Source organism: Camellia sinensis, chromosome 5 (genome assembly GCF_055761805.1).
Source record: "Camellia sinensis isolate YWXY chromosome 5, ASM5576180v1, whole genome shotgun sequence".
In the NCBI taxonomy this organism is placed as follows: Eukaryota; Viridiplantae; Streptophyta; class Magnoliopsida; order Ericales; family Theaceae; genus Camellia; species Camellia sinensis.
Window position 1 is genome coordinate 214,446,939 of NC_138965.1, and position 144,179 is coordinate 214,591,117.

The window sequence follows — 144,179 nt, forward strand, 5'->3', positions numbered from 1 at the left end:
GCCTGCACAGATGGGGCTCCGAATTCGTCAACTTTTTGATCTTGGCCAATTGTAATATCCACGAAGGGGGCTCTGAAACCGAAGGCCTATTCGGGCCATGCGTGGCATACATGGATGGGGCTTCGAATTAGGAGGCGTTTTGATCTTGGCCAATCGTAAAATCCACGAAGTGCGCTCCAAATCCACAGTCTTATTCGGCCCCTACGTGACCTGCACGGTTGGTGCTCCGAATTTGGAGGCTTTTTGATCATGGCCAATCGTGATATCCGCAAAAGGCGCTCCGAATCCGGAGTCTTTATTCGGCTGAAACGTGACCTGCACAGATGGGCCTCCGAATTCGTAGGTCTTTTTATCTTAGCCAATCATGATATCCACGAAGGGCGCTCTGAATCCGTAGGCTTATTCGGCCCATGCATGACCGGCACGGATGGGGCTACGAATTCGGAGCCATTTTTATCTTGGCCAATCGTGATATCCACGAATGGCGCTTATTCGGCCCATATGTGAGCAGCACGGATGGGGCTCCGAATTCGGAGGCATTTTGATCTTGGCCAATCGTGATATCCACGAAGGGCGCTCCGAATCCGTAGGCTTATTTAGCCCATGCGTGACCGGCACGGATGGGGCTACGAATTCGGAGCCATTTTTATCTTGACCAATCGTGATATCGACGAATGGCGCTCTGAATCTGGAGCCTTGTTTGGCCCATGTGTGACCTACACAGATGGGGCTCCGAATTCGGAGGCTTTTTGATCTTGGCCAATCGTGATATCCACGAAGGGCGCTCCGAATCCAGAGGCTTATTCGGCCCATGCGTGACCTGCACGGATGGGGCTCCAAATTCGGAGGCATTTTGATCTTGGCCAATCGTGATATCCACGAAGGGAGCTCCGACTCCGCATTCTTATTCGGCACCTACGTGACCTGCACGGATGGTGCTCCGAATTTGGAGGCCTTTTTCTCAAGCCCAATCGTGATATCCACTATGGGCGCTCCGAATTCGGAGTTTTTATTTAGCTCAAACGTGACCTACATGGATGGGCCTCCGAATTCGTTAGGCTTTTTATCATGGCCAATCGCGATATCCACGAAGGGCGCTCCAAATCTGGAGGCTTATTTGGCACATGCGTGACTTGCACAAATGGGGCTACGAATTCAGTCCCTTTTTTATCTTGGCCAATCGTGATATCCACGATGGGCGCTCCAAATCCGGAGGCTTGTTCGGCCGATGCGTGACCTGCACGGATGGTGCTTCGAATTCGAAGGCGTTTTGATCTTGGCCAATCGTGATATCCGCGAAGGGCGCTCCGAATCCACAGGCTTATTCGCTTCATGCGTGACTTGCATGGATGGTGTTCCAAATTAGGGGGCTTTTTTATCTTGGCCAATCATGATATCCACGAAGGGCGCTCCGAATTCGGAGTCTTTATTCGTCCTAGACGTGACCTGTACAGATAGGGCTCCGAATTCGTAGACTCTTTGATCTTCGCCAATCGTTATATCCACGAAGGGGCTCCGAATCCGAAGGCTTATTCGGCTCATGCGTGGCCTACATGGATGCGGCTCCGAATTCGGAGGCGTTTTGATCTTAGCTAATCGTGATATCCACGAAGGGCACTCCGAATCTGCAGGCTTATTCGGCCCCTGCGTGACCTGCACGAGTGGTGCTCTGAATTCGGAGGCTTTTTGATCATGGCCAATAGTGATATCCACGAAGGGCACTCCGAATCCGGAGTCTTTATTCGGCTCAAACGTGACCTGCACGGATGGGCCTCCGAAATCGTAGGCTTTTTTATCTTGACCAATCTTGATATCCACAAACGGCGCTCCGAATCCGTAGACTTATTCGGCCCATGCGTGATCGACATGGATGGGGCTACGAATTCGGAGCCGTTTTTATCTTGGCCAATCGTGATATCCACGAAGGGCGCTCCAAATCCAGAGGCTTATTCGGCCCATGCGTGACTTGCACGGATGGGGCTACGAATTCGGAGCCTTTTTTATCTTCACCAATCGTGATATCCACGAAGGCGCTCCGAATCCGGAGGCTTATTCGGCCCATGCGTGACCTACACGAATGGTGCTTTGAATTCGAAGGCGTTTTGATCTTGGCCAATCGTGATATCCATGAAGGGCGCTCCAAATCTGCAGGCTTATTCGACCCTTACGTGTGACGTGTACAGATGGGGTTCCGAATTCAGAGGCTTTTTTATCTTGGCCAATCGTGATATCCACGAAGGGCCCTCCAAATCCGGAGTCTTTATTCGGCCCAAACGTGACCTGCATGGATAGGGCTCCGAATTCATGGGCTCTTTTGATCTTGGCCAATCGTAATATCCACGAAGGGGGCTCTGAAACCGGAGGCTTATTCGGCCCATGCGTGGCATACACGGATGGGGCTCCGAATTAGGGGGCATTTTGATCTTGGCCAATCGTAAAATCCATGAAGTGCGCTCCAAATCCACAGTCTTATTCGGCCCCTACGTGACCTGCACAGTTGGTGCTCCGAATTTGGAGTCTTTTTTATCATGGCCAGTCGTGATATCCACAAAGGGCGCTCCGAATCCGGAGTCTTTATTTGGCTAAAACGTGACCTGCACGTATGGGCCTCCGAATTCGTAGGCTTTTTTATCTTGGCCAATCATGATATCCACAAAGGGCGCTCTGAATCCGTATGCTTACTCGGCCCATGCGTGACCGACACGGATGGGGCCACGAATTCGGAGCCATTTTTATCTTGCCCAATTGTGATATCCACGAATGGCGCTCTGAATCCGGAGGCTTATTCGGCCCATGTGTGAGCAGCATGGATGGGGCTCCAAATTCGGAGGTGTTTTGATCTTTTCCAATCGTGATATCCACGAAGGGCACTTCTAATTTGAGGCTTATTCGCCCCATGCGTGACTTGCATGGATGGTTTTTCGAATTCAGAGGCTTTTGTTATCTTGGCCAATGGTGATATGCACGAAGGGCGCTCCGAATTCACAAGCTTATTCGGCCCCTGCGTGACCTACACAAATGGTGCTCCTAATTCGGAGGCTTTTTAATCATGCCCAGTCGTGATATCCACAAAGGGCGCTCCGAATCCGGAGTCTTTATCCGGCTCAAACGTGACCTGCACGGATGGGCCTCCGAATTTGTAGGCTTTTTTATCTTGGCCCATCATGACATCCACGAAGGGCGCTCCGAATCCGTAGGCATATTCGGCCCATGCGTCACCGGCACAGACGGGGCTACGAATGCGGGGCCATTTTTATCTTGGCCAATCGTGATATCTACGAATGATGTTCAGAAACCGGAGGGTTATTCGGCCAATGTGTGACCTGCACGGATGGGGCTCCAAATTCGGAGGCTTTTTGATCTTGGCCAATCGTGATATCCACGAAGGGCGCTCCGAATCCGGAGGCTTATTCGGCCCATGCGTGACCTGCACGGATGGGGCTACGAATTCGGAGGCATTTTGATCTTGGCCAATCGTGATATCCATGAAGGGAGCTCCGAATCCACAGGCTTATTCGGCCCCTAAGTGACCTGCATGGATGGTGTGCTCCGAATTCGAAGGCTTTTTTATCAAGGCCAATCGTGATATCCACTAAGGGCGCTCCAAATCCGGAGTCTTTATTCGATTCAAACGTGACCTACACGGATGGGCCTCCGAATTCGTTGGCCTTTTTATCCGGGGCAATCATGATATCCACGAAGGGCGCTTCGAATCCGGAGGCTTATTCGGCCAATGCGTGACTTGCACGGATGGGGCTACGAATTCAGAGCCTTTTTTATCTTGGCCAATCATGATATCCATGAAGGGCGCTCCGAATCCGGAGGCTTATTCGGCCCATGCATGACCTGCACGGATGGTGCTCCGAATTCAGAGGCGTTTTGATCTTGGCCAATCGTGGTATCCACGAAATGCTCTCCGAATTCACAGGCTTATTCTCCCCATGCGTGAGTTGGAAGTATGGTATTTCGAATTGGGAGGATTTTTTATCATGGCCAATCGTGAAGGGCGCTCCGAATTCGGAGTCTTTATTCGTCCCAAACATGACCTGCACGGATGGGGCTCCGACCTCATACGCTTTTTGATCTTGGCCAACCGTAATATCCACAAAGGGGGCACCGAATCCGGAGGCTTATTCGGCCCAGGCGTGGCCTACACAGATGGGGCTCCAAATTTGGAGGCATTTTGATCTTGGCAAATCGTGATAAGCACGAAGGGCGCTCCGAATTCGTAGGCTTTTTTATCTAGGCCAATCTTGATATCTACGAAGGGCGCTCCGAATCTTGAAGCTTATTCGGCCCATGTGTGACTGGCACGGATGGGGCTACGAATTCGGAGCCATTTTTATCCTGGCCAATCGTGATATCCACGGAGGGCACTCTGACTCCGGAGGCTTATTCAGCCCATGTGTGACCTGGACAGATGGGGCTCCGAATTTGGAGGCTTTTTCATCTTGGCCAATCGTGATATCCACGAAGGGCCCTCCGAATCTAGAGGCTTATTCGGCCCATGCGTGACCTGCACCGATGGTGCTCCAAATTCGGAGGCGTTTTGATCTTGGCCAATCATCATATCCACGAAGGGCACTCCCAATGCGCAAGCTTATTCGCCCCATGCGTGACTTGCACGGATGGTGTTCCGAATTCGGGGGCTTTTTTATCATGGCCAATTGTGATATCCATGAAGGGCGCTTCGAATCCGGAGACTTTATACGGCCCAAACGTGACCTGCACGGATGGGGCTCCAAATTCATACGCTCTTTTATCTTGGCCAATCATGATATTTACGAAGGGCACTCCGACTCCGGAGGCTTATTCGGCCCATGCGTGACCTGCACGGATGGGGCTACGAATTCGGAACCTTTTTTATCTTAACCAATCGTGATATCCACGAAGGGCGCTCCGAATTTGGAGGCTTATTCGGCCCATGCGTGACCTGCACGGATGGTGCTCCGAATTCGGAGGCGTTTTCATCTTGGCCAATCTTCATATCCATGAAGGACGCTCCGAATCCGCAGGCTTATTCGCCCCATGCGTGACTGCACGGATGGTGTTCTGAATTCGGAGGCTTTTTTATCTTGGCCGATCATGATATCCATGAAGGGCGCTCCGAATCCGGAGTCTTTATTCGGTCCAAACGTGACCTGCACGGATGGGGCTCCGAATTCGTAGGCTTTTTGATCTTGGCCAATCGTAAAATCCACGAAGGGGACTCTGAATCCGAAGTCTCTATTCGGCCAATGCGTGACCTGCACAGATGGTGCTTCGAATTCAGAGGCTTTTTCATCTTGTCCCGTCGTGATTTCAACGAAGGGCGCTCCGAATCCGGAGGCTTATTCGTCCCATGCGTGACCTGCACGGATGGGGCTCCGAATTCGGTGGTTTTTTATTCTTGGCCAATCATAATATTCACGAAGGGCGCTACGAATCCGCAGGCTTATTCGCCCCATGCGTGACTTGCACGGATGGTGTTCTGAATTCGGAGGCATTTTTATCTTGGCCAATCGTGATATCCACGAAGGGCGCTCCGGATTCGTAGTCTTTAGTCGTCCCGAACATGACCTGCACGGATGGGGCTCCGAATTCGTAGCCTTTTTGATCTTGGCCAATCGTAATATCCATGAAGGGTGCTCCGAATCCTGAGGCTTATTCGGCTCATGCGTGGCCTACACGGATGGGGCTCCGAATTCGGAGGCATTTTGATCTTGGCCAATCGTGATATCCACGAAAGGTGTTTTCATTTTAGGCTTCAATGCGTAAATTATCCGCAAAAAAAAAATTTAATTTGATCTGATAAGCATAATTACCTGATTTGTTATCTTAATTAACGATTTATTTTCTTTTTTTTTTTATTATGTTTGATTTGTTTTCATAAATTTGTTTTAGAAAACAAAAAAATAAAAAATAGTTTAGTGAAAAAAATAAAAAAAATAAAACTTATGATTTTTATATAGATTTATCTTTTTGAAGGTTAGAAATAATTTTTAAAATTTCAAAACTATATTTTTTATATTTATTTTTGTCAAACTAGTTTTTATTTTTTCAAAAAATAATTTCAAAAACTCAAATTAAACATGGCCTATACTTACCATCCATTTTTAAAGATAAAAATGATAAAATCATATAACTATATATTTTTCTCCTATTTGTTTTTTCCTTTTTTGGAATAATTGTTTTATACAAACATACAAATATGGCCAAAGTGAACTAACAGGCCATTAACAGGCCATTTATTTAGTGAAAAAATATACGGTGACAGAAAACCCACACGAAACTCTTTTTTGGGTAGATTACATTATTTAAACTTTCTATTTTTGGAAAATTTTGTTTCCAATTCCTTGGTCTAAACAAATCAGACTTTGACCAGTTTTTTATTTTCTTCAAAATATTTCTTTTTGTTTTTAGAAATTTAACCTTAACTCAAATCTGTCTTTTATTATTTATTATTGTTATAATTTTATGATCTCCTATATTATTAGGGTTTGATTTCTTTTTTTTTTTTTTTTTTTTTTTTTGAAACTATTAGGGTTTGATTTCATTAAGCAGTTTTTGAGTAATAGTCCAATTTTTTTTTGTAGAGATTTTCTCTACTCTTTTATTCTACTCTCACACATTCCTACTACATAAGAGTGTTTAATTAGTGTCCCCAACATTTAAATATGTGTGAAAAGATATAATAACACATATATTGATCACATAATCAAACTTAATCCTCTTAATAACCCATGTTAAAAAATAGTATGCCCCCAACATTTAAATATGTGTGAAAAAATCTGATAACACGTAAACCGAATACAAAATAAGACATAACTGTCTCACATTACATATATAAAAGAACAGTGTATTCCCAACATTTAAATATGTGTGAAAAAGTTTAATAAAATATAAACTAATCATAGAATTAAACAAATTCTCTAATATAACCCATGAAAAGTAATAACGTGTATGATAATGTGATTGTTTTATGTACAAATAAATGAACACTTGAACAAATTGTTTTTGCAAAAGAATTACCTGCAAAAGCAGCATTGATGACCAAGGGTTTCCAAATGGCATGGGCTATTGCTCTTGGCAATGAAGTTATTACCAGACTTTGCATAGACTCTTGCAACTTTGAAAAAGCTTTCTCTGCTGTTTCAAGCTCTGGAACAAGAGGAATATGGCTCAGTTCAAGCTTCTTCTCTCTCTGACCCTTCTCAAACAATGGGTTTAGCCATCTGAATGTAACGTGGCTCCAAATCCCGGCATTCGAATAACAAACAATGTCCCTTCGAACACCGGTATTTTCTCTATGCAACAATGGCTGATCCATTGAAGCTATCGAACTCAAAAAACAGAAAAAAAAAAAAAAAAAAAAAAAACTCAACAAAGCTAGAGAGAGAGGAGTTCGTATATACAGAGGAGGTGAAATAGGGTTTCACAACCCTTTATTTGTCTTGGTTCTTGCCTCTGCAATATCTAATTTTGGAAGTTTCCATTTTTCAATTATTCACATGCATTGAAAAACCATATTAGGTAACTTGGCTATATAGGCAATAGAAAAGCTTTAGTTTAATAAAGAATGGATGTTTGACGTTTCTTTTTTTTTTCTTAATTTATTTTTTCAGCTTTTTTGTTGATTTATTTCCATTTTTAGTAAATTTTTTTTATTTAAGAAGTCTTAGGTTTTTGCATTTTGCCTGACAGATGAACTGAAAATTTTTTAATTAAAAAAAAATTAAAAATATAAGCTAAAAATAGTGAATTTTTTTGTGTACTTATTTTGGCTTTTTAATTTTTTTAAGAATCTTTAAAAAAAAATTTAATTTTTAGATTTGTCTACATAAGATAGACCGAAAAAGGTAAAAAAAAAATGACATAATTTTGAAAAAAAAATCACTAAAGACAAAAAAAAATCAAAAAAAGAAAAAGAAAAGAGATATAGCTTATAAACAGTATCATGTCCATAAATGTGGACTCAACAGTTCAATTTGGCCCCATAAACTTTATTTTAATGATTTGATTAGTTCATTTTATTATATTTTGTGTAAATTGTCCATACAAATATTAGATTGATTCAATAATTGTATTGAAAAAAAAAATTAACTATAAGAATAATTTTGAATATTTTTTTTTTTATCAACAAAGAAAAATTTCATTAAAAACATGAAATTAAAGGTACAGGAAGACAAAATGCATCGAGAGAGGTTCGGAAAGTACAGAATACACTATTACAAAAATAGTTAAATATCACACTTTGACAAAAAAAAATATCTCACTTTTATTGGAAGTGTGATAAAAAAAAATTAGATTGATATTTTAATCACACTTAATTTGATTGAGTGTGATAGTATTTATTTTTTATGTCACTTTTCAATTAAGTGTGATTATATATATTTTTTTTTAATCACACTTTCTAATTAAAGTGTGATTATATATACACTATTACTTTTTAATCACACTTTTTAAACAAGTGTGATTATATATATATTTTTTAATCACACATTCTAATTAAAGTGTGATTATTTATATATTTTTTAATCACACCTTCTGATTAAAGTGTGATTATATATACACTACTACTTTTTAATCACACTTTTTAAATAAGTGTGATTATATATATATTTTTTAACCACACATTCTAATTAAAGTGCGATTATTTATATATTTTTTAATCACACCTTCTAATTAAAGTGTGATTATATATACACTACTACTTTTTAATCACACTTTTTAAATAAGTGTGATTATATATATATTTTTTAACCACACATTCCAATTGAACTGTGATTATTTATATATTTTTTAATCACACCTTTTAATTAAAGTGTGATTATATATACACTATTACTTTTTAATCACACTTTTTAAGTAAGTGTGATTATATATATATTTTTTAATCACACATTTTAATTAAAATGTGATTATATATACATTACTACTTTTTAATCACAATTTTTAAATAAGTGTAATTATATAAAATATTTCAATTTGATTTTTATATAAAATATACAATTCCTAAATCCGCGCCTCTATTTTGAGTTTTTTTTTTAACCACGCAACACTAGCAACCACCCGCCACCATTTTCCACCACCGTCTTCCGCCACCACCACCACCACGTACCATCCACCCCTCACCACCACCTGCCACCACCACTCACCACCCACCTCCCGCCACCACCCACCACCCGCCTGCCGCCACCACTACCCACCACCCACTCGCCACCACCACCGCCACCCACCACTCACCTGCCATCTACCCGCCACTACCATCCATCGCCTGTCACCACCACCCGCCACCTACTTGCCACCACCACTCACCACCCACCTGCCACCACCATCCACCACCTGCCACCACCAGCTACCCACCACCACCAGCCACTTGCCACCCACCTGTCGCCACCACCCACCACCCGCCACTACCATCCACCGCCTGCCACCACCACCCGCCACCTACTGCCACCACCACTCACCACCCACCTACCACCACCATTCACCACCTGCCACCACCAGCTACCCACCACCAGCCAGCCACTTACCACCCACCTGCCACCACCACTACCACCACCACCACCCACTCGCTACCACCTACCACCCGCTACCGTCACCCACCCATCACCACTACCACTCGCCACCTACCCGCCACCACCACCACCCACTCGCTACCACCCGCCATCGTCACCCACCCACTCGCCACCAGCGCCCATCCGCCACCCACCTACTACCACCACCACCACCACCCACCACCCGCCACCTACCCGCCACCTACTCGCCACCACCACCCGCCACCACCACCACCACCACCATCACCCATTCACTACCACTCACCACCCGCCACTATCACCCACTACCCACCGTCACTACTTTTCACCACCGTCTTCCTCCGCCACTTGCCATTTCTTACTCTTTTTTATATTTTTAAATTTTTTAAACATTTTGTTAATTACCAATCATTTTGCCACTCCGCTTCTACGGCTATCATTACTACCACCATCACCACTACTCCACTACCACCATTACTATTACCACTACCTCTCATCCACCACCGCTATTCTATCTCCTCTACCACTACCACAACTTCACCACTAATCTCATTCGCTATCACCACCACCACCACTATCACCTCTTATCCACCACCTTCACCACTACTGCTACACCCTATCCTCTACCACAAAAAATTAGTTCCTGATTTTTAGTAACAAACAAAAAAAATGGGTCGTAGAAAAATATTTTTCATTGATGACAAAAAATTAACTTTATTTTAATGGAAAACATTTTTTATTCAAAATGAAAAAATAATAATAATAATTTTTTATTCATTAAAATAAAAATGAAACAAATAAATTTTCAACCTTAATAACTAAAAATAAAAAAACAAAAATTTCATTAACTATAAAAAAAATTCTCTTCTCTTTCTCTCCCTCACTCATCACTCTTCTCTGTCTGTCTGTCTGTCTCTCTTTCTCTCTATGTCTCTCGTCCATCTCTCTTCTCTTTATCTCTCTCTGTCTTTCTCTCGTTTATATCTTTTCGCTCTTTTTCTCTATTTTTCTTTGTCTATCTCTTTTCACCCATTGTTTCATCTTCTTCTCTCTCTTCTCTTTCTCTCTATTACTCATCACTCTTCTCCCTCTATCTGTCTGTCTATCTGTCTCTCTCCCCTCTCTCTCTGTGTGTCTCTTACTCATCTATCTCTTCTCTCATACCTTTTCTCTCTCTATCTCTTTCGCTTATCTCTCTTCTCTCTATCTCTTTCGCTCATCTCTCTTCTCTCTCTTCTCTCTGTCTCTCTCGCTCATCTCTCTTCTCTCTGTCTTTTTTTTTTGTGTCCCACTCTCTATCTCTCTCTCTCTCACTCACCACTCTTATCTGTCTGTCTGTCTGTCTTTGTCTCTATCTCTGTCTCTTTCTCACAGACAGTGATGGGAAAAGTCAAAGCGTCAAACTTCAAAGCTATCCCCCTTTTTTTCATCCATTTTCTTCATCTCTCGCTTCTCTTTCTCGCTCTTACTCATCACTCTTCACTCTTTGTCTGTCTGTCTGTCTGTATATTTGTCTCTCTCTCTCTCTATGTCTCTCACTCATCTATCTCTTCTCTCATCTCTTTTCTTTCTCTGTCTTTGTCGTTCATCTCTCTTATCTTTATCTCTCTCATCCATCTCTCTTCTCTCTATCTCTCTCATCTCTCATCTTTCTCTATTTTTCTCGCTCATCTCTCTTCTTTCTATCTTTCTCACTGTCTCTCTCGTTCATCTCTTTTCTCTTTATGTCCCTCTCGTTCATCTCTCTTCTCTTTATCTCTCTCTCTCTGTCTCTCGTCCATCTCTCTTCTCTCTCTGTCTCTTTTCTGTCTCTCACTCTTTATCTCTTTCTCTTTCTCTATCTCTTTCTCACTATGTTTGCGTTACTCACTCTTTCTCTCCCGTCTTCTCTATTTATTGAGCTCCCTTTCGATTTATCGATCCACTACAAGAAAATGCACTTTTAGCGACCACTTTGTCTCTCTCTCTCGCTCATCACTCTGTCTCTCTTTCTCTCTCTCTCTCTCTCCTCTATCTGTCTCGCACTCATCTCTCTCTCTCACCACCCACCTCTTCTACCACCTTCACCACTACTGCAAACGCCATTCCACCACCACCACTACTTCCACTATTGCCACTTCACCTCTATGACTACCATGACTACTACCATCGCCACCACTCCACTACCACTACCACTACCACCACTGCTACCACCACCACCACCACCACCACTACTACTATTACCTCTCATCTACCACCGCCATTCCGTCTCCCATACCACTACCATAACTTCATCACTAATCTCCTTCACCACCACCACCACCTCTTATCCACCACCTTCACCACTACTGTCGCTCCCTCTCCTGTACTACAAAAAATTTGTTTGATTATGATTTTTTAATAGAGTGTTGAATTGAGTTTTGAATTGTATGTGGAATTGAGTTTTAAAAGTTTGATGTGACATATGAAATAAGAAATTTTGTTTGGCAATGAGTTTTCAAAACTTAATTCAACCTATAATTGATAATCAAACACACAACTCATAACTCGATATCCGTATTTTTGATCAATAGTCATAACCAAACTATTTTTAAAATACTCAAATAAAAAAAAAATTTCAATTAATTGTTTTTAAGTAATTTTTTTTGAATATTTTTTTTCAAACAACTTCTATGTCAATTATTTTCAGTCAATTAATTTTTTTGTGAATTAATTTTTTAAACCTGTATAAATATTAGAAATATTTAAAAAATTAAAATATTAAAAATATTTTAAAAATTAAATATTAAAAATATTCCAAAAATCAAAATAGTAAAAATATTCCGAAAATCTAAACCAAACAAAACCTTAAGTTCCCCCCCCCTTTTTTTCCCGTCTTTCCCCCCCTTTTTTTCATTTCCTTTCAAGTTTGTAGAGCCTAAGTTTCGAAACAACACACACACACACTCTCTCTCTCTCTCTCTCTCTCTCACTCACGGAGGCGATCGGCGATCTCACTACTTTTCTGTTCTTGGGTTTGATCTTTAATCCTTATATAAATTCCTTTTAATCCTGTTTCACTGTTCTGTAGCTGATCTCACTACTTCACTGTTCTTGAGTTTGATCTAATATCTGGTGTTCTTGGAGTGACGAAGACAAAGAGGTTGGGTACACTCAGGGCTATCTTCACAACCCTAGCTACAATGATGTCTGTTCTGGGACCACGAATCACTCGGAGGTCGTTAGGGTTCAGTATGATCCCAAGGAGTGTAGTTACGAGTCCTTGCTTGATGTTTTTTGGGCCAGCCATGACCCTACTTCGCTTAATCGTCAGGTGGGTATGTTTAATTTTGGGTTTTAATCGATGAATTTGTGATTTGGCTGTTGAATTTTGATGGGTTTTGGTTGAATTGCTATGAAATTGAGTTGAATTGGTGTTTGATTCTTGTATCTCTGCTTATATGGTGAATTGGCGATTGTTTCGTGGGTGAACACACATGCTCAAATTAATGGCTTATTGGTTTCCCAATTGTTAGGATAAGGATTATTCATTGTATTTTGTAGCTAGATGCTTGAATTTTGGGGGCTTTTGATGGACAATGACAGGGTTTGATTTTTTTATGGCTTTTTGTTGATTTCATATGGAGAAAGAGTATTTTTTTAAGGACTTGGTTGTACTCAGTGTGTGTGTTCATTATTGATTTCATATGGAGAAAAAGTGAGTTTTTAACGACTTGGTTGTCCTCGGTTCGTGAGTGTTCACTATTGGCTTCAGGCATGAATGATGACCTCCCGTTTGGCACTAATATTGCTTTATATTTAGTTATTGATTTGTCATTGAAATCTATGGGTTTCGTTTTTTTATTATATATAATTATTAGTCACAATTGGGTTTGTGTAATTGTTATTGTTAATCCTCAAGAAATGGATAAGAGAAGATTTTATTTATTTATTTTCATTTTCTTTTCCCAAGATCCAAACACTGTATGTTTGGCTAAATGGGTTTTTAAGATTTTGATTCTATTGCTGTATAGAATGCTTGAAAAGAGGAGTTTGAGCTATATAGATGGCCCAGTTCCAGTGCCTCTAGACGATTCATTCCTAGTGGAAAACGTACAAAGGATCTGCGTTTGTGACACGGGTTCGTGTTTATTTTGTACAAATTTTAGGGTATCTATTTGTTCCTATTTTTGGGATCTGATATTTCATTGTTGGTTGTCGTAGATGAATGGGTGGAGAAACATGATATTCTTCTCTTCTGGCAAGTCAAACCCAGTGTGCATGTGTTCCAGGTGATCTGTTTTTCTTATGGTGTATTGAGTGTAATTATTTTTAAAAAAAATCCATTTAGGATGTGGAAATAGCATTGATTCTTTCAACATGGTGGATCTCTCTATGAAACATAGACACAGATACATGATGGGGATAAGGGTATGACTCGATAGGAATTCGTTGATATGAAGAATTCTAAAAAAAGTCAGGAAAAATGTAGTGTACATGTTAGGTATTTGGAAATTATGAAGAAAAATGTAGTGTACATGTAGTGTACATGTTAGGTATTTGCATGGCAACTTTTTACTTTTTGTATCAAGACTTATCTTGAGGGAGGAGGAAGGGTCTTGATTGTGACAAAACTCGAAACATACCTCATATGTGAAAATTAAACAATCCCTTGGGTTATTTTTACCAAATGAGGTCAGAATATGATTAATCTAAATCTGTGATTTGCTCATCAAAAAAATTAATGGTGAAGGTAAATTTAGTATCGAATCAAAACTTTCGACTCTGTTAATTGAGAAATCGAAATAAATCATTTGCTATTGTTTAATTTTGTTGATTTGATATAGATGAGAGGTTTAAGTGATATTTTAAAAAGTTTTATAAAGACTTGTGGAATCCACTGGAGAATAAAGTGAAGAACAAAAACATAAAAAGCTAATTTGACCAAATCAGAAGTCAGTTTTGACACTATATCAATGTGTCATTTTAGCAGAATCTTTGGTGACAAATTTTGGGAAGAAGGTTACAATGATGGAATTCTAATTTGACCAAATCCCAAGGGCTTAGCGACAAGAGCATGTGTCTCCTTCTCTTTCCTTTAATGATATATGCAGATATATATATATATATATATATCTAATAAAACAGGACTGGTTTTGAAAATGTGTTAAAATGTGTAAGAGATACAATTCATTTGAGACTAGCATAATTAAGTTACATAACATGCTGTGAGACTAGCAAGGCCTGTATGAGATTAGCTTTTAAACTTAAGAATAGAATGTAATTATTTTTGAATTTGAGATACTTCTACTTATCTTAGAGTAGTGCTATTGTATATCATTTTCCTTTATCTTATTGTTGGATTCCCTCTTCTTTAAAAAATAAATAAAAAAACAAAAAAACAGAAGTCAGTTTTGACACTATATCAATGTGTACTGCAGCCATAATATGGGATCATGTACTAAGTTTCATCTTCCAATGATTAGCGTAATTGAACTAATTCATACAAAAATATGTGGCCATAGTTGTGCATTATAGTTTTAGGAAAGAGGCGCAAGCATGTTATGACAATTGAAATTGGGTTAGTTTCTCGATCTCTTTTATAGCAGTTAATATTTTAGGAGTTAAGTTACAATGTAAGTCAACGTCTCTTCATAAACTCAAACCTAATGAGTTTCTTGATCTCTTTTTTTGCCATGTAATGAGTTTCCTTCAAATATTGTTCTTTTTTTAATCAACAATGGGGAGCCCGAGAGACCATTGATAGTCCATGTTGGACGACTAGGAGTTGAGAAGAGTTTGGATTTACTCAAAAGGTAAGCACACTGTCAGTATTTTTTTCTTTTCACTCAATTCTCGTGATCTTTGTGACTTCCTGTTTTGCTCGTATCATGAATGATATTGAAGAACTGATGAAGAATTTTTCGTTTGGGTTGGCTAAGCACACTGTCAGAATTTTTTGTAATTGTATAAATTTACAGGCAATTTCCAACAACGAAAAAATAATTGAAAAATGAAATAAAAAATTGCCATTTTTAGACATGGGTATTTTGTAGTAAGTGATGCTGCTGCTTGGATTTTGTACAAGGTACCTGAAAAGGTTATGTCAAAGCCTTGCTCACATGGTGTTTGATTTTTGTTCTGTCTAAGATTTTTGACAAGCTTTATGTGATTTGAGCTGCTAGTAATTTGGAATTTATTTTCTGAATTTCATATGCTAGGCAATCAACATATTTATTTACATGGTATTTTCTTAATTATGTCTATTAGATTGAAGAAGATAGTCACTGAATTCCTTTAGCAAGTGGGTTTTCAAGGATTTTGCTTGTAGTGTTGTAAATGGGAAAACACTTGTGGACCGAAGATGCTGATGAGCAAATTGCGAATAATCAGCCGGGCTGCGTGCGGGGTGTCCTTCATGCTCTTGACTATCATCATTGGCATTACAATGTTAAGAAGTTGCTACCCCACAAGAAGCATAATGGACCAAGACATGTGAAAGGTAAGCAATATGAATTTGCACCGTGCTTTCTTCTTCTTGGTGATTATGGATGACATACAGGGTTAGAAGTCCAGACTTGGTGCTCTATTTACTATTTTGGTCTTTGTAGAACCTTTGAGTGTACACACAATGCTTGTGCAAAGATACATAGTTTATGAACGAAGATGATGAATAGAGTTTTAAATTTCTAAATCAGTTTCACATGACAATTTTTAAACTTACCAATTGTTGTAGGCATTTTTGAAAAATCAAATAGGCGTGACGGAGAAAGTGTTCACATTAACTGACTTATACACTTTATATAATAATATAGTATAGATAGTGTATATATATATACATATGCCAATCAAAAGACATAGAAGTACTTACATGAATGTATATGCGTGGAGATGTGTATATAAATCTTTTATGTTATTGTAACCATCGTGTCGTCATTTTGTTCAGGGTTAGGGGGGTACTCATATTTGTTGGAACCTTGGTGGTGGGCTGGGATGATAACTAGTAAATACCATTAATTTGTTCTGCTTGGCTTCAAAGCTCCTCGTTGTTGTTGTTTTGTAATTTTTTTTTTCCCTGTATTTTTTTGCTTTGTGCTATTTTGAATCTTTCAGTTAAAAGATTGCAGTGTTAGGACATAAATTTAATCTTTTGCTTTAAAAGATACATCAGAATGTTCTCTCTTACAGCATGAAAAATATTGTTCATGCTTTATATTTGGCTTACCTACCAACCTAAATCTTTTGAATTTGGGTGTTTATAATATGGGTGGTCCTTTATTGACAACTTGTGCATCAATATTTTTTAATCTTAGATTTTTTTGGGCAGTCCACTAAATTGTGTATTTATTTGTTGATTTGTGTTTAGAAAAAATTGATTGGTGTGGAAGTTGAAAATTTTCTCTCAATTATTGCTTTTCCACAACTGTGGTAACAAGTTTTGTTGATTAGGTGTGCTCTTATTTTCATTTTATTTTTGAACAGGGTGTTTGGAATATTAATTAGTGTCAACAACATATATATACACATAATCCTCGTTTTAATGATGCAATTGGGAGTTTCTAAACCCACCACAAACCCGCCATGTTCATCTCTACACCTATATTCACAAATTTTTCTTCATAACATACAAGATATACAATGCATATAGTGAGTGTAGAGAGAAAATAAGCGAGTGTATTTAGAAGCTCCGATGAATTCTTTTCATAAATGCAGCCTCTGCTTCTCCAAAACCTGCTGCGGCTGGTGATAGTAACTGCAATGTATGTACTCTCCCCCCTCCTCCCCCCCCCCCAAAAAAAATGGAGTAAATTCTTGAGCTTTTATTTATTTATGGGTACCTAGAATTATGGTTCAACAGTAATAATAATATACCTTCACAAAAAGATCGTACACAAGCTGTATTGAGATTTATCATTTTTAAATACTGTGCTCATTAGTGACCTCCTAATTACAATGTCATTGACACTGAGCTGCTATGGCATCTAATTGCTAACAGGGAAGTTACTTCCAAAAGGATTAAGATCAAGCAGAAATGATTAATGTTCCTATTTTGGTTTGCTGAATTAACTTTTTAGTTTATTCATATGCATCAACGGTTTCTGGATTAATTTGTGTTTTTATTTTTCAGGTCAGAATTGTTTTGGAGAGATGCAAAATATGGTTCAAGAATTAAAGAACTTAGTTTTTTTAAGTTTTTTCATTTTTAAATATATGTAAGCACAGTTAATTTTTTTTTATTTAATTCCTTTGTATATACTTTTGAATATTTAATTTTCATTTATGAAATATATGATGTTATTCTATTCAATATGTGGTTATGATTCAAAATTTAGTATATAGTGTGTATTACATTTTTCAAATGTGCATACAAAAATAATATTGATTATTTTTCAAATATGTCGAATCCTTTTTTTATTACAAATTTTATTAGTTATTAATCACACTTAAAATGTGTGATCTAAATGTTATTAATCACACTTAAAAAGTGTGATTAAAAATGATCATTTTTAATCACACTTTCAAAGATCACACTTAAAAGGTGTGATCTAAATGTTATTAATCACACTTAAAAAGTGTGATTAAAAATGACCCTTTTTAATCACACTTTCAAAGATCACACTTAAAAAGTGTGATCTAAATATTTTTAATCACACTTAAAAGGTGTGATCTAAATGTTATTAAGCACACTTAAAAAGTGTGATTAAAAATGACCATTTTTAATCACACTCCCAAAGATCACACTTTAATAAAACTTAAAAGGTGTGATTAAATAACATACATCACACCAAAAAAGTGTGATCTTTATATGTTTTTGTAGTAGTGATACCCCTACTACTGCTACTCGCAATCATACAACCAACCCCTTGACCTCACGATTTTTTTAAACAAAAAAAAAGTTAAGAAGGACTTAACTAGAAAATAAAATACAAGAATCCCCACAAAATCAACCCACACAACCCAACACCAAAAACCAAAATTAAAACACCCAAGCAGCTCCTGCAATCCTCTTTTCAACAAACTAAAATTTTCTATTTCAACACCCAAACAGCTCCACTCCTCTATTTAACAAAACACACTACTAATCAACTCAAAAATTAGTCTTTTCAACAGCCCATACCACCAATTCCAAGACCCACTCCTGACAGCTCCATAAAAGAAAGCTTTCTTTCACTTGAAAATTAGGCAGCTCCATAGACAGCTCCGTAGATAGCTCTGCCTCTGCTGCTCCATAGACAGCTCCATAGGCAGCTCCACACCTGACCTAGTCTGCTGCTGCACACCTCTGCCTTCATAGACAGCTCCATGCCCAAACCCACCTCTGCCACTTCAGCAGCGTGCTCCACCACACCCTCGTTGCAACTTCTCATACCTGCCACAACTCACTGCTACAGTCTACCTTTCTTCTCCCCCACACTCTCCATGCTCCATGGTAAGAAATCTGATCAACCTCTGTGTAGGCCGGTCCAACACCAACCTGCTGGTAGTTGTGCTTGTAAAAGCTCAGACTGGAAACAACCATGGTCGAAGCACGACCCACTGCCACAGTTAAACTAAACCAACTGCCACCTCTGCCTCTGTTGCTCTAGACTCACCGATGGAAGCACGACCCACTGCCACAGCTGAACTAAACCAACTGACACCTCCACTCCTATGGTCGAAACAACCCAAACACCGAAGAAACACACCCACCGCTGATACTACTCCACCGTCCCTACATTGACGACCCAACACCGACCTCCTCTTAATCAAAACAACCGCTAAGACACCACCACACATCTGGACAGAGTTCACCCCTCAAACTCCCATATGCATAGGAGCGCTCGAATGAAATCCTACAGAGATCTGGATCATCTTCGACACTAATGCTTCCTCCCGAACAAAACACCGAAACTCCTCCAAAGATCTGAACGGAAAAACGCCCCTCAAACTTCCACTCGCAAAGAAGCGCCCGAGTGAACATCCTAACTAGATCTGGATCGTCCTCTTTGCCGACCCAGTGCACATTCATAACATTCACCAAAACACCCCAAAGCACCAAGCAAAATCAACAGCAACTCGCCCAGCACCAGTGGGAAAATAAAGGGGGATTCAAGTTTATTAAATGTAAAACTAACAAACAGACACAGTAAAAGAACTGGGCCAGCCGACCTCCATAGCCGAAGGCGACGGCCGGCTGGCCCAAAATGAGGCCTGGGAAGGAGGTTTTTAGAGAGAGAAAAAGAGAGTTTCAAAAATATTTTTAGTGGTTGAGAGACACTGTAAATCACTACTAATATTTTTCGTGGTTGAGAGTTTCAAGAATAATTTTGAATATACATCATACATTTTTTGAAAATAAATCACTACTAAAATTTCAGCTTTTTGTGACGGTAAAATGCCGTCGCTAATACTTCTAATGCCGTCACGAAAAACTTTTTGCGAAGAGAAATGACTTTTTGCGACGGCAAGAGGGGGGGTCGCAACTGGGGGCGTTACAAAAGAGTTTTTGTGATGGCACAGTGTCGTCGCTAATGTTTTACGACGGCATTTTGCCTTTTACGATGGCACTTTGCAGTCGCTAATAATGTTTGAAATTTCTTGACTTTTTCCGACGGCACTATTTTACCGTCGCTAAAAATGTTATTTGAGATGGCAAAAAAAAGCCGTCGCTAATAGTCTTTTTTTTTTTTTTTTTTTTGCAACGGCAAGAACATTGTTTTTGTGAAGGTGTGGTGCCGTCGCAAAAAGTATTAAAAATATGAAAATTTCAATTTTTGCGACAGTGTACTGTCGTCGCAAAAAATATTAAAAAAATAATAAAATTTCTATTTTAAATAATAAAATTTCTATTTTTGGTGACAGTTTAGTGCCATTGCAAAAAGTGAAACCTGTAACAAAATCAATAAAAATATTAAAATTTTCTGTTTCTTGCGACGGTGTAGTGCCGTCACAAAAAAGAAAAAAACATCCTGCAATAAAATTAATAAAAATATTAAAATTTCTCTATAATAATTGCATAATAATATAAAAATTTCTGTATAAAAATAACAATTTCTCCATAATAAAATATTCTTCCATTCATAATTACACATCAACAAAATTATCCCACTACATAATGTTCCATAATACAGATATAATGTTTAAATACATGATTTTGTTTATAATTCAAAATAACATAAACCAAAATTAAATATTTTTCTCATCATTCTTCGTAGATAACAAAAACAAAAATTAGCCACATTCTCCACAGGCATGCATTCTGCAAGAAGCACACTCCTATATGGGAAATATCTGAAAAATAAAAATAAAAATAATTAATGACAATATAATTATGTGTTAATGTTAATTACAAAAAAACATAAAAATTTAACTACCATAGCATCAAATACAACATTTTTTTTTGTTAGTCATCAAATCCCACATGCATAATTAAACATCTCAATCAAATACAAAAATAAAAATTTAACTACTATAGCATCAAATACAAAAAAACATAAAAACTATATCTGAAATCTGGCTCTAACTCCCAACAACATCAAATACAATATTTTTTTTTATTAGTCATCAAATCCCACATGGATAATTAAACATCTCAATCAACAATGAGAACAGATGCATTTCTGAGAAAATTAAGCAATGGAAATAAGTTATGACACCAAATAAAACCCTGCTGAAAATAATAGCACCAAACCATTTATTTGAGACAAATTTGGCAAAACCATCTTTAATTTTAGGCTTTAAAAAATGCTATTCAAGCTGCAATTCCTTGTAAAATTACATAATCCAAGAAGCTAGCTACATACAGTGTCAATAACCAATTGTCCTTGCCAAATAATGAAATTTATAAAAATTTCCAACATTCACATGTTTCTTTCAGTGCATGTCACGGTGGTCAGGTGACCAACAAAAATTTCTTTAAGGCAGTTCAATTCAAATTAGCAGCAAGCACTGGAAATGTCAACTTAGGCTATTTGGAAGGACCTTAGTATATATCTAAACATAAACAAAATGAATATCAAGTAACATGTACAGAATTTTACCCTTTTATACTTCTAGAGAAAACCCAAAAACAGTCCTCACTCATTTTGCTGTTGAGAATTTTGAAAAGTAGGGAGTAGGATACATTGAGGTAATCTAGAAACAATAGCATCTGGCTTTTGTCGAACTATATTAGATATGGTCCAAACAAGAGGCCTGTAAAATGTTTCATAGTTAGTGTGAGTAGAATTTCATGATCAAGAATGTAAAAGATCTTAAATGGACCAACCAAAAAACTACAAGGGACAACCTATTTCCAGAAGTGCGAAAACAAGAATCCACATAAGGAAAGAGGTAAAAGATGTTGGAATACCTACTTTAAGAATATCAAGAATGATATCCCATGATTAGGCAATCACGGATTCTATGCCTTGTTCAATGTAATCAGATTTATTTCCTTACTCGTAATCTGTCTACATATATACATGGCTGAACCTCATTATAGGTTAAGCTAAATTATACCAATCGTCTAAAGACACAATGTGTAAGCCTCAAAGTTGTCAACAAAGTAACATGCAAAGCTCTAGGCCATGTCACTTTGTAAAAAAAACATAAATATTCCTACAAAAACAAGACAACTACATGTGGGAGATAAGCTGGTACTATGAAGAGATGCATAAGAACATAGGACCCATGCACAGTAATTGCACTAATCACAGGGAGTGCTCCATGGCCAACAAAGAGAAAAAATAATTCAATCTAATACCCAAACCTAATCACACAAAAGTTGTAACTGTCACTCAAAAACTTGAATAGCCATGGACATGTGTAACTTCAAATTTCATCACAACTTTCGGGGCTCTGGCCAACTAGAAGATGTAATTGCGTAAGAATTAGCATACATAATTCTAAAAGAAAATGGGACTAGTAACCTGCTTGGAAAGTGATACTGTATTGCATAAAATGAGAGACAGGCTTGTAATCTTTATAAAAGCGCACCAAAATACAAGTCAAAGATCAACATAACACGCAAAGAACCAACCTAAAAATGGGAAATTCAGTATTGGATGTAAGAAAGTCAAAAAAAAACCAACAAATTAGCATACAAAATGTAAAGGACAATACTCGTACATTTGAATAAGTGGATTAAGGCATCGTGTTCGACAAATGGTTTTACCATCTTTCGTCAGCAGAATATAACATTCAAAACCAGCTGCAAAATTGCCTACACATGATAAGGAAGATTCAGAATAAAATGGATATCAAACCTATGCAACTGTAGCACTCCAGTTTTACCATTTAATTTGTATCATATGCCATAGAGATCAACACTTTTCTGAAATTTCAATTTTTGGGATTTCATCAAATTAGACAACCTATAGCATGCTAGATGTCAACAACCTTATTTGTCTAACTGGTGACTATGTTCTTATAACATATATTGAAACAACACAGTTGGGTTAGTAGTCAATAGTTAAACCATTGCCCAGAAAAATGGAGTTGAAGAACCAAAAGAACAACCCACCTTCATTTGGTTGCTCATTTAAGTTATACTGAACATCTACCATTCTTAGACTTGCAAAAACGGGCCATATACCAAACATAAGAATACTGAAATAATAAAAATAAATAAATTTGATGCAAAAACAAAAACGAATGAAAGAGGTCAGCCAACTACGTTGGTAAAAACTATAAATGGAAGAACCACTGATGCAGCCATCTTAGCCAGAGGTGGCAACTAGCAAGAAGAGAAGTACCACTCTGAAGCCTAAAGTTTTAACTCAGAAGCACAGAATTTTCATTGAGGATATATCCATTTATCAAGATTTTTGTCAGGAAGTTGCATAGCCCTCTACCTTTTTTATCCTTTTCCTTATGTTTTTTCCTATACCTTCTTGTTCCTAACTTTTGGGTTTAAAACCTTGAAAGTTTTTTATTTTTTCTGTTTAAACCCAATAGTCAAAGTTCGCACAGTTCAGTTCGCATAAAAAAATGTCATTGAGGAAATAAGTTTTCTTCATGCATGCTTACAAAAGCTACATATTAAGCTACATCATCAAGTTGCTCTTTAACACTGTAGTGCATGTCTTAGATGTTGTAAAAGTGTTGTGTTGACTTTCTGCAACCAGGGTTCCCTGAAATATGACCAACTCTGCCACATGAAATGGCATTCAGTGCACCATTTACCTCACAAACATGGAGTGCAAAAAAGTAGACCCCAATAGCTTACACAAATTACTTTAACATGAAAGTAGAATTAAATGCAACAACAATTTTCTTAGCATTAATTTATTAAATATATACAAATCATCTTCCTCTTCTATTTGGTTCCAAATTTTGCACTGAAAGAAACATGTGAATGTTGTATTAATAAATTTCATTAAAAAATGCTATTTATAAATTTTGCATCTTTTGGGACTTGGGGAGGCAAAAACCTGTACTGAAACTGGGTCTAGCATAACATGTGGCCTCACTAACTTTGATTAATTGATAATGAGTTTGTGATTACTATGCTCCAAGAACGTAGAGTTTCTATCCAACATTTGTGTGTTTATTTAATTTTGAGCTCTTTTTAACATTCAAAATTTGATTGTTTAATTTGTTTTATGGAAGATAAAATGTTAGTATAATGAGCTCATAACTCGGTTGGAAGTGAATAAGCGTCATTGTGTTTTGTTATGTTGGCAAATGGACTGAATTTTGGTAATTGAAGTAGGAACTTACAAGTTGGGAAAAATGTCCAAATGTCATTAAAATCTATATACAACTTAAGAACAACAAATTTACTTTTATTCATGGACTATTACAGCTAAAACCTCATTTTTTTAAGATGAACTATGAAATTAAAGAAGGTTTTCCTAGCTTGTAAGGTTATACAGGAAACTTTGATGTGAGTTTTTTGAATTCAGCTGAGATCTGACTACTTATTTTTATGATCCCTTTTTATCTTCCTTAATTTTTTTTGTGTTGTACTGATGTATCCAAAATTGTCATATTATACAAGATTCATATGCCAAAATATATGCCAGTGCAGAAGCAAGGCAAGGTTTTTGATAATCAATCTGTTGGACTTGGCTAACATGAGTCTCATTTGATGTGTAAGCCTTCAAACATGATTATGAACATCTTCCATGACTACAATAAAGACTTGGGAAAAACAATTTTCACTTTATTGAACATCTTAGTTATGTGTAGAAATCCTATCTTAATTTTCATTCTAAGGGACTAATAATAGAGCTAAAGAATAAAACTCAATTTCTTCAATTCTAGTTTCTAACAATTTCTAAGTAGATAAACATAGGCAAATGGAGAAATATGATCAGACAAAACAAAACATGCTGAATTTTCAGCTTAGGAAGCAACAAAATAAAAATAAAAATGAAGACATAAAATTGAATTGCATTCATCAAATAACAGAAATTATCAAATTTGAATATTGCACAGGTCATCCGTCGATCCAAACCCTAGGAGCATATTCAAATCGCAAGACAAGAAGAAACGAAGGAAGATAGAAACAGAGAGTAGAACTTTCGAAAGAGAGTACCTTGAACCCGATCAAAACCCTAGATGTAGATTCAAATCCAAAAACAAGAAGAAACAGAGAAAGAAACTTGAGAGAGAGAGAGAGAGAGTGAGAGAGATGAGTAAAGAGTAAAGAAAGAAAGACATAAGAGATGTTGAGGTGGCAGAAGAGGAGGCCGACGCTACTGTTGCTCCAATGCTGCTCCGACGGCGACGACGATGACGCTGCTCCGACGCTACTCCTCCACCGCTTACCGTTGATCGAGAGAGAGAGAGAGAGGGGGGTAAGAAGAGATTAGGGATTTTTGGGTTTGAGATTGGGGATTTTTTGTTTTGGGAGGGGGAGGGGGAGGGGAAGGGAATGGAAAAAAGGGAGGGGGGAAGGGAATGGGAATGGGAATGGAAAAAGGGGGGGGGGAAGGGAGCGGGAAAGGAAAAAAATGGGAGGGAATAAAAAATTTTTGCTTGCTTGGTTGTGTTTTTTCAAAAACACTTTTCAGAAAATTTTATTTTCTTGTTTTTCGTGTTTTTTTTGTTTTTACTGAATTTTTTAAATATTTTAAGCAATTTTTTTTTTTTACTTTTTAGACATACCTAACATAAATATACCTAAAAAGTAAAAAAATTGTGAAAAGAACCTTTTAAAAATTCACTAAATACCAAAAATACAAAAAAAGAGAGGATAATTTAGTACATTTTTTGTATTTTTATGTATTTATTAAATTTTTAAAATATTTTTTTCACAAATTTTTTACTTTTTAGATACATCTAAGTAAGGTGCATCTAAAAAAGTAAAAAAAAAATGTATAAAATTTTAAAAATATTCACTAAAAATAAAAAAAAATACGAAAATAAAAAAACTGAGTTTTCAAAAAACTTAATTCAAAAAACTCAAACCAAACACACTGATAATTTTTTTTTGGCTCAGAAATGCAATTTAAATAAAAAAATAACGCCGTTTAACTCTTTTTGTTCTTTTTTTTTTTTTTTTTTTTTTTTTTTTTTTTTTTGCGACAGGGTTGCCATCGTCAAAAAATTTTATTTTTTTGTTAAAATATATATTTTTTTGTAGTTAATGAATTTTTTTAAAAAAATTTCTTTTTTTTTTAGTTACTAAGATTGAAAATTTGTTTGTTTCATTTTTATTTTAATGAAAAAAAATATTTTTATTTTTTATTTGGTAGAAGTAGGGGTAATATTTTATTGAAAAATATTTTCCACTAAAATAAAAGTTAATTTTCTATGGTCAATGAAAAATATTTTTCTGCTGCCCATTTTTTTTTTTGTTATTAAAAATCATGAACTAATTTTTTGCGGTAGAGGAGAGGGAGCGACAGTAGTAGTGAAGGTGGTGGATATGAGCTGATGGTGGTGGTGGTGGTGATGGCGAAGGAGATTAGTAGTGCAGTTGTTGTAGGAGTAGAGTAGATGGAGTGACAGGGGTGAAGGAGAGATAATGGTAGTAGTGGTGACAATAGTGGTAGTGGTGGTAGTAGAGTGGTGGCAATGGTAGTAGTAATGGTAGTCGTAGAGGTGAAGTGGCGACAGTGATAGTAATAGTGGTAGTGGAATGGCGTTTGCAGTAATGGTGAATGTGGTAAAGGAGATGGGTGGTGAGAGAGAGAGAGATGAGTAAGAGACACATAGAGGAGAGAGACAGAGACATAGACAGAGTGATGAGCGAGAGAGGGACAAAGTGGTCGCTAAAAGTGCATTTTCTTGTAGTGGATAGATAAATCGAGAGAGAGCTCAGTAAATAGAGAAGACGGAAGGGAGAAAGTGAGCAACGCGAACATAGTAGGGGAGAAAGAGAGAGAGAGAGAGAGAGAGAGAGAGAGAGAGAGAGAGAGAAAGATAAAGAGATAGAGAGTGAGAGACAGAAAAAGAGACAGAGAGAGAAGAGAGATGAACGAGAGAGACAGAGAGAGAGAGAGATAAAGAGAAGAGAGAAGAGCGAGAGAGACATAGAGAGAAGAGAGATGAACGAGAGAGACAGAGAGAGATGAGCGAAAGAGACAGGGAGAGAAAAGAGATGAAAGAAGAGATAGATGAGTGAGAGATACAGAGAGAGAGGGGGAGAGAGGGAGAGAGACAGATAGACAGAGAGAGAGGAGTGATGAGTGAGATAGAGAAAGAGAAGAGAGAAAGAAAGATGAAAAAATGGGTGAAAAGATATAGACAAAGAGAGAGAGAGAAAAAAAGAGCAAAAAGAGATAAACGAAAGAGAGACAGAGAGAGATGGGTGAGTGAGATAAAGAGAAGAGATAAAGAGAAGAGAGATGAGAGAGATAGACAGAAAAGAGATGGACGAGAGACACAGAGAGAAAAAGAGAGAGAGAGAGACAGACAGGCAGAAGGAGAAGAGTAATGAGTGAGAGAGAGAAAAAGAAGAGAGATAGAGACAGAGAGAAAGAGAGAGAGAGAGAGAGAGACAGACAGAGAAGAGTAATGAGTGAAAGAGAGAGAGATAGAGAAGAGAGACAGAGATAGAGAGATAGGAAGATGCAAAAATAGGTGAAAAGAGAAATATTCAAAAGAGTAAGATGACGTCGTTTTTTTATTTTATTTTTTATTTTTTATTTTTATGACAGAAAAATACCATTGCATTTATTTAAACCATTTTGTGACTATATATATGAAGCCGTCTCAAAGCCACAATATATATATATTTTTTTTACTTTTTTTTTTGTGTGCAACGGTACCTATTACGGTCGAAAAAAACTCTTTTTTTTTTTTTTTTTTGCGACTGCAGCTGGTATCGTCACAAAAACTCTATTTTTTTTTGCGACAACAATTTTTGCCGTCGCAAATACTCTATTTTTTGTGACGGCAAGTTGTGCCGTCTCAAAAAGTCACATTTTTTTTTGCGACGGCAAGTTGTGCTATCACAAAAGGTCACATTTTTTTACGAGGCCAAGCAGTGTCGTCTAAAAAAGTCACATTTTTTGGCGACGGCAAGCTGTGCCGTCTCAAAAGGTCACATTTTTTACGACAGCAAGCTGTGCCGTCTCAAAAAGTCGCATTTTTTGCGACGGCAAGTTCTGCCGTCTCAAAAGGTCACATTTTTTGCGACGACAAGTTGTGCCGCCGCAAAAAGTCATTTTTTGGGACGGCAAATGTGCCGTCCCAAAAGGTTCTGTCTCTTAAACCTTTTTTTCTTGTAGTGAATGTAACTAAATAATATATTTACAATTATCTTATCAATCTTTATTTTTTTTCTTCTATGAATGATCTACGTAACATTATTTACATGTATGTGGACAACAAAGTGACTTATTAGATCACTTTAACTTTATTAATAAATTTTTACAAATTTATATTTGTTGCACACATTAATATAATTTACTATTTAAGCGTTTTTTTTTATTAGTTTAACAAGTTTACTAGAACAAAAAAGCAAATTCACAGTATTCTAACTAACATCAGTTGAAATCCACATGCAAATTAAAGAACAAAACAATAAAGTGTAGCCTACAAAAGAAATGTACATTTTTTTTTTTTTTTTTGGAAACAAGGAAAGTAAAACAAGAGGCAAACAAAGCCTGAATACAGCAGGCGAAGGTTGGTGTTAGGTTTTTGTTATTGGCAATCTCGTTTGACAAAATCTCTTTTAGTTGTAATTTTATTCGATCTTTCATTTCAGTGAGGCTATAAGTTTTAGATGCAAATCCAACCTAAATTGTGCCTTGCAGAGATGTTTTAGAAGTTAATTCTTTCATGTTTTCCACTTCGCTGACTATGTCAGGGATTGATTGTAAAAATACTGAGAAGTTGCATTTCTCGCTCGAGCGAAAGATCCTTCGCTCAAGTGACCTTCGTGGCCCAATTTTTTATAAATATGTGTTTCAGTTAGATTTTAAGGTTACGGCTTCCAGATTTTCTTCTTGGGTATTAGGATTTTCATCTGGAGCTTCTTTGCTTGTTTCCTTTGATATTTGTGAGAGTTTTAATCATGAATTGAGTGGAATATATCAAAGAATTTGTTCATTTTATTTATTCAATACAAAAGAGAGAGTTATTCTTCGGTGGATTCTGTGGAATTTGGGCCTAAATCTTTGGTGGATTCTGGAGTGGTTCATCGTCGTGGATTCGACATCGGCAATGTGGATTCAACGTTGGGCAAGATAATTCTGAGGTGAAGACGGGGTTGGAAGAGACATATAGGGGTTGGTTGGATTCGGGCGTAGATTCGCTAGGTAATTGAGAGCACACTTGTGTGATTCCTTTATGTCTTCTTAGTGGATTGTTTTGTGACTTTTGCCCGTGATTTTTTTTATCACAATTGGAAGCGCTCCAATTGTGATTTTTTCACGTTAAAATCGTTGTGTTGATTTGTCTTGATTGTTTGATTGGGATTATTATTTATTGGTTAAAATTGATACATAATCACAAATCAATATCTAGGGGATTTCTAGATTTTTCAGTTGAAACCCAATCTAGTGGAAAACGACAACGCAAAAATGCTTAGGCCACCTAATGTACTACTATATTTGTTGTTCTTGGATTCCATTTGAAAGAGAAGTTCCCTTGAAGTGCCAATCTCTTGATATCATCAAAAATAGCCCCACACTCCCAAGGAGAAACCTTTTCAGAGACACACAAATGGATGACTTCTTTGTTATCTCCCTCAATTTCCATCTCTGAAAGGTTGCAAGCCTGGGCGAGTTGACAAGCGCACCTACAAGCTAAGGCTTCTCCCTGAAATGAGGATGAAATGTTCCACTATTTGACTAGTCCATCCAAGAGCCTTCCTCCGGGTCTCGTAAAATGGCAGCTTAGTAGACCACTGACTTCTCCTTGGGTCTTCCCCAACCAAGCTCTAAGTTTCCACGTTTGTAAAGGGAGCAGTAGCACCGTTCAAATTCTGCCCTTGCTACTCGAGCTTGATGCAAAGTTGAGGAGGGCTTAATCGGAAAGTGATTGAAAACAAAATTGTTTCGGTCCTTCTATATATACCAACCTATCTAGGCTACCATGCTAAAAAAAACATTCAGCTTATCAACTTTCTAAAAACATTCCAACATGTCGCAAGACCATTTCAAGAGTGAGTTGATGGACGCCCAATCCACTCTACAGCTAAGCTCACTTCCGAACCAAACCGCTCTAACCCATTCACAATGGAATAGTTGTAGCTCGACTTTTTCGTGCCCCTTGCCCTTACAGTTCGGACTCCTGTCACGGTTTTGAATCTAATCTCACAAAGTGCAATGTGAAACTGATAAACACCAAAGAGTCTAATCCGGCAAATCTTTTTGGAAAATTAATTTTAAATCAAATAATGCCAAAATTGGACTGTTTTGCCAGATTACAGAGCCACCACCTAAATATTTTGTTTTGGGGGAAATTTAGGAAACCCTGACTCATGCCAAAGGCCACGTGTCCGTCATCACCAAAGTTGCCTCGGCTCGGGAACTTGAGTACGATGGGGGAAGGTCATGAAATAAGCACCCCCGCTCGCCCGATCAAAGGATCGGCCTCTACTAACCATGATATGTCATTTTATAAACATTATGCGTTCTTATTCTGATTATTAGCTAACATTACTATGTGACGCACACACAATTAAGTATAGACTAAAATAGCGAGAATTGGAACAACTCAACTTATGTTTGTTTTCGCAAATGGTTTGAATTCACCACTCTCAAGTGGGCTTAAAAGTTTGCGGATTTGCGGATTTTCCAATTCAAACAACAAAGCCTTTATCCACAGGCATTCATGCAGTTAATCATTTAAGTAAATAGCCACATGGCAAGCATGCTATCATGGCAACATGGCAATCACACTCATGCAAGCATGCTAAAGCATAAAACTTACCGAGTACTCCAAGCCAAAACAAAAACTAGTTAGAAAGATGCATGATCCTAACTATGTTTAGTGTCTAATGCAACACATGCAATAATGCGATTAATAGGCTCGGTTACTAATATGACATATGATTTGATTCAATTTGATAACATGCTTTGGAACACGTATTCAAATAAGTATTGAAAATGTAGTTTGAATGATGCGCCGAGCCTCGGTGCATGCAAGACAAATGAATGGATGCAAACATGCAAGCATAAGGTATGCTAATCAAAACATGACCCTAAACTAACCATCGAAAGCAGTTAAATAAAAGGGAGAAAGACGCAGAGTTGGAAAACATACACACACGCACACACACTTATTACAACATTATGCCCTCTCAAAGGAGGGTCCGAATGAATAAGCTAACTAGCTACACTAATTAATGTTAACTAATTAAACTAATTAGACTAATTATTACAAACCAAAACTAATTAACTATTCTAATCTAATTATTACAACTCTTGTATGAATGAAATAGCTAATTTATTCTAAGCTAACAAAAGCGACTAAATGGCCTTGAGGGCAAAGGACGCATGCATGCTCAGTTGATCCACCCAAAAATACCATTGCCTCGCCATCGGATGCCTCTGTTTGCATTTGTTTTAATCACTGAAAATTGTACTAACTCCCAGAATGTCTCTGCTCCAACTCAGGAGCACACTTATGCAAAATTTCATTGGTGGCTAGTCGGCTACAAAAATTGGCTGTCGACTACTACAACTGGCCGGTCGGCTACTTCAAGTGGCCGTCGGCCACTAAAACCGGCCAGTTGGCCATCCCATCCCTAGACTTCTCCTTTTGCTGCAACAGAGAGAAATAAAGGCAAAGCAATGTATTTTCAAGGAATGTGTGTATTGATCACTATGCCCACCCCACTGCCACATTGGTTGGATGATCCGTCACAATACAACTGCCAAATGTCCCCAATGTAAATTCTCCAGCTCGGCTTGGGTTGACTTTGATTAGGATTAAAGTCGACGAGACACCCAGTGAATTCGGCCACAAAGTCGGTGAGCACTTGCCCCTTGATTGAGGTTCCAGGTAGAAAATGGATATCGTACTAGCCGAGTTCGAAAACCCATTTTGAAACGCGCCCTGACGCTTCCGCATTATGGAGCACTGGCCGGAGGGGGTAGTTCGTTAGTACCCCGATGGTATGCCCCCCAAAAGTAATGCATCAGTTTTCTTGCTGCCATGACGAGAGCCAGGATAAGTTTTTTCAACGGAAGGTAACGTGTTTTGGCGTTAGCCATTGCTTTGCTCACATAATAAACTGGCCGCGGCTCCCCTAGTTCTTCCTTTATCAATACGGTACTGATCGCCCGGTCGGAAACTACCAGATATAGAATGAGCGGATCACCTGCCAAAGGCATTGTCAAGAGTGGAACTGATCGGAGGTAAGTCTTCAAATCGTCCAAAGCGGCTTCGCACTCGGGGGTCCATTCAAAAGCTTTACCCTACCGAAAGATATGAAAGAATTGCTGGCAGCGATCTGTGGAACGATTGATGAACCTGTTGAGTGCGGCGACCATTCCCATCAGCTTCTGAACCTCTTTGACCGACCAAGGAGAGCCGAGTTCATGAATTGTTGTGATTTGCCTCGGGTTGGCTTTGATTCCGCGGTGGTTAACAATGAAGCCAAGGAATTTTCCGGATCTAATGCCAAATGCACATTTGGAAGCGTTCAGCTTCATTTTGTATTTGCGAAGAATGCCGAATGTCTCTTCCAGATCAGCTAGATGAGTTTGCTCTTCCTTGGACTTCACCACCATATCGTCGATGTATACTTCCATGGTACGGCCGAGTTGCTGCTTGAACATGGCAGTCACTAGTCTTTGGTAGGTTGCCCCTGCATTCTTCAGCTCGAAAGGCATAACTTTATAGCAATAGATTCCTCTAGGGGTGAGGAATGCAGTTTTTTCTTGGTCTTCTAGATGCATGGCAATTTGATGGTAGCCTCTGTAGGCATCCAAGAAGCTCATATGTTGATGATGTGTCGTTGCATCTACGAGTTAGTCTATTCAGGGGAGGGGAAAGCAATCCTTGGGACAAGCTTTGTTTAAGTTCGTGAAATCCACACAAATGCGCCAAGTTCCATTTTTCTTCTTCACAACTACAGTATTCGACAGCCATGTAGGATAGGTCACTTCACAGATTGCCCCGGCATCAAGCAACCGATTAACTTCTTCAACAACGGCAGCTGTGAATTTCGCGACTGACCGCCAGCTTTTCTAAATAATTGACTTACATTTGGGATCAACGTTTAAGCGGTGCTGGGACACAGATGGATCCACCCTCGGCATCTCATATGGTGACCACGCAAATACATCAAGGTTGCTAAGTAAGAAGGATATTAGCTCTTGCCTGTTGGCTTTATTCAGGGAAATGCCGACCATGAAAAACTTGCCAAGATTCCCATGAATTTCTACCCAATCCAGGGCTCTGGTTGCCTTTTCACTTGGGAACCGCCCAACGTCGTCAACGCTCTCCCGATCCGGCACCTCAATTGAATTCACTTTTAGCTCCCTTGGTGTCTTTGCAGCAAGAAGATAACACGTCTGTGCCAATTTTTAGGAACCTCGAATTTGCTCTATGCCGCCTTCAGTCAGAAAACGAAGTAGTTGATTATATGTGCTTGGCACGGCCTGCATGGTATGCAACCAAGTTCGTCCCATGATGAGATTATACGGTGAAGGAAGGTTGACAACCAAAAATTCTACGTCCACTGATCGGGAGCCCGCCCAAACTAGTAGTGTGATTTTGCCCAAAGGATATTCCAGATTAGCATTGAAGCCGAATAACAGATAATCAGCTAGAGATAGGTCCGACTCAGTGAAGCCGAGTGTGACAAAGGTCTTATAGTACATTACTTTCGAAGTACTTCCCTGGTCAATGAGAACATGTTCAATGGTGAATCGATTTACGCATAATTCGACGACTAAGGGATCAGTATGGGGGACCATTATGCTGACCAAATCAGAATCATCGAAAGCAATACTCGCAGCTTCATAGGACCGTTTTGCTGGTGTGATTTGTTTTTGGGGATCAAGATGCGACTGAATTGTATGTACTGCGGATGCCGTCGGCAAGCTGTATATCATATGAATTACACCGAGTGGAGGTGAATCCTGCCATATAGCTACTATTTTTGTTGAATTGTTCTTTCGGACGTGTTGCATAAGCCGAACGTCTTGTACCAACTCCTCAAGGTGGTCCTTCAACGCATAACAACTGTCGGTATCATGACCGTGGTCTTTGTGATACTCGCACCGCCTATCCAGTTTCCTCGTGTCGGGAGGTCCCACCATCTTGGGTGGTCATTTAAAGAACAGAAGGTGTTGAACTTTAGACATAATCGCATTGATCGGCTCCGATAACTCCGTATATTTCTTGTCCACGCGCCTTATGCGCCTACTGTCCACATGAATTTGTTCATTAGCTCGATGTGAACACTGGTCATTTGATCGGCGCGAATCTCGTCTTTTGTCTCGTTTAGCCCGATTCTGTGGTTCAGGGCTTCGTGATGGTACAGACTTTATCGGCTGAACGATTTCGGACGGGGCCGTCTTGTTGGCCTTGTGCCCGGCTTTGACCCGCAGGGCATCATCTTCCACGTTGCAGTATTTCTCGACTTTTTTCATTAACGACCAGACTGTTTTGAGGGGCCGTCTGGTCAAGGAGCTGCAGAGGGCACTGTCAGGATGCAATCCCATCTTAAAGGCGGTGATGGCCATGGAGTTATTGCAGGCATCATCTACTAGATTAAAGCATTCCCAATAGCGCACCGAGTATGCACAAAGGGTTTCTCCTAGTTGAATTTGTATTGCGCAAAGAGAATCGGCTTGCTTCGGCAGGACCTCATTGGTGATGAACCTTGCCCTGAAGGATTTTTACAGTTGGTGGAAGCTCTTAATTGATGCCGGTTCCAATTTATAATACCATATGACGGCCAATGGTCCCAAATTGCTCGAAAATATTTGACATATGAGGGCCTCATCGTCTGCATGAAGCATCATGGCTTGGTTATAATGACGAATGTGATCAGTGGGGTCCGACTTTCCATCGTATAGGGTGAACAATGGAGCTTTTAAATTTTTAGGTAGCACTGCCCTTGCGATCTGTCGCATAAAGGGGTCATGTTGATCCTTTTCATCTGAGTCATTTCTTCTTCGCTTATTCTGCGCACGCGGGCTTCCTCTAGAAGAACTGGAGACTTCGACTCGTCCCTTCTTTTTCGATTTTGGGGATGATGAATCAGAATCACTGTCACTATCATGTCTCCAAGTTCGAGGTCGTCGACTATCCATTCCCAAAGGTCGTCTTCAATCTTAGCAGACGGCCTGTTGGGATTTTGCCACCTCCAGGGCCAAATCCTGTCGGAGGTGCTCGTTCTCAGCCATCATGTTTTCTAACCTTTGTTCGTTTTGCTTCGCCTGATCCATAATCGCTTGCATTGTCTCATGTGCTGATGTCGAGGGTGAGGTCTGGGCAACTGAGTCGAGGTTCAAGGCCCTTTGTGCAGCAATGTTATGTGGCCGAGGCATGTTTCTTAGAGTGGTATCATCTCGTGGCGTAAGGTCATCATCGACTACTGGAGGATCTTCTGTCACGCCTGCCATGGATGTGCTTGTGTATTCCCACAGATGGCACCAATTGTGGAGATAAGTTTTGGAAATACTCTCTGGATCCTGTAGGACGCTCTTGATCCTCAGCTAGTCACCTAAAAAGAAACAAACACTCCGGTCGGGGGTGCCGGAATTAGCACTCCGACGGATAAGTCAGTGTATACTCTCTGGGTTGCTTACCCCTCAAGTTAATCGTACTTTTTCTCACATACCTTTTCTTAGCTGATGCTCTTCTTATTTATAATCGTCCTTGATGTTGATGGTTGGGCCCACTTTTTGTCCAACTAACAATCGCTATTTGGCTACCTGTTCATACTCAGCCAGATTTATAGCTGATTCTTCCACTGATTTGGTTATTCGGCCTCTGTCCCTTCGGGATAAAGCCGTATAGTACATAACTTGATTTCCTTCTTTAAATTATTCGGCTTCCCTTTGTAATAATTCCATTCGGCCCCCACAACTACCGAGTGAAGCTTATCTCAACCATCCTTTTGCCTCAAGGCAATGCACTCCGAGCTAAGAAGCACCAGAATCTGTTATAGCTACATATGACCCTCAAAAGGATGTACTAGCAAAGAGGCTCCTAGATCAAATGCCTCTCTGGACCCTCCAGTGGGAGCTACAAAGGCGGGTGAGCCCAGCTCTGGAAAGCCCTTGATTTCGTTCCTCTCCACTCGATTCAAGGCAATGGACTCTCAGTCCTTGTTTTGTTCTCTCGACCGGCTCCACTCTGAATCCACCATCGCTTGAAATCCAGTCTATATAGAAAGGAATGTTATCCAAGCTTTCTTCGGCTATCCTTGAACCCCATGCAGGAAATAACTTGCCACCCTCTAGGTATCGAATCCCAAGCTCTCTACCCTTGCCCTCGACCCAAATCCTACTCGTTTCTATATGGGCTAAATAGAAAAAGTAGACTTTTGAATGCCAGCTTAGAAGGAGAGTTGGATGGGCACACACCGTCAACTATATGGAAGTGGAGCAAATAAACCTCTTCTTCTCCGACCTTGATGGAACGGAACTATAAGAATCTCTTTCCTCTGATGCCGAGCCATCTGACCTTCCATCCTTATCTCCATGTCTTGGAAGCAAACTGACTAGGAGCCTTCAACCAAGCATTTGAATCGCCCCAGACCCATGCATGCATTCAGAAATGAAGTCTATAATATAATACAGTGAGCCCTCTCCCTCTGGGGAATAAGCTCTCTTCCACTCCACCTGCTGATAGTGACCTGAGACCTCATCTTCTGCCTACGAATAGAGGCTCATTTGCTCCATATTCAACTCCTCAAAACCAATGATCTGCCCAAGCTCCCACGAGCAGAGATAAGGCATATATTCCCACGCCCGGTACCGAAAATGAAGTCAATAAGCAAGATTCAAAATTCCTCATCCTCTTGACCTTTTAGAAGCCCTTCCCAATATTTCAGTTCTTCCCAGACCTATTGTACCATCCTTTTTTTCTATACCCACCACCCTTCTCTTTATTGGTAGTAGTTTGGCGAGGGCGACGATCGCTTAGATCTTGTGCCTAGACAAAAAGGCAAACCAGGTGGCCGTAAAGCTTCTTACATGTATTTGATATATATTTAATCGGCTTTATTTATGCAGGAAACGATTTGAAGAAAGTTCTTGTTTCAGCCGATGACGCTGTGCTTGCGGAAATCAAAACCACACTCCAGTTTTTTTTCTGTCCAAATCTCCAGAAGCATGGGAGGACGACTCATATACTTCTCAAATATGAGCTGACTTACGCAACCTTTTCAGCCGCAGACAATATTTCGATTCCGAGGGGTGAACAGTAGCTCACGGCTCCTATATTCCCCAACTTAAAAAACCTTAGGTATATTGGTTTGGAAGCTTCTGACTCGGAGCAGGCGGAAGAACCAATAACCGAGGAAGTAGCCGAACAACCTAATCAGTCCACTTTGGAAGCCGAAGTTGACGAGGCTCTGAACTTGGCTTTTGAAGAAGCCGGCCTTAATCAATCCAACCCACCATCTACTTCAGGCTGAGGGGACGCCTCATTTGAAGACATTTTTATTGACTTAGAAGACCTTCCCGGCGCGTACCGTGGCAACATGGTTGGGGAGTCGCTAACGTAGCTGGCCAGAAGGAAAAATGCTGAACGGATGGCCGCCTGGAGGAGGGCCAGGACTAACAGATTCGATCCTTCCCCTGCTGCCGTGGCTGAGTCTTCTCCGCCGAATACCGAAACGGAGCAAGTTGAAACGACTCAGGTTGAAATGGCCGAGAAAGAACAAATTATTGAACTGATGGATCAGGAGGGCGAGCAAAGGAGGGAATAATGTCCCGCCGTGCGCGAAGTCGAGCTTGAGGAAACAGTTACCGATAAATGGCCGTGCTTGGAGGAGTCAGACTCAGTTGTGCTATTCATCGTCCAACCGAGGGTAAAGAATGTGCCGATTGCATCTGATGCGTCGGCTCTGAAAGATCTGGCTGTGGCCTTGAGCGTGGCTTCCTTAATTTCCCTGCCGGTTGATAGAGCGACTTTTCAGGCGGAGCCAGATTTGCTGTCAATTGCCTTAGCCACTCAATCGGCCATATTGGTATGTGACTTAACCTTATCTGTAGTCTTCCGCCTATATGTATATTTTTTATTTTTTATTATGACTTAACTCTAATTCCTTACTTTGTAGACGGCGGGCAGGATAGCCGAGATTGGCCACTGTCAACATGATGCTATTGAGCAGATCGTCTTGTTGAAAGCTAAAATTGAAAATGAGAAGAGCAAGGCCGTAGAGGCCTCTCAAAGAGCCGAATCCAAGTCGGCGAGAGCGGTAGAGGAGAGTGAAAGAGCCAATGTCGAGGCAGAGAAGGTGAAGAGTTCTGACCAACTTAGATTGGCCGCCGAGGAGAGGGCAACCGTGAGTGAAGACGTGCTCAAGTTAGCCAAGGAGGTGATTGCCAAATTGGAAGCCAATTTAGAAGAGTCGAAGAAGGCGAAGGAAATAGCCGACTTTGAGGTTTCTAAAGCCTTCCAAGCTGGGAAGGACGCCGTCTTGGAGAACTATGTGGAGGAAGTACCCAAATTCGAGAATTGGGGCTTCAAACACGGCTGGCTCAAAGCCCTCACTGCCGCTAATGTGACATTGGCCCAGCCGATTCCATATGAGCAGGTAGACGTTGAGTCGCTAGAGTCTGACCCTAAAGATTGACTAGGGTGACATTCCAATTTTTGTTAGGCATCTTCCATGCATGGTTCTTGTAGACTATTGTTAGTAACTTTTTGTTCAGTAGATTTTTGTTTATTTAGGGTAATTTTCATGTGTAAAATGACTACTATCTATACTCAATTTATTAATGAAAATTTCCTTTGTTTTTCACTACTGTCTCTTGCGTGTGCTAGCTATCAATCTAGTAGGATGTAAGATCATGAGTAAATTAAACATGTAATTAAATATCTGTCGATTAGATAACTGCGTATTTTTTCAATTTAGCCGAATGGATTAATGAATATGCCCTTGCCCTAGCTAATGAATGAACTGGAACGCCGAATATCAGTGGTTCATGGAGTGGCTCGGGCACATGAACCTATCGGTGCAAGGCCTTAAAATTTAGCCGATTAGATTGGTGAATCATTAGCCGTTAAGATTAACTAACTGCCCTTGCCCCAATTAAGGAATGAACTGGAACGCCGAATATCGGTGGTTCATGGAGTGGCTAGGGCATATGAACCTATCGGCGCAAGGCCTTGAAATTTAGCCGATTAGATTAACGAATCTGCCCTTGCCCCAGTTAATGAATGAACTGGAACGCCGAATATCGGTGGTTCATGGATTGGCTAAGGCACATGAACCTATCAGCGCAAGGCCTTGAATGCGAGCATTGATGAGATCGCCTCGGGAGTGCTGCCCCCGTAATCAATAAATGGGGCGGGGGCTGCATGCGCGGGGGTGCCATTGTTGCGTTCAAATCCAACAAATTAGAAGAGGAAAAAAGAAGTGTTGATGACTGTGGATGGCAAGGAGACTATTCTTCAACAATAAAGGGGAAGGTAGGACACTCACGGAGCTGGACACAGAGATGAATCGAGGTGGCGAGCCTACGCGCATGGGGATTAGGACGTCAAGGGAGCACGGGAAATGCCAGTCCCCACGTCATCGAAGTAGGTCACCCAAAAAGGAAAGACAGGAATGAGGTAACTCCCCTCGTTTGAGAGGTAAAGCCAATGCGACACCGCGCCTATTGAGTTTTTCGATTTTTGTTGGGAACAAACTGATGACGGAGGCGAATTCCATCATTCGCGACCCAAATGTAGTAGTCGAGTTCGCTCGACAAATTTTTATGCCATAAGTTCAGCAGTCCATGGTCGACCGGGCATATTATGAAGTTTTTCGGGACGGTGTTTATGGGGTAGTAAAGGGTTTGTATATCTCCTATGAAATCAGCATGCATCTACGTGCCGCACGCAGAGAGATAGAGCAAAGGGATGCTCACATTCAGAGCATGCAAGCTCACGTGGAGAAGGCTGAAAATGAGCTAAAGAAAGCTAACCTCTTTGAGACTCATTCAGCGAGTAAAGTGAATCCGATTGTCACGGAGCAAGTAAATCGCCGAATTCTGGATCACGCGATTGCCGACAGAGAGACGGCCAGTATGTTCGCAATAGAATCTACCAAGGCTAGGTCCTATGAGAAAGGCTTCCATGAGGGCCAAAAAATTGGAATAGAGAAGATGAAGGAGAAACTAGCCGAGGAGATCTGTCGATGCGAAAATCGCGGATTCAAGCATGGATGGACCAAGGCTCTTCAGGCCGCGGGCGTTGATCCAGCGTCACCCTTATATCAGAGCTATACTTTTCCGTTCGAGGCTTTCGAAGCCGAGAAGACTAATGATGAGGGCGGAGCCAAATAATTTTGATGTATTTTTTTTTTTTTTTGTAAAGCATGTACTTATGATTTATTGAATAAAACATATTATTCTGAATGTCTGTAAGAGTATAATTTCTTTACTGAAAATAAATATTAGTTTATTTGATGTTTGTCGAAAGTTATTAATCTTCCTTGCAAATTAAGTTGTCTAATACTTTACGTCGATGATAATATCCCTGAAAGATGCTCTGAATTTGGAGGCTTAATCGGCCCAAACGTCATTCATAAAGGGCGCTCCGCATTCGGAGGCTTATTTGTGTTTGGCCCAAACTTGTCATTCACGAAAAGCGCTCCGAATTCAAAGGATTATTCGACCCAAATGAGTCATTCACAATGGGGGCTTCGAATTTGGATGCTTAATCGGCCCAAACATCACGAAGGGCGCTCTGAATTTGAAGGCTTATTTGTATTGGCCCAAACGTCATTCACGATGGGTGCTCCGAATTCGGAGGATTATTCGGCCCAAATGAGTCATTCACGATTGGCGCTCCAAATTCGGAGGCTTATTTGTATTGGCCCAAACGTGTCATTCACGAAGGGCGCTCCATATTTGGAGGCTTAATCGGCCCAAACGTGTCATGCATGAAGGGCGCTCCAAATTCGGATGCTTAATTGTATTGGCACAAACGTCATTCACAAAGGGCGCTCCGAATTCAGAGGATTAATCGGCCCAAACGTGTCATGCATGAAGGGTGCTCCAAATTCGAAGGCTTATTTGTATTGGCCCAAGTCAATCACGAAGAGCACTCTGAATTCGGATGCTTAATCGACCCAAACGTCACAAAGGGCGCTCCGAATTCAGAGGCTTATTTGTATTGGCCCAAACATCATTCATGAATGGCGCTCCGAATTTGAAGGCTTATTTGTATTGGCCCAAACGTCATTCACAAAGGGCGCTCCGAATTCGGAGGCCTCATCGGCCCAAACGTGTCATGCACAAAGGGCGCTCCAAATTCAGACGCTTAATTATATTGGCCCAAACATCTTTCACGAAGGGCACTCCGAATTCAGAGGCTTATTTGTATTGGCCCAAACGTCATTCACGAAGGGCGCTCCGAATTCGGAGGCTTATTCGTATTTGGCCCAAACGTGTCATTCACGAAAGGCGCTCTGAATTCGAAGGCCTAATCGGCCCAAACGTGTCATGCACAAAGGGTGCTCCAAATTCAGAGGCTTGTTTGTATTGGCCCAAACGTCATTTACGAAGGGCACTCCAAATTCAGAGGCTTATTTGTGTTGGCCCAAACGTGTCATTCATGAAGGGCGCTCCAAATTTGTACGCTTTGCACACAACCAGAACTCAAGAGAAAACATAACATTGAAAAAAGAAAGATATACACAGCGTAAAATCAAAACAAGCTGTTGTGCCGTACAAGTTGACTTGATGATAAAACTTGCGCAAGTGTGTGGAAGTCCCCGGATGTGGCAAGCTTCTTCCATCCATGTCTTTGAGCCGATATGCCCCTGTCCCTGCGATTAAGTCAATCTGATAGGGGTCGTCCCAGTTAGGATTCAATTTTCCGTCAGCCAGATTCCTAGCAGCGGGAAGCAATTTCTTGAGGACCAATTCTCCTCATGTATAATGGTGTAGCTAAACAAGTTGATTATACGACCTAGCAAGCTGTTGCTGGTACCGTGCCATACATGCAAGGGCACGGTCTCGGCGTTTTTCAATCAAAGTCAAGTCCAAGGCCAACATCATGTCATGTCGGCCCTGTAGCCACCCCATTTTTGACCGTCCTCAAGACTTGGATGTTCTTGTAGGTACATCCAGTGACAAGTTTGATCGCTCGTCGAGCGCTCAAATTTCGCAGTGGAACGTCACAAGTTTGAGCTTTCCAAACCCTGCATCCTTTCTGCCCCATTTTTGGACCATGCTTTGGTCCCTCCATAGTGCTTGTTTTGGTGCACTGCCGGCTTTGAAATGGGACTGCCGACCATGCATTTAGGCCTGCCGTCCATTAATGAGTCCTGCTGGCTATCAATGAGCCACTACCGGCCATCACTGATAGCCGGTCGACCACCAATGTTTTAATAGATATTTTTCTGATATTTCTGCGCCAGTTGTTTGCAGGATAGACCATTTGAACCCACGCGGATGGTTGGATCTCTTCAAGTGGCTTTTGTATCTTCTATATATAGGGCTCATCTATATGCATGCAAAGGGTTACAAGAATTGAGCTGAGCAAAATTTATCTCTCTCTTTCTCTCTCTAGAATCCTCTCTCTCTATATTTTAGCCTTGAAAGTGATCTTTCTCTACATATTTGAACTAGCACCCTTAGCCAAACACCTTCATATCGGAGTTGAGGTCTCTTGAAGCTTGGTTTAAGGTCTCAAAGTTGGTTTTAGCTCAAGAAATTTGCTGATTTGTTGCTGTGCTTCAAAGGTAATCACTTTACTCTTTTGAGCTTGTTTTTGTATATTGGTTTGGCCACCTTTGCATGCTATTTTTAGCCTATCTTTCAACTACAAAAACCTCTATTTTTAAGTGTTAAAAATGGTAGTTTGAGGCCCTTTTGGGGTTACGGGTGTCTCACCCTCTTTTGTAGCTTATTTGCTAAGCTTTGTGCCATCTTTTAAAGCCTTGAAAACACTCTTTTCTTAGCCTCTTAACCACTAAATTCTTGAGGAATTTTAGTGGTAGAAACTTGATTTTGAGGTCCAAAATAGGAGGGGGTGGCCTCCCCTCCTTGTGTTTTGTTTGCATGTGTTGATGGCCTAACATGTGAGCAAGTTTTTCTACCATCTTTTGGCTTGATATCAGCATGTTTTCGTGACTTTTTTGACTTGGTTGTTGTTTTTGGCTGGTCAAGTCACTTCTTGCTTGCTTCTTACACTTGTAGTGTAATTTTGCTCACTAGCCTTGCATGCCTAATGAGTTAGCTTATTATTCTAGCATGTGTTGGCTCCACTCTAGCATATTTTTGACCTTGCTTTGACATGCTTAAACTCTGTTTTGGGTGATCTTGGTTATGTATGCTTTGCTTTGTATAGCTATTGTATAGTTGGCCTTACTAGCTTTGTTTATTAAAACCTCTAGCATGCTTTGCTTGTGATGGTTGTGTACCATAGCATCATTTTATATGTAATTTCAGTGCATAAACCATTGTCACACTCTCACATATGTCACTTCTTCATTACTTTTTAGAGTGGTGCTTTGTGTCTTGTTTATGAGCCAACATGCGAGCATGTTTTTCATGCATTTTGTGCCACCATCTCAGCACATTTTGGCCACTATTTTGGCATGTTTGAGGTCTGTCCATGGTTGGGTTGGCCATTTGAGTTTGGTATTACATGGTTCTAGTGTAAATCTTTTCACTAGTTTTAATGCTTAAGTCTCTTAACATGTTGTACATGAGTTGTTTGCATGTTAGAGTCTTGTGTTTCATGCCATTTCAGCACTGAAATTCTGCCACCTTCCTCATTTCTTCATGTTTGATTTGTTTTGAGACTTGGTTAGTCTTAAAGTTGTGCTTAAGCCATGGGATTGAGGCTTGTGCTTAAATGGCTTTAACTCTCTTTTGAGGGTTCCTCCTAGTCAAAGCCATGGTCTCTCCCATCTCTTAAGTCATCTTTGATTGATCTCTCTCTCATTAGAGGACTTTCACATTGGACAAATCAACTAAAGAATGGCTTGGTAATGTAAAATGTGTAAACAAGAATTGAATCAAGTAAAACATGCCAAGATAAACATGTTTTGTGTGCGTTGCATTGTGTTCAATTGGACGTTATATTGAACACAAGGTGGATTGGTTCATTTCATACTCAAAGTGATGAAAGTGAGCCAATCCCCTTTGTCTCCGTTGCCTTTGATCAACCATGGTAAGGTAATGGTCCTTTGTGTCTTTGTTTTGTGCATTTATTGAATTTGTGCAAGTTGGATCATTGGCCATCATGCATGGAAATGCTTGATTGATGGTTTTAGATCCAATGGTGTCACTCCTTTGATGTTTTGAGATGATAAGGAGGGGCATAGTACATACATGTTCTTGGAAAAACCTCCATTTTTCTCTGTTTTGTGCTCTGTTGCAGTTTGGTGTCACAGCACACAAGTGGTCGACAGTGCCACATTGATGGCCGGCACCCTTTCATTGTTGGCCGGTAGAGGTCCACTCTTGGCCGGCAGCCACCATTCATGGCCGGCAGGCCACTGGTGCACTCCCCAACATTGTTTTGGTAAGGTTCAGCAAAAGGTTCTTGAAGGCACCCTGCAAACAGAGCCTCTAAAGAGCAAATCGGAGAGCTTTTCGGGACAGAAACCGAGCATGCATCTTCTACTTCTTCGAGCTGAGCTGAGGCTGTGTAATTTAATGCTTTACTTGTTAGTTAGCATGGTTTTGTAATTTAATTTAATTAATTAGTGTGCTAATTAGTTAAGTGTTGTAATAATTAGTAAGTAGTTTACTTGCTATTCGATTGGTTTGTAATAATTAGTCTAATTGGTTTAATTAGATTAGTTTAATTAACTTAGATTAGCTTAGCTTAGATTGTTCATTCGGACCCTCCTTCGAGAGGGCATAATGTTGTACTAAGGGTGTGTGTGTGTGTGTGTGTGTGTGTGCATGTCTTCCAACCCCACGTCTTTCTCCCTTTTATTTAACCGCTTTCGATGGTTAGTTTAGGGGCATTTTCAATTAGCATACCTTATGCTCGCATGCGTGCATCATTCATTTTTCTTGCATGCATCGGGCTTGGTGCATCATTCAAACTGCATCGCAATTTCAAATACACTTTTTTTGAATACATGTTTCAAAGCATGTTATCAAGTGTTGCATTCATATGCCATCTTAAATAGCCGAGCCTATTGGTTGCATTTTTCCATGCATTGCATTAGGCATTTTAACATAGCTAGGATCATGCATTGATTTCTAACTAGTTTTCTATTTTGGCTCGGAGTACACTGTAAGTGTTTACGCTTCAGCATCCTTGCATGAGTGTGAGTGTTGCCATGTTTTGCATGCTTGCCATGAGGCTATGTGCTTAAGTGTTTAATTGCATGAATGCCTGTGGATGAAGGCTTGATTGCTTGAATTGGGACAATTCATCAAATATGAGTTTTAAGCCCACTTTGCGAAGTGGCAAAATCATGTTGTTTTAAGCCCACTTGAGACTGGCAAATCCGCGCTTTAGCCCACTTGCGAGTGGCATTTTCAAACCATTTTCGAAAAATAAATATGAATTGATTTGTTCCAAGTCTAGTGACTTAGTCTATACTTGTATGTTGTGCGCATCACATAGTAAGTTATATTAATAACCAGAATAAGAACATATGTGTTTATAAAAACAACATATCATGTTAGTAGAGGCCGATCTTTGATCAGACGAGTGTGGGTGCTCATTTAGGACCTTCCCCTCTCGTACCCAAGTTCCTGAGCCGAGGCAACTTTGGTGATGATGGACACGTGGCCTAGGCACGAGTCAAGGTTTCCTAAATTTTCCAAAATAAAATATTTAGGTGGTGACTCTGTAATCTGGCAAAGCAGTCCATGTTTGGCACTTTTTGATTAAAATCGATTTTCCAAAACGATTTGCCGAATTTAGACTCTTTGGTGATTTATCAGTCTTACATTGCACTTTATGAGATTAGATTCAGAACCATGACAGGAGTCCGAACTGTAGTAGTAGGACCCAATTCATGCCTTCTCCGAAAGTGGGGCATACGAAGACAGTTCGGGCAGTCGACAGTTTCTGGCGACTCTACTGGGGATTTAGAGAACTTGACTCGAACATCATGATATGTTGTTTTGTTTACACATATGTGTTTCTTTGCATTGCATGTGCATTGGTGCGCCCTATGTCACAGTGTTTGCCGTCTGCTATTCCTGAATGGTTTGCCAGAGGCTTGCTTTGAGAAATGGGCCATAAGGCTGACCGGTTGTAGGCTTTGCCATGATGGGAACACAAATCGTGGATCTGGACTACCGTTGTACCGTTTGATCCTCCTTTTACTTCTCGGTGTCAGGAGAGAGAGGTATATTAGGTGGTCTTGCTGAGGCACCCTTTTCGACCATTTGGCCTAGTTGCATATCAGAAGCCTTAGAGACTATTCCAAACTAGGACAGGTTGCTTACCCGAATGCGGGATTGTTTGAAACCGCTGCGTGCGTAGTGAAACCCTGGCTCCTGACAAAATGGGATAGGGAAACCCTACCCCACTATAGGGGTGTTTTGGCTCTCACTTGCTTGATATGTGCTGTTAGGGTGTGTGTAGACACCCCATTTTTGATCGTCCTTAAAACTTGGTTGTGCTTGCAAGTACATCCAACCACAAGTTCGATTGCTCTTCGGGTACTCGACTTTCGCGGCAGAACGTCACAGGTTTGAGCTTTCCAAACCTTATTTTCTTTCTGTCTCATTTTTGGACCATGTCATGGCCCTTTCTGCATGCTTTTTGGGAAGCACTGCCGACCACCTTTTGGCCCTGCCGGCCATTCCTTTGTTACTGCCGGCCATTGATGAAGCTTGCCGGCCATCAATGAGCTACTACCGGCCACCACTGATGGCCGGCAAACCCCTTGTCTCAGTAGGTTTCATGCCAAATCTTTTGAGCCAACTGGTTTTCACTCATCTCTCCTCCATACACGTGTATGGAGGGATGAGCCCCTTTCCAAGCTTGTTTAACAAGCTTCTCATTACCTTCTTCTATATAAGGAGAGGCCCTTCCTCTCTATCAGAGGTTCAGCCATTTTAGAGAAGATATATATATCTCTCTATATTTCTCATTCTCTCTCTATATTGCATAGAATAGTGCTCTAAAGTCCATTTTTCTTGCACTTTTGCACTACAACAGATAGAGATACACCACCATCTTTGGGCTGAGGTTCTTGGGAGTGTTACTTGAGCTCTGAAAGTTGGTTTTTGGCCTCTGAGTTGGCTGGTTTCGAAGTTGAACTTCAAGGGTGAGTATATTCCTCTTTTTAGCATTTATTTGTACCTCATTTTGGCCATCCTTGCATATTGTTTTAGGCCTTTCTTTCAACTAAAAAAAGTTCTTTTTTTAAGTGCTTTAGATCTTTGTTTAAGGTCATTTTTTCGTTCGGGGTTGTTTGCCCCCTCTTAGGCCTTGTTATGCCTTATTTTGAGCCATCCCTTTAGGATCTTGTTGAAGCCTTTGCATGACCTTTATACCACTGAAATCTAGAGGATTTTCAGTGGTAGAAAGGTGGTTTTGGTGTCCTAAATAGGAGAGGGTCATCCCCTCTCCTTTGTGTCTTGTTTACTTGCTTTGAATGCCTCATGTGTGAGCACCTTTGGTAAGTTTATGTTGGCCATATCTTAGCTTGTATTTGGGCTTATTTTAGCATGGCATGCCACTTTTTTTACTTGGTTTGGTCACTCCATGCATGCTTAATATACTTGTAGTGCAAATCTTGCAAACTAGTCTTATATGCCTCATGTTTGAGCATGCCTTTCTAGCTTGTTTTGTCTCCATTTTAGTAGGATTTTGGTGTTGTTTTAGCATGCCATGACTCTATTTTGGGTAGGTTTGATGTCCCCTTGCATGCTCCATGCACTTGTAGTGCAATTCTATGAAATAACCTAGTATGTATCATGGTTTAACATGTCATTCTAGCATACTTTTGGCTTAACTCTGAGGAGACTTTGTTCATGTTTTAGCATGTTTAAGGTCTTATTTGTGTTGTTTTGGTCATACATGACTTGCTTTGTATAGCCTTGGTTCAATCTAGCTTGTTGGCTTTGTGTATTGAGTCCACTAGCATGCTTTGCTTGGCCTATTTCAGTGATTTGGCATCACTTGTTATGTGATTTCAGTCCATGTTTCATGGTCATGCACTTGCATTTATCACTCATTCAAGGCGTTGGAGGGTTTGCCCCTTTATGTCTTCACATGAGCCATTGCGTATGCCTTCATGCCTTAGCTTGCGAGCCATCATTTCAATGTGTTTTTGGGGTTATTATGCCATAATATAACTCTGATTTTCATTGGTTGAGTCACCCCATGCTTGGTCTTAATAGGTGTAGTGTAATCCACCTTATTTGCCTTGTATGCATCATGCCTCATGCTCACCATGCTAGCTTGTTTTGTCGTACTTCCATACATGTTTTAGTCTCATTTTAACATGTTCTAGGATTGTTTTGGGTTGCCTTAACCACATGCTTTGAGCACTATTGCATGCTTCATTTGTGTTGTTTAGATGATTTGGCATCACTTAACATGACATTTCAGAGCCAATAGCATTGTTATATTCCCACTTCACTCTTGCTTTAAGTGCCTTTGAGTGTTGTGCATTGTTGCCTAGTTCATGGCTTAGCTTGTATGCTTGCATGCCTAAGTCTTTGGGCCCTCATCTCAGTATGTTAGGTCCTTATTTTGACCTATTTGAGCTCTGTCCACGCTTAGTTCATGCATTTGTGCCATGTATTGCATGCCCTTTGTGTAGTCCGTTTAATGCCTTTGTGCCTTAGGACCTCTTGCATGCTTTACTTGTGTTGATTAAATGATTTGGCATCATTTCTTACCTCATTCCAGTGCATTTAGTGTTGTCACACTTCCACGTTTATCACTCCTTGAGCACTCCTGAGAGTTGTGCTCTTAGGCCTAGTCGGTTGGCCAATGCATTGTGCATGCATGCCTTGTCTTTTGGTGCCTTTGTTTTGGTGTTTGGCCATTGATATGGACATAGCTGAGGTCTGTCCACTTTGGTTTAAGTCCATTGGCCATGTTCAATTACATGTTGTTTGCATGCTTGCATTACATCGTATTGTGTATGCCATGTTCATTGCATTGAGTATGCCATCATTTGCATTGTGCATGCTAATTGACATTTGCATTGTGCATGCTTAGTTGTTGCAAGCATTAGCATTGTGAAAGCCATTAGCCTTGTTAGGTTATTCATATTGCATTACATGTTTGCATGCTTAAGTCGTATTGCATGTTTGCATGCTTGAGTTGCATTGTGTACGCCATGCTTGTATTGCATTGTTGTTTGGATTAAGTGTTAATCCAAGCATGAGAAACGAGGGACGTTTCATACTTCAAGTGATGAAACGTGTCTCAATTCTCGGTCGCTGACGCTCTTGATTAAACATGATAGAGTTCTAGGCATTTATGTGTTTATTTGTGCATTCATTTCACACTGATTTGCACAAGTTAGATCTTTGGCCATCATGCATCGGGATGCGTGATTGATGGTCGTGGATCCAATTATGCCTCCCCCTTGATGTTTTGAGTTGATATGGAGTGGCATAGTGCGTACATACCCTTGGGAGACCCTCCATTTTCTCTATTTTGTGCTTTGTTGCAGCTTGGTGTCCCAGCACATCAGTGGCCGACACCTTCTTGTTGTTGGCCGGTAGTGCATTGTTGATGGCCGGCAGTGTGCATCCTTGGCGGACAGGATGGTCGGCAGCTACTCCCCATGGCCAGCAGGCCACTGATGCACTCCCCAGCATGTTTTTGGTAAGACCCATCAGCTAGATTTCAAGGACACCCTGCAGACGGAGCCTCTAAAGAGCATCCAGAGAGCTTTCGGGACAAGAACCGAGCATGCACCTTCTACTTCTTTGAACAGAGCTGGAGCAGCATTGTTTGTTGCTTTTCATTTGTAATTAATTAGTTAATTTGTTAATTAATTGTAGTTGGTTATTCAATTCGGTTGTGTAATAATTAATTAGCTTGATTTGTTAGTTAATTAGTCAGTTTGTATTATTTATTCGGACCCTCCGTCGAGAGGGCGAATTTTGTAATAAATGCGCGTGCGTATGTGCATGTCTTCCAATCCCCATTTCTTTCTCCCTTTTACTTACCTGCTTTGGATGGTTAGTCTTAGGGCATGTTTCAATTAGCATACTTATGCTTTGCATGCGTGCATCATTCATTCGTATTGCATGCACCGGGCTCGGCGCATCATACTAACTACATCGCATCTCAATACCAAGTTGAATACATGTATCAATTATTACATCTCATATGCCATCTTAGAATAGCCGAGCCTATTTCTAGTTGCATTTTTGCTCGTGTTGCATTAGCCATCTTAACGTGAACTAGGATCATGCATTGATTACTACCTAGTTGTTGTTTTGGCTCGAAGTACTAGGTAAGCTTTTACGAGTTAGCATCTTGCATGTGTGTTATTGATTATCGTGAAAGCATGCTTTCCATGAGGCTAACTGCTTAGTTGATATAAACTGCCTGAATGCCTGTGGGTGAAGGTTGGATTGCTTGAATTTTAACAATTCATCAAATCCCTGTTTTAGCCTACTTGTGAGTAGCAAACCTTAAATCATTTTCACAAATGAATATGCAATGTTTTGTTCCAAATTAGGCGATCTAGTCTATACTTGTTTGTTGTGCGCATCACATGGTAATTCTAGGTTAAATAATCGGAATAAGAACACATGCGTTTTCAAAAACAAGATATCATGCTTAGTACAGGCCGATCTTTGATCAGGCGAGCATGGGTGCTCATTGCACGACCTTCCCCAATCGTACCCAAGTTCCCGAGCTGAGACAACTTTGGTGATGACGGACACGTGCCCTTAGGCATGAGTCAGGTTTTCCTAAATTTCCCCAAAAACAAAATATGTAGGTGGCGACTCTGTATCTGGCAAAGCAGTCCATGTTTGGCATTTCTTTACAAAAATCAGTTTTCCAAAACGATTTGCCGGATTTGGACTCTTTGGTGATTTATCGGTCTTGCATTGCACTTTGTGAGATTAGATTCAGAATCGTGACATTGAGTCCGAACTGTAGTAGTAGCTCGGAACAAAACAAGATTCGCGCCGTCGTAGCGTGCGGATGTCGGAGAGTTCCCGGGAGTGCGTCTACAGTTTCTGGCGACTCCGCTGGGGAGTTAGAGAACTTGACTCGAGCTCATGATATCTTGTTTTGATCACACTTATGTGTTTCTTTGCATTGCATTTGTATTGGTGCACCTAGGACACCGTATTTGCCGTATACTATTCCTGAATAGTTTGCCGGAGGCATGCTTTGAGAAGCCTACCATAAGGCTGACCGGTCGCGGGCTCTGCCACGACGGGAACACAAACCCCGGTTTTACTGGGGCACCTTTTTTGACCATTTGACCTAGTGCATATCGGAATCCATGGTGACTGTTCCAAACTAGGATAGGTTGCTTACTCGATTGTAGGTTGTTTGAAACCGCTGTGTGCGTAGTGAAACCCTAGTTCTTGACAAAAATAGGACAGGGAAACCCTACCCCAACATAGGGGTGTTTTGGCTCTCACTTGCTTGTTATGTGCTTTTAGAGTGTGCCTCTACAGGATGCATGTATCAGTTTGCAAGTCTGGGTATCAAGCTTGAGGGCATCAGTAACTGGGAATCAGCTTTACCTAAGGGTATCAGTTTACAGGCAGGATTTTGGGGCATAATTCAGTAGAGAGCACAGTCATTCAGCTTTGCTGCCTGTTTGTTTTCTCTTTTGCTAGGTAGTCTTGGAACTATAGCTTCAAAAGGCTCCGATATCCTCCCAGGTTCATTAGGATTATTTGGACGCGTGGCCTGCACGGATGGGGCTTTGAATTCGGAGGCGTTTTGATCATGGCCAACCGTGATATCCACAAAGGAAGCTCCGAATCCGCAGGCTTATTCGGCCCCTACGTGACCTGCATGGATGGTGCTCCGAATTCGAAGGTTGTTTTATCAAGGCCAACTGTGATATCCACTAATGGCGCTCCGAATCTGGAGTTTTTATTCGGCTCAAATGTGACCAACACGGATGGGCCTCCAAATTCGTTGGCCTTTTTATCCTGGGCAATCATGATATCCATGAAGGGCGCTCCAAATCCGAAGGCTTATTCGGCCCATGCGTGACTTGCACGGATGGGGCTACGAATTCGGAGCCTTTTTTCTCTTGGCCAATCGTGAAATCCACGAAGGATGCTCCCAATCCGCAGGCTTATTCGACCCATGCGTGACTTGCACGGATGGTGTTCCGAATTCGGAGCGTTATTTATCTTGGCCAATCGTGATATCCAGGAAGGGCGCTCCGAATTCGGAGTCTTTATTCGTCCAAACGTGACCTCCACGGATGGGGCTCCGAATTCATAGGCTTTTTGATCTTGGCCTATCGTAATATCCACGTTGGGGGCTCCTAATCCGGAGGCTTATTCGGCTCATGCGTGGCCTACACAGATGGGGCACCGAATTCAGAGGCGTTTTGATCTTGGCCAATCGTGATATCCACGAAGGGCGCTCCGAATCCGTAGCCTTATTCGGCCCCTGCGTGACCTGCACGGATGGTACTCCGAATTCAGAGGATTTTTTATCATGGCCAATTGTGATATCCACATCGGGTGCTCCGAATCCGGAGTCTTTATTCGTCTCAAACGTGACCTGCACGGATGGGCCTCTGAATTTGTAGGCTTTTTTCTCTTGGCCAATCAAGATATCCACGAAGGGTGCTCCGAATCCAGAGGCTTATTCGGCCCATGCGTGACCTCCACGGATGGGGCTCCAAATTCGGAGGCGTTTTGATCTTGGCCAATCGTGATATCCATGAAGGGAGCTCCGAATCCGCAGTCTTACTCGGCCCCTACGTGACCTGCACGGATGGTGCTCCAAATTCGGAGGGTTTTTTATCAAGGCCAATCGTGATATCCACAAAGGGCGCTCTGAATCTGGAGTTTTTATTTGGCTCAAACGTGACCTACACGGATGGGCCTCCGAATTTGTTGGCCTTTTTATCCTGGCCAATCATGATATCCACGAAGGGCGCTCCGAATCCGGAGGCATATTCGGCCCATGCGTGACCTGAGCGGATGGTGCTCCGAATTCAGAGGCGTTTTGGTCTGGGCCAATCGTTATATCCACGAAGAGCGCTCCGAATCTGCAGGCTTATTCACCCTATGTGTGACTTGCTCGGATGGTGTTCCAAATTCGGAGGCTTTTTTATCTTGGCCAGTCATGATATCCACAAAGGGCGCTTCGAATTCAAAGTCTTTATTCGTCCCAAACGTTACCTGCACGGATGGCGCTCCGAATTCATAGGCATTTTTATCTTGGCCAATCCTAATATCCATGAAGGGGGCTCCGAATTCGGAGGCTTATTCGGCTCATGCGTGTCCTACACGGGTGGGGCTCCGAATTTGGAGGCATTTTGATCTTGGCCAATCTTGATATCCATGAAGGGCGCTCCAAATCCGCAGGCTTCTTCGGCCCCTGCCTGACCTGCACGGTTGGTGCTCCGAATTCAGAGGCTTTTTCATCATGGCCAACCGTGATATCCACAAAGGGCACTCCGAATCCGGAGTCTTTATTCGGCTCAAACGTGTCCTGCATGGATGGGCCTCCGAATTCGTAGGATTTTTTATCTTGGGCAATCATCATATCCACAAAGGGCGCTCCGAATCCGTAGGCTTATTCGACCCATGCGTGACCAGCACAGATGGGGCTACGAATTCGAAGCCATTTTTATCTTGGCCAATCGTGATATCCACGAATGGCGCTCTGAATCCGGAGGTTTACTCGACCCAGGTGTAACTTGCACAGATGGGGCTTCGAATTCAGAGTCTTTTTGATCTTGGCCAATCGTGATATCCACGAAGGGCGCTCCGAATCCAGAGGCTTATTTGGCCCATGCGTGACCTCCACGGATGGGGCTTCGAATTCGGAGGCATTTTGATCTTGGCCAATTGTGATATCCACGACCGGAGCTCCGAATCCGGAGGCTTATTCTACCCCTACGTGACCTACACGGATGGTGCTCTAAATTCGGAGGCTTTTTTTATCAAGGTCAATCGTGATATCCACTAAGGGCGCTCTGAATCCGAAGTTTTTATTCGCCTCAAATGTGACCTACACAGATGGGCCTCCGAATTCGTTGGCCTTTTTATCCTGGCCAATCATGATATCCTCGAAGGACGCTCCGAATCCAGAGGCTTATTCGGCCCATGCATGACTTGCACGGATGGGGTACAAATTCAGAGCATTTTTTATCTTGGCCAATCATGATATCCACAAAGGGCGCTCCGAATCCGGAGGCTTATTTGGCCCATGCGTGACCAGCACGGATGGTGCTCCAAATTTGGAGACGTTTTGATCTTGGCCAATCGTGATATCCACAAAGGGCACTCCGAATCCGCAGGCATATTCGCTCCATGCGTGACTTGCACGGATAGTGTTTCAAATTTGAAGGCTTTTCTATCTTGGCCAATCATGATATCCACAAAGAACGCTCTGAATCCGGAGTCTTTATTCGGGCCAAACGTGACCTGCACGGATGGGGCACTAAATTCGAAGGCTTTTTGATATTCGCTAATCGTAATATCCAGAAAGGGGACTCCGAATCTGAAGGCCTATTCGGCGCATACGTGGCCTACACGGATGGGGCTCTGAATTCAGAGGCGTTATGATCTTGGCCAATCTTGATATCTATGAAGGGCGCTCCGAATCTATGGGCTTATTCGCGCCCTGCGTGACTTGCACGGATGGTGCTCCAAATTCGGAGGCTTTTTGATAATGGCCAATCATGATATCCACAAAGGGCGCTCCGAATTCGGAGTCTTTATTCGGCTCAAACGTGACCTGCACGGATGGGCCTCCGAATTCGTAGGCTTTTTTAACTTGGCCAATCATGGCATCCACGAAGGGTGCTCCCAATCCATAGGCTTATTCGGCCCATGCGTGACCGGCACGGATGGGGCTACGAATTCGAATCCATTTTTATCTTGGCCAATCGTGATATCAACGAATGGCGCTCTGAATCCAGAGGTGTATTCAGCCTATGTGTGACCTGCACGGATGGGGCTTCGAATTCGGAGGGTTTTTTATCTTGGCCAATCATGATATCCACGATGGGCGCTCCGAATCCAGAGGCTTATTCGGCCCATGCGTGGCCTACACGGATGGGGCTCCGAATTCGGAGGCATTTTGACCTTGGCCAACCGTGATATCCACGAAGGAAGCTCTGAATCCGTAGGCTTATTTGGCCCCTACGTGACCTGCACGGATGGTGCTCCGAATTCGAAGGCTGTTTTATCAAGGCCAATCGTGATATCCACTAAGGGCGCTCCAAATCTGGAGTTTTTATTCGGCTCAAACGTGACCTAAACGAATGGGCCTCCGAATTCATTGGCCTTTTTATCCTGGCCAGTCATGATATCCACGAAGGGCACTCCGAATCCGGATGCTTATTCGGCCCATGCGTGACTTGCACGGATGAGGCTACGAATTCGGAGCCTTTTTTATCTTGGCCAATCGTGATATCCACGAAGGGCACTCCGAATCCGCAGGCTTATTCGCCCAATGCGTGACTTGCAGGGATGGTGTTCCGAATTCGGAGGCTTTTTTTTTTTGGCCAATCGTGATATCTACGAAGAACGCTCTGAATCCGAAGTCTTCATTCGGTCCAAACGTGACCTGTACGGATGGGGCTCCGAATTCGAAGGCTTTTTGATCATGGCTAATCGTAATATCCAAAAAGAGGGCTTCGAATTCGGAGGCCTATTCGGCCCAATCGTCGCCTACACGGATGGGGCTCTGATTTCGGAGGCATTTTGATCGTTGCCAATCGTGATATCCACGAAGGGCGCTCCGAATCCGCAGGCTTATTCGGCCCCTGCGTGACCGGCATGGATGGACCTCCGAATTCGGAAGCTTTTTGATCATGGCCCATCGTCATATCCACAAAGGGTGCTCCGTATCCGGAGTCTTTATTCGGCTCAAACGTGACCTGCATGGATGGGCCTCCGAATTTGTTGGCTTTTTTTATCTTGGCCAATCATGATATCCACGAAGGGGGCTCCGAATCCATAGGGTTTTTCGGCCCATGCGTGACAGGCATGGATGGGGCTACGAATTCGAAGCCATTTTTATCTTGGCCAATCGTGATATCCACGAATGGCGCTTTGAATCTGGAGGCGTATTCGGCCCATGTGTGACCTGCACGGATGGGGCTCCGAATTCGGAGGCTTTTTTATCTTGGCCAATCATGATATCCACGAAGGGCGCTCCGAAACCAGAGGCTCATTCGTCCCATGCGTGACCTGCACGGATAGGGCTCCGAATTTGGAGGCGTTTTGATCTTGGCCAACCGTGATATCCACGAAGGAAGCTCTGAATCCGCAGGCATATTCGGTCCCTACGTGACCTGTACAGATGGTGCTCCGAATTTGGAGGCTTTTTTATCAAGGCCAATCGTGATATCCGCTTAGGGTGCTTCGAATCTGGAGTTTTTATTTGGCTCAAACGTGACCTACACGGATGGGCCTCCGAATTTGTTGGCCTTTTTATCCTGGCCAATCATGATTTCCACGAAGGGCACTCCAAATCCGGAGGCTTATTCGACCCATGCGTGACTTGCACGATTGGGGCTACGAATTCGGAGCCTTTTTTATCTTGGCCAATCGTGATATCCACGAAGGGCACTCCGAATCTGCAGGCTTATTCGCCCCATGCATGACTTGCAGGGATGGTGTTTCAAATTCGAACGCTTTTTTATCTTGGCCAATCGTCATATCCACGAAGATCGCTCCGAATCCGGAGTCTTTATTCGGCCCAAATGTGACCTGCACGGATGGGGCTCCGAATTCGGAGGCTTTTTGATCTTGGCTAATCATAATATCCAAAAAGGAGGCTCTGAATCCGGAGGCCTATTCGGCCCAATCGTGGCCTGCACGGATGGGGCTCTAAATTCGGAGGCATTTTGATCGTTGCCAATGGAGATATCCACGAAGGGCGCTCCGAATCCGCAGGCTTATTCGGCCCCTGCGTGACCTGCATGAATGGAGCTCCGAATTCGAAGGCTTTTTGATCATGGCCAATCGTGATATCCATAAAGGGTGCTCCGAATCCGGAGTCTTTATTCGGCTCAAACGTGACCTGCACGGATGGTCCTCAGAATTCGTAGGCTTTTTTTATCTTGGCCAATTATGATATCCACGAAGGGCGCTCCGAATCCATAGGGTTATTCGGTCCACGCGTGACCGGCACGGATGGGGCTACGAATCTGAAGCCAATTTTATCTTGGCCAATCGTGATATCCACAAATGGCACTCTGAATCCGGAGGCGTATTCGGCCCATGTGTGACCAGCACGGATGGGGCTCCGAATTCGGAAGCTTTTTTATCTTGGCCAATCATGATATCCACGAAGGGCGCTCCGAATCCAGAGCCTTATTCGGCCCATGCGTGACCTGCACGGATAGGGCTCCGAATTCGAAGGTGTTTTGATCTTGGCCAACCGTGATATCCACGAAGGAAGCTCCGAATCCGCAGGCTTATTCGGCCCCTACGTGACCTACACGGATGGTGCTCCGAATTCGGAGGGTTTTTTTATCAAGGCCAATCGTGATATTCACTAAGGGCGCTCTGAATCTGGAGTTTTTATGCGGCTCAAACGTGACCTACATGGATAGGCCTCCAAATTCGTTGGCCTTTTTATCTTGGCCAATCATGATATCCACGAAGGGCACTCTGAATCCGGAGGCTTATTCGGCCCATGCGTGACTTGCACGAATGGGGCTACGAATTCGGAGCCTTTTTTATCTTGGCCAATCTTGATATCCACGAAGGGCGCTCCGAATCCGAAGGCTTATTTGGCCCATGTATGACTTGCACGGATGGTGCTCCGAATTCGAAGGCGTTTTGATCTTGGCCAATCATGATATCCACAAAGGGCTCTCCGAATCCGCAGGCTTATTCACCCCATGCGTGACTTGCACGGATGGTGTTCCGAATTCAGAGGCTTTTTTATCTTGGCCAATTGTGATATCCACGAAGGGCACTCCAAATTCGGAGTCTTTATTCATGCCAAACGTGACTTGCACGGATGGGGCTCCGAATTCATAGGCTTTTTGATCTTGGCCAATCGTAATATCCACGAAAGGGTCTCCGAATCCGAAGGCTTATTCGGCTCATGAGTGGCCTACACAGATGGCGCTCCGAATTCAGAGGTGTTTTGATCTTGGCCAATCGTGATATCCATGAAGGGCGCTCCAAATGCACAGGCCTATTCGGCCGCTACGTGACCTGCACGGATGGGGCAACGAATTTGGTGCCATTTTTATCTTGGTCAATCGTGATATCCATGAATGGCGCTCTGAATCCGTAGGCTTATTCGGCCCATGTGTGACCTGCACGGATGGGGCTCCGAATTCGTAGGCTTTTTGATCTTGGCCAATCGTGATATCCATGAAGGGCACACCGAATCCAGAGGCTTATTCGGCACATGCGTGACCTGCACGGATGGTGCTCCGAATACGAAGGCTTTTTTATCTAGGCCAATCGTGATATCCACTAAGGGCGCTCTGAATCCGTAGGCTTATTCGGCCCATGCGTGACCGGCACGGATGGGGATACGAATTCCAAGCCATTTTTATCTTGGCCAATCGTGATATCCACAAATGGTGCTCTGAATCCGGAAGCGTTTTCAGCCCATGTGTGACCTGCACGGAAGGGGCTCTGATTTCGGAGGCTTTTTTATCTTGGCCAATCATGATATCCACGAAGGGCGCTCCGAATCCAGAGGCTTATTCGGCCTATGCGTGACCTGCATGGATGGGGCTCCGAATTCGGAGGCATTTTGATCTCGGCCAACCGTGATATTCACAAAGGAAGCTCTGAATCCGCAGGCTTATTCGGCCCCTACGTGACCTACACGGATGTTGCTCCGAATTCGGAGGGTTTTTTATCAAGGCCAATCGTGATATCCATTAAGGGCGCTCTGAATCTGGAGTTTTTATTCGGCTCAAACGTGACCTACACGGATGGGCCTCCAAATTCGTTGGCCTTTTTATCCTGGCCAATCATGATATCCACGAAGGGCACTCCGAACCCGAAGGCTTATTCGGCCCATGCGTGACTTGCACGGATGGGGCTACGAATTCGGAGCCTTTTTTATCTTGGCCAATCATGATATCCACGAAGGGGCTTCGAATCCGGAGGCTTATTTGGCCCATGCGTGACCTGCACAGATGGTGCTCCGAATTCGAAGGCGTTTTGATCTTGGCCAATCGTGATATCCACAAAGGGCTCTCCGAATCCGCAGTCTTATTCGCCCCATGCGTGACTTGCACGGATGGTGTTCTGAATTCGGAGGCTTTCTTATCTTGGCCAATTGTGATATCCACGAAGGGCGCTCCAAATTCGGAGTCTTTATTCATGCCAAACGTGACTTGCACGGATGGGGCTCCGAATTCATAGGCTTTTTGATGTTCGCCAATCGTAATATCCACGAAGGGGTCTCCGAATCCAGAGGCTTATTCAGCTCATGAGTGGCCTACACAGATGGTGCTCCGAATTCGGCGGCGTTTTGATCTTGGCCAATCGTGATATCCACGAAGGGCGCTCCAAATTCGCAGGCCTATTCGGCCCCTACGTAACCTGCACGGATGGGGCTACGAATTCGGTGCCATTTTTATCTTGGCCAATCGTGGTATCCACGAATGGCGCTCTGAATTCGTAGGCTTATTAGGCCCATGTGTGACCTGCACGGATGGGGCTCCGAATTCGTAGGCTTTTTGATCTTGGCCAATCGTGATATCCACGAAGGGCGCACCGAATCCAGAGGCTTATTCGGCACATGCATGACCTGCACGAATGGTGCTCCGAATTCGGAGGCGTTTTGATCTTGGCGAATCGTGACATCGACGAAGGGAGCTCCGAATCCGCAGGCTTATTCGGCCGCAACGTGACCTGCACGGATGGTGCTCCGAATACGGAGGCTTTTTAATCAAGGCCAATCGTGATATCCACTAACGGCGCTCCGAATCCATAGGCTTATTCGGCCCATGCGTGATTGGCACGGATGGGGCTACGAATTCAAAGCCATTTTTATTTTGGCCAATTATGATATCCACGAATGGCGCTCTGAATCTGGAGGCGTATTCAGCCCGTGTGTGACCTGCACGGATGGGGCTCCGAATTCGAAGGCTTTTTTATCTTGGCCAATCATGATATCCACGAGGGCGCTCCGAATCCAGAGGCTTATTCGGCCCACGCGTGACTTGCACGGATGGGGCTCCGAATTCGAAGGCGTTTTGATCTTGGCCAACCGTGATATCCACGAAGGAAGCTCCGAATCCGTAGGCTTATTCGGCCCCTACATGACCTGCACGGATGGTGCTCCAAACTCGAAGGCTTTTTTATCAAGGCCAATCGTGATTTCCATTAAGGGCGCGCCGAATCTGGAGTTTTTATTCGGCTTAAACGTGACCTACACGGATGGGCCTCCAAATTCGTTGGCCTTTTTATCCTGGCCAATCATGATATCCACGAAGGGCACTCCGAATCCGGAGGCTTATTCAGCCTATGCGTGACTTGCAGGGATGGTGTTCCGAATTCGGAGGCTTTTTCTTCTTGGCCAATTGTGATATCCACGAAGAACGCTCCGAATCCGGAGTCTTCATTCGGCCCAAACGTGACCTACACGGATGGGGCTCCGAATTCGAAGGCTTTTTGGTCTTGGCTAATCGTAATATCCAAAAAGGGGGCTCCGAATCCGGAGTCCTTTTCAGCCCAATCGTGGCCTACAAGGATGGGGCTCTAAATTCGAAGGCATTTTGATCGTTGCCAATCGTGATATCCACGAAGGGCGCTCCAAATCCGCATGCATATTTGGTCCCTACGTGAACTGCACGGATGGAGCTCCAAATTCGGAGGCTTTTTTATCATGGCCAATCGTCATATCCACAAAGGGCGCTCCGAAACTGGAGTCTTTATTCGGCTCAAACGTGACCTGCACGGATGGGCCTCCGAATTCGTAGGCTTTTTTATCTTGGCCAATCATGATAACCATGAAGGGCGCTCCGAATCCATAGGCTTATTCAGCCCATGTGTGACCTGCACGGATGGGGCTCCGAATTTGGAGGCTTTTTTATCTTGGTCAATCATGATATCCACGAAGGGCGTTCCGAATCCAGAGGCTTATTCGGCCCATGCGTGACCTGGACGGATGCGGCTCCGATTTTGGAGGAGTTTTGATCTTGGCCAACCGTGATATCCACGAAGGAAGCTCCGAATCCGCAGTCTTATTCGGCCCCTACGTGACCTGCACAGATGGTGCTCCGAATTCGGAGCCTCTTTTGTCAAGGCCAATCGTGATATCCACTAAGGGCACTCCGAATCTGGAGTTTTTATTCGGCTCAAACGTGACCTACGCGGATGGGCCTCCGAATTCGTTGGCCTTTTTATCCTGGCCAATAATGATATCTACGAAGGGCACTCCGAATCCGGAGGCTTATTCGGCCCATGCGTGACTTGCATGGGTGGGGCTACCAATTCGGAGCCTTTTTTATCTTGGCCAATCGTGATATCCACAAAGGGCACTCCGAATCCGCAGGCCTATTCGCCCCATGCGTGACTTGCCGGGATGTTGTTCCGAATTCGGAGGCTTTTTATCTTGGCCAATCGTGATATCCACGAAGAACGCTTCGAATCCGGAGTCTTTATTCGGCCTAAATGTTACCTGCACGGATGGGGCTCTGAATGCGAAGGCTTTTTGATCTTGGCTAATCGTAATATCCAAAAAGGGGTTCAGAATCCAGAGGCCTATTCAGCCCAATCGTGGCCTACACGGATGGGGCTCTGAATTTGGAGGCGTTTTGATCATTGCCAATCGTGATATCCACGAAGGGCGCTCTGAATCCGCAAGTTTATTCGGCCCCTGCGTGACCTGCACGGATGGAGCTCCGAATTCGGAGGATTTTTTATCATGGCCAATCATGATATCCACAAAGGGCGCTCCGAATCTAGAGTCTTTATTCGGCTCAAACATGACCTGCACGGATGGGCCTCTGAATTCGTAGGCTTTTTTATCTTGGCCAATCATGATATCCACGAAGGGCGCTCCACATCCATAGGGTTATTCGGCCCATGCGTGACCGGCACAGATGGGGCTATGAATTCGAAGCCAATTTTATCTTGGCCAATCTTGATATCCACGAATGCCGCTCTGAATCCGGAGGCGTATTCGGCCCATGTGTGACCTGCACGGATGGGGCTCCGATTTCAGAGGCTTTTTTATCTTGGCCAATCATGATATCCACGAAGGGCGCTCCAAATCCAGTGTCTTATTCGGCCCATGCGTGACCTGCACGGATGGGGCTCCGAATTCGGAGGCGTTTTGATCTTGGCCGATCGTGATAACCACAAAGGGAGCACCGAATCCGCAGGCTTATTCGGCCCCTACGTGACCTGCACGGATGGTGCTCCGAATTCGGAGGGTTTTTTGTCAAGGCCAATCGTGATATCCACAAAGGGCGCTTTGAATCTGGAGTTTTTATTCGGCTCAGACGTGACCAACACGGATGGGCCTCCGAATTTGTTGGCCTTTTTATCCTAGCCAATCAAGATATCCACGAAGGGCGCTCCGAATCCGGAGGCATATTCGGCCCATGCGTGACCTGAGCGGATGGTGCTCCGAATTTGGAGGCGTTTTGATCTGGGCCAATCGTGATATCCACGAAGAGCGCTCCGAATCTGCAGGCTTATTCGCCCCATGCGTGACTTGCCCGGATGGTGTTCCGAATTCAGATGCTTTTTTACCTTGGCCAGTCGTGTTATCCACGAAGGGCGCTCCGAATTCGAAGTCTTTATTCTTCCCAAACGTTACCTGCACGGATGGGGCTCCGAATTCATAGGCATTTTATCTTGGCCAATCCTAATATCCACGAAGGGGGCTCCGAATCTGGAGGCTTACTCGGCTCATGCATGGCCTACATGGGTGGGGTCCGAATTCAGAGGCGTTTTGATCTTGGCCAATCTCGATATCCACGAAGGGCGCTCCAAATCCGCAGGCTTATTCGGCCCCTGCGTGACCTGCACGGTTGGTGCTCCGAATTCAGAGGCATTTTCATCATGGCCAACTGTGATATCCACAAAGGGCGCTCCGAATCCGGAGTCTTTATTCGGCACAAACGTGTCCTGCACGGACGGGCCTCTGAATTCATAGGCTTTTTTATCTTGGGCAGTCATCATATCCACCAAGGGCGCTTCGAATCCATAGGCTTATTCGGCCCATGCGTGACCGGCACAGATGGGGCTACGAATTCAGAGCCATTTTTATCTGGGCCAATCGTGATATCCCCGAATGGCGCTCTGAATCCGGAGGCTTACTCGGCCCAGGTGTAACTTGCACAGATGGGGCTTCGAATTCAGAGGCTTTTTCATATTGACCAATCGTGATATCCACGAAGGGCACTCCGAATCCAGAGACTTATTCGGCCCATGCGTGACCTCCACGGATGGGGCTTCAAATTCGGAGGCGTTTTGATCTTGGCCAATTGTGATATCCATGAACGGAGCTCTGTATCCGCAGGCTTATTCAGCCCCTACGTGACCTGCACGGATGGTGCTCTGAATTCGGAGGCTTTTTTACCAAGACCAATCGTGATATCTACTAAGGGCGCTTCGAATCCGGAGTTTTTATTCGGCTCAAACGTGACCTACACAGATGGGCCTTTGAATTCGTTGGCCTTTTTATCCTGGTCAATCATGATATCCTCGAAGGGCGCTCCGAATCCGGAGGCTTATTCGGCCCATGCATGACTTGCACGGATGGTGCTACGAATTCGGAGCGTTTTTTATCTTGGCCAATCGTGATATCCACGAAAGGCGCTCCGAATCCGGAGGCTTATTTGGCCCATGCGTGACAAGCACGGATGGGGCTACGAATTCGAAGCCTTTTTTATCTTGGCCAATCGTGATATCCACGAAGGGGCTCCGAATCCGGAGGCTTATTTGGCCCATGCGTGACCTGCACAGATGGTGCTCCGAATTCGAAGGCGTTTTGATCATGGCCAATCGTGATATCCACAAAGGGCACTCCGAATCCGTAGGCATATTCGCTCCATGCGTGACTTGCACGGATGGTGTTTCGAATTCGGAGACTTTTTCATCTTGACCAATCGCGAAATCCATGAAGAATGCTCCGAATCCGGAGTCTATATTCGGCCCAAACGTGACCTGCACGGATGGGGCTCTGAATTCGAAGGCTTTTTGATCTTCGCTAATCGTAATATCCAGAAACGGGGCTCCGAATCTGGAGGCCTATTCGGCCCATGCGTGGCCTACACGGATGGGGCTCTGAATTCAGAGGCGTTTTGATCTTGGCCAATCGTGATATCCATGAAGGGCACTCCGAATCCGCTGGCTTATTCGGGCCCTGCGTGACCTGCACGGATGGTGCTCCGAATTCGGAAGCTTTTTGATCATGGCCAATCGTGATATCCACAAAGGACGCTCCGAATCCGGAGTCTTTATTCGGCTCAAATGTGACTTGCACGGATGGGCCTCCGAATTCGAAGGATTTTTTAACTTGGCCAATCATGATATCGATAAAGGGCGCTCCGAATCCATAGGCTTATTCGGCCCATGCGTGACCGGCACGGATGAGGCTATGAATTCGAAGCCATTTTTATCTTGGCCAATCGTGATATCCACGAATGGCGCACTGAATTCGGAGGCGTATTCAGTCCATGTGTGACTTGCACGGATGGGGCTCCGAATTCGGAGGCTTTTTTATCTTGGCCAATCATGATATCCACGAAGGGCGTTCCGAATCCGGAGGCTTATTCGGCCCATGCGTGGCCTGCACGGATAGGGCTCCGAATTCGGAGGTGTTTTGATCTTGGCCAACCGTGATATCCACGAGGGAAGCTCCGAATCCGCAGGCTTATTCGGCCCCTACGTGACCTGCACGGATGGTGCTCCGAATTCGAAGGCTATTTTATCAAGGCCAATCGTGATATCCACTAAGGGCGCTCCGAATCTGGAGTTTTGATTCGGCTCAAACGTGATCTACACGGATGGGCCTCCGAATTCGTTGGCCTTTTTACCCTGGCCAATCATGATATCCACGAAGGGCACTCCGAATCCGGAGGCTTATTCGGCCCGTGCGTGACTTGCATGGATGGGGCTACGAATTCGGAGCCCTTTTTATCTTGGCCAATCGTGATATCCACGAAGGGCACTCCGAATCCGCAGGCTTATTCGCCCCATGCGTGAGTTGCAGGGATGGTGTTCCGAATTCGGAGGCTTTTGTTTCTTGGCCAATCGTGATATCCACGAAGAATGCTCCGAATCCGGAGTCTTTATTCGGCTCAAATGTGACCTGCACGGATGGGGCTCCGAACTCAAAGGCTTTTTCATCTTGGCTAATCGTAATATCCATAAAGGGGGCTCCGAATTCGGAGGCCTATTCGGCCCAATCGTGGCCTACACGGATGAGGCTCTGAATTCGGAGGCTATTTGATCGTTGCCAATCGTGATATCCATGAAGGGCGCTCCGAATCCGCAGGCTTATTCGGCCCCTGCCTGATCTGTATGGATGGAGCTCCGAATTCGGAGGCTTTTTGATCATGGCCAATCGTGATATCCACAAAGGGCGCTCCGAATCCAGAGTCTTTATTCGGCTCAAACGTGACCTGCACGGATGGGCCCCCGAATTCGTAGGCTTTTTTATCTTGGCGAATAATGATATCCACGAAGGGCGCTCCGAATCCATAGGGTTATTCGGCCCATGCGTGACAGGCACGGATGGGGCTACGAATTCGAAGCCATTTTTATGTTGGCCAATCGTGATATCCACGAATGGCGCTTTGTATCCGGAGGCGTATTCGGCCCATGTGTGACCTGCACGGATGGGGCTCCGAATTCTGAGGCTTTTTTATCTTGGCCAATCATGATATGCACGAAGGACGCTCCGAATCTAGAGGCTTATTCGGCCCATGCGTGACCTGCACGGATGGGGCTCCGGATTCGGAGGCGTTTTGATCTTGGCCAACCATGATATCCACGAAGGAAGCTCTGAATCCGCAGGCTTATTCGGCCCCTACGTGACCTGCACGGATGGTGCTCCGAATTCGGAGGCTTTTTTCTCAAGGCCAATCGTGATATCCACTAAGGGCGCACCGAATCTGGAGTTTTTATTCGGCTCAAACGTGACCTACACGGATGGGCCTCCGAATTCGTTGGCCTTTTTATCCTGGCCAATCATGATATCCATGAAGGGCACTCCGAATCCGGAGGCTTATTCGGCCCATGCATGACTTGCACGGTTGGGGCTACGAATTCGGAGCCTTTTTTATCTTGGCCATTCGTGATATCCACGAAGGGCACTCCGAATCCGCAGGCTTATTCGCCCCATGCGTGACTTGCAGGGATGGTATTTCGAATTCGGAGGCTTTTTTATCTTGGCCAATCGTGATATCCATGAAGAACGCTCCGAATCCGGAGGCTTTATTCGGCCCACATGTGACCTGCATGGATGGGACTCCGAATTCGAAGGCTTTTTGATCTTGGCTAATCGTAATATCCAAAAAGGGGGCTCCGAATCCGGAGGCCTATTCGGCCCAATCGTGGCCTGCACGGATGGGGCTCCGAATTCAGAGGAATTTTGATCGTTGCCAATCGTGATATCCACGAAGGGCGCTCCGAATCCGCAGCCTTATTCGGCCACTGCGTGACCTGCACGAATGGAGCTCCGAATTTGAAGGCTTTTTGATCATGGCCAATCGTGATATCCACAAAACGCGCTCCGAATTCGAAGTCTTTATTCGGATCAAACATGACCTGTACGGATGGGCCTCGGAATTCGTAGGCTTTTTTTATCTTGGCCAATCATGATATCCACGAAGGGTGCTCCGAATCCATAGGGTTATTCGGCCCATGCGTGACCTGCACGGATGGGGCTAAGAATTTGATGCCAATTTTATCTTGGCCATGTAGACGCGCCCGTGGGCCTCACTACAGTTCGGACTCAATTTGTGTCACGGTTCTTAATCTGAAGCAAAGAGTCAAAATCCAGCAAATCGTTTTGAGAAACAGATTTTTGAAAAGAAGTGCCAAACATGGACTGCTTTGCCAGATACAGAGTCGCCACCTAAATATTTTATTTTGGGGAATTTAGGAAACCCTGACTCGGTGCCAAAGGCCACGTGTCCGTCATCACCAAAGTTGCCTCGGCTCGGGAACTTGGGTACGATTGGGGAAGGTCAGCTATGAGCACCCCCTCTCGCCCGATCTGAAGATCGGCCTCTACTAACCATGATATCCGTTTTTGAAAACGTTATGTGTTCTTATTCCGGTTATTAGCCTAGAATTACTATGTTATGCGCACAACAAACAAGTATAGACTAGATTGCCTAATTTGGGAATAAGCATTGCATATCCGATTTGTTTTGGAAAAATGTTTTGAAATTTGCTACTCGCAAGTAGGCTAAAACATGGATTTCAATGAGCTATTCCAACTCAGACAATCCAACCTTCACCCACAGGCATTCAAGTAGTTATATCACATAAGCAGCTAGCCTCATGGTAATCATGCTATCATGGCAACACTCACACGCATGCAAGGATGCTAAAGCATAAATACTTACATCGTACTCCGTGCCAAAACAAAGAACTCGTTAGCAATCAATGTATGATCCAAGTCCATGTTCAAATGCCTAATGCAACGCATACGGAATGTCACTAGAGTAGGCTCGGCTAGTCTATGAATGACATGTGAAAATGCACAAGTAGCATGTATTCAAGTTAGATTTGAAATACTAGTGCAGTTAGCATGATGCGCCGAGCCCGGTGCATGCGAAACAGATGAATGGAGGCAAACATGCTGTCATACTGTTATGCTAATTTAAATATGCCCTAGTCTACCATCATAAGCAGGTAAATAAAAGGGAAGAAAGACGTGGGATTGGAAGACATGCACACACGCACCCACACTTATTACAAATTTGCCCTCGCTCGGAGGGACCAAAAGAATAATACAACCCGAATAATGAATTACCTATCCTAGCTAATTAATTATTACAGACCCTCTAATTTAACAAATTAAATGCAGAATAGAGATGGCCGCAGCCCTGCCTCGGGATACGTGAATGATGCATGCTCGATCCATCTTGCCCGGAAACCCGTACCATGCCACTGCTGCCTCTGTTAATGCTGCCCTGCTCCTCTGAAAATTGCCAAAGTCTTGGAATATGTTCTCTGAACACTGTAGAACACCATCGGCTAAGGGAAATAACCACCGGCCATGGGAAATATCCATCGGCTGCTTTCAAGTATATCGGCCGCATATTCTTTGTCGGTCGGCACTAAATACTGCCGATCGGCCACAAATTCCTGCTGGGACCTACAGTTGACAACAGCAGAGGGCAAAGCAGTACATGGCATGGAATTTTGAGCAAATGTGAGCTTGGTCACACTCCCAATCATGCAAGAGACTCAAGGGAGCGTGACCCTCGACCTTCGGGCCATCAATTACGCATTTCAATGCATGATGGCCTAAGAGGCCGAGGTTGCAATTCAATGTAAAATGCATGCAAACAAAACACATGAATACCAACACCCTATCATGTTGGAGTCAAGGGGATTGGCGACCGAGGGTTGAGGCGTGTTTTGTCACTTGAAGTACAAACACTCCTCAATCCCCTTGCCCGGTTTGACACCCCAAACCAAGCAATGTAATGCATATATACAAACTTGGCTCAAATGCACAACATGAGGTTAAAATGCAAAACATGCCAAATGTAATGCAACCTAAACATGCAAACTAAGTTAGTGCATTCTAAATGTGCCGAGTATGGTACAATGTATATGAGATGCAACTAGATAAATGGCATGCCAACATGCAAGTATGATACAATGTAAGCATGTGGACCAAAACAATGCAACATGATCATGCAATGGTGGTGCTAAACCATGAAGGGCAGACCTCAGTCCATCCCAAAACAGTGACCAAAAAGTGTCCAAAATGGTGAACAAGCACTCATACCAAAATGCAAGCCGAAGGGGCCCAAAGCTAAGGCACAAACAAAGGGGCATTCTACTACAACCATCATGACCACTCATGGCATGGACTAAGCAACCAAAACAGATGTTCAATGCAGTAAGATACACCCAAAAACCTGCTGATATGGCAGCCCCAAAATGTCTTAAACATACAAGCATGCACAATGCCCATTTCAAGGCACAAAACTACAACACCTTAAAGCATGGGAAGGGTTTACAAATGACAATATAAGACTACCTTACATGGACTGAAATATGATCTTAAACAATGCCAAATCATGAGGATAGTCTAAGTTAAGCATGCTAGAAGCCAAAATACTCAAGGCCTACAAGCCAAAATGCAAAGCAACTACATCAAGCATGTCAAACATGACCAAAACAGTGGCCAACAGACCTTAAGCATGACAAATCATGACCGAAAGCTTCAACAAGCTAAGCTAAATCATGCAAGCATGGAAGCCTAAATAGGAGATTCATTTCTATGCAAAAGGGAGGGATACAAAGCAAGGGTATTATGCATGTAAAAGACCACAAACCCGACCAAAGATAGATATATATTATGATCAAAAGGCACCTAAAAACCTCTGAAATAGGGCCAAAATCAGTCAAGCATGCATGTTGCCCTTTAAGCCAAAACAAGGATAAAAGAGAGACAAAGGGGAGAGGGGTGTCCCTCCCCTATGCAAGACGTCAAACCATCTCCTTCACCACTGAAAATCCACTAGATTTCAGTGGTGAAAAGAGCAATACAACAAAGGTCAACAAGGCTTAAAGAAAAGGCACCAAAAGAGGTGAAAAGAGGCCTAAGAGGGGGAGTTCGACCCCCAATGCCAAAATGACCTAATGAGATGTCTTAAGCATGAAAATACAAAGCTTTTTTCAGTTATACACAAAGCCTAAAACAGAAAACAAGATAGGTCAAAAGCCAATGCAAGATTGGGGAAACTAAAGTAAAGTGATTACCCTTGAAGAACCCTTGAAGAACAGTTGGTCCAGCCACCCTCTACTGACCAAAATCAGTCCAAAACCTCAACAAACAACCCTCAAAGTCCCTCAAAGTCGAAGTAAGGTGTGGTAGTGTGTGTGTTAGTGCAAAACTAAGGTAAAAATGCACTTTTAGGCCACAAAACACACACAAGGGAGGAGAGAGAGGGAAATATAGAGAGAGAGTGTGTATGTATATGTCTAAGCCCTGGTTTTTCTTTCAAAATCACCAACCTAGAAGAAGGAGGAGAGCTCTCCTCTTATAGAAGTTCCCCATTACAAAGCTTACCAAACAAGCTTGCTTAGAGGGAAATCCCTCCATACATGTGTATGGAGGGGAACAGAGTGGGTGCCAGCTATCACAGCTGGCACAAAATATCTACTAAAGTAGATAAACAGTGATCGACCATTCAAAATTTCCATGTTGGCAAAATAAACGGCTGACCGGCAACAAATAGTGCCGACCAGAATATACATTGCCGATGGCATAAAATCACTGGCCGGTGGCCTCAAGCCATGGTCGGTGATGTATGGGGATGCCTCACAAGGCATTCCCTGCACCTCCAAGGCAAAACACAAGTGTTTGGTGCAAAATCAGACACAACATGATCGAGTCGAGAGATCTTGAGGCAAGGCGCGCAACCGAGACCTCCAGGAACTCAAGACGAACACAAACAAGGGTAATCACCAAGTGTTCCAATGGCAACGTCCAAGTCTTGAGGACGGTCAAAATTGGGGTGTCTACAGTTGCCCCTCTTTGACAGAACTCGAAAGTCATAACAATGACGGGAGTGAATGTCAAAGCCCAGAGACGACCCATTTTTGACAAGGCCGAAGACTCAGACAATCATGCAAGACAAACAAGATATGTGCCCGAAGGTAGGGGTAAAATGCAAGATAATGCACAGAGCCGGACATAACTTATGATCATGCAAAGAAAGCTGTAATGAAGCACACATGCGACAGTTTTAAGCTAGCATACACCAAACTACACTACAATGCAGAAAGGATGTAAGAGAATTATGCAATTCTAGATACGTCTCACTCGGAGGATACAATACCTGTGCGGCTCGTCTGGTTGCACCAGCCTCAAATAAATTGTACATACAATATCGTGCCTGCAAAGAAAACAACTCAACAGGTACGATGTTATTAGCAACACGCATATTAATGTACTTGAAAATGCATGACAACGCAAAGCAAGTGGGAAGCATAACAATGCTGTGAAGGCACAGACATGTAAGTGGAGCACGCGGTCTACGCAGGCAACGAAATTGATCATAAGCATGCGGTCTACGCAAGCAATGAAATTGAACATAAGAATGCGGTCTACGCAAGCAGAACTTGCGGTCTACGCAAGTAAAACATGCGGTCTACGCAGGTTATGAATTTGAACACAGGAATGCGGTCCACGCAAACAGAACATGCGTTCTACGCAAGTAAAACATGCGGTCTACGCAAGGAAAGCATTGCGGTCTACGCAAGGAAAACATGCGGTCTATGTAGGTAAAACATGCAGTCTACGCAAGTAAAACATGCGGTCTACGCAAGGAAAGTACGCGGTCTACGCAAGTAAAACATGCGGTCTACGCAAGGAAATCATGCGGTCTACGCAGGTAATGAAATTGATTACAAACATGCGGTCTACGCAAGCAAAACATGCGGTCTACGCAAGTAATGAAATTGATTGCAAACATGCGGTCTACGCAAGTAATGAAGTTGATTGCAAACATGCGGTCCACGCAAGCAGAACATGCGGTCTACGCAAGTAATGAAATTGATTACAAACATGCGGTCTACGCAAGTAGTGTAATTGAGAAGAGTTGAATGTACACATGTAAGTAAAAAAAAAACATGTTATTCACGATGCTGGAATGTAAAGTACTGTAACGCAGCATAATTGAAACGGTTTGTGGAATCCACAAGACACGAAAAGGATACGGGAAGGGACGTTCTTCGTACATACCGAGCATCGCTCGTAGAAGTTGTGGCCTGAGGTCAACTCGAAGGTTCACGTTTCAAAAGTGTGCTTTCCCACATTGTCTCGAGTGATGAAGGTGCCAAACCATGTAGTTAACCCGAACAAAGGTGCGGAAGGTGAGTTGACCACAAGGGGAGTTTTACTGGTACCAATTCCGACACTTTGCTACCCTGCCATTCTATGTTTTACTTTCCTTTTTACTGGTAGTTTAAGCACATTGCACTGCCTCAGACAGGTTTTATTCTTTCTCAAAATTACATATTTTGCAAAACACGTGATGGAAATGAAACGACCATTTTGTTCAAAAGATGTTGCATTTGTAAATTTTCTATGCATCGCATCGCAAGGCATCACACCACAATGTGAACGAAATTGAACCTGTTTTGAACATTGAGTACTTGCATCGTAATAATCAAGTAGTAAACCGACTTACAACTCGATAAGCAAAACAAAAGCATGATATAACCAATCAAGTGTGATTACAACTCGATAAACAAATCGAAGATTTGAAGAGAGTGAAATACAACTTGATAAGCAAATGTACAATAACTCGATAAGCAGACAGGTGTGACTCCGCAAGAATCGATCACCGAGGGGAGATTGGAGGTGGTGGAGTTCCCCAACCCCTAGCATAAACAGCTTAGGGAACAAGGAGGAAGACCATTGGCCAGAGGGGGGAAGGCCATTGGCCACAAGAAATGGCCATCGGCTAGAAATTTGTTCTGTCGGCAAAAAGTTATGGCAGGTCGGCACAATATTTGGCCGGCCGTCCATGAATGAAGGAATCACCAGAATGTTGACACCTGTCCTCCACCGAACCTTATCTCCTACAAAAGACCTCAGCTTCATAGTTTTTCTCAATTCCACACTGATTTGCTCTAATGGAAGAGTTTCTTGCTCAAAATCTTACAGCTTGGATTGCTAGCTTGGATGGCTCGGAAAAGTTAAATTTCTGGGGTTTTGGCATAAATGCACTATTCACTCTGGGTCGTACCCCGTTGCACCTTCTGTTTCTTCATGCCGCGGCGAGGTTTTGGAATCCGGTGACACATCTCTTTAGCTTCACTGGGCAAGAGATATGTCCTACCTTTGAAGATTTCTGAGCCTTAATGGAGTCCGAGCGCGACGAGGAGCTCCTGCCCCAACTTAATTTTGGCCATGCCCAATCCTTAGGGAAAATGTGTGGACTCATTATGCGTGACGGTCGGTCTCTGATTTGTGACAGGATGCTGGATATTCCGAGTTTGATCGATCGGTTTTCTGATGCCGGTGATCGCAACAACCATCACTGGCAAGGCTTCCGGCGACACGCCCTCTGTTTGTGCATGCTATCCCATTTTCTACTTGTCTCAGGCTCTGGATGGTCTAGTGTCCGGCTGACCGAGGTTGTCCAAGGCTTGAAGGAGGGCAAGAGCTGTATTGCCATGACTCTGGCTGAGACGTTGATGGGCTTAGACGCCTTTTATCGTCATGAGACGACCAGATTAGCAGGGAGTCCACTACTACTTCAGGTAACGTTTCCCACCTAATCTCATATATGTATCGCTCACATCACTCGGCCCTCAAGCTCGGTTTTTCTCACAAAAACCCTATTCTCACTTTTCTCTCATCGTACATCTCTCTATTCTTTATTCTCTCATTTTTCATCCCTTCCCAGGTATGGTTGATGGATAAGTTGCAGGTTGTGGACTCTTGCTCAACATATTCAGCTCGCGGCTACTTCTTCCAGCACCGTCTAGTCAATGCCCTTGATGAGGGATGGTGGTTCGCTTGGATGTGCCGCTTGTCCGCAGACCGTATTGCTTGGCGGTGCCCTTGGCTCAGCCTTCCGGCAATGAATTACAACATGTCCCGGCAGACTGGGATTCAATTGATTGGTCTCACTCACTGTGTATTCTACTTCCCATTCCAGATTCGGCGCCAATTTGGCCATGATCAGACCTGCCCGCTAGAGGGGATAGAGTATCCTGCTGCATTCCCAGCCCGAGGTGCACAGCTTGCTCGGCAGGCCACCGCGTGGAGGACGAGAGAACTCCTGGCCCCCACTCCTACTTTCAGTTGCACTTTATCTGATGAGTGCTTGGATTGGCTTAATGAAGAGGCACAGGTCGGGGCCAGCTTGGCATCAGAGGTTTCGACCAGCTCTGGAAGGGAGCACAGGAGCACCTGACTTGACTATGCCCCGAATTTATTGCTTTATTAGTACTTTCAAGTTTTCTTCATGAATGTAATAAAAAGCAACTTCGATTGTATGGAAGAGCAGTTGAACTCTGTTTTGAAATCAATGAAATTGAAGGTTGTGGTACTGAAAATTTTCCGCTTTCGTCCAAAAATGGTCTTAGTTGTAGAAAGATTAATTTGAACAAAGTCAGCTTTTATTAAAACTTTTCAAAAACATTTTCGATGTGGATCAGAACTGGACACGCCTAAGATCTGTCACCGAGGTGCATAACCCCGGATCCCTGCAATTGGAAAGTTGCCCCTAGTGTGAAGAGTACCGCAACACTGCATAGCAACGGAAAGTTGCCCGTAGTCTGCAAAGCACTGTACCGGAGACCTTAACTGAACTCTTGAATGCCGAATAGACAAAGATGACCGAGATGATCAACTGGACAAAGTTGGTTGGGGAAAAGTTTATGGCTGAACTCCAGGATGAAGTTGCCTACGTATCCCAAGGATGGGAATCAAGCCTTACGTAGTTCAGGCTTAGGTTCACTCGAGTATTTTCACTCTACTTTTACGCTCTAACTTTTGCCAAGGCCACCCTTTGCGGGTTTTCAACCTTGCGAGCTCAGTTTTTATATTTTCCAATTTTCTATGCTCTAACTTTTGCCTAGGTCGCCCTTTCGGGTTTTCGGCCTAGCGAGCCTCTCAGGGGTAATATTTCTTCAACTTGTCCATGTTGATCGGTTAGGAAAATTCTAGGTCATCTAGGTCCATCAGAACCAAAGCTCCACCTGACCAGATAGCTTTGATGATATAGGGACCAGTCCAATTGGGTATGAACTTGCCCCTAGGGTCGTGGATGGGAGCTCGGTTGTCCTTGAGCACCAAATCTCCTTCCTTTAGATTCCTGGACTTAACTTTCTTGTTGAAAGCCCAGGCAATTCTGCGCTGATAACCTTGAACATGGTACAGTGCTTTCAGTCTTCTCTCATCAAAGAGCATGAGTTCCTCAAACCTGCTCTGCTGCCAATCTGCTTCGGCTATTTGACATTCAGCCAATACTCGTAATGACAGAACCTCAATCTCGACAGGTAGAACGGCCTCCATCCCATAAACCAATGAATACGGAGTCGCTCCAGTAGAAGTTCTAATTGAAGTCCTGTAGCCCCACAGAGCAAATGGTAGCTTATCTGGCCAATCCCGGTAGGTTTCCACCATCTTCTGTAGTATATGCTTGATGTTCTTGTTGGCGGCCTCAACTGCTCCGTTGGTTTGTGGCCGGTATGTGGATGACTTATGAAAAGCCACGTTATATTTCTCCAACAAGTCAATCACTTCCTTCTTGAAGTAGGAACCGTTATCTGAAATGACCTCGTTTGGGACTCCATAGCGGCAGATGATGTTGTTTCTGATGAACTTTGCGACGTGCGACGCCTTCAATACCGCGTATGATTGGGCCTCGACCCACTTTGTGAAATAATCTATCGCGACCAAGATAAACTCATGCCCATTCGACCCTTTTCGAGTAACAGCCCCGATCACATCAATTCCCCAAACTGAAAATGGCCATGGCGAAGTCATGTTGTACAGCTTCGACGGCGGAATATTCATGCGATTCGCATGGATCTGACATTTGTGGCATCGCCGAACAAAACTGATACAATCCTCCTCCATGGTGGACCAGTAGTAACCCTGTCGGAGGATCTTCCGTGCTAGCATTACTCCGTTCATGTGTGCACCGCACTCTCCTCCATGGATGGCCTCCATCAGGTGCTTCGATTCTTTGGCTTCGACACACAGCTTGTGCATTCCCAGATGACCTCTCTTATACAGCTTACCCCCACAGATGATGAACTGAATGGCCATTCTTCTGATTGCCCTTTTATCCTTGGCATTTACCCCTGGCGGATATGCTTCCTTCTCCAAGAAGTTCCAAATGTCGTAATACCATGGGTTTTCGTCCTGAACCTCATCTATAGCAGCAATCGACTCATAGGCTGGCGCAAATTTATGGTCAATGATGACTAGACGCATCCGGACTCCAAACGGGATGTCTATCATGGAAGATAGAGTTGCTAAAGAATCTGCGAACCTGTTGTTCTCTTTTGGAAGATGAGCAAAGTTTAGCTTCTCGAACCTAGGAATTAACAAGTCCAAGGTCTGGTGATACATCATCATCTTTTCTTCTTTGACTTTCCAGTCTCCTTTTGCTTGAGACACAACAAGGTTCGAGTCACCGATGACGTCCAACCGTCTTGCCCCTAATTCTAGGGCTGCTTCTAGACCGGCAATGCATGCCTCATATTCTGCTTTGTTGTTCGAGACTTTGAACCGGAGCTTGAAGGCTAGAGTGATACGGGAATTGTCGGGTGCTATTAGCAACACTCCTATCCCCACACCCGTATTGATTTGACGCTCCGTCAAAGTACATCGTCCAATATTCGTCGTCGATGTGCAAAATGGCTTCATCTGGGAATAAGTACTCAACTGCTTCACCCCTTCCACTGGATGATCGGCTAAGAACTCTGCCACTACTCTTCCCTTGACTGACTTGTGCGTCACGTATTTTAGATCGAATTCAGAATGCAACAGCAACCAACGAGCTAGCCTACCCGTAAGTGCCGGTTTCTCGAAAAGATATTTGATGGGATCGAGTCGTGAAACCAACATTACGGAGTGAGCTACCAGGTAGTGCCGCAGCTTCCTAGTAGCCCATACCAGAGCTAAGCAAGCCTTATCTAATGGTGTGTAGCGAGTCTCATACTCTAGCATCTTCTTGCTCAGATAGTAGATAGCCCTCTCCACCTTGTCCTCTGATTCTTGCGCAAGCATGCAACCCATCGTGGTTTCAGTCACTGAAAGATACAATATCAACGGTCTCCCCTGCTCTGGCGGCGATAACACAGGCGGGTTCTGTAAAATTCTTTGATCTGTTCAAAAGCAGCTTGGCATCGGCCGCCCCATTGGAATTTCTTTCCTTTCTTCAGGAGACCAAAAAGTGGTTCACAAGTTAAGGTTAATTTCGAGATGAACCGTCTTATGATTGCACTTTACCCAGAAAGCCTCGCACCTCCTTTTCAGTCCTTGGTGGTGGCATTTCTAAGATGGCCTTGATTTTTGAAGGGTCGACCTCGATGCCCCTTTATGTAATCAGAAATCCCAGCATTTTTCCCACTGTAACACCGAACGTACACTTCTGAGGATTTAGCCGCAACCGAAATTCTCTAATCCTTTGAAAGAACTTTTGCAAGGCGGTGTAGTGGCCCTCTCTTTCCTTGGACTTGACAATCATGTCATCTACGTACACCTCAACCTCTTTGTGGATCATAGCATGCAATATTGTAGTCGCGGCCTGTTGATATGTAGCTCCAGCATTCTTTAATCCAAACGGCATCACTCTGTAGCAGTAAGTCCCCCACGAAGTGGTGAAAACAGTCTCTTCCCTGTCTTCTGGTGCCATTACTATCTGATTGTAACCTGAGAAGCCATCCATGAACGAAAGCAAAGCATGCCCCGCTGTAAAATCCACCAACTCATCAATATGCAGCAGGGGAAAGTCGTCCTTCGGACTAGCTCTGTTGAAATCCCTGAAATCCATGCATACTCGGATCTTGCCATCTTTCTTCGGTACTGGAACAATGTTGGCCAACCAAGTCGGGTATTCAGATACCAGCAGGAAGCCCGCATCGATCTGCTTGGTGACCTCTTCCTTAATTTTGATGGCCCAGTCCGGACGAATCCTTCTGAGCTTTTGTTTGATCGGTTGAGCCTCGGGGTCAAGAGGGATCCGGTGCTGTACAATCTCAGGATCGATTCCAAGCATGTCTTCGTAGGACCACGCGAAAACGTCTTTGAAATCTTTTAATAAAGCGAATAAGCGCTCGCGTTCCTCCAAAGACAAAGTGGACCCGATCTGGACCAGCTACGGGGCCTTCTCAGTACCAACATTCACAGTAGTGATTTCATCCATTAAGGGTTTAACAAATCTTTCCTGCTCTTGATCAATTAATCGTTGCAAAACCGGAGGAATTTCTTCCTCGTCGTTTTCATTAAAATTTTGAAAATCCTGATTTAAGCAATAAATCAAAGGCACAGAAAAATACTCAGAAACCACATCCACATCATTCTCATTAAACACTTCCAAGCTGTCCGATTCTTCTGTTACAACAGACTCTAAAGAGAAAGAAAATGATGACCTAGACAGGACTGTGGCATCCGGGTTATCACCCCTAGGAATACTGGACTCAGACTCAGTTGAGTTGGAACTTGATTCCGGCTCACTACCTGACCTGGTGCTGCTTGATAAAAATCCCTCTTCGTATTGCCAGACGAGAGAGGGTGCGATGGATGCATCCAAAATAGTTGATGGTAGGCCCGCAGCCATTTCATTCCCGATCATACATACCAAGGAGTTATCCCCCATGCACTTCTGTACGATCGGAGGATCTGAAAGTAGACATGCCAGTGCTACCCCCATTTCAAACTTAGCGCCTTCGGAATTCGCTTCCTTACACTGCTCAAACTCAGCTAACAGGTCTGTCTGCTCTTTGGCAATGTCATCCCCGGATATTTGCAGGTCGAAGAAGATCTCGAAACCTGGTACGCGCTTCTTTTTCGCGTTCAGCCACGGTTCTGGGAAGCCGCAAAACGGAAAATCCTCCCCCTCCCGGACGAAGCGTCCGTTTAGGGTACCCTGAATGGGCCTATGCATCAACTCAAAAGGCTTCCCAGCCTGCTTTGCTCTGGCTCTTCCAGCCATTTCCTTTCCCTTCCTTATCCAGTCCTCTTTGGTGGGTAGATAACCCAATCCAAAGGCATGAGGGTTGTGTGGCACTTCGGCCAATGCTGCGACGCCTTTCCGGCCTCTCCTTCCCAATCCCATCCCGGGGATGTGTTGGAGTTTGTTCATGAGATAGACTGCTTGAGCACTGACATATATCCCTTCCTTAGTTGCCATGATGTTCTGTACAACCTGAGCCTCAGCTATGGTGAAACCTGATATGAACACATCCTCCATGCCATGCTCGATTTCTAGAACAGGCGTGGATACCTCCGGCGGCGGATGAATCGATGAATTTTCGAAGACAATGGCTACTCCCTTCCTATAGGGGTATTTCACCACTTGATGTAGGGTGGAGGAGCCTGCCTTTACCTGATGCAGCCACGGCCGCCCCAAAAGCAGGTTGAAAGTTGCAGGAACCTCCAAGACATGGAAATCTATCTCATGCTGTCCCGGCCCAACCTTTGTTTGAATCTTAACTGTTCCCATTGCTTCCCGGCTTGTGTTGCCATACGCCCGAATCACCTGGGCTGTTGGCACAAAGTCCGCGATTTTCAAACCGATCGCATAGGCTGTCCTTGCCGGGCAGACGTTGATGGCGGACCCTGTGTCAACAAGAACCACTGGTATCCATTTATTCCTACACTCCACACAGATGTAGAGTGGCTTGTTATGGTTTGCCCCCTCAGGTGGTAATTCCTTGTCGGAAAATGTCAGCATCGGGGTAGCTCCTCCCGGAAAAACTAGTCTAACCAACTGCTCCGGCGTAGTCTCTATCGAGAGTTTGGCCTTGTCCATGGCTGAAAGGACAGCTTGCCTATGTACTCGAGAAGCCATAAGCTGCCCCCAGATGGAGATGTCTGCTTGTATCTTTTTCAATTGTCTCAACACTGCCTCATCCTCGAGTTGCTTTTCTTTTTGCTTCTCTGCCTCCCTATCTTTTCTAGACGCCTCTGGTTGATCTAGGTGTGGAGGCTTGAAATACCGTCCACTCCTAGTCATGTGATCGACTTCGCCAACATACCAGGTATCATCTGGTTGGTTACTCCCCCAATCTTCGTCTGTGTGGGCAAGACATAGATCATAGTCCTCCCACCACATTCCATCTGTAGCCGACAGGCACCTGTCCGGCTCTGGTATAACTGTTCTTGTACTCACAGTACCTTCTATCCTTATGCTCGCGGCATTCTCCATTCCTGTGCTCACAGCAGTCTCAGTCCCCACATGGGCTTTTGCCTTCCTGATTCTCTCGGAATCTTCGAATCTTTCTTGTTCCAACGGTGTCAATGCGGCCGACTGTTCAATAATCCCCGTACTCGAAATGCTCCAATCCCGAGCAAAATTCTTGACACCGGCGCTCTCCGGCGATGCACTCTGTTCTTCAACCCTTCCGGCTGTCACTGACATTCTTGCCCTTGCCGGGCCTTGTTGTGGCTGAAACTCTTCTACCACATCTGGTTGATCGTCCAACCACCCCGTAGCCTCTGTTGATTCCTCATAATCGAACCAGTTGACGGCTGAGTCTCCTGGATCATGGTTATTGTAAAATCGGAGCTTGGCAAGATCCTCTTCCACAGCCGTTAAATCATCCGTTCCCTGTCCCAGACCGTCCCCCTGGATCACACACAGCTCCTCCTCTGTTGGTAGTTCCATATCTGGCCTATCCTGGCCTATTGACAAAATGTAGTCACCTGGATTATAAGCATTCCCAACACCACTCCCAGATTCCGCAGACTCTGGCTCAACAACCCCCTTCTCCTTTGGAATCTTCTCTCTCCTGTTCCCGATAGTCACCACCGCTGGCTTGGGTTGGGTTATGGAGATGTCCATCATGCACAAAGTGGTGCAATCGGGAAGGAACACTTTCGGCTTAGGCAGGTGGGAAGGAGTGACATAGATGCTAGGATCGTAAGGCATGACCCCAGTTTGGATGAAGTTGACTCTTTTGGGCGGTGGAGCTTGGTTATGTGTGGGGAGAGGGTTCGTAGTAACGTTGGGTTTCTCAAGAGGCAAAATCACCCCGTTATCAATGAGATCTTGAATCTCATGATGTAATCGGAAGCACAGATCGGTGTCATGACCGTGCTGTTGGTGAAATGCACAATATTTGCCTGGGTTGTGGGCAGCGAGGAGTCTTTCTGGTAAGGGTTGCGGCTCTAGGGGCTTAAGATGCCCTTTTCTAATTAAAACCCCCAAAGCTTTGGACAGGGGCATATAAAGCGGAGCGAAGGTTCTGGTGTTTTTGGGTGGGTATTTGACTGTTTGTGGGTTGCTTCCGGACGCACCGGAGAATGGTGCGGCCGCCATAGTCCTTGGGGAAGGGTTGGTGGTGACCATGCTTACTTCGGAGGTCCTGGTAGTTGTAGCACCACTCGGGCCTGCATTAGTGTTACGATTGAAAGTTCTGCGGGGTTGCTCCCGGTCATTATCAATTAAGCCTTGCTTTAAGGCATCCTCAATCTGCACCCCCATTTCATGTAGATCAGACGAGGTAGGGAAGGGAAGTACAATCATCTTTTGCATCAACTTCGGCTGAAGATTGCGCACAATCATCCGAATCTGGTCTTTGTCTGTGGGCCTTAAGGTCATCATCGAAGCCTTAGCCCGCCATCTGGTCACGAATTCTGAGAAGCTCTCTTTGGGTTCTTGCCTCGTTGTCTTGAGATCCCGGGTCGTAATCTCGATTTGTGTATTGTATGAGTATTGCAAGATGAAGGCCTCAGCCATTTCGTCCCAGCTTCTCTTGACGTCATCCTCCAATTTGGCATACCATATGGCCGCTACACCCGACAGGGTCCGGCCAAATAGAGACAGCTTCTGCAGTCTAGTGAGGCCCATTGGCCTTAGGATATCTGAAAACAACCTCAAGTGCACCATGGGGTCCCCGAACCCCTCAAATCGGTCAACATGCAGCATTTTGAATCTGTCAGGCAGCATCACAACTGTGTCAGTGTATCCATCTTCGATGTCAGGGATGGTCTTGACTCCCTAGGACTTCTTAAACATCTTTTCCAACTTGCTTAATTTTAAGGCTGTGGGGTCCACTTCGAACTCAAAAGGAGAGTCCGGTATATTGACAGGCGTGGGCGCCTTGGATAGTTGTGGTGGAATCGGGGGCTGAGCTGGCCCTGCTGGAAGGTCTGTATTCTCTTGGACATTCCAGACATTCGGTGTTTCTTCGGGTATCGGGACCCTTAGTGGGGGAGGGACTTGCTGTGAAGTAGATGCTCCGGTTTGCTGCTGTAACCTCACGATTAACTCTGCTTGTTCATTCATAACCGTGGCCTGTTGTTTGGCGAACTCTGCCTGTCGGACAGCATCCTGCTGCATCACTTTCATGCTTTCTTGGAGTTGGCGCACCATCACCTCTAAACTAGCCATACTGTTCTCTTCTGTTCTGACTGAATTATCGGTATATGTTCCCTCTCTGTGGGTGAAACAGAACCCTGATCCCTACTGTACTCGGGTGGGGTAGACAAAGCCCTCTGTACTGACTGTTGAACTGATATCCTCTGCCTAACTGCCCTCCGTCTAGTAACCGGGGGTAAAGAATGGTATACTGGTTGTCCGTCTACCAGATCCTCAGATCGATGGAGCCGACGACCTCTAATCCAGAGTGCTTGGGGAATATCTACCGGGTTGGAAGCAATTGTGCTAAACTACCTAGCAAAAAGGTAAATAAAGCAATAAATAACCAGACAGTTGGACAGCATAACGACGTAAAATAAACACATACAACGCACAGTTGGGTATTCATAATACACAGTTGGGAAGCCGAACACACTGTTCCTCGATACTGATCACCGTTCCTAAAACTGCACTTGATATCTGCAGATAACCGATTTCTCAACAACACTGATACTGGTGCCCTCGGGCCTAATACTCAATCTTGCAAACTGGTATGTACGTTCCTGTAGAGATATACTCTAAACCACATAGCAGATAAGTGAGAGCCAAAACACCCCTATGTTGGGGTAGGGTTTCCCTGTCCAATTTTGTCAGGAGCTAGGGTTTCGCTACGCACGGAGCGGTTTCAAACAACCTATAATCGGGTAAGCAACCTGTCCTAACTTGGAATGGTCACTATGGATCCGATTATGCACTAGGTCGAATGGTCGAAAAGGGGTGCCCCGGTAAAAACCGGGGTTTGTGTTCCCATACTGTCAGAGCCCATAACCGGTCAGCCTTATGGTCATGCCTTGACAAGGCAAGCCTCTGGCAAATCGTTCAGGAATGGCAGATAGCAAACATGGTGTCCTAGGCGCACCAATGCACATGCAATGCAAAGAAACACATAAGTGTAATCAAAACAGGATATCACGAGTTCGAGTCAAGCTCTCTAAATTCCCCAGCAGAGTCACCAGAAACTGTAGACGCGCCCGTGGGCCTCACTACAATTCGTACTCAATTTGTGTCACGGTTCTTAATCTAAACCAAAGAGTCCAAATCCGGCAAATCGTTTTGAGAAACAGATTTTTGAAAAGAAGTGCCAAACATGGACTGCTTTGCCAGATACAGAGTCGCCACCTAAATATTTTCTTTTCGGGAATTTAGGAAACCCTGACTCGATGCCAAAGGCCACGTGTCCGTCATCACCAAACTTGCCTCGGCTCGGGAACTTGGGTACAATTGGGGAAGGTCAGCTATGAGCACCCCCTCTTGCCCGATCTGAAGATCGGCCTCTACTAACCATGATATCCATTTTTGAAAACGTTATGTGTTCTTATTCCGGTTATTAGCCTAGAATTACTATGTTATGCGCACAGCAAACAAGTATAGACTAGATTGCCTAATTTGGGAATAAGCATTGCATATCCGATTTGTTTTGGAAAAATGTTTTGGAATTTGCTACTCGCAAGTAGGCTAAAACACGGATTTCAATGAGCTATTCCAACTCAGACAATCGAACCTTCACCCACAGGCATTCAAGCAGTTATATCACATAAGCAGCTAGCCTCATGGTAATCATGCTATCATGGTAACACTCACACGCATGCAAGGATGCTAAAGTATAAATACTTACATCGTACTCCGTGCCAAAACAAAGAACTCGTTAGCAATCAATGTATGATCCAAGTCCATGTTCAAATGCCTAATGCAATGCATACGAAATGTCACTAGAGTAGGCTCGGCTAGTCTATGAATGACATGTGAAAATGCACAAGTAGCATGTATTCAAGTTAGATTTGGAATACTAGTGCAGTTAGCATGATGCGCCGAGTCCGGTGCATGCGAAACAGATGAATGGATGCAAACATGCTGTCATACTGTTATGCTAATTTAAATATGCCCTAGTCTACCATCATAAGAAGGTAAATGAAAGGGAAGAAAGACGTGGGATTGGAAGACATGCACACACGCACCCACACTTATTACAAATTTGCCCTCGCTCGGAGGGACCAAAAGAATAATACAACCCGAATAATGAATTACCTATCCTAGCTAATTAATTATTACAGACCCTCTAATTTAACAAATTAAATGTAGAATAGAGATGGCCGCAGCCCTGCCTCGGGATACGTGAATGATGCATGCTCGATCCATCTTGCCCGGAAACCCGTACCATGCCACTGCTGCCTCTGTTAATGCTGCCCTGCTCCTCTGAAAATTGCCAAAGTCTTGGAATATGTTCTCTGAACACTGTAGAGCACCATCGGCTAAGGGAAATAACCACCGGCCATGGGAAATATCCATCGGCTGCTTTAAAGTATATCGGCCGCATATTCTTTGTCGGTCAGCACTAAATACTGCCGATCGGCCACAAATTCTTGCTGGGACCTGCAGTTGACAACAGCAGAGGGCAAAGCAGTACATGGCATGGAATTTTGAGCAAATGTGAGCTTGGTCACACTCCCAATCACGCAAGAGACTCAAGGGAGCATGACCCTCGACCTTCGGGCCATCAATTGCGCATTTCAATGCATGATGGCCTAAGAGGCCGAGGTTGCAATTCAATGTAAAATGCATGCAAACAAAACACATGAATACCAACACCCTATCTTGTTGGAGTCAAGGGGATTGGCGACTGAGGGTTGAGGCGTGTTTTGTCACTTGAAGTACAAACACTCCTCAATGCCCATGCCCGGTTTGACACCCCAAACCAAGCAATGTAATGCATATATACAAACTTGGCTCAAATGCACAACATGAGGTTAAAATGCAAAACATGCCAAATGTAATGCAACCTAAACATGCAAACTAAGTTAGTGCATTCTAAATGTGCCGAGTATGGTACAATGTATATGAGATGCAACTAGATAAATGGCATGCCAACATGCAAGTATGATACAATGTAAGCATGTGGACCAAAACAATGCAACATGATCATGCAATGGTGGTGCTAAACCATGAAGGGCAGACCTCAGTCCATCCCAAAACAGTGACCAAAAAGTGTCCAAAATGGTGAACAAGCACTCATACCAAAATGCAAGCCGAAGGGGCCCAAAGCTAAGGCACAAACAAAGGGGCATTCTACTACAACCATCATGACCACTCATGGCATGGACTAAGCAACCAAAACAGATGTTCAATGCAGTAAGATACACCCAAAAACCTGCTGATATGGCAGCCCCAAAATGTCTTAAACATACAAGCATGCACAATGCCCATTTCAAGGCACAAAACTACAACACCTTAAAGCATGGGAAGGGACACAAATGACAATATAAGACCACCTTACATGGACTGAAATATGATCTTAAACAATGCCAAATCATGAGGATAGTCTAAGTTAAGCATGCTAGAAGCCAAAATACTCAAGGCCTACAAGCCAAAATGCAAAGCAACTACATCAAGCATGTCAAACATGACCAAAACAGTGGCCAACAGACCTTAAGCATGACAAATCATGACCGAAAGCTTCAACAAGCTAAGCTAAATCATGCAAGCATGGAAGCCTAAATAGGAGATGCATTTCTATGCAAAAGGGAGGGATACAAAGCAAGGGTATTATGCATGTAAAAGACCACAAACCCGACCAAAGATAGATATATATTATGATCAAAAGGCACCTAAAAACCTCTGAAATAGGGCCAAAATCAGTCAAGCATGCATGTTGCCCTTTAAGCCAAAACAAGGATAAAAGAGAGACAAAGGGGAGAGGCGTGTCCCTCCCCTATGCAAGACCTCAAACCATCTCCTTCACCACTGAAAATCCACTAGATTTCAGTGGTGAAAAGAGCAATACAACAAAGGTCAACAAGGCTTAAAGAAAAGGCACCAAAAGAGGTGAAAAGAGGCCTAAGAGGGGGAGTTCGACCCCCAATGCCAAAATGACCTCAATGAGATGTCTTAAGCATGAAAATACAAAGCTTTTTTCAGTTATACACAAAGTCTAAAACAGAAAGCAAGATAGGTCAAAAGCCAATGCAAGATTGGGGAAACTAAAGTAAAGTGTTTACCCTTGAAGAACCCTTGAAGAACAGTTGGTCCAGCCACCCTCTACTGACCAAAATCAGTCCAAAACCTCAACAAACAACCCTCAAAGTCCCTCAAAGTCGAAGTAAGGTGTGGTAGTGTGTGTGTTAGTGCAAAACTAAGGTAAAAATGCACTTTTAGGCCACAAAACACACACAAGGGAGGAGAGAGAGGGAAATATAGAGAGAGAGTGTGTATGTATATGTCTAAGCTCTGGTTTTTCTTTCAAAATCACCAACCTAGAAGAAGGAGGAGAGCTCTCCTCTTATAGAAGTTCCCCCTTACAAAGCTTACCAAAGAAGCTTGCTTAGAGGGAAATCCCTCCATACACGTGTATGGAGGGGAACAGAGTGGGTGCCAGCTATCACAGCTGGCACAAAATATCTACTAAAAGTGGATGAACAGTGATCGGCCATTCAAAATTTCCATTTTGGCAAAATAAACGGCCGACTGGCAACAAATAGTGCCGACCGGCAATATACATTGCCGATGGCATAAAATCACTGGCCGGTGGCCTCAAGCCATGGCCGGTGATGTGTGGGGATGCCTCACAAGGCATTCCCTGCCCCTCCAAGGCAAAACACAAGTGTTTGGTGCAAAACCAGACACAACATGATCGAGTCGAGAGATCCTGAGGCAAGGCGCGCAACCGAGACCTCCGGGAACTCAAGACGAACCCAAACAAGGGTAATCACCAAGTGTTCCAACGGTAACGTCCAAGTCTTGAGGACGGTCAAAAATGGGGTGTCTACAGGCCAATCGTGATATCCACGAATGGCACTCTAAATCCGAAGGCGTATTCGGCCCATGTGTGACCTGCACGGATGGGGCTCCGAATTTAGAGGCTTTTTTTATCTTGGCCAATCATGATATCCACGAAGGGCGCTCCGAATCCAGAGGCTTATTCGGCCCATGCTTGACCTGCACGGATGGTGCTTCGAATTCGAAGGCGTTTTGATCTTGGCCAATCGTGATATCCACAAAGGGCTCTCCGAATCCGAAGGCTTATTTGCCCCATGCGTGACTTGCACGGATGGTGTTCCGAATTTGAAGGCTTTTTTTATCTTGGCCAATTGTGATATCCACGAAGGGCGCTCCAAATTCGGAGTCTTTATTCATGCCAAACGTCACTTGCACGGATGGGGCTCCGAATTCACAGGCTTTTTGATCTTGGCCAATCGTAATATCCACGAAGGGGTCTACGAATAAGGAGGCTTATTCGGCTCATGAGTGGCCTACACAGATGGTGCACCGAATTCGGAGGCGTTTTGATCTTGGCCAATCGTGATATCCACAAAGGGCGCTTCGAATCCACAGGCCTATTCGGCCCCTACGTGACCAGCATGGATGCGGCTACAAATTCGGTGCCATTTTTATCTTGGCCAATCGTGATATCCACGAATGGTGCTCTAAATTCGTAGGCTTATTCGGCCCATGTGTGACCTGTATGGAGGGGGCTCTGAATTCGGAGTCTTTTTGATCTTAGCCAATCGTGATATCCATGAAGGACACACCGAATCCCGAGGCTTATTCGGCACTTGTGTGACCTGCACGGATGGTGCTCCGAATTCGGAGGCGTTTTGATCATGGCGAATCGTGACGTCGACAAAGGGAGCTCCGAATCCGCAGGCTTATTCGGTCCCAACGTGTCCTGTACGGATGGTGCTCCGAATACGGAGGCTTTTTTATCAAGGCCAATCGTGATATCCACTAAGGGCGCTCCGAATCCATAGGCTTATTCGGCCCATGCGTGACCGGCACGGATGGGGCTACGAATTCGAAGCCATTTTTATCTTGGCCAATCGTGATATCCACGAATGGCGCTCTGAATCCGGAGGCGTATTCGGCCCATGTGTGACCTGCACGGATGGGGCTCCGAATTCGGAGGCTTTTTTATCTTGGCCAATCATGATATCCACGAAGGGCGCTCCGAATCCAGAGGCTTATTCGGCCCATGCGTGACCTGCACGGATGGGGCTCCGAATTCGAAGGCGTTTTGATCTTGGCCAACCGTGATATCCACGAAGGAAGCTCCGAATCCACAGGCTTATTCGGCCCCTACGTGACCTGCAAGGATGGTGCTCCAAATTCGAAGGCTTTTTTTATCAAGGCCAATCGCGATATCCACGAAGAGCGCTCCGAATCCGGAGGCTTATTCGGCCCATGCGTGACCTGCACAGATGGTGCTCCGAATTCGTGATATCCATGAATGGTGCTCTGAATTCAGAGACGTTTTAATGTTGGCCAATCGTGATATCCACGAAGGGCGCTCCGAATCCGCAGGCTTATTCGCCCCATGCGTGACTTGGCCGAATGGTGTTCCAAATTCGGAGGCTTTTTTATCTTGGCCAGTCGTGATATCCACGAAGGGCGCTCCGAATTCGGAGTCTTTATTTGTCCCAACCGTGACCTGCACGGATGGGGCTTCGAATTCATAGGCTTTTTGATCATGGCTAATCGTGATATCCACAAAGGGCGCTCCAAATTCGGAGTCTTTATTCGGCTCAAACGTGACCTGCACGGATGGGCCTCCGAATTCGCAGGCTTTTTTATCTTGGCCAATCATGATATCCACGAAGGGCGCTCCGAATCTATAGGGTTATTTGGCCCATGCGTGATAGGCACGGATAGGGCTACGAATTCGAGGCCATTTTTATCTTGGCCAATCGTGATATCGACGAAGGGCACTCTGAATCCAGAGGCTTATTCGGCCCATGCATGAACTGCACGGATGGAGCTCCGAATTCAGAGGCTTTTTTATCTTGGCCAATCATGATATCGACGAAGGGCACTCTGAATCCAGAGGCTTATTCGGCCCATGCATGAACTGCACGGATGGAGCTCCGAATTCGGAGGCCTTTTGATCTTGGCCAACCGTGATATCCACGAAGGAAGCTCTGAATCTGCAGGCTTATTCGCCCCCTACGTGACCTGCACGGATGGTGCTCCAAATTCAGAGGCTTTTTTATCAAGGCCAATCGTGATATCCACTAAGGGCGCTCCGAATCTGGAGTTTTTATTCGGCACAAACGTGACTTACACGGATGGGCCTTCGAATTCGTTGGCCTTTTTATCCTAGCCAATCATTATATCCACGTAGGGCACTTCGAATCCGGAGGCTTATTCGGCCCATGCGTGACTTGCACGGTTGGGGCTACAATTTGAAGCCTTTTTTTATCTTGGGCAATCGTGATATCCACGAAGGGCCCACCGAATCTGCTGGCTTATTCGCCCCATGCGTGACTTGCAGGGATGGTGTTCCGAATTCAGAGGCTTTTTCTTCTTGGCTAATCGTGCTATCCACGAAGAACGCTCCGAATCCGGAGTCTTAATTCGGCCCAAACGTGACCTGCACAGATAGTGCTCCGAATTTGAAGGCTTTTTGATCTTGGCTAATCGTGATATCCAAAAAGAAGGCTCCGAATCCGGAGGCCTATTCGGCCCAATCGTGGCCTGCACGGATGGGGCTCTAAATTCGAAGGCGTTTTGATTTTTGCCAATCGTGATATCGACACAGGGCGCTCTGAATCTGCAGGCTTATTCAGCCCCTGCGAGACCTGCACGAATGGAGCTCCGAATTCGAAGGCTTTTTGATCATGGCCAATCGTGACATCCACAAATGGCTCTCTGAATCCGGAGTCTTTATTCGGCTCAAACGTGACCTGCACGGATGGGCTTCTGAATTCGTAGGCTTTTTTTATCTTGGCCAATCATGATATCCATGAAGGGCGCTCCGAATCTATAGGTTTATTCAGCCCATGCGTGACCGGTACGGATGGGGCTACGAATTTGAAGCCAATTTTATCTTGGCCAATCGTGATATCCACGAATGGCACTCTGAATCTGGAGGCGTATTTGGCCCATGTGTGACTTGCACGGATGGGGCTCCGAATTCGGAGGCTTTTTTTATCTTGGCCAATCATGATATCCACTAAGGGTGCTCTGAATCTGGAGTTTTTATTCGGCTCAAACGTGACCTACACGGATGGGCCTCCAAATTCGTTGGCCTTTTTATCTTGGCCAATCATGATATCCACGAAGGGCATTCCGAATCCGGAGGCTTATTCGGCCCATGCGTGACCTGCACGGATGGGGCTATGAATTTGGAGCCATTTTTATCTTGGCCAATCGTGATATCCACGAAGTGCGCTCCGAATCCGGAGGCTTATTTGGCCCATGCGTGACTTGCACGGATGGTGCTCCGAATTCGAAGGCGTTCTGATCTTGGCCAATCGTGATATCCACAACGGGCTCTCCGAAAATGCAGGCTTATTCGCCCCATGCGTGACTTGCAAGGATGGTGTTCCGAATTCGGAGGCTTTTTTTATCTTGGCCAATTATGATATCCACGAAAGGCGCTCCAAATTCGGAGTCTTTATTGGTGCCAAACGTGACTTGCACGGATGGGGCTCCGAATTCATAGGCTTTTTGATCTTGGCCAATCGTAATATCCACGAAGGGGTCTCCGAATCCGAAGGCTTATTCGGCTCATGAGTGGCCTACACAGATGGTGCTCCGAATTCGAAGGCGTTTTGATCTTGGCCAATCGTCATATCCACGAAGGGCGCTCCAAATCCGCAGTCCTATTCGGCCCCTACGTGACCTGCACGGATGGGGCTACAAATTCGGTGCCATTTTTATCTTGGCCAATCGTGATATCCACGAATGGCGTATGAATCCGTAGGCTTATTCGTCCCATGTGTGACCTGCACAGATGGGGCTCTGAATTCGTAGGCTTTTTGATCTTAGCTAATCGTGATATCCATGAAGGGCGCACCGAATCCAGAGGCTTATTCGGCACATGCATGACCTGCACGGATGGTGCTCTGAATTTGGAGGCGTTTTGATCTTGGCGAATCGGGACATCGACGAAGAGAGCTCCGAATCCGCAGCCTTATTTGGCCGCAACCTGACCTGCACGGATGGTGTTCCGAATACGGAGGCTTTTTTATCAAGGCCAATCGTGATATCCACTAAGGGCACTCCGAATCCTTAGGCTTATTCGGCCCACGCGTGACCGGCACAGATGTGGATATGAATTCCAAGCCATTTTTATCTTGGCCAATCGTGATATCCAAGAATGACACTCTTAATCTCGAGGCGTATTCAGCCCATGTGTGACCTGCACGGATGGGGCTTCGAATTCGGAGGCTTTTTTATCTTGGCCAATAATGATATCCACGAAGGGCGCTCCGAATCCAGAGGCTTATTCGGCCCATGCGTGACCTGCATGGATGGGGCTCTGAATTCGGAGGTGTTTTGATCTTGGCCAACCGTGATATCCACGAAGGAAGCTCCGAATCCGGAGGCTTATTCGGCCCCTACGTGACCTGCACGGGTGGTGCTCCGAATTCGAAGGCTTTTTTATCAAGGCCAATCGTGATATCCACTAACGGCGCTCCGAATCTGGAGTTTTTATTCGGCTCAAACGTGACCTACACGGATGGGCCTCCGAATTCGTTGGCCTTTTTATCTTGCCCAACCATGATATCCACGAAGGGCACTCCGAATCCGGAGGCTTATTCGGCCCATGCGTGACTTGCACGGATGGGGCAACGAATTCGGAGCTTTTTTTATCTTGGCCAATCGTGATATCCACGAATGGCACTCCGAATCCGCAGGCTTACTCACCCCATGCGTGAATTGCTGGGATGGTGTTCCGAATTCGGGGGCTTTTATTTCTTGGCCAATTGTGATATCCACGAAGAACGCTCCGAATCCGAAGTCTTTATTCGACCCAAATGCGACCTGCACGGATGGGGCTCCGAATTCGAAGGCTTTTTCATTTTGGCTAACCGTAATATCCAAAAAGGGGGTTGCGACTCCGGAGGCCTATTCGGCCCAATCGTGGCCAACACGGATGGGGCTCTAAATTCGGAAGGGTTTTGATCGTTGCCAATCGTGATATCCACGAAGGGCGCTCCAAATCCACAGGTTTATTTGGCCCCTACATGAACTGCACATATGGAGCTCCAAATTCGGAGGCTTTTTGATCATGGCCAATCGTGATATCCATAAAGGGCGCTCCGAATCCGGAGTCTTTATTCGGCTCAAACGTGACCTGCACGGATGAGCCTCCGAATTCGTAGGCTTTTTTATCTTGGCCAATCATGATATCCACGAAGCGCGCTCTGAATCCATAGGGTTATTCAGCCCATGTGTGACAGGCACGGATGGGGCTACGAATTCGAAGCCATTTTTATCTTGGCCAATCGTGATATCCACGAATGGCGCTTTGAATCCGAAGGCGTATTCGGCCCATGTGTGACCTGCACGAATGGGGCTCTGAATTCGGAGGCTTTTTTATCTTGGTCAATCATGATATCCACGAAGGGCTCTCCGAATCTAGAGGCTTATTCGGCCCATGTGTGACTTGCACGGATAGGGCTCCGAATTCGGAGGTGTTTTGATCTTGGCCAACCACGATATCCATGAAGGAAGCTCTGAATCCACAGGCTTATTCGGGCCCTACGTGACCTGCACGGATGGTGCTCCGAATTCGGAGGGTTTTTTATCAAGGCCAATCGTGATATCCACAAAGGGCGCTCTGAATCTGGAGTTTTTATTCGGCTCAAACGTGACCTACACGGATCGGACTCCAAATTCGTTGGCTTTTTTATCCTGGCCAATCATGATATCCACGAAAGGCACTCCGAATCCGGAGGCTTATTCGGCCCATGGGTGATTTGCACGGATGGGGCTACGAATTCGGAGACTTTTTTATCTTTGCCAATCGTGATATCCACGAAGGGAGCTCCGAATCCGAAGGCTTATTTGGCCTATGCGTGACCTGCATGGATGGTGCTCCGAATTCGAAGGTGTTTTGATCTATGCCAATCTTGATATCCACAAAGTGCTCTCCGAATCCGCAGGCTTATTCGGCCCACGCGTGACCGGCACAGATAGGGATACGAATTCCAAGCCATTTTTATCTTGGCCAATCGTGATATCCAAGAATGGCGCTCTTAATCCGGAGGCGTATTCAGCCCATGTGTGACCTGCATGGATGGGGCTCCGATTTCGGAGGCTTTTTTATCTTGGCCAATCATGATATCCACGAAGGGCGCTCCGAATCCAGAGGCTTATTCGGCCCATGCGTGACCTGCATGGATGGAGCTCTGAATTCGGAGGCGTTTTGATCTTGGCCAACCATGATATCCACGAAGGAAGCTCCGAATCCGGAGGCTTATTCGGCCCCTACGTGACCTGCACGGATGGTGCTCTGAATTCGAAGGCTTTTTTATCAAGGCCAATCGTGATATCCACTAACGGCGCTCCGAATCTGGAGTTTTTATTCGGCTCAAACGTGACCTACACGGATGGGCCTCCGAATTCGTTGGCCTTTTTATCTTGCCCAACCATGATATCCACGAAGGGCACTCCGAATCCGGAGGCTTATTCGGCCCATGCGTGACTTGCACGGATGGGGCAACGAATTCGGAGCCTTTTTTATCTTGGCCAATCGTGATATCCACGAAGGGCACTCCGAATCCGCAGGCTTACTCGCCCCATGCGTGACTTGCAGGGATGGTGTTCCGAATTCGGGGGCATTTTTTTCTTGGCCAATTGTGATATCCACGAAGAACGCTCCGAATCCAGAGTCTTTATTCGACCCAAAAGCGACCCGCACGGATGGGGCTCCGAATTCGAAGGCTTTTTCATCTTGGCTAATCGTAATATCCAAAAATGGGCTTTGAATCCGGAGGCCTATTCGGCCCAATCGTGGCCAACACGGATGGGGCTCTAAATTCGGAAGGGTTTTGATCGTTGCCAATCGTGACATCCACGAAGGGCGCTCCGAATCCATAGGTTTATTCGGCCCCTACATGAACTGCACAGATGGAGCTCCAAATTCGGAGGCTTTTGGATCTTGGCCAATCGTGATATCCACAAAGGGCGCTCCGAATCCGGAGTCTTTATTCGGCTCAAACGTGACCTGCACAGATGGGCCTCCGAATTCGTAGGCTTTTTTATCTTGGCCAATCATGATATCCACGAAGGGCGCTCTGAATCCATAGGGTTATTCAGCCCATGCGTGACAGGCACGGATGGGGCTACGAATTCAAACCATTTTTATCTTGGCCAATCGTGATATCCACGAATGGCGCTTTGAATCCGAAGGCGTATTCGGCCCATGTGTGACCTGCACGGATGGGGCTCCGAATTCGGAGGCTTTTCTATCTTGGCCAATCATGATATCCACGAAGGGCTCTCCGAATCTTGAGGCTTATTCGGCCTATGCGTGACCTGCACGGATAGGGCTCCGAATTCGGAGGTGTTTTGATCTTGGCCGACCGTGATATCCATGAAGGAAGCTCCGCATCCGCAGGCTTATTCGGCCCCTACGTGACCTGCACGGATGGTGCTCCGAATTCGGAGGCTTTTTTATCAAGGCCAATCGTGATATCCACTAACGGCGCTTCGAATCTAGAGTTTTTATTCGGCTCAAACGTGACCTACACGGATCGGACTCCAAATTCGTTGGCCTTTTTTTCCTGGCCAATCATGATATCCCCGAAGGGCACTCCGAATCCGGAGGCTTATTCGGCCCATGGGTGACTTGCACAGATGGGGCTACGAATTCAGAGACTTTTTTATCTTGGCCAATCGTGATATCCACGAAGGGCGCTCCGAATCCGGAGGCTTATTTGGCCCATGCGTGACCTGCATGGATGGTGCTCCAAAATCGAAGGCGTTTTGATCTTGGCCAATCGAGATATCCAGAAAGGGCTCTCCGAATCTGCAGGCTTATTCGCCCCATGCGTGACTTGCACGGATGGAGTTCCGAATGCGGAGGCTTTTTTATCCTGGCCAATTGAGACTTCCACGAAGGGCGCACCGAATCCAGAGGCCTATTCGGCACATGCGTGACCTGCACGGATGGTGCTTCTATTTCGGAGGCGTTTTGATCTTGGCGAATCGTGACATCGACGAAGGGAGCTCTGAATCCGTAGGCTTATTCGGCCCCTACATGAACTGCACAGATGGAGCTCCAAATTCTGAGGCTTTTTTATCATGGCCAATCATGATATCCACAAAGGGCGCTCCGAATCCGGAGTCTTTATTCGGCTCAAACGTGACCTGCACGGATGTGCCTCCGAATTCGTAGGCTTTTTTATCTTAGCCAATCATGATATCCACGAAGGGCGCTCTGAATCCATTGGGTTATTCAGCCCATGTGTGACAGGCACGGATGGGGCTACGAATTCGAAGCCATTTTTATCTTGGCCAATCGTGATATCTACGAATGGCGCTTTTAATCCGAAGGCGTATTCGGCCCATGTGTGACCTGCACGGATGGAGCTCCGAATTCAGAGGCTTTTTTATCTTGGTCAATCATGATATCCACGAAGGGCTCTCCGAATCTAGAGGCTTATTCAGCCCATGCGTGACCTGCACGGATAGGGCTCCGAATTCAGAGGTGTTTTGATCTTGGCCAACCATGATATCCATGAAGGAAGCTCTGAATCTGCAGGCTTATTTGGCCCCTACGTGACCTGCACGGATGGTGCTCCGACTTCGGAGGGTTTTTTATCAAGGCCAATCGTGATATCCACTAAGGGCGCTCTGAATCTGGAGTTTTTATTCTGCTCAAACGTGACCTACACGGATCGGACTCCAAATTCGTTGGCTTTTTTATCCTGGCCAATCATGATATCCACGAAGGGCACTCCGAATCCGGAGGCTTATTTGGCCCATGGGTGACTTGCACGGATGGGGCTACAAATTCGGAGACTTTTTTATCTTGGCCAATCGTGATATCCACGAAGGGCGCTTCGAATCCGGAGGCTTATTTGGCCCATGCGTCACCTGTATGGATGGTGCTCCGAATTCGGAGGCGTTTTGATCTTGGCCAATCGTGATATCCACAAAGGGCTCTCCGAATCTGCAGGCTTATTCGCCCTATGCGTGACTTGCACAGATGGTGCTCCGAATTCGAATATCAAGGCCAATCGTGATATTCACAAAGGGCGCTCCGAATCCGGAGTTTTTATTCGGCTCAAACGTGACCTACACGGATGGGCCTCCGAATTCGTTTGCCTTTTTATCCTGGCCAATCATGATATCCACGAAGGGCGCTCCGAATCCGGAGGCTTATTCGTCCCATGCGTGACTTGCACGGTTGGGGCTACGAATTTGAAGCCTTTTTTATCTTGGCTAATCGTGATATCCACGAAGGGCGCTTCGAATCTAGAGGCTTATTCGGCCCATGCGTGACCTGCACGGATGGTGCTCCGAATTCGGAGGCGTTTTGATCTTGGGCAATCGTGATATTGACGAAGGGCACTCTGAATCCGCAGGCTTATTCGCCCCATGCGTGACTTGCACAGATGGTGTTCTGAATTCGGAGGCTTTTTTATCATGGCCAATCGTGATATCCACGAAGGGCGCTCTGAATTCGGAGTCTTTGTACGTCTCAAACGTGAGCTGTACGGATGGGGCTCTGACTTCGTTGGCTTTTTGATCTTGTCCAATCGTAATATCCACGAAGGGGGCTCTGAATCTGGAGGCTTATATGGCGCATGCGTGGCCTACACGGATGGGGCTCCGAATTCGGAGGTGTTTTGATCTTGGCCAATCATGAAATCCACAAAGGGTGCTCCGAATCCGCTGGCTTATTCGGCCCCTACGTGACCTGCACGAATGGTGCCCTGAATTTGGAGGCTTTTTGATCATGGCCAATCGTGATATCCACAAAGGGCACTCCGAATCCGGAGTCTTTATTTGGCCCAAACGTGACCTACACGGATGGGCCTCTGATTTCGTAGGCTTTTTTATCTTGGCCAATCATGATATCTACGAAGGGCGCTCCGAATCCGTAAGCTTATTCGGCCCATGCGTCACCGGCACGGATGGGGCTACGAATTCGGAGCACTTTTTATCGTGGCCAATCGTGATATTCGGGAATGGCGCTCTGAATCCGAAGGCTTATTCGGCCCATATGTGACCTGCGCAGATGGTGCTCTGAATTCGGAGCCTTTTTGATTTTGGCCAATCGTGTTATCTACGAAGGGCGCTCCGAATCCAGAGGCTTATTTGGCCCATGCGTGACATGCACGGATGGGGCTCCGAATTTGAAGGCATTTTGATCAAGGCCAATCGCCATATCCACTAAGGGCACTCCGAATCCGGAATCTTTATTCGGCTCAAACGTGACCTACACGGATGGTCCTCTGAATTCGTTGGCTTTTTTGTCCTAGCCAATCATGATATCCACGAAGGGCACTCCGAATCCGGAGGCTTATTAGGCCCATGCGTGACTTGCACGGATGGGGCTACGAATTCAGAGCCTTTTTTATCTTGGCCAATCGTGATATCCACGAAGGGCGCTCCGAATCCGGAGGCTTATTCGGCCCATGCGTGACCTGCATGGATGGTGCTCCGAATTCGGAGGCGTTTTGATCTTGGCCAATCGTGAAATCCGCGAAGGGTGCTCCGAATCCACAGGCTTACGCGCCCCATACGTTACTTGCACGGATGGTGTTCCGAATTCGGAGGATTTTTTATCTTGGCCAGTCGTGATATCCACGAACGATGCTTCGAATCCGGAGTCTTTATTCGGCCCAAACGTGATCGGCACAGAAGGGGTGCCGAATTCATTGGCTTTTTTATCTTGGCCAATCGTAATATCCACAAAGGGGGCTCCAACCCGGAGGCTTATTAGGCCCATGCGTGGCCTACACGGATGGGGCTCCGAATTCAGAGGCGTTTTGATCTTGGCCAATCGTGATATCCACGAAGGGCGCTCCGAATCCGCAGGCTTATTAGGCCCCTGCGCGACCTGCACGGATGGTGCTCTGAATACGGAGGCTTTTTGGTCATGGCCAATCGTGATATCCACAAAGGGAGCTCTGAATCCGAGGTCTTTATTCGGCTCAAATGTGACCTGCACGGATGGGCTCCGAATTCGTTGGCCTTTTTATCTGGGCCAATCATGATATCCACGAAGGGCGCTCCGAATCCATAGGCTTATTCGGCCCATGCTTCACCGGCACGGATGGGGCTACGAATTCGGAGCCATTTTTATCGTGGCCAATCGTGATATCCACGAATGGTGTTCTGAATCCAGAGGCTTATTCGGCCCATGTACGACCAACACGGATGGGGCTCTGAATTTAGAGGCTTTTTGATCATGGCCAATCGTGATATCTACGAAGGGCGCTCCAATCCAGAGGCTTATTCAGCCCATGCGCGACCTACGCGGATGGGCCTCCGAATTCGGAGGCTTTTGATCTTGGCCAATCGTGATATCCATGAAGGGAGCTCCGAATCCGCAGGCTTATTTGGCCCCTACGTGACCTGCATGGATGGTGCTCTTAATTTGGAGGCTTTTTTATCATGGCCAATCGTGATATCCACTAAGGGCGCTCTGAATCCGGAGTTTTTATTCGACTCAAACATGACCTACACGGATGGGCCTCCGAATTCGTTGGCCATTTTGTCTTGGCCAATCATCATATCCACGAAGGGCGCTTCGAATCCGGAGGCTTATTTGGCCCATGCGTGACCTGCACGGATGGTGCTTTGAATTCGGAGGCGTTTTAATCTTGGCCAATCGTGATATCCACGAAGGGCGCTCCGAATCCACAGGCTTATTCGCCCCATGCGTGATTTGCACGGATGGTGTTCCGAATTCAGAGGCTTTTCTATCTTGGCCAATCATGATATCAATGAAAGGCGCTCCGAATTTAGAGTCTTTTTTTGTCCCAAACGTGACCTACACGGATGGGGCTCCGAATTCGGAGGCTTTTTGATCCTTGCAAATCGTGATATCCACGAAGAGCGCTTCGAATCCAGAGGGTTATTCGGCCCATGCGTGACCTGTACGGATGGGGCTCCGAATTCGGAGGCGTTTTGATCTTGGCCAATGGTGATATCCACGAAGGGCGCTCCGAATCCGCAGGCTTATTCAGCCACTACGTGACCTGCACGGATGGTGCTTCGAATTCGGAGGCTTTTTTGTCATGGCCAATCGTGATATCCACAAAGGGCGCTCCGAATCCGGCGTCTTTATTCAGCTCAAACGTGACCTGGACAGATGGTCCTCCGAATTTGTAGGCTTTTTTATCGTAGCCAATCATGATATCCACAGAGGGCGCTTCGAATCCGTAGGCTTAATCGGCCCGTGCGTAACCGGCACGGATGGGGCTACAAATTCAGAGCCGTTTTTATCTTGGCCAATCTTGATATCCACAAATGGCGCTCTGAATCCGTAGGCTTATTCGGCCCATGTGTGACCTGCACGGATGGAGCTCGGAATTCGGAGGCATTTTGATCTTGGCCAATCGTGATATCCGCGAAAGGTGCTCCAAATCCAGAGGCTTATTCGGCCCATGCGTGGCCTGCACGGATGGGGCTCCGAATTCATAGACTTTTTGATGTTGGCCAATCGTGATATCCATGAAGGGCACTCCGAATCTGGAGGCTTTATTCGGCCAAGGCGTGACCTGCACGGATGGGTCTCCAAATTCGGAGGCTTTTTGATCTTGTCCAATCGTGATATCCATAAAGGGTTTTACGAATCCAGAGGCTTATTCATCGCATGCGTGACCTGCGTAGATTGTGGTCCGAATTCGGAGGCTTTTTGATCTTGGCTAATTGTGATATCCACTGACGGCGCTTCGAATCCAGAGGCATATCGGGCCATGGGTGACCTGCACGAATGGGCCCCCGAATTCGGAGGTTGTTTGTTCTTGGCCAATTGTGATATCCATGAAGGGCGCTCCGAATCCAGAGGCTTATTCGGCCCATGCGTGACCTGCACGGATGGGGCTCCGAATTCGGAGGCTTTTTGATCTTAGCCAATCGTGATATCCACGAAGGGCGCCCCGAATCCGAAGTCTTTATTCTTTATTCAGCCCAAAAGTGATCTTTATGGATGGGGCTCTGAATTCGGATGCTTTTTGATCTTTTCCAATCGTGGTATCCACAAAGTGCGCTCCGAATCCGAAGGCATATTCGGCCCATGCGTGACCTGCACGAATGGCGCTCTACATTCGGAGGCGTTTTGATATTGGCCAATCGTGATATCCACGAAGGGAGCTCCGAATCCGCAATCTTATTCGGCCCCTACGTGACCTGCACGGATGGTGCTCTGAATTCGGAGGTTTGTTTATCCTGGCCAATCGTGATATCCACTAAGGGCACTCCGAATTCGGGATCTGTATTCGGCTCAAACGTGAGCTACACGGATGGGCCTCCGAATTCGTTGGCTTTTTTATCCTGACCAATCATGATATCCACAAAGGGCGCTACGAATCCGAAGGCTTATTCGGTCCATGTGTGACTTGCACGGATGGGCTACGAATTCGGGGACTTTTTTATCTTGGCCGATCGTGATATCCACGAAGGGCGCTCCGAATCAGGAGGCTTATTCGGCCCATGCATGACCTGCACGTATGGGGCTCCGAATTCGGAAGCGTTTTGATCTTCGCCAATCGTGATATCCAGGAAGGGCGCTCCGAATCCGCAGGCATATTCGCCCAATGCGTGACTTGCACGAATGGTGTTCCGAATTCGGAGGCTTTTTTGTCTTGGCAAATCGTGATATCCGCGAAGGGCGCTCTGAATCCGGAGTCTTTATTCGGTCCAAACGTTACCTACACGGATGGGGCTCCAAATTTGGAGGCTTTTTGATCTTGGCCAATCGTAATAACCACGATGGGGGCTCCGAATCAGAAGGTTATTGGGCCCGTGCGTCGCCTACATGGATGGGGCTCCAAATTCAGAGGCGTTTTGATCTTAGCCAATCGTGATATACACGAAGGGCGCTCCGAATCCGAAGGCTTATTAAGCCCCTGCATCACCTGCACGGATGGTGCTCCGAATTCAAATTCTTTTTTATCAGAGCCAATCGTGATATCCACAAAGGGCCCTCTGAATCCGGAGTCTTTATTCGGCTGAAACGTGACCTGCACAGATGGGCCTCCGAATACGTAGGCTTTTTTATCTTGGCCAATCATGATATCCACGAAGGGCACTTTGAATCCGTAGGCTTATTCGGCCCATGCTTGACCGACACGGATGGGGCTACGAATTCGGAGCCATTTTTATCTTGGCCAATCGTGATATCCACGAATGGCGCTTTGAATCCGGAGGCTTATTCGGCCCATGTGTGAGCTGCACAGATGGGGCTCCGAATTTGGAGGATTTTTGATCTTGGCCAATCGTGATATCCACGAAGGGCACTTCGAATCCAGAGGCTTATTCGGCCCATGCGTGACTTGCTCGGTTGGGCCTTCAAATTCGGAGGCATTTTGATCTTGGCGAATCGTGATTTCCATGAAGGGAGCTCCGAATCCGCGGGCATATTCGGCCCATATGTGACCTGCACGGATGGTGCTCCGAATTCGAAGGGTTTTTTATCAAGGCCAATCGTGATATCCACTAAGGGTGCTCCGAATCTAGAGCTTTTATTCGGCTCAAACGTGACCTACACGGATGGGCTCCGAATTCATTGGCCTTTTTATCCAAGCCAATCACGGTATCCACGAAGGGCACTCGGGATCCGGAGGCTTATTCGGCCCATGCGTGACTTGCACGGATGGGGCTGCGAATTCGGAGCCTTTTTTATCTTGGCCAATCATGATATCCACGAAGGGCGCTCCGAATCCAGAGGCTTATTCGGCCCATGCGTGACCTGCACGGATGGGCCTCCGAATTCGGAGGCGTTTCGATCTTAGCCAATCGTGATATCCACGAAGGGCGCTCTAAATCCGCAGGCTTATTCAGCCCCTACGTGACCTGCACGAATGGGGCTACGAATTTGGAGCCATTTTTATCTTGGCCAATCGTGATATCCACGAATGGCGCTCGGAATCCGTAGGCTTATTCGGCCCATGTGTGACTTGCATGGATGGGGCTCCGAATTCAGAGGCTTTTTTATCTTGGCCAATCATGATATCCGCGGAGGGTGTTCCAAATTCGTAGGCTTATTGGGCCCATGCGTGGCCTGCACGGATGGTGCTCCGAATTCGTTGGCCTTTTTATCCTGGCCAATCATGATATCCACAATGGGCGCTCTAAATCGGAAGGCTTATTCGGCCTATGCGTGACTTGCACGGATGGGGCTACGAATTCGGAGCCTTTTTTATCTTGGCCAATCGTGATATCCACGAAGGGCGCTCCGAATCCGGAGGCTTATTCGGCCCATGCTTGACCTGCACGGATGGTGCTCCGAATTTAGAGGCGTTTTGATCTTGGCCAATCGTGATATCCATGAAGGGTGCTCCGAATCCTCAGGCTTATTCGCTCCATGCGTGACTTGCACGGATGGTGTTCTGAATTCGGAGGCTTTTTTATCTTGGCCAATCGTGATATCCACGAAGGGCTCTCCGAATTCGGAGTCTTTATTCGTCCCAAACGTGACCGGCACGGATGGGGCTCCGATTTCGTTGGCTTTTTGATCTTGACCAATCGTAATATCCACGAAGGGGGCTCCAAATCCGGAGGCTTATTCAGCTCATGCGTGCCCTACACGGATGGGGCTCCGAATTCAGAGGCGTTTTGATCTTGGCCAATCGTGATATCCACAAAGGGCGCTCCGAATCCGCGGGCTTATTCGGCCCCTGCATGACCTGCACGGATGGTGCTCCGAATTCGGAGGCTTTTTAATCATGGCTAGTCGTGATATCCACAATGGGCGCTCTGAAATCCGGAGTCTTTATTCGGCACAAACGTGACCTGCATGGATGGGCCTCCGAATTCGTAGGCTTTCTTATCTTGGGCAATCATGATATCCACAAAGGGCACTCCGAATCCATAGGCTTATTCGGCCCATGTGTGACTGGCATTGATGGGGCTCCGAATTCATTGGCCTTTTTATCCTGGCCAATCATGATATCCACGAAGGGCACTCCGAATCTAGAGGCTTATTTGGCCCGTTCGTGACTTGCACGGACGGGGCTACGAATTCGGAGCCATTTTTATCTTAGCCAATCGTGATATCCACGAATGGCGCTCTGAATCCGGAGGCTTATTCGACCCATGTGTAACCAGCACGGATGGGGCTTCGAATCCAGAGGCTTTTTGATCTTGGCCAATCGTGACATCCACGAAGGGCGCTCCGAATCCAGAGGCTTATTCGGCCCATGCTTGACCTGCACGGATGGGGCCCGAATTCGGTGGCGTTTCAATCTTCGACAATCATGATATCCACGAAGGGAGCTCCAACTCCGCAGTCTTATTCGGCACCTACGTGACCTTCACAGATGGTGCTCCGAATTCGGAGGCCTTTTTCTCAAGCCCAATCGTGATATCCACTATGGGCGCTCCGAATCCAGAGTTTTTATTCGGCTCAAACGTGACCAACACGGATGGGCCTCCGAATTCGTTGGCTTTTTTATCTTGGCCAATTATGATATCCACGAAGGGCGCTACGAATCTGGAGGCTTATTGGGCACATGTGTGACTTGCACGGATGGGGCTAGGAATTCGGTGCCTTTTTTTATCTTGGCCAATCGTGATATCCACGATGGGTGCTCCGAATCCAGAGGCTTATTCGGCCCATGCGTGACCTGCACAGATGGTGCTCCGAATTCGGAGGCGTTTTCATCTTGGCCAATCGTGATATCCGCGAAGGGCGCTCCGAATTCGCAGGCTTATTCGCTCCATGCGTGACTTGCACAGATGGTTTTCCGAATTCGGGGGCTTTTTATCTTGGCCAATCGTGATATCCATGAAGGGCGCTCCGAATTCGGAGCCTTTATTCGTCCCAGACGTGACCTGCACGGATAGGGCTCTAAATTCGTAGACTTTTTGAACTTCGCCAATCGTAATATCCACGAAGGGGCTCCGAACCCGGAGGCTTATTCGGCTCATGCGTGGCCTACATGGATGCGGCTCCGAATTCGGAGGCGTTTTGATCTTGGCCAATCGTGATATCCACGAAGGGCGCTCCGAATCCGCAGGTTTATTCGGCCGCTGCGTGACTTGCACGGATGGTGCTTTGAATTCGGAGGCTTTTTTATCATGGCCAATCGTGATATCGACAAAGGGCGCTCCGAATCTGGAGTCTTTATTCGACTCAAACGTGACTTGCACGGATGGGCCTCCGAATTCGTAGGCTTTTTTATCTTGGCCAATCATGATATCCACGGAGGGCGCTCCGAATCCGTAGGCTTATTCGGCCCACGCGTGACCGGCACGAATGGGGCTACGAATTCAGAGCCGTTTTTATCTTGGCCAATCGTGATATCCACGAAGGGCGCTCCGAATCTAGAGGCATATTCGGCCCATTCGTGACTTGTACAGATGGGGCTACGAATTCGGAGCCTTTTTTATCTTGGCCAATCGTGATATCCACAAAGGGCGTTCCGAATCCGGAGGCTTATTTGGCCCATGCGTGACCAACACGGATGGTGCACCGAATTCGGAGGCATTTTGATCTTGGCTAATCGTGATTTCCACGAAGGGCCCTCCAATTCCGGTGCCTTTATCCGGTCCAAACGTGACCCGCATGAATGGGGCTCCGAAACCGGACGCTTATTCGGCCCATGCGTGGCATATACGGATGGGGCTCCGAATTCGGAGGCGTTTTAATCTTGGCCAATCATAATATCCATGAAGTGCGCTCCGAATCCACAGTCTTATTCGGCCCCTACGTGACTTGCACAGATGGTGCTCCGAATTTGGAGGCTTTTTGATCATGGCCAATCGTGATATCCACAAAGGGCGCTCCGAATCCAGAGTCTTTTTTCGGCTCAAACGTAACCTGCACGGATGGGCCTCCAAATTCGTAGGCTTTTTTATCTTCGCTAATCATGACATCCATGAAGGGTGCTCCGAATCCGTAGGCTTATTCGGCCCGTGCGTAACCGGCACGGATGGGGCTACGTATTCGGAGCCATTTTTATCTAGGCCAATCGTGATATCCACGAATGGCGCTCTGAATCCGGAGGCCTATTCGGCCCATGTGTGAGCAGCACGGATGGGGCTCCGAATTCGGAGGCTTTTTGATCTTGGCCAATCATGATATCCATGAAGGGCGCTCTGAATCTATAGACTTATTCGGCCCATGCGTGACTTGCACGAATGGTGCTTCGAATTCAGAGGCTTTTTTATCAACGTCAATCGTGATATCCACTAAGGGTGTTCCGAATCCAGAGTTTTTATTCGGTTCAAACGTGACCTACACGGATGGGCCTCCAAATTCGTTGGCCTCTTTATCCGGGCCAATCATGATATCCACGAAGGGCTCTCCGAATCCGGAGGCTTATTCGGCCCATGCGTGACTTGCACGGATGGTGCTACGAATTCGAAGCCTTTTTTTATCTTGGCCAATCATGATATCCACGAAGGGCGCTCCGAATCCGGAGGCTTATTCGGCCCAAGCGTGACCTGCACGGATGGTGCTCAGAATTCAGAGGCGTTTTGATCTTGGCTAGTCATGATATCCACGAAGGGCGCTACGAATCCGCAGGCTAATTTGCCACATGCGTGACTTGCACGGATGGTGTTCCGAATTCGGAGGCTTTTTTATCTTGGCCAATCGTGATATCCACGAAGGGCGCTCCGGATTCGTAGTCTTTAGTCGTCCCAAACATGACTTGCACGGATAGGGCTCCGAATTTGTAGCCTTTTTGATCTTGGCCAATCGTAATATCCACGAAGGGTGCTCCGAATCCGGAGGCTTATTCGGCTTATACGTGGCCTACACGGATGGGGCTCCGAATTCGGAGGCGTTTTGATCATGGCCAATCGTGATATAAACGAAGGGCGTTCTAAATCTACAGGCTTATTCGGCCCCTGCGTGACCTGCACGTATGGTGCCTCGAATTCTGAGGCTTTTTTATCATGGCCAGTCGTGAGATCCACAAATGGCGCTCCGATTCCGGAGTCTTTATTCGGCTCAAACGAGACCTGCATGGATAGGCCTCCGAATTCGTAGGCTTATTCGAGCCATACGTGACCAACACTGATGGGGCTACGAATTGGAAGCCATTTTTTTCTTGGCCAAACGTGATATCCACGAATGGCGCTCTGAATCCGGAGGCTTATTCGGCCTATGTGTGACTTTCACGGATGGGGCTTCGAATTCGAAGGCTTTTTGACCGTGGCCAATCGTGATATCCATGAAGGGCGCTCCGAATCCAGAGGCTTATTCGGCCCATGCGTGACCTGCACGGATCGGGCTCCAAATTCGGAGACGTTTTGATCTTGGCCAATCGTGATATCCACGAAGGGAGCTCCGAACCGCAGGCTTATTCGGCCCCTACGTGACCTGCACGGATCGTGCTCCGAATTTGGAGGCTTTTTTATCAAGGCCAATCGTGATGTCTACTAAGGGCGCTCCGAACCCGGAGTCTTTATTCGGCTCAAACGTAACCTACACAGATGGGCCTCCGAATTCATTGGCCTTTTTATCCTGGCCAATCATGACATCCACGAAGGGCGCTCCGAAACCATAGGCTTATTCGTCCTATCCGTGACTTGCACGGAGAGGGTTACAAATTCGAAGCCTTTTTTACCTTGGCCAACCGTGATATCCACGAAGGGCGCTCCGAATCTGGAGGCTTATTCGGCCCATGCGTGACCTGCACTGATGGTGCTTCGAATTCGGAGGCGTTTTGATCTTGGCCAATCGTGATATCCACGAAGGGCGCTTTGAATCCACAGGCTTATTCGCCCCATGCGTGACTTGCACGGATGATGTTTTGAATTTGGAGGCTTTTTTATCTTGGCCAATCATGATATCCAAGAAGGGCGCTGCGAATCCAGAGGCTTATTCGGCCCATTCGTGACTTGCACAGATGGGGCTACGAATTCGGAGCCTTTTTTATCTCGGCCAATCGTGATATCCACAAAGGGCGCTCCGAATTCGGAGGCTTATTCGGCCCACGCGTGACCAACACGGATGGTGCTCCGAATTCGGAGGCTTTTTGGTCATAGCCAATCGTGATATCCATGAAGGGCGCACCGAATCCCGAGGCTTATTCGGCACTTGTGTGACCTGCACGGATGGTGCTCCGAATTCGGAGGCATTTTGATCTTGGCGAATCGTGACGTCGACGAAGGGAGCTCCGAATCCGCAGGCTTATTCGGTCCCAACGTGACCTGCACGGAGGGTGCTCCGAATACGGAGGCTTTTTTTATCAAGGCCAATCGTGATATCCACTAAGGGCGCTCCGAATCCATAGGCTTATTCGGCCCATGCGTGACCGGCACGGATGGGGCTTCGAATTCGGAGCCATTTTTATCTTGGCCAATTGTGAAATCCACGAATGGCGCTCTGAATCCAGAGGCGTATTCGGCCCATGTGTGACCTACATGGATGGGGCTCCGAATTCGGAGGCTTTTTTATCTTGGCCAATCCTGATATCCACGAAGGGCGCTCCGAATCCAGAGGCTTATTTGGCCCATGCGTGACCTGCACGGATGGAGCTCCGAATTCGGAGCCGTTTTGATCTTGGCCAACCGTGATATCCACGAAGGAAGCTCCGAAGCCACAAGCTTATTCGGCCCCTACGTGACCTGCATGGATAGTGCTCCGAATTCGAAGGCTTTTTTTATCAAGGCCAATCGTGATATCCACGAAGGGAGCTCCGAATCCGGAGGCTTATTCGGCCCATGCGTCACTTGCACGAATGGTGCTCCTAATTCAGAGACATTTTAATGTTGGCCAATCGTGATGTCCACGAAGGGCGCTCTGAATCCGCAGGCTTATTCGCCCCATGCATGACTTGGCCGGATGGTGTTCCGAATTCGGAGGCTTTTTTGTCTTGGCCAGTCGTGATATCCACGAAGGGCGCTCCGAATTCGGAGTCTTTATTCGTCCCAACCGTGACCTGCACGGATGGGGCTTCGAATTCATAGGCTTTTTGATCGTGGCCGATCGTAATATCCAAAAAGGCGGCGCCAAATCCGGAGGCTTATTCGGTTCATGCATGGCCTACACAGATGGGGCTCCGAATTCGTAGGCGTTTTGATCTTGTGAAATCGTGATATCCACGAAGGACGCTCTTAATCCACAGGCCTATTCGGCCCCTGCGTCACTTGCACGGATGGTGCTCCGAATTAGGAGGCTTTTTTATCATGGCCAATCGTGATATGCACAAAGGGCGCTCTGAATCCGGAGGCTTTATTCAGCTCAAACGTGACTTGTACGGATGGGCCTCCGAATTTGTCGGCTTTTTTGTCTTGCCAATCATCATATCCACAAAGGGCGCTCCGAATCCGTAGGCTTATTCGGCCATGCATGACAGGCACGGATGGGGCTACGAATTCGGAGCTATTTTTATCTTGGCCCATCGTGATATCCACGAATGGCGCTCTGAATCTGGATGCTTATTCGGCCCATGCGTGACCTGTACGGATGGGGCTCCAAATTCAATGGTTTTTTGATCTTGGCCAATCGTGATATCCATGAAGGGCGCTCCGAATCCGGAGTCTTTATTCGGCCAGTGCTTGACCTGCATAGATGGGGCTCCGAATTCGGAGGCTTTTTGATCTTGGCCAATTGTGATAACCACGAAGGGCGCTCCGAATCTGGAGTCTTTACTCGTCCGAAACATGACCTGCACGGATGTGGCTTCGAATTCGGAGGCTTTTTGATCTTGGCCGTTTGTGATATCCACAAAGGGCGCTTTGAATCCGGAAGCTTATTCAGGCCATGTGTGACCTGCACGAATGGGGCTCCGAATTTGGAGACTTTGTTATCTTGGCCAATCGTCATATCCCCGATGGGCGCTCCTAATCCATAGGTTTATTTGGCCCATGTGTGACCTGCATTGATGGGGCTCCGAATTCGGAGGCTTTTTTATCGTGGCCAATCCTGATATCCATGAAGGGCACTCCGAATCCGGAGGCTTATTCGGCCCATGCATGACCTGTACGGATTGGGCTCCGAATTCGGAGGCTTTTTGATCTTGGCCAATCGTGATATCCACGAAGGGCGCGCCGAATCCGAAGTCTTTACTCGGCCCAAACATGACCTGCACGGATGGGGCTCCGAATTCCGAGGCATTTTGATCTTGGCCAATCGGGATATTTACGAAGGGCGCTCCGAATCTAGAAGCTTATCCGGTAAATTCGTGACCTACACGGATGGGGGACCAAATTCAGAAGCTTTTTTATCCTGGCCAATCACGAAATCTACGAAGGGTGCTCCGAATTCGGAGGGTTATTCGGCCCATGCGTGACCTGCTCGGATGGTGCTTTGAATTCAGAGGCTTTTTGATCTTGGCTAGTCGTGATATCCACGAAGGGCGATCTGAATCCGGAGGCTTATTCGGTCCAAGCTTGACCTGCACGGATCGGCTCTGAATTCGTTGGCTTTTTTATCATGGCCAATTACGATATCCACGAAGGGCGCTCCGAATTCGGGGTCTTTATTCTGCCCAAACGTGACCTGCACGGATGGGGCTCCGAATTTGGAGGCTTTTCGTTCTTGGCCAATCGTGATATCCATGAAGGGCGCTCCGAATCCGGAGGCTAATTCGGGCCATGCGTGATCAGCACGGATGGTGCTCCGAATTCGGAGGCTTTTTGATCTTGGCCAACCGTGATATCCACGAAGGGCGATCCGAGTCCAGAGGCGTATTTGGCCCATGCGTGACCTGAATGGATGGGGCTCTGAATTTAGATGATTTTTATCTTGGCCAATCCTGATATCCACGAAGGGCGATCCGAATCCAGAGGCTTATTCGGCCCATGCGTGACCAGCACGGATGGGGCTCCGAATTCAGAGGATTTTTTATCTTGGCCAATCGCCATATCCACAAAGGGTGCTCCGAATCTGGTGGCTTATTCGGCCCATGCGTGACCTGCATGGATGGCGCTCCGAATTCGGAGGCTTTTTGACCTTGGCCAATTGTGACATCCACTAAGGGCACTCCGAATCCACAGGCTTATTCGCCCCATGCTTGACTTGCACAGATGGTGTTCCGAATTCGGAGGCTTTTTCTATCTTGGCCAATCGTGATATCCACGAAGGGCGCTCCAAATCCGGAGTTTTTATTCGGCCCAAACGTGTCCTGCACGGGTGGGACTTCGAATTCAAAGGCTTTTTGATCTTGCCTAATCGTAATATCCACGAAGGGGGCTCCGAATCCGGAGGCTTATTCGGCCCATGCGTGGCCTACACAGATGGGGCTCCGAATTCGGAGGGGTTTTGATCTTGGCCAATCGTGATATCCACGAAGGGCGCTCCAAATCCGCAGGCTTTTCGGCCCCTACGTGACCTGCACAGATGGTGCTCCGAATTCGGAGGCTTTTTGATCATGGCCAATCGTGATATCCACAAAGGGCACTCCGAATCCGAAGTCTTTATTCGGCCCATGCGTGACCAGCACGGATGGGTCTAAGAATTCGAAGTCATTTTTATCTTGGCCAATCGTGATATCGACGAGTGGCGCTCTGAATTTGGAGGCTTATTCGGCCCCTGTGTGACCTGCACGGATGGGACTCCGAATTCAGACATTTTTTGATCCTGGCCAATCGTGGTATCCACAAATGGCACTCCGAATCCAGAGGCTTATTCGGCCCATGCGTGACCTGCACGGATGGGGCTCCGAATTCGGAGGCGTTTTGATCTTGGCCAACTGTGATATCCACGAACGAAGCTCCGAATTCGCAGGCTTATTCGGTCCCTACGTGACCTGCACAGAAGGTGCTCTGAATTCAGAGGCTTTTTATCAAGGCGAATTGTGATATCCACTAAGGGTGCTCCGAAGCTGGAGTTTTAATTTGGCTCGAACGTGACCAACACGGATGGGCCTCCGAATTCGTTGGCCTTTTTATCCTGGCCAATCACGATATCCACGAAGGGCGCTCCAAATCCGAAGGCTTATTCGGCCCATGCGTGACTTGCACGGGTGGGGCTACGAATTCGGAGCCTTTTTTTACCTTGGCTAATCGTGAAATCCACAAAGGCCGCTCCCAATCCGCAGGCTTGTTCGACCCATGCGTGACTTGCACGGATGGTGTTCCGAATTCGGAGTGTTATTTATCTTGGCCAATCGTGGTATCCAGGAAGGGCGCTCCGAATTCGGAGTCTTTATTCTTCCCAAACGTGACCTGCACGGATGGGCCTCCGAATTCATAGGCTTTTTGATCTTGGCCAACCGTAATATCCACGTTGGGGGCTCCGAATCCGGAGGCTCATTCGGCTCATGCGTGGCCTACACGGATGGGGCACCGAATTCGAAGGCGTTTTGATCTTGGCCAATCGTGATATCCACGAAGGGCGCTCCGAATCCATAGGCCTATTCGGCCCCTGCGTGACCTGCACAGCTGGTGCTCCGAATTCAGAGGATTTTTTATCATGGCCAATCGTTATATCCACATAGGGCACTCCGAATCCGGAGTCTTTATTCGGCTCAAACGTGACCTGCACGGATGGGCCTCTGAATTTGTTGGCTTTTTTATCTTGGCCAATCATGATATCCACGAAGGGCGCTCCGAATCCAAAGGCTTATTCGGCCCATGCGTGACCTCCACGGATGGGGCTCCGAGTTCGGAGGCGTTTTGATCTTGGCCAATCGTGATATCCACGAAGGGAGCTCCGAATCCGCAGGCTTATTCGGCCCCTACGTGACCTGCACGGATGGTGCTCCGAATTCGGAGGGTTTTTTATCAAGGCCAATCGTGATATCCACTAAGGGCGCTCTAAATCTGGAGTTTTTATTCGGCTCAAACGTGACCTACACAGATGGGCCTCCGAATTTGTTGGCCTTTTTATCCTGGCCAATCATGATATCCACGAAGGGCACTCTGAATCCGGAGGCATATTTGGTCCATGCGTGACCTGAGCAGATGGTGCTCCGAATTCGGAGGCCTTTTGATCTGGGCCAATCGTGATATCCACGAAGAGCGCTCCGAATCTTCAAGCTTATTCGCCCCATGCGTGACTAGCCCGGATGGAATTCCAAATTCGGATGCTTTTTTATCTTGGCCAGTCGTGATATCCACGAAGGGCGCTCCGAATTCGGAGTCTTTATTCATCCCAAACGTTACATGCACGGATGGGGCTCCGAATTCGTCGGCTTTTTGATCTTGGCCAATCGTAATATCCACGAAGGGGGCTCTAAAACCGGAGGCTTATTCGCCCCATGCGTGGCATACACGGATGGGGCTCCGAATTAGGAGGCGTTTTGATCATGGCCAATTGTAAAATCCACGAAGTGTGCTAAAAATCCACAGTGTTATTCGGCCCCTACGTGACCTGCACGGTTGGTGCTCCGAATTTGGAGGCTTTTTGATCATGGCCAATCGTGATATCCGCAATGGGCACTCCAAATCCGGAGTCTTTATTCGGCTAAAACGTGACCTGCACGGATGGGCCTCCGAATTCGTAGGTCTTTTTATCTTGGCCAATCATGATATCCACGAAGGGCGCTCCGAATCCGTAGGCTTATTCGGCCCATGCGTGACCGGCACGGATGGGGCTACGAATTCGGAGCCATTTTTATCTTGACCAATCGTGATATCGACGAATGGCGCTCTGAATCTGGAGCCTTGTTCGGCCCATGTGTGACCTACACGGATGGGGCTCTGAATTCGGAGGCTTTTTGATCTTGGCCAACCGTGATATCCACGAAGGGCGCTCTGACACCGCATTCGTATTCGGCACCTACGTGACCTGCACGGATGGTGCTCCGAATTCGGAGGCCTTTTTCTCAAGTCCAATCGCGATATCCACTATGGGCGCTCCGAATCCGGAGTTTTTATTCGGCTCAAACGTGACCTACACGGATGGGCCTCCGAATTCGTTGGCGTTTTTATCATGGCCAATCACGATATCCATGAAGGGCGCTCCAATCCGGAGGCTTATTTGGCGCATGCGTGACTTGCACGGATGGGGCTACGAATTCAGTCCCTTTTTTTATCTTGGCCAATCGTGATATCCACGATGGGCGCTCCGAATCCGGAGGCTTATTCAACCGATGCGTGACCTGCACGGATGGTGCTTCAAATTTGGAGGCGTTTTGATCTTGGCCAATCATGATATCCGCGAAGGGCGCTCCGAATCCGCAGGCTTATTCGCTTCATGCGTGACTTGCACGGATGGTGTTCCAAATTTGGGGGCTTTTTTATCTTGGCCAATCGTGATATCCACGGAGGGCACTCTGAATTCAGAGTCTTTATTCATCCCAGACGTGACCTGTACGGATGGGGCTACGAATTCGTAGACTCTTTGATCTTCGCCAATCGTTATATCCACGAAGGGGCTCCGAATTCGGAGGCTTATTCGGCTCATGCGTGGCCTACATGGATGCGGCTCCGAATTCTGAGGCGTTTTGATCATGGCCAATCATGATATCCACGAAGGGCACTCCGAATCCGCAAGCTTATTCGGCCCCTGTGTGACCTGCATGATTGGTGCTCTGAATTCGGAGGCTTTTCGTGATATCCACAAAGGGTACTCCGAATCCGGCGTCTTTATTCGGCTCAAACGTGACCTGCACGGTTGGGCCTCCAAATTCGTAGGCTTTTTTATCTTAGCCAATCATGATATCCACAAAGGGCGCTCCGAATCCGTAGGCTTATTCGGCCCATGCGTGATCGGCATGGATGAGGCTACGAATTCAGAGCCGTTTTTATCTTGGCTAATCGTGATATCCACGAAGGGCGCTCCGAATCTAGAGGCTTATTCGGCCCATGCGTGACTTGCACGGATGGGGCTACGAATTCGGAGCCTTTTTTATCTTCGTCAATCGTGATATCCACGAAGGCGCTCCGAATCCGGAGGCTTATTCGGCCCATGCGTGACCTACATGAATGGTGCTCTCAATTCGGAGGTGTTTTGATCTTCGCCAATCGTGATATCCATGAAGGGCGCTCCGAATCTGGAGGCCTATTCGGCCCATGCGTGACGTGGATGGATGGGGTTCCGAATTCAGAGGCTTTTTTATCTTGGCCAATCGTGATATCCATGAAGGGCCCTCCAAATCCGGAGTCATTATTCGGCCCAAACGCGACATGCACGGGTGGGGCTCCGAATTCGTGGGATTTTTTTGATCTTGGCCAATCGTTATATACACGAAGGGGGCTTCGAAACCGGAGGCTTATTCGGCCCATGCGTGGCATACACGAATGGGCCTCCGAATTCGTTGGCCTTTTTATCATGGCCAATCACGATATCCATGAAGGGCGCTCCAAATTCGGAGGCTTATTTGGCACATGCGTGACTTGCACGGATAGGGCTACGAATTCAGTCCCTTTTTTTTATCTTGGCCAATTGTGATATCCACGATGGGCGCTCCGAATCCGGAGTCTATATTCGGCCAATGCTTGACCTGCACGGATGGGGCTCCAAATTCTGAGGCTTTTTTATCTTGTCCAATCGTGATATCCACGAAGGGCACTCCGAATTCGCAAGCTTGTTCGTCCCATGCGAGACCTGCACGGATGGTGCTCTAAATTTGGAGCATTTTTTATCTTGGCCAATCGTGATATCGACGATGGGGGCTCCGAATACAGAGGCCTATTCGGCCCATGAGTGGCCAGCACTGATGGGGCTCTGAATTCATAGGCTTTTTGATGTTGGCCAATCGTGATATCCATGAAGGGGACTCCGAATCCGGAGACTTTATTCGGCCAAGCCGTGACCTGCACCGATGGGTCTCCGAATTTGGAGGCTTTTCGATCTTGTCCAATCGTGATATCCACGAAGGGCGTTACGAATCCGGAGGCTTATTCGTCCCAAGCGTGACCTGCGCGGATGGTGCTCCAAATTCGGAGGCTTTTTGATCTTGGCCAATCGTGATATCCACTTAGGGCGCTCCGAATCTGGAGGCATATTCGGCCCATGCGTGACTTCCACGGATAGGCCTCCGAATTCGGAGGTTGTTTGTTCTTGGCCAATCGTGATATCCACGAAGGGCGCTCCGAATCCGCAAGCTTATTCGGCCCCTACGTGACTTGCACGGATGGGGCTACGAATTCGGAGCCATTTTTATCTTGGCCAATTGTGATATCCACGAATGGCGCTCTTAATCCGTAGGGTTATTCAGCCCATGTGTGACCAGCACGGATGGGGCTCCGAATTCGGAGGCTTTTTTATCTTGGCCAATCATGATATCCGCAGAGGGTGCTCCGAATTCGTAGGCTTATTCGGCCCATGCGTGACCTGCACGGATGGTGCTCTGAATTCGTTGGCCTTTTTATCCTGGCCAATCATGATATCCACGAAGGGCGCTCCAAATCCGGAGTCTTATTCGGCCTATGCGTGACTTGCACGGATAGGGCTACTCCGAATCCGGAGGCTTATTCGGCCCATACGTGACCTGCACGGATGGTGCTCCGAATTCGAAGGTGTTTTGATCTTGGCCAATCGTGATATCCACGAAGGGTGCTCCGAATCCGCAGGCTTATTCGCTCCATGCGTGACTTGCACGGATGGTGTTTCGAATTGGGAGACTTTTTATCTTGGCCAATCGTGATATCCACGAAGGGCTCTCCGAATTTGGAGTCTTTATTCGTCCCAAACGTGACCTGCACAGATGGGGATACGAATTCATAGGCTTTTTGATCTTGTCCAATCGTAATATCCACGAATGGGGCTCCGAATCCGGAGGCTTATTCAGCTCATGTGTGGCATACACCGATGGGGCTCCGAATTCGGAGGCGTTTTGATCTTGGCCAATCGTGATATCCACGAAAGACGCTCCAAATCCGCAGGCTTATTCGGCTCCTGCATGACCTGTATGGATGGGGCTCCGAATTCGGAGGCTTTTTTATCATAGCCAGTCGTGATATCCACAACGGGCACTCCGAATCAGGAGTCTTTATTCGGCTCAAACGTGACCTATATGGATGGGCCTCCGAATTCGTAAGCTTTTTTTATCTTGGCCAATCATGATATCCACGTAGGGCGCTCCGAATCTGTAGGCTTATTCGGCCCATGCGTGACCGGCACGGATAGGGCTACGAATTCGGAGCCATTTTTATCTTGGCCAATCATGATATCGACGAATGGCACTCTGAATCCGGAGCCCTATTCTGCCCATGTGTGGCCTACATGGATGGGGCTCCGAATTCGGAGGCTTTTTGATCTTGGCCAATCGTGATATCCACGAAAGGCGCTCCGAATACAGAAGCTTATTCGGCCCATGCGTGACTTGCACGGATGGGGCTCCGAATTCAGAGGCGTTTTGATCTTGGCCAATTGTGATATCCACGAAGGGAGCTCTGACTTCGCAGTCTTATTCGGCACCTACGTGACCTGCACGGATGGTGCTCCGAATTCGAAGGGCTTTTTCTCAAGCCCAATCGTGGCGCTCCAAATCCGAAGGCGTATTCGGCACATGCGTGGCTTGCACGGATTGGGTTACGAATTCAGTGCCTTTTTTATCTTGGCCAATCGTGATATCCACGATGGGCGCTCCGAATCCGGAGGCTTATTCGGCCCATGCGTGACCTGCACGGATGGTGCTCCGAATTCAGAGGCATTTTGATCTTGGCCAATAGTGATATCTGCAAAAGGCGCTCCGAATCCGCAGGCATATTCGCTCCATGCGTGACTTGCACGGATGGTGTTCCAAATTCGGGGGCTTTTTTATCTTGGTCAATCGTGATATCCACGAAGGGCGCTCCGAATTCGGAGTCTTTATTCATCCCAGACGTGACCTGCACGGATAGGCCTCCGAGTTCGTAGACTTTTTCATCTTCTCCAATCGTTATATCCACCAAGGGGCTCCGAATCCGGAGGCTTATTCGGCTCAAGCGTGGCCCACATGGATGGGGCTCCGAATTCGGAGGCGTTTTGATCTTAGCCAATCGTGATATCCACGAAGGGCGCTCTGAATCCGCAAGCTTATTCGGCCGCTGCGTGACCTGCACGGATGGTGCTCTGAATTCGGAGGCTTTTTGATCATGGCCAATCTTGATATCCACAAAGGGCACTCCGAATCCAGAGTCTTTATTCGGCTCAAACATGACCTGCACGGAAGGGCCTCCGAATTTCTAGGCTTTTTTATCTTGGCCAATCACGATATCCACGAACGGCGCTCCGAATCTATAGGCCTGTTCGGCCCATGCATGACCGGCATGGATGGGGCTACGAATTCGAAGCCGTTTTTATCTTGGCCAATTGTGATATCCATGAAGGGCGCTCCGAATCTAGAGGCTTATTTGGCCCATGCGTGACTTGCACGGATGCGGCTACGAATTCAGAGCCTTTTTTATCTTGGCCAATCCTGATATCCACAAAGGCGCTCCGAATTCGGAGGCTTATTCGGCCAATGCGTGACCTACACGGATGGTGCTCCGAATTTAGAGGCGTTTCGATCTTGGCCAATCGTGATATCCATGAAGGGCGCTCCGAATCTACGGGCTTATTCGGCCCATGCGTGACGTGCACGGATGGTGTTCCGAATACATAAGCTTTTTTATCTTGGCCAATCGTGATATCCACGAAGGGCCTTCCAAATCTGGAGTGTTTATTCGGCCCAAACGTGACCTGCACGGATGGGCCTCCGAATTCGTCGGCTTTTTGATCTTGGCCAATCGTAATATCCACGAAGGGGGCTCTAAAACCGGAGGCTTATTCGGCCCATGCGTGGCATACACGGATGGGGCTCCGAATTAGGAGGCGTTTTGATCTTGGCCAATTGTAAAATCCACGAAGTGCGCTAAAAATCCACAGTGTTATTCGGCCCCTACGTGACCTGCACGATTGGTGCTCTGAATTTGGAGGCTTTTTGATCATGGCCAATCGTGATATCCGCAAAGGGCACTCCAAATCCGGAGTCTTTATTCGGCTGAAACGTGACTAGCACGGATGGGCCTCCAAATTCGTAGGTCATTTTATCTTGGCCAATCATGATATCCACGAAGGGCGCTCCGAATCCGTAGGCTTATTCGGCCCATGCGTGACCGGCACGGATGGGGCTATGAATTCGGAGCCATTTTTATCTTGACCAATCGTGATATCGACGAATGGCGCTCTGAATCTGGAGCCTTTTTCGGCCCATGTGTGACCTACACGGATGGGGCTCTGAATTCGGAGGCTTTTTGATTTTGGCCAATCGTGATATCCACGAAGGGCGCTCGGACACCGCATTCTTATTCGGCACCTACGCGACCTGCACGGATGGTGCTCCGAATTCGGAGGCCTTTTTCTCAAGCCCAATCCTGATATCCACTATGGGCGCTCCGAATCCGGAGTTTTTATTCGGCTCAAACGTGACCTACACAGATGGGCCTCCGAATTCGTTGGCCTTTTTATCATGGCCAATCACGATATCTATGAAGGGCGCTCCAATCCGGAGGCTTATTTGGCGCATGCGTGACTTGCACGGATGGGGCTACGAATTCAGTCCCTTTTTTTATCTTGGCCAATCGTGATATCCACGATGGGCGCTCCGAATCCGGAGGCTTATTCAACCGATGCGTGACCTGCACGGATGGTGCTTCGAATTCGGAGGCGTTTTGATCTTGGTCAATCATGATATCCGCGAAGGGCGCTCCGAATCCGCAGGCTTATTCGCTTCATGCGTGACTTGCACGGATGGTGTTCCAAATTCGGGGGCTTTTTATCTTGGCAATCGTGATATCCACGACGGGCACTCCGAATTCAGAGTCTTTATTCGTTCCAGACGTGACCTGTACGGATGGGGCTCCGAATTCGTAGACTCTCTGATCTTTGCCAATCGTTATATCCACGAAGGGGCTCCGAATCCGGAGGCTTATTCGGCTCATGCGTGGCCTACATGGATCCGGCTCCGAATCCTTAGGCGTTTTGATCATGGCCAATCGTGATATCCACGAAGGGCACTCCGAATCCGCAGGCTTATTCGGCCCCTGCGTGACCTGCACGATTGGTGCTCTAAATTCGGAGGCTTTTTGATCATGGCCAATCGTGATATCCACAAAGGGCACTCCGAATCCGGCATCTTTATTCGGCTCAAACGTGACCTGCACGGTTGGGCCTCCAAATTCGTAGGCTTTTTTATCTTGGCCAATCATGATATCCACAAAGGGCGCTCCGAATCCGTAGGCTTATTCGGCGCATGTGTGATCGGCATGGATGGGGCTACGAATTCGGAGCCGTTTTTATCTTGGTCAATCGTGATATCCACGAAGGGCGCTCCGAATTTGGAGGCTTATTCGGCCCATGTGTGACTTGCATGGATGGGGCTACGAATTCGGAGCCTTTTTTATCTTCGCCAATCGTGATATCCACGAAGGCGCTCCGAATCTGGAGGCTTATCCGGCCCATGCGTGACCTACACGAATGGTGCTCTCAATTCGGAGGTGTTTTGATCTTGGCCAATCGTGATAGCCATGAAGGGCGCTCCGAATCTGGAGGCCTATTCGGCCCATGCGTGACGTGCACGGATGGGGTTCCGAATTCAGAGGCTTTTTTATCTTGGCCAATCGTGATATCCATGACGGGCCCTCCAAATCCGGAGTCTTTATTCGGCCCAAACGCGACATGCCCGGGTGGGGCTCCGAATTCGTGGGATTTTTTGATCTTGGCTAATCGTAATATCCACGAAGTGGGCCTCGAAACCGGAGGCTTATTCGGCCCATGCGTGGCATACACGGATGGGCCTCCGAATTCGTTGGCCTTTTTATCATGGCCAATCACGATATCCATGAAGGGCGCTCCAAATCTAGAGGCTTATTTGGCACATGCGTGACTTGCACGGATGGGGCTACGAATTCAGTCCCTTTTTTTATCTTAGCCAATCGTGATATCCACGATGGGCGCTCCGAATCTGGAGGCTTATTCGGCCGATGCATGACCTGCACAGATGGTGCTTCGAATTCGGAGGCGTTTTGATCTTGGCCAATCGTGATATCCGCGAAGGGCGCTCCGAATCCGCAGGCTTATTCGCTTCATGCGTGACTTGCACGGATGGTGTTCCAAATTCGGGGGCTTTTTTATCTTGGCCAATCGTGATATCCACGAAGGGGACTCCGAATTCAGAGTCTTTATTCGTCCCAGATGTGACCTATACGGATGGGGCTCCGAATTCGTAGACTCTTTGATCTTCGCCAATCGCTATATCCACGAAGGGGCTCCGAATCTGGAGGCTTATTCGGCTCATGCGTGGGCTACATGGATGCGGCTCCGAATTCTGAGGCATTTTAATCTTGGCCAATCGTGATATCCACGAAGGGCACTCCGAATCCGCAGGCTTATTCGGCCCCTGCGTGACCTGCACGATTGGTACTCTGAATTCGGAGGCTTTTTTATCATGGCCAATCGTGATATCCACAAAGGGCACTCCGAATCCGGTGTCTTTATTTGGCTCAAACGTGACCTGCACGGTTGGGCCTCCGAATTCGTAGGCTTTTTTATCTTGGCCAATCATGATATCCACAAAGGGCGCTCCGAATCCGTAGGCTTATTCGGCCCATGCGTGATCGGCATGGATGGGGCTACGAATTTGGAGCCATTTTTATCTTGGCCAATCGTGATATCCATGAAGGGCGCTCCGAATCGAGAGGCTTATTCGGCCCATGCGTGACTTGCACGGATAGGGCTACGAATTCGGAGCCTTTTTTATCTTCGTCAATCGTGATATCCACGAAGGCGCTCCGAATCCGGAGGCTTATTCGGCCCATGCGTGACCTACACGAATGGTGCTCTGAATTCGTAGGCGTTTTGATCTTGGCCAATCATGATATCCATGAAGGGAGCTCCGAATCTGCCAGCCTATTCGGCCCATGCGTGACGTGCACGGATGGGGTTCCGAATTCAGAGGCTTTTTTATCTTGGCCATCGTGATATCCACGAAGGGCCCTCCAAATCCGGAGTCTTTATTCGGCCCAAACGCGACCTGCACGGATGGGGCTCCGAATTCGTGGGATTTTTTTTATCTTGGCCAATCGTAATATCCACGAAGGGGGCTTCGAAACAGGAGGCTTATTCGGCCCATGCGTGGCATACACGGATGGGGCTCCGAATTGGGAGGCATTTTGATCTTGGCGAATCGTAAAATCCACGAAGTGCGCTCCAAATCCACAGTCTTATTCGGCCCCTATGTGACCTGCACGGTTGGGGCTCCGAATTTGGAGGCTTTTTGATCATGGACAATTGTGATATCCACAAAGGGCGCTCCAAATCTGGAGTCTTTATTTGGCTCAAACGTGACCTGCACGTATGGGCCTCCGAATTCGTAGGCTTTTTTTATCTTGGCCAATCATGATATCCACGAAGGGCGCCCCGAATCCGTATGCTTACTCAACCCATGCGTGACCGACACGGATGGGGCTACGAATTCAGAGCCATTTTTATCTTGCCCAATCGTGATATCCACGAATGGCGCTCTGAATCCCGAGGCTTATTCGGCCCATGTGTGAGCAGCATGGATGGGGCTCCGAATTCGAAGGCTTTTTGATCTTGGCCAATCATGATATCCACGAAGGGCGCTCCGAATCCAGTGACTTATTCGGCCAATGCGTGACTTGCACGGATGGTGCTCCGAATTCGAAGGCCTTTTTATCAAGGCCAATCGTGATATCCTATAAGGGTGCTCCGAATCCGGAGTTTTTATTCGGCTCAAACGTGACCTACATAGTTGGGCCTCCAAATTCGTTGGCCTTCTTATCCGGGCCAATCATGATATCCACGAAGGGCTCTCCGAATCCGGAGGCTTATTCGGCCCATGCGTGACTTGCACGGATGGGGCTACGAATTCGAAGCCGTTTTTGATCTTGGCCAATCGTAATATCCACGAAGGGTGCTCCGAATCCGAAGGCTTATTCGGCTCATGCGTGGCCTACATAGATGGGGCACCAAATTCGAAGGCGTTTTGATCTTGGCGAATCGTGATATTCACGAAGGGTGTTCTGAATCCGCAAGCTTATTCGGCCCCTACGTGACCGGCACGTATGGTGCTCCGAATTCGGAGGCTTTTTTATCATGGCCAATCCTGATATCCACAAATGGCGCTCCAAATTCGGAGCCTTTATTCGGCTCAAATGAGACCTACATGGATGGGCCTCCAAATTCGTTGGCTTTTTATCTTGGCCAATCATGATATCTACGAAGGGCGCTTCGAATCCGTAGGCTTATTCAGCCTCTGCGTGACCGACACGGATGGGGCTAAGAATTCGAAGCCATTTTTATCATGGCCAATCGTGATATCGACGAGTGGCGCTCTCAATTTGGAGGCTTATTCGGCCACTGTGTGACCTGCACGGATGGGACTCCGAATTCGGATGCTTTTTGATCTTGGCCAATCATGATATCCATGAAGGGCGCTTCGAATCCAGAGGCTTATTCGGCCTATGCGTGACCTGCACGGATGGGGCTACGAATTTGATGCCAATTTTATCTTGGCCAATCATGATATCCACGAAGGGCACTCCGAATCGGGAGACTTATTCGGCCCATGCGTGACTTGCACAAATGGGGCTACGAATTCGGAGCCTTTTTTATCTTTGCCAATCGTGATATCCACGAAGGGCGCTTCGAATCCGGAGGCTTATTTGGCCCGTGCGTGACCTGCACGGATGGTGCTCCGAATTCGAAGGTGTTTTGATCTTGGTCAATCGTGATATCCACAAAGGGCTCTCCGAATCCGCAGGCTTATTCGCCCCATGCGTGACTTGCACGGATGGTGTTCCGAATTCGGAGGCTTTTTCATCTTGGCCAATTGTGATATCCACGAAGGGCGCTCCAAATTCAGAGTCTTTATTCATGCCAAACGTGACTTGCACGGATGGGGCTCCAAATTCATAGGCTTTTTGGTCTTGGCCAATCGTAACATGCACGAAGGGGTCTCTGAATCCGGAGGCTTATTCGGCTCATGAGTGGCCTACACAGATGGTGCTCCGAATTCGGAGGCGTTTTGATCTTGGCCAATCATGATATCCACGAAGGGCGCTCCGAATCCGCAGGACTATTCGGGCCATACGTGACCTGCACGGATGGGGCTAAGAATTCGGTTCCATTTTTATCTTGGCCAATCGTGATATCCACGAATGGCGCTCTAAATTCGTAGGCTTATTCAGCCCATGTGTGACCGGCACGGATGGGGCTCCGAATTCGTAGGCTTTTTGATCATGGCCAATCGTGATATCCACGAAGGGCGCACCGAATCCAGAGGCTTATTCGACACATGCGTGGCCTGCACGGATGGTGCTCCAAATTCGGTGGCGTTTTGATCTTGGCGAATCGTGACATCGACGAAGGGAGCTCCGAATCCGCAGGCATATTCGGCCGCAACGTGACTTGCACGAATGGTGCTCCGAATACGGAGGCTTTTTTGTCAAGGCCAATCGTGATATCTACTAAGGGCGCTCTGAATCCATAGGCTTATTCGGCCCATGCGTGACCAGCACGGATGGGGCTACGAATTCGAAGCCATTTTTATCTTGGCCAATCGTGATATCCACGAATGGCGCTCCAAATCCAGAGGCATATTCAGCCCATGTGTGACTTGCACGGATGGGGCTCCGAATTGGAGGCTTTTTTATGTTGGCCAATCATGATATCCACGAAGGGCGCTCCGAATCCAGAGGCTTATTCGGCCGGTGCGTGGCCTACACGGATGGGGCTCTGAATTTAGAGGCGTTTTGATCTTGGCCAATTGTGATATCCACGACGGGCGCTCCAAATCCGCTGGCTTATTCGAGCCCTGCGTGACCTGCACGGATGGTGCTCCAAATTCGTAGGCTTTTTGATCAAGGCTAATCGTGATATCCACAAAGGGCGCTCCGAATTCGGAGTCTTTATTCGGCTCAAATGTGACTTGCATGGATGGACCTCCGAATTCGAAGGCTTTTTTAACTTGGCTAATCATGATATGGACGAAGGGCGCTCCAAATCCATAGGCTTATTCGGCTCATGCGTGACCGGCACGGATGGGGTAATGAATTCGAAGCCATTTTTATCTTGGCCAATCGTGATATCCACGAATGGCGCTCTGAATCCGGAGGCGTATTCAGCCCATGTGTGACTTGCACGGATGGGGCTCCGAATTCGGAGGCTTTTTTATCTTGGCCAATGATGATATCCACGAAGGGCGCTCCGAATCCAGACGCGTATTCGGCACATGCGTCGCCTGCATGGATGGGGCTCTGAATTTGGAGGCATTTTGATCTTGGCCAACCGTGATATCCACGAAGGAAGCTCCGAATCCGCAGGCTTATTCGGCCCCTACGTGATCTGCACGGATGGTGCTTCGAATTCGAAGGCTTTTTTATCAAGGCCAATCGTGATATCCACTAAGGGCACTCCGAATTTGGAGTTTTTATTCGGCTCAAACGCAACCTGCACGGTTGGGCCCCCGAATTCATAGGCTTTTTTACCTTGGCCAATCAGGATATCCACAAAGGGCGCTCCGAATTCATAGGGTTATTCGGCCCATGTGTGATAGGCACGGATGGGGCTACAAATTCGAAGCCATTTTTATCTTGGCCAATCGTGATATCCACGAATGGCGCTTTGTATTCGGCGGCGTATTCGGGCCATTTGTGACCTGCACGGATGGGGCTCCGAATTCTGAGGCTTTTTTATCTTGGCCAATCATGATATCCACGAAGGACGCTCCGAATCCAGAGGCTTATTCGGCCCATGCGTGACCTGCACGGATGGGGCTCCGAATTCGGAGGCGTTTTGATCTTTGCCAACCATGATATCCACGAAGGAAGGTCTGAATCCGCAGGCTTATTCGGCCCCTACGTGACCTGCACGGATGGTGCTCCGAATTCGACGGCTTTTTTATCAAGGCCAATCGTGATATCCACTAAGGGCGCTCCGAATCCGGAGTTTTTATTCGGCTCAAACGTGACCTACACGGACGGGCCTCCGAATTCTTTGGCCTTTTTATCCTGGCCAATCATGATATCCACGAAGGGCACTCCGAATCTGGAGGCTTATTCGACCCATGCGTGACTTGCAGGGTTGGGGCTACGAATTCAGAGCCTTTTTTATCTTGGCCAATCGTGGTATCCACGAAGGGCACTCCGAATCCGCAGGCTATTCGCCCCATGCGTGACTTGCAGGGATGGTGTTTCGAATTCGGAGGCTTTTCTATCTTGGCCAATCGTGATATCCACGAAGAACGCTCCGAATCCGGAGTCTTTATTCGGCTCACATGTGACCTGCATGGATGGGATTCCGAATTCGAAGGCTTTTTGATCTTGGCTAATCGTAACATCCAAAAAGGGGGCTCCGAATCTGGAGGCCTATTCGGCCCAATCGTGGCCTGCACAGATGGTGCTCCGAATCCGGAGGCATTTTTATCGTTGCCAATCGTGATATCCACGAAGGGCGCTCCGAATCCGCAGGCTTATTCGGCCACTGCGTGACCTGAACGGATGGAGCTCCGAATTCAAAGGCTTTTTGATCATGGCCAATCGTGATATCCACAAAGGGCGCTCCGAATCCGAAGTCTTTATTCGGCTCAAACGTGACCTGCACGGATGGGCCTCCGAAGTCGTAGGCTTTTTTTATCTTGGCCAATCATGACATCTACGAAGGGTGCTCCGAATCCATAGGGTAATTCGGCCCATGCGTGCCCTGCACGGATGCGGCTACGAATTCGAAGCCAATTTTATCTTGGCCAATCGTGATATCCACGAATGGCACTCTGAATCCAGAGGCGTATTCGGCCCATGTGTGACCTGCACGGATGGGGCTCCGAATTCATAGGCTTTTTTATGTTGGCCAATCAAGATATCCACGAAGGGCGCTCCGAATCCAAATGCTTATTCGGCCCATGCGTGACCTGCACGGATGGTGCTCCGAATTCGGAGGCGTTTTGATCTTGGCCAACCGTGATATCCACGAAGGAAGCTCCGAATCCGCAGGCTTATTCGGCCCCTACGTGACCTACACGTTTGGTGCTACGAATTGGGAGCCTTTTTTATCTTTGCCAATCGTGATATCCACTACGGGCGCTCTGAATCTGGAGTTTTTATTCGGCTCAAACGTGACCTACACGGATGGGCTTCCAAATTCGTTGGCCTTTTTATCCTGGCCAATCATGATATCCAGAAAGGGCACTCCGAATCCGGAGACTTATTCGGCCCATGCGTGACTTGCACGGATGGGGCTACGAATTGGGAGCCTTTTTTATCTTTGCCAATCGTGATACCACGAAGGGCGCTCCGAATCCGGAGGCTTATTTGGCCCATGCGTGACCTGCACGGATGGTGCTCTAAATTCGAAGGTGTTTTGATCTTGGCCAATTGTGATATCCACAAAGGGCTCCCCGAATCCGCAGGCTTATTCGCCCCATGCGTGACTTGCACAGATGGTGTTCCGAATTCGGATGCTTTTTTATCTTGGCCAATTGTGATATCCACGAAGGGCGCTCCAAATTCGGAGTGTTTGTTCATGCCAAACGTGACTTGCACGGATGGGGCTCCGAATTCATAGGCTTTTTTATCTTGGCCAATCGTAATATCCAAGAAGGGGTCTCCGAATCCGGAGGGTTATTCGGCTCATGAGTAGCCTACACAGATGGTGCTCCGAATTCGGAGGCGTTTTGATCTTGGCCAATCGTGATATCCACGAACGGAGCTCCGAATCCGCAGGCCTATTCGGCCGCTACGTGACCTGCACGGATGGTGCTACGAATTCGGTGCCATTTTTATCTTGGCCAATCGTGATATCCACGAATGGCGCTCTGAATTCGTAGGCTTATTCGGCCCATGTGTGACCTGCACGGAAGGGGCTCCGAATTCGTAGGCTTTTTGATCATGGCCAATCGTGATATCCACGAAGGGCGCACTGAATCCAGAGGCTTATTCGACACATGCGTGACCTGCACAGATGGTGCTCCGAATTCAGCGGCGTTTTGATCTTGGTGAATCGTGACATCGACGAAGGGAGCTCCGAATCCGCAGGCATATTCGGCCGCAACGTGACCTGCACGAATGGTGCTTGGAATACAGAGGCTTTTTTGTCAAGGCCAATCGTGATATCCACTAAGGGCGCTCTGAATCCATAGGCTTATTCGGCCCATGCGTGTCCGGCACGGATGGGGCTACGAATTCGAAGCCATTTTTATCTTGGCCAATCGTGATATCCACAAAGAGTGCTCTAAATCCAGAGGCGTATTCAGCCCATGTGTGACCTGCACGGATGGGGCTCCGAATTCAGAGGCTTTTTTATCTTGGCCAGTCATGATATCCACGAAGGGTGCTCCGAATCCAGAGGCATATTTGGCCCATGCGTGACCTGCACGGATAGGGCTCCGAATTCGGAGGCGTTTTGATCTTGGCCAACCGTGATATCCACGAAGGAAACTCCGCATCCGCAGGCTTATTCGGCCCCTACGTGACCTGCACGGATGGTGCTCCGAATTCAGAGGGTTTTTTTATCAAGGCCAATCGTGATATCCACTATGGGCGCTATGAATCTGGACTTTTTATTCGGCTCAAACGTGACATACACGGATAGGCCTCCAAATTCATTGGCCTTTTTATCCTGGCCAAACATGATATCCACGAAGGGCACTCCGAATCCGGAGCCTTATTCGGCCCATGCGTGACTTGCATGGATGGGGCTACGAATTCAGAGCCTTTTTTATCTTGGCCAATCGTGATATCCATGAAGGGCGCTCCGAATCCGGAGGCTTATTTGGCCCATGTGTGACCTGCACGGATGGTGCTCCGAATTCGGAGGCGTTTTGACCATGGCCAATCGTGATATCCACAAAGGGCAATCCGAATCCGCAAGATTATTCGCCCCATGCATGACTTGCACGGATGGTGTTCCGAATTCGGAGGCTTTTTTATCTTGGCCAATTGTGATATCCACGAAGGGCGCTTCAAATTCAGAGTCTTTATTCATGTCAAACGTCACTTGCACGGATGGGGCTCCGAATTCATAGGCTTTTTTTTATCTTGGGCAATCGTAATATCCACGAAGGGGTCTCCGAATCCGGAGGCTCATTCGGCTCATGAGTGGCCTACACAGATGGTGCTCCGAATTCGGAGGCGTTCTGATCTTGGCCAATCATGATATCCACGAAGGGAGATCCGAATCGGCAGGCCTATTCGGCCCCTACGTGACCTGCACGGATGGGGCTACGAATTCAGTGACATTTATATCTTGGCCAATCGTGATATCCACGAATGGCGCTCTAAATTCGTAGGCTTATTCGGCCCATGTGTGACCTGCACGGATGGGGCTCCGAATTCATAGGCTTTTTGATCTTGGCCAATCGTGATATCCACGAAGGGCGCATCAAATCCAGAGGCTTATTCGGAACATGCGTGACCTGCACGGATGGTGCTCCGAATTCGGAGGCGTTTTGATCTTGGCGAATCATGACATCAACGAAGGGTGCTCCGAATCCGCAGTCTTATTCGGCCACAACGTGACCAGCACGGATGGTGCTCCGAATACGGAGGCTTTTTAATCAAGGCCAATCGTGATATCCACTAAGGGCGCTCCGAATCCATAGGCTTATTCGGCCCATGCGTGACCGGCATGGATGGGGCTACGAATTCGAAGCCATTTTTATCTTGGCCAATCGTGATATGCACGAATGGCGCTCTGAATCTGGAGGCGTATTCGGCCCATGTGTGACCTGCACGGATGGGGCTCCGAATTCAGAGGCTTTTTTATCTTGGCCAATCATGATATCCCCGAAGGGCGCCCCGAATCCAGAGGCTTATTCGGCCCATGTGTGACCTGCACGGATGGGGCTCCGAATATGGAGGCGTTTTGATCTTGGCCAACTGTGATATCCATGAAGGAAGCTCCGAATCCGCAGGCTTATTCAGCCCCTACGTGACCTGCACGGATGGTGCTCTGAATTCGAAGGCTTTTTTATCAAGGCCAATCGTGATATCCACTAAGGGCGCTCCGAATCTGGAGTTTTTATTCGGCTCAAACGTGACCTACACGGATGGGCCTCCGAATTCCTTGGCCTTTTTATCCTGGCCAATCATGATATTCACGATGGGCACTCCGAATCCGGAGGCTTATTCAGCCCATGCGTGACTTGCACGGATGGGGCTACGAATTTGGAGCTTTTTTTATCTTGGCCAATCGTGATATCCACGAAGGGCACTTCGAATCCGCAGGCTTATTCACCCCATGCGTGACTTGCAGGGATGGTGTTCCGAATTCGGACTCTTTATTCGGCCAATTGTGATATCCACGATGGGCGCACCGTATCCAGAGGCTTATTCAGCCCAAACGTGACCTGCACGGATGGGGCTCCGAATTCAAAGGCTTTTTGATCTTGGCTAATCGTAATATCCAAAAAGGGGGCTCCGAATCCGGAGGCCTATTCGGCCCAATCGTGGCCTACACGGATGGGGCTCTGAATTCGGAGGCGTATTTATCGTTGCCAATCGTGATATCCATGAAGGGCGCTCCGAATCGGCAGGCCTATTTGGCCCCTGTGTGACCTGCACGGATGGAGCTCCGAATTCGGAGGCTTTTTGATCATGGCCAATCATGATATCCATAAAGGGCGCTCCAAATCCAGAGTCTTTATTCGGCTAAAACGTGACCTGCACGGATGGGCTCCGAATTCGGAGGCTTTTTTATCATGGCTAATCATGATATCCACGAAGGGCACTCCGAATCCATAGGGTTATTCGTCCCTTTCGTGACCGGCATGGATGGGGCTACGAATTCGAAGCCAATTTTATCTTGGCCAATCGTGATATCTGTAACCAGCCCGCGGGGGACCTCGCTACAGCTCGGACTCGATTTTGTAGTCACAGTTCTAAGTCTGAACCAAAGAGTCCAAATCCGGCAAATCGTTTTGAGAAAACAGATTTTTGAAAGAAGTGCCAAACATGGACTGCTTTGCCAGATACAGAGTCGCCACCTAAATATTTTATTTTGGAAAATTTAGGAAACCCTGACTCGGTGCCAAAAGGCCACGTGTCCGTCATCACCAAAGTTGCCTCGGCTCGGGAACTTGGGTACGATTGGGGAAGGTCACTTCGTGAGCACCCCCGCTCGCCCAATCAAAGATCGGCCTCTACTAACCATGATATCTATTTTTGAAAACATTGTGAGTTCTTATTCCGGTTATTAGCTTAGGTTACTATGTGATGCGCGCAGCATACAAGTATAGACTGAGTCGATTGAATTGGAGCAAAACATTTCGTGTTTGTTTTTGAAAGATGGTTAGCTACTCGCAAGTAGGCTTAAAATACAGATTTTGCCACCCTCAGGTGGGCTTAGGAAAAGATGGTTTTGCCACTATCTAGTGGGCTTAAAACTCACAGTCAATGATTTGTTCCAATTTAAACAACTCAACCTTCACCCACAGGCATTCAGGCAGTTATATCACATAAGCATATAGCCTCATGGTAAGCATGCTATTCATGGCAGCACTCACACGCATGCAAGGATGCTAAAGCATAAAGCTTACCAAGTACTCCAAGCCAAAACAAAAACTGTATTAGAAATCATGCATGATCTTAGGTATACAGAAATGCCTAATGCATCACATGCGAAGATGCAACTATAGCAGGCTCGGCTATTCTAAACATGGCGTATGGAATGCTACAGCTAACATGTATTCAATTTGGAATTGAAAATACAATGCAGTTAGTATGATGCGCCGAGCCCGGTGCATGCAAAACAGATGAATGAATGCAAACATGCTGTCATACTGTATGCTAATTAAAATATGCCCTAATCTAACCATCATAAGCAGGTAAATAAAAAGGAAGAAAGACGTGGGGTTGGAAGACATACATCACACTCATGCACACTTATTACAATTATGCCCTCGCGCAGAGGGTCCGAATAAATATACAGTCCCGAATGAAAGAACATTACAGTCCAAATATTACAGTCCGAATAATATACAAATTCCTAATTAATTAACAAATTAACTAAGAAAGTAAATAGAATTGGCGTGCAAGCCAGGGACTGCCTTGCTTCTGATGGATGATGCATGCTCGGGTTGCCTTTGCGCGGAAATCCATGACGATGCCCCAATTAGCCTCTGTTTGCACCTGTTCTTGAAATGCGCGCCAAGTCCCGAAAAGTTGCTGATTCTTCATTTTGCTGCAACAGAGAGCAGGAAAGGGGCATAGCAATGTATTTTCACAAATATATGCATGCTTCGATCCTCGTGCCACCAATCACGCATACCGAGGCATGATGGCCGAGGAGTCAAATTGCACAACTCAATATAGAATGAATGCACATGAAAACACAACAAGACCTAACTCCATCATGGATGATCCGGAGTGTCGGTGACTGGGGAATTGAGACACATTCCGTCACTCGGAGTACGAAATGCACCTTGTTTCCCGTGCCCGGGCTAACTCCTATTCCGAACACGATGCGATATGCATGACATGCATGAAATGCAACTAAGATACAATCCTAACATACAGAATGCTATGGAATGAGATGCCTCGAAATGCGTGCACACGGGCACGCAAACCGAGGCAATGGCATACGCAATGCAAATGACATGAAAATATGATATGGACTTATACCAACATGAGAGAGAGCCTCAGCCACACTCACATAAGAGGCCGGTAGATGAAAGTGAAGTGCCTCGAAATGCGTGCACACGGGCACGCAAACCAAGGCAATGGTACATGCAATGCAATGGCATGGAAATGGCATATAGAATGCAACATGGACTTATACTAACATGAGAGAGCCTCAGCCACACTCACATAAGAGGCCAATGGATGAAAATGAAGTGCCTCGAAATGCGTGCACACGGGCACGCAAACCGAGGCAATGGCATACGCAATGCAATATGGCTAAAATGGCATATAGAATGCAACATGGACTTACACTAACATGAGAGAGCCTCAGCCACACTCACATAAGAGGCCAATGGATGAAAATGAAGTGCCTCGAAATGCGTGCACACGGGCACGCAAACCGAGGCAATGGCATACGCAATGCAATATGGCTAAAATGGCATATAGAATGCAACATGGAATTACACTAACATGAGAGAGCCTCAGCCACACTCACATAAGAGGCCGATGGATGAAAATGAAGTGCCTCGAAATGCGTGCACACGGGCACGCAAACCGAGGCAATGGCATACGCAATGCAATATGGCTAAAATGGCATAAAGAATGCAACATGGACTTACACTAACATGAGAGAGCCTCAGCCACACTCACATAAGAGGCCGATGGATGAAAATGAAGTGCCTCGAAATGCGTGCACACGGGCACGCAAACCGAGGCAATGGTATATGTAATGCATGGAAAATGATATGCAAACATGTTAATGGATTTTCATCAATGAAATGTTGGGGAAAACAGCCCCAAAATGAGGCGAAAACACACCCGATGCATGGAATCTCTCCCGAAATGCAAATTAGGCGCATAGAATGAACTACAGCTATACAAAGCATGCATAATTGGTACACGAGATGAAAAGACAGAAGCAAGGAAGCCTCAAAATAAGCATTTTTACAGTACAAATCATGGCCAAACAGCAAGCAAAGATAGGGAAACAACGGCATGCAAAATGGGGGCCAAGAGAGGGCAATGAAACAAGTGGTATACGCAAAGCCCAAACTGAAAAATTTCCTTCTAAAACATTGATGAGGGACCAAAAATAGGCACATTTACAGAACTGTAAAAAACCCAAAAACAAATATAGATATGGCTAAGCTCTTATGCAAGAAAACGGGCCAAAAGGTGGCCAAAGAGGCAAGTGGTATATGCAAAGCCCAAACTGAAAATTTTCCTTCTACAACATTGATGAGGGACCAAAAATAAGCATATTTACAGAACTGTAAAAAACCCAAAACAGTATACAAACATGCTAGAAATGCAATGCAAAATGAGGCTCAAAAGAGGCTATAACATGAGGTATATAAAAAATTCACCAAACAAGCAAAGGCCCTTAATAAAATATGTAGAATGGGCCAAAATAAGACTATTTTCAGTACTGTAAAATAACCAAAAACAGAAGCATGATAGGCTGCCAAAGCATGCAAAAATGGGGATTAAAAGAGAGATATAACATGAAGTGTATAAAATATGCCTCAAACCATGAAAGGCCCTTAATGAAACATGAAGAATGGGCCAAAATAAGAAATTTTCTAGCTCTGTAAAATGACCAAAAATGGAACCAAGATAGGCTGCCATGTCATACAAGAATAGGGGACCAAAGATGGATATAAAGACAAGTGGTACGTGGAGGTCCCAAACAAAGATGAGCCCTTCTTCAATGTTGAAGAGGGGCTCAAAATAAGCCTACTTACAGTTCATGAGAAACTCCAAAATAGATCACACGCAGGTTAGAAAAAGCATGCAAAATATTGACATACAAAGAGGGTATTGAAGCAAGTGCAAGATGGAGGGCTCAAACAGGGTTGAGCCCTTAATGAGACATGAAAATGAGCTCAAAAAAATGACCTTTTCAGTTTTGGTCGGAGCTCAAAACAATAAGCATGATGGCTAGAGGAATGGTGCAAAAATGAACTAGAAAAGAGGGAAAATGGACTCACCCTTGAAGATCAATACTTTTGTTGCTTCTTGGACCAAATTTGTTGCCTCTTAGCTGCTGGAATTCCTCCCCTTGCTTCTGGAATGGAGTGGTGGTGGTAGATCTTGGTGGTGATGAAGAAAATGAGGTGTAGCTTAGGAATTTTCAAGGAAAATGAGAGAGATGGAGTGAGATAAGTGTATCAAGGCTTGAAGCAATTTTTTCTAACCCTTGTATGCCATGTTGCCAGCTGATTATATGGACAAAAAAGGGGAAGTAAAGGAGGGGCAAAAGGTGGGGGAAAATAGGCAAGTTTTCCCCCACAAAATATCCCCCGGATTGGGATATTTTCTGGGGGAAACAGCTATACAGCTGTAAAGTTGATGTTGAGAGGAACATGGCCGGCCCCTTTTTGGAGCTCCAGGTGGCCGGCCGGCCACCCCACCTAGCCGGCCGGCTAGGGGTCAAAACGGTCAAGCTGAAATAGTGGCCGGCCACCACTTTTTAAGGTCCTCCCATGTGTGTACATCACAGATATGTGGTTCAAAGTTCAAGAAAAATGGCCCAGGTTGTTCAACATTAGCCCGGAAGGAGGGGTTCAAAAGGGTCAGGCAACATTACTGGCCGGCCACCAACTTTTAGGATCCTCCCAAGTGTGTACATCACAGATATGTGGTTCAAAGTTCAAGAAAGTGGCCCCAAGGTATTCAACATTAGCCCGGAAGTGTGAAAAACGGGCGTCGGAGGGCGTCGGAGGATATATAACTGGTTGCTGCAACAATTACTGGCCTCCCACCCTTCAGTGACCTTCTCGGTGATAAAACAGAGGTACCTGCCAAAAATGAACGAAAACCGTTGCAAAACGAATGTTCGGGGGCCAAAACGCGCAGTTCGGGGTCCCGAAAAATAGGCTGTTAAGCACCGAAAGTGGCATTCAGCCACGAAGTGGGTTTCTCAGACCCCAGTGTCCCTTAAAAGGGAGTAAATTGGAGGTATACCAAAAACCGGGGCAAACGGAGGTGGTTAAGCGGTCCCGAACCGAGGCACACGGCCAACGGCTCCGAAAAACCAGAAACCGGACTCCGAAATGGGCAAAATGGCCTGCGGCCACAAAATGTAGCCCACGGCTGCTGAGAGATGGTCTACGGGACCTCTCCCTCCCCTCGGGAAAAGAAACAGAGAAAACCGAGTCTGGTTCGCAAACCGAGGCAAGGCATAGAAGAGGGTTCGGAAGTCCGGAGGCAGGGCTCACGGCCGCGACTCTGAAACTTCTGAACGAGCACATTATGCAACATCACCAAGCGCTCAATCGGTGACGTCTGAGTCTTAAGGTCGGTCAAAAATGGGGTGTCTACAGTTGCCCCTCTTTGACAGAACTCAGAAGTCACAAGTGACGGGAGTGAATGTCAAAGCCCAGAGACGACCCATTTTTGACAAGGCCGAAGACTTAGACAAACGTATATGATAAACAGAGATGTGCCCGCAGGCATGCCCGCAGGCAAGGGGGAAAAATGCAAAGCGATGTAAGAAGATTTTGAAGATTGGACTTATACGCTACGCGAAGCCGGTTTTGAAAGTTGGACTTATACGCTACACGAAGCCGAACATCACTCATGATCATGCGAATGCAGTAAGCTGTAATGAAGCAAGTATTCGCAAATAGATGCAACAATTTTAAGCGAGAATGCAAAGTAACAACTACATTTCATGCGGTTAAGAATGCGGAGGATTATTCAATCTCCGCCACGTCTCACACGGAGAAGATACGATACCTACGCGATTCGTCTGGTCGCACCAGCCTCAAATGAACCGTACATACAATATCGTGCCTGCAAAAGAGAAAAATTTCAACAAGTACAATATGCTACCAACATATATTTAATGTGATTCTGAAAGTTTGACACACGTAGTGCCGGTGAGTGAATGCATCGCAATGCAAGAGTGGAACATGCGTGACAACGCATGCTCAAGCACAGAAGTATGGCAACATCAAGAAATGTGCATAATAATACAAGTATGCTCATGAGAATGCAAGTTATGTTCATGATAGTGCAAAGCGAGCATAAGTCAACGTGCCCGTTTGTTACGAAACAACGAACAATGGAAACGCGTGTTTCGGCGAAGGCAACTCGATCACGGCCTCCGATCCGCTTCCCGGAATGGCTACAACACCTTCAAAAAGGATACACTTCGATTTCGATGAATGATGATGAGACATATGTCAGAACTTGAAGCTGAAGTCCCGGTGGATCATTTCGCGACAGAAAGTGCACTTTTCTTGAACTTTTTCAGGTCCCGGGAACTCCAATCTTCCTCAAAATTTGCAGAGAGCTAGGTGGGCATGTGGGGGACACCACCGGCCGTTTATCTTCCCAAGGGGAGGCTACCGGCCACTTTTGCAAAAAGGAATTGGCTGGCCGGCTGGAAAAGGTGGCCAGCCGGCCATTTGCCCAAATCCGGGGCATCTTGGTCTTTTTCACCTCCTTTCTTCATGCTCCTTCAACCCAAGACCTTAAGCCTATAAATGCAGCCGAGAAGTGCTCTCTTCTTGCCTCCTACACCATTTTCTTTTTCAGATCTGAGTTCCATACGCGCTTTCTAACGCCCCTCGCAAGTTGTTTTCGCGAAAATAGTCAGTTTCAAGCACTTTGAACTGATTAAATTTTGGTTTCGGAGCTTCTTTTCTCATTTTCACCACTTGAGGTGAGTTTGTCTCAACATTTGGAAGATTTTCTCGGGGGTTGACTTTTGTTGACTTTTTCATTTCCCGAGGGTTGACTTTTGTTGACTTTTTCCAATTTTGGCTCATTTTCGCTCATTTTTGCTCCTTTTGCAGATCTTTTGAAAATGGCGGGTAATTCTCCCCACGGCGGAGGTCCTCCAGGTGCCGGAGACGATTTTGATCCCATGACTCTACCCCCGAGGGTCCGGCCTTTTATTCCCGGGAGGTACGCTCCGCCGGCACATGTCCTTCCTCGTGCCATTTTCCGTCATTTCACTAGCTTTGACGAGCGAGCACCTGGGGATCTGCTTCTCCGAGAGCCAGAGCATCACCTCTCTCATGAGGCCCGAGAGGTATTTACTTCATTTTCTGCATTTTTCGTACATTTCGCACCTTTGCCATGCTTGAACACGCAGTTTAGCTTATGACATAGTACTTTGCTTGCATCCTGAACATGTAGTTTAAACACTCGAATTTCTGAACACTCGGCTCATTAATTAATTGCGAACGCACAGTACACATTAGTTAAGAGGTGAACACACGGCTCAAACACTGATTTTTCGAACACACAGTCCGAATTCGAAAGTGAACACACAGCCCACACTTTAAATTTTCTGAACACACAGCCCAGATTAGAATAGTGAACACGCAGCCCACACTGATTGAAAGTTGAACACGCAGCCCAAACTTCAAATTTTCTGAACACGCAGCCCAGATTAAAATAGTGAACACGCAGCCCAAACTTTAAATTTTCTGAACACGCAGCCCAGACTTTAAATTTTCTGAACACGCAGCCCAGATTAAATAGTGAACACGCAGCCCACACTGATTGAAAGTTGAACACGCAGCCCAAACTTTAAATTTTCTGAACACGCAACCCAGATTAAATAGTGAACACGCAGCCCACACTGATTGAAAGTTGAACACGCAGCCCAAACTTTAAATTTTCTGAACACGCAGCCCAGATTAAAATAGTGAACACGCAGCCCAAACTTCAAATTTTCTGAACACGCAGCCCAGACTTTAAATTTTCTGAACACGCAGCCCAGATTAAATAGTGAACACGCAGCCCACACTGATTGAAAGTTGAACATGCAGCCCAAACTCTAAATTTTCTGAACACGCAGCCCAGATTAAAATAGTGAACACGCAGCCCACACTGATTGAAAGTTGAACACGCAGCCCAAACTTTAAATTTTCTGAACACGCAGCCCAGATTAAAATAGTGAACACGCAACCCACACTGATTGAAAGTTGAATACGCAGCCCAAACTTTAAATTTTCTGAACACGCAGCCCAGATTAAATAGTGAACACGCAGCCCACACTGATTGAAAGTTGAACACGCAGCCCAAACTTTAAATTTTCTGAACACGCAGCCCATACATCACACTTTGAACACACAGCTCACGCATTCCATTGGCACACAGCCCATTCATTTCATTGGCACATAGCTCATTCATTTTATTGGCACACAGCTCATTCATTTTATACTGAGACATGTATTCATTCTGAACGCAGGTTGGTTCTCGCGGTGTACTAGAATATGGCTCCACCGCCGCGAGGGACTGGTACGTTGAGCTTCCGGAGGCCGTCCGGGATTTAGTGGACTTGGCAGGATTCGGGACCTTCTGCGCTGGATTATCACGTTGTCCTGCCAGGAGGGCACTGATGGCAGCCTTGGTAGAGAGATGGTGGGACACCACCAACTCCTTTCATTTCTCTGCCACTGGAGACATGACCATGACGCCTCTGGACTTCGCTGTGTTGACCGGCCTGGACATAGGAGGTTGGTCCATCCCCTATGATGAGGACATGGGTGAGTGGGAGGCCGCTTGGATGTATTTATTGGGGGCTCGCCTGCCTGTTGACAGGGTTTCTGGGAGAGTCCGATACACTTGGTTCTCTTCCCACTTTCGGCGGGCGGAGATGGTGCCCGAGACTCCTGAGGAGACGGAGCAGTACGCCCGTGGTTTCCTTATGTTCCTCTTCGGGAGTACCCTGTTCGCCGATAGAGGGAACACAGTCGGGTTATATCTGCTGAGCGCTCTGGTTGACCTATCACAGGTCAGTAGATATGACTGGGGTGGCGCCGGCCTGGCTACCCTTTATTGCTATATGAGCGGGACATCCCGCGGGCAGGGAGATTTACTTGGCGGCTACTGGAGAGCCTGGGAGGTATTTTCTGTCCCCTTGATTTACATTTCTGCTCCTCATTACTTGTCCATCGCACACACGGCGCGCTTTGCAGCCTGTATTTTGCCCTCAGCATTTTGTATTTATACTCTGCACTGCTTTTCTCAGTTATGGGTATACGTATACTTCCCGACATTAGGCCCAGAGTTGGAGATGGTAGGGCCTCCCATGACCCCATATTCATTGGTATTCGAGGGCCCGCACCGGCCGAGACGCCGAGAGTCTCTCCTTTACTTGCGACAGTATTTTGACACTGTGCGACAGTCGGAGGTACTTCAGAACTTTCAGTTCCTTTCATTTTCATCTTTGATTTGCTCTGCATATTCCCGATTTCTGATTGGTTTATGCATTTATCATCCGCAGATCACATGGCAGCCCTGGGCGCCCCTGGGTGATGGTCTCCGACTTCAGTATACCGGAGGGTCGGACACCTCCCAGTATAGGGTCCTGCTTGAAGGGCCGGTTGGCAGGGCATGGTTTCTGGGGGAACGCTTTCTGCATCAGGTATGGGGGTATCTTTCTCGGGATCCTCCCGCAGTACCCCCAGTCAGTATGCGGACCGCTGACAGGCTCTTTTTCTCGGAGGTAGTCGGCGCCATGCTGGGTAGTGATGCTTTGCTATATCTTGAGGAGGGGGACTACGCCACTTACCGTCACACATATTTGATGCCTCCATTGACGGGAGCTCGCACCCTGATGTTGAGGTCTGCCGGTATGTCATCCTCGGGCCAGGCCCAGGCTCGGGCTGCAGACGCCCCTTCCGCCAGCGGGGCTGGTGCATCTAGAGGTGGGGGTAGACCGGTTCCTCCGATTCCGTCGACTTATCCTCATCCTGGATGGCCAGATATGCCAACTGAGTTGATGGCGTGGCAGTATGGGGCTATCTCTCCGACTCCGATCCCGCTAGAGCCTCCGATGCCCAATGATCGATACGCCATTGATCCTGACTCACCGCTGGTATGCTCCACTGTTTTTCATTCATCATTCAGACGTTTAGACATTCTTTCATTCACTGATGATTATGAGCTCATATTTGCAGCCACCGCGAGGGTACATGGAGGAGGTGGTTGGACTGGTGGCCACACTCGAGGGCATGGTCCTGCGGAGGGAGGCACAGTTGTCTATCGCGGGCATTCAGGTACCCTTCAGTTTTCTGGCATTTATCATACTTCTGATGACATGCTGATTTCTACTGCATCAATAGACTACTTGTGTAGAGCACATCTGACACACACCCCACTTGTACACTATATTTACATGCACCCACTTCACGTAGTCTTTGCTTGTATCTGCATCTGATGTATATATTTGGACTGATGTATTTGAATTGAACTCTTTATTTTCAGATGCCTTCATGGTCCGGTCAGCCGCAGGCCAGGCCACCTGGGCCTCTTTGGGGAGCTGGGCCATCTGGGCCATTTCACGGAGTTGGGTCATCCGGGCCTTTTTAGGGGGCTGGGCCATCCCGGCCTTTCCGAGGAGCTGGGCCATCTAGGCCTTTTCGAGGAGCTCGAGGAGGGCCTGTCCGCAGACGCAGGGCTCACGTGATAGAGGCAGAGCCTGATGAGGAGGAGGAGGAGGAGGATGATGAGGAGGAGAAGGAGGCTACCGACCGTCAGCCAGAGGCATCTGCTGAGGAGGGAGGGTCTGGCCTTGGTTCCGGGAGTGGAGACGAGGCTGAGGGGGATCCAGAGGATGACAGCTCCGACTCGGATGACGATGGTGATGGTGATGGTGGCGGAGAGTCCGTTCCGCAGAAGAGGACGAAGAGGGCCTCTTATTACTGCTCTTGAGAGCATAGATGTAGCCTGTTTCCTGTTTTATTTATCTTTTTGCTAGTAGTTTGTAGCACTTTGCTCATCGTTAGGCAGTTTTATTTTTTGTAAAACTTGTACCTTTGTTCGTTGTAAAACATGATGGAATGAAACAGCTTTCGAAAAGGTGTTTGTATTTTAAACTTTTAGCATCGTATCGCATCATTTTATTTTGCACAAAAATGAAATTGAATGGGAATGTGCATTGTGTAATCACCAAGTCAGGTAGTGAACCGACGCAACAAACTAAGCAACTCAACTTACTAAGATATAACAGAACCTTAGGAAGTTTACAACTCGATAAACAAAATGCAATAACGTTGACAACGCAAATAAACAAGACTTAAGCAAAGATTACTTAAACAAAGCGTAATGACTCAAAAACGTGAAACGTGTCCGCTCGACAAACAACTCGATAAGCAAAATAACAACTCGATAATCAAAACAACAACTCGATAATCAAAACTCAACAACAACCAAGTGTACTTCGGACGATCTGGGCACCGGAACGCCTCCGAAACAGAGGGAAATGAAGGCCTTTGACTCTCCCGTTGCATGGAAATGCTTGAAACTTTCCCTCGAACGGTAAAACAGGGCCAAGGAGATACACCGGAGCATTGCCGGCCACCTTTGGGAGCCGACCGGCCAATTTTATGGAGAGTGGGAGCCGGCCGGCCAGTTTTGAAAAAGAGAATGGCCGGCCAGCCAGAAAAGGTGGCCGGCCGGCCACTTGTTCCTGCAGCCACCTAGTTTTTGGACACGTGTCCCCGTGAATAGTGTTTTTCCTTCTATAAAAGCCTCAACTTCGGGAACATTCATTTCATCTTAGTTTTGCACAAAGATGGAGGCGTTTCTCGCGGAAAATCTCGCATCTTGGATCTCTTCTCTAGATGGCTCGGAAAAGCTGAACTTCCGGGGTTTCGGTTTGAATGCACTATTCACGCTGAGCCATACTCCGCTACAGCTCCCTTTTCTCCATGCCGCGGCAAGGTTCTGGAACCCAGTGACGCACGTTTTTAGCTTCAGCGGCCAAGAGGTATGTCCCACTTTCGAAGATTTTCAGGCTTTGATGGAGTCTGAATGTTCTGAAGTGATCTTGCCCCAGCTCCGTTTTGGCCATGCCTAGGCTTTAGGGCGGATGTGTGGGCTCACGGCGCATGATGCTCGATCTCTGATCTGCAGTGAGGAACTGGACATCCTCGGCTTGATCCATCGTTTTTCCGACGCCGGTGACCGCAGCAACCATTATTGGCAGGGTTTCCGGCAACACGCCCTCTGTTTGTGTTTGTTGTCTCACTTTCTGCTTTCCTCGGGCTTCGGCGGGGCTAGCATTCGCCTGATTGAAGTCGCCCAAGGCTTGAGAGAGGGAAAGAGCTGCATCGCTATGACCTTGGCCGAGACGCTGATGGGTTTAGATTCTGTCTATCGCCGGGAGGCGACTAGGTTTGCTGGGAGTCCACTGCTGCTGCAGGTAATGTTTCCCACCCAACCTTACATATATTTTTGCTCACATCACTCGACCCTCAGGCTCGGTTTTTCTCACAAAGCCCTTGTCTTACTTTTCTCTCATCGTATATCTCTCTGTTCTTTATTCTCTCATTTTCCATCCCTCCCCCAAGTATGGTTAGTGGACAAGTTGCAGGTTGTGGACTCTTGCCCGGCCTATTCAGCTCGAGGCTACTTCTTTCGGCAGCGCCTAGTCAATGCTCTTGACGAAAGGTGGTGGTTTGATTGGATGTGCAATTTGTCCGCAGACGGCATTGCTTGGCGTTGTCCTTAGCTCAACCTCCCGGCAATGAGCTATAGTATGTCCCGGCTGATTGGGATCCAGCTGATTGGTCTAACCCACTGCGTATTCTATTTTCCGTTCCGGTTCCTGCGCCAGTTTGGTCATGATCAGACCTGCCCACCGGAGGGGATTGAGTACCCAACCGCCTTCCCGGTCCGGGGTGCACAGCTTGCCCGATATGCCACAGCATGGAGGACTAGAGAGCTCCTGGCCCCTGCTTCCACTTTCAGTTGCACTTTGTCCGATGAGTGCTTGGATTGGCTCAACGAGGAGGCACAGGTTGGGCCTAGCTTGGCATCAGATGCTTCGTCCAGCTCTGGGAGGGGACGCAGAGATACTTGACTCAACTATGCCCCAAATTTATTGCTTATTTAGCATTTTCAAGTTTCCTTTATGAATGTAATAAAAAAGCAACCTCGATTGTAATGCAAGAGCAGGAGAACTCTGTTTTGAGATCAATGAAATTGAAGGTTGTGGTACTGAAAATTTTCCGCTTTGGTCCAAAAATGGTCTAAGTCGTAAAAAGATTAATTTGAACAAAGTCGACTTTTATTAAAACTTTTCAAAACTATTTTCGATGTGGATCAGAACTGGACACGCCGAAGATCTGTCACTGAGATGCACAACCCCAGATCCCTGCAACTGGAAAGTTGCCCCTAGTCTGAAGAACGATGCGGCACTGCATGGCAACGGAAAGTTGCCCCTAGTCTGAGTAACTTTGCACCGTCGCGGCAACGGAAAGTTGCCCCTAGTCTGAATAGCACTGTACCGGAGATCGCGATAAATGCTGATGGATAAAGATGACTGAGATGATCAAAATGGACAGAGTTGATCGGGGAAGAGTTTGTGGCTGAGCTTCAAGGTGAAGTTGCCTACGTATCCCAAAGATGGGAATCAAGCCTTACGTAGTTCAGGCCGAGGTTCACTCGAGTATTTTCACTCTCCTTTTGCGCTCTAACTTTTGCCAAGGCCGCCCTTTGCGGGTTTTCAACCTTGCGAGCTCAGTTTTTATATTTTCTAATTTTTTTGTGCTCTGACTTTTGCCTAGGTCGCCCTTTCGGGTTTTCGGCCTAGCGAGCCTCTCAAGGGTAATATTTCTTCAACTTGTCCATATTGATCGGTTGTGAGAACTCCAAGCCATCTAGATCCATCAGAACCACAGCTCCACCTGACCAGATAGCTTTGATGATGTAAGGACCAGTCCAATTGGGTTTGAACTTGCCCCTTGGGTCGTGGATGGGAGCTCGGTTGTCTTTGAGTACCAAATCTCCTTCTTTCAGATTCCTGGACTTAACCTTCTTGTTGAAAGCCCGGGCAATTCTGCGTTGGTAGCCTTGGATGTGGTACAGTGCTTTCAGTCTTCTTTCATCAAAGAGCATGAGTTCTTCAAATCTGCTTTGCTGCCAATCTGCTTCGGCTATTTGGCATTCAGCCAATACTCGTAACGATGGAACCTCAATCTCGATGGGTAGAACAGCCTCCATTCCATAGACCAATGAATACGGAGTCGCTCCAGTAGAGGTTCTAATTGAAGTCCTGTAGCCCCACAGAGCAAATGGCAGCTTGTCTGGCCAATCCCGGTAGGTTCCCACCATCTTCTGCAGTATATGCTTGATATTCTTGTTGGCGGCCTCAACCGCTCCGTTGGTTTGCGGCCGGTATGTAGATGACTTATGGAAAGCCACATTGTATTTTTCCAACAAGTCTATCACTTCTTTCTTGAAGTGGGAACCATTATCTGAAATTATCTCATTTGGCACCCCGTAGCGACAGATGATGTTGTTTCTGATGAACTTTGCGACGTGCGACGCCTTCAACACCGCGTATGATTGGGCCTCGACCCACTTTGTGAAATAATCTATCGCTACCAGGATGAACTCATGCCCGTTTGACCCCTTTGGGGTAACAGCTCCGATCACATCAATTCCCCAGACTGAAAAAGGCCATGGCGAAGTCATGTTGTACAGCTTTGACGGCGGGATGTTCATGCGGT